Source organism: Drosophila subpulchrella, chromosome X (assembly GCF_014743375.2).
Source record: "Drosophila subpulchrella strain 33 F10 #4 breed RU33 chromosome X, RU_Dsub_v1.1 Primary Assembly, whole genome shotgun sequence".
Taxonomy (NCBI): Eukaryota; Metazoa; Arthropoda; class Insecta; order Diptera; family Drosophilidae; genus Drosophila; species Drosophila subpulchrella.
This window is the reverse complement of record NC_050613.1, coordinates 2,564,350-2,708,528: the sequence shown is the minus strand read 5'-3', so window position 1 is coordinate 2,708,528 and position 144,179 is coordinate 2,564,350.

The following is a 144,179-nucleotide window of genomic DNA, read 5'->3' as shown; positions in this document are numbered from 1 at the left end:
AAAAAAGAAAAGCTTTCCGGCCTCGCACGGAAACATACATACATACATATTTATACCTGTAAATAAAAATATGGCTCATAATAAAATATATAATATAGTTTTAATGGAAAATAATAATGGAAAATATATATATAAAAATCAGAAGTGAGTAACAGCTAAAAAGTTGAGAATAAAATTGCTGAGTGTGCCATAACCATGGTTTTTGACCAGGGGCTGCTCAGCTGAAAAGTGAAAAGTTGAATAAAAAGGTTTCCCATTTCCCGAAGAAAAATATATTAAAAGTATAAGAATTTTTTTTTTCATTGGTTTTTTTTTTTTTATTATTTTTATTTTTATATGTTTAACACTTTATATTATTTACAATGTTTTAATCTAAGTTTAGCGGCTCTTTCATGATGGCTACTACTTCTCGCCTCGCCTGGATACCAAGTTGAGGGCTTCGAATGTAAAGTCTTCTGACCGCGCGGTTCATGCGCCGGCTCATTTTCCATGTTTCCCGTTGTATCCGGGCGATGTGTGCTTGGCTCCTTGTTAGTTGCTCCTGGACTCGGAGCAACTGGTTCTGGTCCTCCTCCTGATCTCGGCTCCGGTGCCGGATCTCTTGCTCGAGTTCAGATGCCAGTTCTTCATCTTCTGACTGGTATCGGTGTATCCAGCATTGCTGGATATGGTCCTCGTTCAAGTGGATGGTATGGCAAAGCCCGTTCATCCACTCGACGAGGAGCGCCAGATATGATGCCTGGTCCCCGTACCTAACCTGTAGCCGTCGAAGCCGGCGGGCAGCTCGGATGGCTTGGTTATAAGTGTTTGAGGACTGCATCATGTCTGGTGACTGGTCGGTCCCTGGTTGTGGCTTTTATAGCAGAACTGGGGCAGTTCTGATGACTGTTCTACCCATCATGTGATCGGGAGCTTCTATCAAGTAGTGCAATCCCGCAGTTCTGAGTTTGTCGCCTTTTGGAGTCGTCGGATTACGTTCAGAGGTTTAGGCGACATACAGGTATTTAGCATGGAATGCCCCGACACTTTTCCCTACTGCATTGCCCAGCTCATATAGCGCTTTGCCCTTACGCTGGAGTACAACACAGCGAATTCGATTCGGGCCAAGTTTGGCATTATATCCGTCAGCTTTGTTACTCTGCTTGTAGTTTTTCCTATAGACAACTTGTCCTACGGAAAACTCTACGAGCTTGCTACGGGTGTTATATGCCTTTTCTGCGCGTTCATGAGTTCGGTTTAATCCTTGGGTCACTTTTTGTCGGATAAGTTCCATTTTGTCTGGGAGACTTATCTGTGGATCTCCTGCCTGTATTCCCCCTAGTTTCCGTAGGATCGGGTAGGCTGTTCCATGGGTAACCATCCGCGTGCCGAACATTGCGTAATATGGTTCCATGCCTATTGATTCGTGTAGGCCATTCCTAAGGGCACACTCTATTCGACTTAGTTGGGTATCCCAATTTCGCTGATCGGTGGCAATTGTCGCTCGCAAAATTTGGAGTACAGATCGGTTTACCCTCTCAGCCGCGTTCGCTTGCGGGGAGTAAAGTCCAGTCTTTACGTGTCGAATACCGTAACGGGTCATTAGCTCGCCAAAAATTTGAGACACAAACTGTTTGCCGTTGTCTGAGTGTACAAACTCGGGGACTCCAAATTGATGGAAAATTTTTGTCTCAAGGAATTTGATGACTTCTGCAGCTACTGCATGTCTCATCGGCTATAGCCAGACAAATTTGGAGAAATGGTCTAGGCATACAAAAATCACCGAGTTCCCAGCTTTGGTCCTCGGGTATGGTCCCATAAAGTCGATGAACAACCTTTGGCCAGCCCGCTCCGTAACTCGCTGTTCTCCCATGGGTGGTCGGTCATTTTTGTTGGCGGTCTTGGTGATCTTACAGACCTCGCATTCCTTCACTACCTTTTGGACATCTACAGCCATGCCTGGCCAATAGTAAAACTGTCTCAATTTGGCTAGCGATTTGTGCAACCCCCCATGCCCTGCGGTTATGGCATGATGTGCTCTCCAGACTAAATCAGGTCGCAGCTCGGCGGGAACCCAGAGCTTCCATGCTCGGGCTTTATCCACAGCGTCATTTAGGCAGAATCCCATCCGTTTATATACATAGCCTTCTGATGTTTGAAGGTCTGGACTTTTACCTAAATTTTCGTCCACCGCCTGCACTAGGTTGACATAATCCGATGACTGGAACGCTGTCGAATCGAGGTTGATGTGTATGTCCAGTTCTTCCGCCCCAGCCTTCCGTAGCTCGTCCATATGAACTCGTGAGAGCGCATCTGGGACTACATTTAGTGACCCTTTCCTGTGTTCTATGGTGAAGTCAAATGCTTGTAGCTTCAAACTCCATCGCGCAAGCCTGCCTGATAAGTCTTTCTGACTCATCAGCCATTTTAGACTAGCGTGGTCAGTGATCACTTTGAAGGGCATCCCATCTACGTAGGCACGGAATTTGGTAATGCTGAGGATAGCGGCATAGCACTCCAACTCGGTTATGCTGTAATTCCGCTGTGCTTTGTTCAGCTTGGCTGACATATAGGCGATTGGATGTTCTCCGTCCTCGTCATCGGTTTGGAACCAAACTCCCACCACTCCAGTGGTCGAGGCATCACATTGGATGGTAAATGGTTTCTTAAAATCCGGGGTGACGAGTACAGGCGCTGTTGCCATGCTGGTTTTTAAAAGTTCAAACGCCTTGATTGTCATTCGTTCGGATGCATCCTCCCCCAACTACATATTTTTAATATCTTGCCTGGCTGTAGCAAAACTTGCTTTTGTCTACATTTATCGTTAGCTCTGCCCGCTGTAAGCAGGCACTGACCTGGCTCAACATATCCATGTGGGCTTCAAATGTAGGTGAACAGACCAGTAAGTCATCCAGATACACATAACTTTATCCATTAGTCGGCACATTCGCCGCGCGGCATTGCACAAGCCGAACGGCATGACTGTAAACTGATACAGTGGCCTGCCAGGCACTGAAAACGCGGTTTTCTCTCTACTTTTGGTTACGAGAGGTTTTGCCAAAAGGCGTCCCTTAAGTCAATTGCGGAAATGTAATACTTTTCCTGTAGTCGGCTTAACAGACCCTCAATATGTGGTAGTGCATGCGCATCTTTGATCGTCCGGGAATCTACTTTACGCGCATCGAGGCACCAGAGTTACCGGGGAACTCCAGCTGCTATTGCTCTCCTCGATCACTCCTAGACCTAACATGCGATCTAGCTCGGCGTACACCAGCTTCTGTTTGTCTGGGTGTATCGGGTAATGTCGCTGTTTGATTGGTAGGTCCTCGTTGGTCACTTCAATTATATGTCGCTCTAAGCTGGTCTTTCCTAATCCTTTTTCCAGACAGAAGGGATATGTGTCTATCACTTGCTGCATCTTAGAATCTTGCTTTGGAGTAAGCTGATGTGGGGTGTAGGCAGTCTCGGGCTTGAGCGTATTGTTTATGTCTAGGTTCCGGTCATAAGGTCGACCTCCGGTGTTGTTACAACATATTATTTTAGTATCTTCCGTGTTGTTCGTGTCTCGCTATCTGCAGCTCCCGAGCCAGTGAAGATACGTTCACGAGCAAGTTCGTACTCCCTCTCTCGTTGTTCTAGGCTCTTATGGGGGGAGATTTGGTTGGGCTTCGGTGTTTTTACCGGAAAGGGTTGGTCCTGGTCCGCCCGGCTATCCCGGTCTTGCCTAACGGACTCCGCGCAAGGAGTTATCTATTTCTGATGTAAATTTTTCGGCTGTTTTGCCTTTCTGGCGTGTTTTTGCCATTTTGGCTTTGACTACGTCGGACGTTTCACCGACTACAGTGTCTTGCAATTTCTTTATGATTGAATTTATTGTTAATTCATTCTGTACTTTGTATGGTGTAGATCCTATAATTTTTGATTTAATGACTTCTACAGCCAAATCTTCGAATGTGTCTTTAGTCAAGTTAACCAACTTCAAGGCTGTTATAAATCTTTGAAGATGTATATTTTGCCCTTTAAATTCCGGGATGGCATTCGAGATATCTTTTATATATGCCCTTTGGGCTGCTGGATCTGCCATTATGTTTTCTTTTGTGTCTGGCACGTTTACATCTGATTCTATATCTTCTTCTTCTTCTGCTTCTGTTACTGTTATAACTGCAGGAATTGTTAGATCGTGTAGATCTTTTTCTTTTATTTCGATTCCTTCGCTCGAATCGGAATCTTCATTTTCTGTTAGGTCTATGTCTTGATCTATCGTCAAAGGTGTATTTAAAATTGTCGGTATCGATATATTTAAATTATACCTATCTTTGACAGTTATTAGATTTGTACGTAATCTGATCAATAATTTAGATAATATTGACCAATTCGTTTTATTTATCGCTGCCCTATTTTCATGTACTAAAATTCTTGCAGTATTGAAAGAATCTACAAGAATTTTTGCATGTTTATTAATAGTGTCTTTATGTATTGGCCTATTTTGGCTTATACATTTGTAAGACTTGACAAATGTGTCCTTTAATTCTCGTATTTGGGTAGATAATTGCTTCATTCCATACTAAGGACTTATTATATTTTTTTTTTGTGTATTAGTTGCGCATAATTTTTAGCACAATTATATGTCCTAGCACTGGGTGTATGTCTACTTCCGAAAATACTTTACAGTTTCTTACTGTAGACAGTACTATTGCTTTTTGCGTACCGCTGCAATGAATAAGCGGGGAAAAAGCTAGGTCGTACCTATTCATATACTCTTCTTCAAAATCTGATATTGATAAAGGCTCTGTTCTGTTTCTAAGTATGGCTAATACCCTATTCTCAAAAGTTGGTTGATTGGCTTGAATAATTCTTATGCAATTTGTGGTATTCATATTGTTTGTTAATATATTTTATTTTTATTTTATTTCAAAATTTTAATTTTCTTATTTTGGTATTTCGTTGCATACATTTACAAATTTGGATTTTAATTTTTGTTTTGAAACATATTTTTATAATAATTGTTTGTGCTCTGTTAATTTAAATCTTATCCAGATCGTTGGCCTGTCTTCTATTTATAACTCTTTTTGATACACACTTATTGTGGTATACATATGCTTTATACAAAATGTATGCACTCATTATAAAAACAATTATTGATAATAATATGTTTGTTAAATTGTATCAATAGTTTTTGATTCGATTTTATTAATTACGTTGGCAGTGGAGTCCACTGTTTTAGTATCAATTAAACCCATTTTGGGTATTATTTCTGTAACGCATTCAAAATCTGTCTTGGATATTGCGTTACTTTTCATAAAGAAAAATGTTCATTCATATTTATATATTCTATTTTTATATCTTTTAATTTTTCTTATGACACGTATACTCACAAGCTGTATTTTCGAAAGGCCCTTTACAATCTGCAGGGCACTTTGGTTTTCTAGCCTCTTTCATTTTTATTTTTGTAGGCATCTAATTCCCTATACGTGTTCTCTAATTCTTTCTTAATTTCTACATTTTCATCCCAGGATACTGGGGTAGATTTTTCAGCATATAGCTGCACATTTAACTCTTTAATTTTTAAATTCAGGAAGTTCTTCTGACCTCCTCTCCTTTTTCTCTTATTATTTTTTTTGTCTTAGGCATTTGCATATGTGTTGTTTAATTAATTAAAAATTTTTTTTTTTGATATATATGTATGAAATTTTACATGTATCCCTACCTAGGTAAAAAAAAATTAAGACCCGCAGCTAGAAACTGCCTGGTCTGTACAATTGTTGTTAAATATAATGTTTTGCATCGCAGATGCATATAAAAATAATAAAAAAATTTAAGATGTGCGCTCTCGGAAGCGCTGTCGGTTCACTTCTCCAGGGTCCGGCTTGGAGCGCCGAACGGGGCCGGTGCTGGCTGCACAGGCTTCTCCTTCTCCAGTGTAAGTTCGGTGGTGTAGGTCTTCGTTTATACTTGTGTGTTTTCCATCGTAGGCGTAGGAGGATTTGCCATTCCTCCCACACTTCTTATCCTTCTTGTAGTCCTTGGTGTAGGTCTTCGTTTATACTTGTGTGTTTTCCATCGCAGGCGTAGGAGGATTTGCCATTCCTCCCACACTTCTTATCCTTCTTGTAGTCCTTGACCTATGGTTTTAGGTGGCGCCGGTGCTGGTCCTCGCACAAGCGGTAATTTAGTTTTTATTTTGCGTTGATTGGCCTATGGTTTTAGGCGGTGCCGGTGCTGGTCCTCGCACAGGTGGTGATTGCTTTCATTTAAATAGTGGGCGCTTGCTCTTCCTCTTTCATCATCATTATCATCATTATCATCTATCATTAGATAGAATATCTCATTTCTGTCATACTAGGGACACACGTTGTTTCACGTAAACATTTTCGCTTGCACCCTTTTACACGAATGGATGTGGCGGCAATCGTTCATAACTTTCCTTTTGTTTATTTCACTTCCAACTTTGATTTGTGTTATTATTATTTTTTTTTGGGTCCATTATCGCTGTCACGGTCGCCATGTTGTATTAGCCATTATATTTTCATTAAAAGAATTGTCATTTGTTACGATTGCCATGAACAGATCTTTATTTAGCAATGGTCAAAATATGAATGAATTACAGCTAGCTATTTGCGGCTGCGCTGCCTGCAAACATTGGCAGCGGCCGTCATATATATTGAAGTATATGCTCTCAATTGTATTTGTGCTGGTAGCACTGGGAGCGCGAGAGGAGTTGTACATGCATGCTTTGTATGTGTCTGCACTCAGGCCATGGGAATATGCTGACACTAGCACTTCCCATAAGTTGGGCTCTGAGGCGCATTCATATTTCGGCTGGCCGCAAAAGTTTAGCGACCGGCACTTTTGTATTTGTTTAAGTACACTGTAACACAATGTTGGTGTCGGTACAGTGGGTACTCGCTACAATGATACATGCATACTACAGACTCTTTGCAGGAGAAGCTGATCGCATGCCGTCTCTTGTTTCCAAAGAGGACAAAGCTGCGTTCTTGCGGAAAGCGAGCTTCCTCCAGAGTTATCTGGTTTTGGAAGCAATTCAAGGGCTTATCCGTTGCCTCAATTGTGTGGGTCAGTGACAGCTCACTGTGAATCGTGGCCGCACTTGAAAAAGCTTCTTCCTCTCCCAGAACGTTAAGTTGCTGTCTTGAGAGGGCATCCGCAACGAGGTTTTCCTTGCTGGGCTTGTAAAAAATTTTGGCGCCGGACTCGTCGATGCGAGCTTTCCACCGTTTGATCCTTGCATTCGGATTGGATTCCGATACCGCGAAGGTCAGTGGTTGATGGTCAGTAAAGATGTTGATATCTTTCACTGCATATAGATAGTGACGTAATTTGGCCAATGCCCAAACTATTGCTAGCAGCTCCTTTTCATTGTTGGCATAATTGATCTCTCTGTCCTTTAGGGTTCTCGAGATCATGGTAATGGGCCGTCCCTCTTGGGATAGGACTGCGCCAATGCCGTAAGCTGAGGCATCTGTCGTTAGATCAAATGCTTTTTTATAGTTGGGATACCTGAGGATGACCTCCTCGGAAGCTAGAATGTTACGCAGCTTGTGAAAAGCTAGCCGTTGCGGCTCGCTGAACTGCACCTGGATATTTTTCGACCTGTGTCTGCTGACACTACCGAATTCCCCTTTCAGGATGTCTGAAATGGGCCGAGCTATGGACGCACAATCTTTAATAAAGCATCTATAGTAGCTGGCCAGGCCAAGGAATGATCTAACTTCGAACACGTTTTTGGGTTCAGGGAATTCCTGAATGGCCTTGGTTTTTTCTGGGTCAGTGGTAGCCCCGTTGCTGGTGACTATAAAACCAAAGAAGCTAACGCTTTTTTTGAAGAATTTAGATTTTTCAGTTGATACCCTCATACTAGCATCGTAAAGGCTTTTGAGAACCCAATCTACGTGCTGGATTTGAGAGTTTTCGTCTTCTGAGAAGACGATAACGTTATCGACATAAACATAGCAAAATTTGCCTATCTGCTCTCGCAGTATGTCGTCTATAGTTCTTTGGAAAATGCTGGCAGCATTTTTTAGTCCAAATGTCATTCTGCGAAACTCGTACTTTCCTCCATTTACGGAGAAGGAAGTTTTTTCACGGTCGCGTTCTGCCAGCGTTATTTGGTGGTAGCCAGATTTTAAATCGAGCGTAGTGAAGTATTTCGCTCTGCCTAAATTCCCTAGTATCATAGAGATATTTGGCATGGGATAGCGATCAGGTATTGTCCTCTCGTTCAATTTGCGAAATTCCAATAGGAGTTGCATTTTACGGCCGCCCGTTTCGTCGGTGCCCTTTTTGTCTACAACCCATATCGGGTTGTTGTAGGGGGACCTCGACTTCTGGATTATGCCATTTTTTAGCAGCTCTTGAATCTCGCCATTAACGAAATCGGCTGCGCCCATTGGGTATGGGTAGAGTTTGGCATAAATGGGCTCCTCATCAACAGTTCTGATGGTGGCTACCACCGATGTGTTGTAAGGCAAAGCCTTAATGGGGTCTGCAAAGCCTTTTTTTCTTACGCGGGCATCAAAAGAAGATAAGTCGGGTAAGATGAAGAAGATGGCCTTCAAATCGAAAAGTGACACGAAGCATTTCTTCGTGATTGTGGTATTGCCGTGAATTGAGTGAATTTCGAAGGGGCTTTCTACCGGGACGCATTTCAATCCTTCGAACGGTCGGATGAAATTTTTCGAGGCGCCCGTGTCAATAAGCAGTTTCATATTTATCCCCGCTACTCTTCGTCTGATGACGGGCAGCAGGGATTTTCCCCTAAAAAAGGGACTACGTCTGAATCGTATTCGCAAATAGCATCATCGTTGATCTCTGCTATTGCGCTGGACGGAGTGTTGGCGTAAGATTTCCCTTCCTGATCTGAGCTTTGGGTGACGTGGTTTACCCTCTGCTGTTTTCTAGGGGCGCCTGTGCGCTCGGACGTTGCCGGTCTCCTATTCTGATAGGGTGGAGCTTGGGCAGGAATGCAAACCTTTGCAGAGGGGTCGACTTCCATCGGCTCCGGTCTACTCTGCAATCTGTTATTGCGCGGGTCAGAATGTACCTGCGCTTTAACTTGTTTGGTATAATGGGGATTTTGATTAATACCAAACTGGGGGTCTGTTTGGGAAAAATTTCTATCCTGCTGGCGCCTTTGCTCCTTTGGACTCGTCTTACGGTCCCTATCCTCTAGACTCTTTGCAAACGATGTTGCGATCGTGTACCTTTCGTGGTTTGATTCCACTTCTTGCGCTAATGCCAACGCAGTTGGCATGTCCTTCGGCTTTGCCGAGAAGAGGACATCAGATAGGCTGCGTCTAAGGCCCGAAATAAATACCCGGAGCGCACCGTCCCGGAATTTGTCACACAGAATTCTTGCCGCCGATGTCTCGTACGACATCGTGGCTTTATTTGTGAGTAAGGTGAGTTTTTTCTCAACCTCATCGTAATATTGCAGGAGTGTGAGGCTTCCCTGTCTGAGGGTGCCCATCTCCTGTTCAATGACGTGGATCTGCCGTTTGTCACTGTAAGTGAAATCCAAACGGTCTATGATCGCTTCAAAATTTAAAATTGTGCCAAAGGAGGACTACCATGAACTACCGTGAACTACCATTGTATCGTCTAAATATGTGGTAGGCAGCGGTGGCGGCTTGCCTCCACGAAACATATGACTCTTGTGCCCCCGCAAATTCGGGTAGGCACTTGACAGCGTCCAGGGGCTCGCTGCATTGAACTGTGTCCCTAATTTCTATGGCTGCATAAACCTTAATTTCTGGCGTTGGGGCCGAACTTCGGGACGTCGTGGGCGCAGCGCGCAATTCTGCCACTTGGCTGGTCAATGCATCGATTACTTGTCTTAACTCCCGTTCTTTTTGTAAATTTGCGGCGGCCTGTCCGGCCAGGGCGTTGTGAATAGCCGCCTGCACTACTACTCTAAGTTGTTCAGGATCCATGAGGTCTACCCTTTCGCCCGCTGGGGGGTTTCTACGCGTGTTTTTCGGAGTGGAAGCTCGAAGGAGTTCTTCACTATCTGACCCTGAATCGCTAGCGTACTGCTTGACGCTTCTATACTTAGAAAATGGCGAGCTCATATACGCACACAAAAGGATTAGAAAACGGGGACACAGAGCCGCCAAAATGAGAGCTCGAATTTCATCACTATATAATTCACCTAGTTAATTTTAAGGGTAGTAGATACCTGTGCTCTTGCATAAAAATTAGTGTAGTGGTAAATATATAAAAATTATAATATTGTAAATTATAAGAGATATAGGGTAAATAAGACTGACACACAGCCTCGACTCATAGTCAAAATATTTCAAATCAGAAAAATGAATGAATTTAACGTAATATATTTATATATTTAATCAAATCCCGAATTTTATCGGGCTCGGAGCCGTTTTACTCTCGTAGTATTCTTTATTAACTAGTTCTACTTTGCAGACTGGTTAGAAAATATTTAAATGAGGTGTGCACTTACATTTTATTTACTGTGGTTTCTTCCTCAAAGATAAAATTTTTCTTTCAAGAATGTAAAAATATCTAAGCGAAACCGTTGGGTTTTTATTGTTGAGCGCCAATTAATCTTGTTAAAGGGCGCGGCCTGAGGTGGTCCTCGACGGCCGCACTGTCAAGGGTGGTCTTCTTCAATGAGCCCACACGTATGTGCGGGACAAACAATATGTGATACGTGTGTGTGGCCAAGGGTGGTCCTCTTCAGCCACACTGGTGAAACGCTGGTCTTCTCGGAGATGCCCGCTTGTAGGCGCGGGGGAAGCGGTCGCTTCTGGGAGCGCCTCCGTCCGGTTAGCTACTTAGTTAACTTATATACGTGCAAGACTTGATGGCGGTTTACAAAAACAAAACACAAAAATTACGTTACACAAAAAAAATAACACTATCGCTGTATAGATATGTATGTATGTATGCATTGTATGAGAGTTCCACTGAGGCACACGTCAGTTCCAATGCTCGGGCTGGGGCTGGTCGGTGCAGCTCCAATTTCTTGTTCACTGTATGTATTTGGGGGTTCTGTTTACACTTGCATTCAGAAATGCATGTAAATTATTTAATTATCCGTGCCGGCTGGCGGCTCCTCCGCGGCAGGGGTAGAGCCGGTAGGTGATATATCCGTAGGGGGGTGGCAGTAGAGTACTGCCCGCTGATTGATTGTTGGCGGCCACCAAGATTGGCAGCAACAGCGGAGTCGGGGTAGCTTCGACTCCCTTGCTTCTTCCGAAGTATACGGTGGGAGATACTTATCTCCGATGTCACGGCCCTTAAGGCACGATAACCAAATTCGATAATCAAAATAATATAACGGCTAAGGCCGGAGTTTTATGAACGAGCTGGAGCTCTTTATTTCAAATCCAAATTAAAACTAAACTTAAGATTGAACAAAAACTCATGCATAGCCGGATGCCCGTGGCAGACCGCTGACCTTGCACATTTTGCAAAAGTCATACGATCGTTGTCAGCCAATGAAAAGGAGCCACGGCTCGGAATGGTACAATGTGCTGGCTCAGCTCTAGGGCCAATAAGTCGGACCCGATTTAGGGTGGACCATGCATGAGGGAGAAATGTAATAATAATATTGATAATAATAAAAAGTGATTAATACTAGAGAATGGTAAACATGATAAATGATTAACATTAATAAGGTAAGTAAGAACTGGCCTGCTCAGCCTAAGCTGGGGGTTGGTTGTTAACTACTCCCCCCTTAAATTGGACGCCGTCCTCGGTGACAGCCAGTTCGTCGATGGACTTTTGTAGCTGGGCTGCCTCTCGTTTGCGCCTGCAGTGTTGTTGGAGCAGGACCAAGCCGCATAGCATGAGGCTGACGGCAACTCCTGCGGCGAACCAAATCCTCGGGGGACCTCCATCCGACACGTCATCCCGTAGCTCCTGCAGTAAACGCAGGTTATGCTCGTTCATCCGCTGTAGCAATGGTAGACTCAGTATGTGATCGTGTCCTGTGATGTTAATTAAGGGGGAGGCCGCAATACCCGGGCTCATATTCACTGAGTGGTTGAGGTTCAGATATACGGAGTCGTTGATCACCGCCTTTCTCTCAAAAGTAATGAGGTGGGTCCCTATTATGGTCGTTGTGGGACCGTCATCGATGGTAATCCTCGTCAGTTTCTCATTAATGATAATTACTCCGTCGTCCACAATTGTAAGGGGTTCCAGATTGCTGGGCCGCGTCCGGCATGTAGCCGCCCCGCCTGCATGTAACTGCTTGGCACAGGTGTCTTGGGGCGCTTTTTTGCAAAATGTGGCCAAATTGGTAGAAGTGCAACCTGAGACTGCTAGGATTCCGTCATCACATTCAGCCACGATGTTGTTTTCTATTTGTAGCATAGTATGGTAATGTGCAACTATAGGGACCTCTGTTAGCTGTTCGTCGAAAATAGCCTTTAGGTCATTGTGATTAAAAATGGTAGGATTGATGATATTATTTTTAGCAAGAGTGATGGTGATCATGCAATTCTGGATTTCTGATATTAACATTCTATTCCTGGCAAGGAGTGTTTCATACAAATGGCCTGAGTCGACAAGCCCGTCCCTCTTCTCCCTGAGTATCTTGTTTACTGTGTCTGTGAGTAGGTTGATGTGCTTCTGTGTCTCTGTGTTAATTACAACCTGTCTGTTATTAGCCTCGATAAGCGACGCTTGATTGGTGTTGATTCTACTTAAATCTTCCGCGTCGGGTGTACCCGCTACGACCTTAAGGACTGAGCCCAAAAAATCAAGGCTCCTGGCCATTCTATGGTGTATCTTTAGTTCCTCCAATAGGTTTTGAGCATGCTCAATGTCCACTTCCAGCAGCTTCCTCATATGGGACTGTGGGAACAGTTCTAGCATTTTGATTGTGGAGTCGATAATGATGGCAAACTCGGACAGATTTGTCGAGTGCCTGACCAGGCCGTACTGTTCCCATATTAAGACATTGCCATCTAGCACCGGGATGTATTTAGCGTGCGAGAAATCAGTGATTCTCGCGCTCGCGGTGGACAGCAGTATGATGCATATAATGGAGAGCCTGTGGGAATTTAGCAAAGATTGGGCGAATGTGGCGAGTGGAGTGCCTACCTAATGTTGTCCTTATGGACCACCCTCCCCTTAATGAGAACAGATGTTCCCAGATCTGCTTCTACACGCTCTTCTGAATAAAGCGGTGTCAATTTATTCCCTAATCTTTTGTTGTTGCGAAGGTGTACTCTTTCGCCGACTTCGAAGACTCTGTTTTGCCTAGAAGGATTAACCCTATCTAGGTTGGATTGTTGTGCTTTGTCAATCTTGGCTTTAATTGCCAGCTTCATCTCATCGCTGCTTGCGTGGATGACCTCTATCGGCCTAGACTCTGTGACCGAATGTAGCGACCTGTTGTATTCTATAGTAGACCTCAATATTAGTTCCACAGTGTCCTCGATTTTTTTATCAATTTTGAGGCATCTGGCAATTTCTGCCAGGGTACTGTGAAATCTCTCAACTTGGCCATTGGAGCTACTGTGTAGCGGTGGCGCATTGACAACGTCGATGCTGTATTGGTTTTTCAGCAATGACGTGATTGTCTCTGAGTTAAAGGAGGCCTCATTGTCGCAGTATATAGTTTTGGTGTTAGAGTAAAAATTTACTAACTGAAGAATAGGTGCTCGTACATCTATTATTGCCCTGGAAATCAAGGGCTGTACGATAGCGAATTTGGAGAATTTATCAATGCAAGTTAAGAAAATTTTTTTGTCGGTCGAAAAAATGTCGATATGCAACATTTCCCCAACGTATGATGGGATGGGCGTAGTTCCCAATTCCTGTTTCTTGGGATGGCGGTCGTATTTGGCTTTATTGCAGACCTTGCAATTTGCGACTACTTCGCTAGCTAATTTTGACATGTTCGGGAAGTAACAATCCCGGAGAATTTGTTTTGCGTTCTCCTGGGCAGCCCTATGGGCGCGATTGTGCTCGGTGTTAGTGATTTCCAACTGTTCAATAGCGTTGGTTATGTCACTGACAAAGGTTTTACAATGCCAGAACTTTGTCGCAGGAAATTCCTGCCTCAAGGCATGTTGGATGCGAGCTAGGGTAGGTAAATCGCAGTGAATCGCGTTCACAACGTTGGCGTTGATGATCTCTTTAACGGATTCAACAAGCAAGTCCTTGTTATTAAAATTGATGATATGACGAGTTCTGTTTCCAAAGACTATGAAATCTCGCCGAAGCGGATGGTCCGCTTCTTCCAAAATAATTTGGTTTCTAAAGCAGTTAAGAGGTTTATCTGTGGTATCTATGGTGTACGAGAGTGAAAGCTCACTATGCACCGTAGCCAGGTCAGACTGGGCTTCAGCCTCTAAGTTATTCAGGGGTTGCCTTGATAATGCGTCAGCTACCAGGTTTTGTTTTCCGGGTGTGTAAAATACTTTCCCGTTGTTCTCATCAATGAATGCTTTCCATCGCTTGATTTTAGCGTTGGTATTTTTGTCGGATACCGCATACGTGAGAGGCTGGTGGTCTGTGAAGATCCGTACCTCATTGTTACCGTACAGGTAATTCTGGAGTTTGCCTATTGCCCAGACTATCGCCAATAATTCTCTTTCGTTTGTGGCGTAGTTCAGCTCGCAGTCTTTTAGCGTGCGTGAAATCATAGTAATAGGTCTTTTATTCTGGGACAGTACCGCGCCTATTCCACTCGCTGAGGCGTCAGTGGTTAAGTCAAACGGTGATTTGAAATCAGGGTATGTCAATATGACATCTTCGGATGCCAAAATGTTACGAAGGTGGTCGAATGCATTTCGCTGGGTTTCATTAAACCTGACAGCTACTTTTTTCGACATATTCTTGCTGCAAAGATGCAAAGTTTTTTACAAAGCTTCTGTAATAGCTCGCCAGGCCTAGGAAGGACCTGAGGCTAAACAGATTTTTTGCTTCTGGGAACTCTTTTATTGCCCTAACCTTTTCTGGGTCTGGTTTTGTCCCTCCTCTGGTAACAATGAACCCTAGGAATTCAACGCTCTCTTTAAAGAACTTTGATTTTTCTCGTGCCACCCTCATGTTGGCATCGAGTAGGCGCTTAAGCACCGTGTCAATATGCTTGACATGTTCCGTTTCATTTTCGGAAAAGATGATAACATCGTCAACGTAGACGTAGCATATTTTGCCGATTTCTTCCCGCAGCACATCGTCGATGGCTCTTTGGAAAATACTCCCTGCGTTTTTTAGGCCGAAGGGTAGTCGGCAGAATTCGTACTTCCCACCATTAACTGAGAACGAGGTTTTCTCTCTGTCCTTTTCAGCCAGGTATATTTGGTGGTACCCTGACTTCAGGTCTAGGATAGTAAAAAATTTGGCTTTTCCCAAGTTCGCTAGAATCATGGGTATGCTCGGCATGGGATAGCGATCGGCGACTGTTCGCTCGTTCAGCTTCCTGAAATCGATTACTAATCGCTTCTTTCTACTGCCATTATCATCAGTCCCTTTTTTATCAACTACCCAGGCAGGGCTGTTGTATGGGGATCTGGACGGCCTGATTATGCCGTTTTGCAGCAGTTCTTTGATTTCGTTGTTTACAAAGTCTGCTGCCCCCATAGGGTAGGGGTATAACTTGGAGTAGACAGGTTCGTCACTCGTAGTTCGAATAGTAGCGATGACCGATGTGTTGAAGGTGAGCGCCTCGTTAGAGGTTGAAAACACCTTAATTCTTTTCAGAATAGTTTTTTTGAATTCGGCTTTAGCCGAACTTGGCACCACTATGTCATCGATTTTGGTGAAATTGACATTTTGACAGTCAAAAAATTTGAGCTTTTCAGTGACATTTGCATATTTTATCACGCTGCTGCCTAGGTTCCATGCTACTCCTGCTCGCGTTAGCGAATCGAAGCCTATTATAGCATCGAACGTGCTCAATGTATCCAAGAGGAAAAATGGGACGTCTAGTCCAAAAATGCGCATTATGCACTTGTATTTGACATCACTGGAGCCGTGAATAGAGCTCACAGTGAAGGGGGTTTCGACCGGCATTACGTTTCTTAGCTCCTTTACGGGCTTCACGTAATTTTTTGCCGCCCCGGTGTCGATGAGAATTTTTATTGATTTGCCAGCCAACTGTCGCTCGACGAACGGCAGTCGGGAACGCTCCCTAAAAAATGGAGGAGGTCGTTGAGCTCGGCGGAGTCGCTATCTTCCTCGATGGTGGCAACCTCGGCCTCAGCTGTGGTGGCATAATCCGTCGCCTACTGTTGGGGTTGGGCTATATTGTTGACGCGTTGGCGTCTTTGGCCTGATTGACGCTGGGACGAGTTCTGCCTTTTGTAGTTGTTGTTACTTTGAGGCTTTCCCCAGCTTGTTTCTTGTCTAAATCTAGCCGTTGAGGGGTCTACCTCCATGGGTTGAACTTTATCCTGGTCTAGTGGCTCAGTATCCCTGTGCTTTGGCCAGGGATTGTTCTCATGAGATTTATTTTGGTTTTGTTTAGGGACAAAGTGCGGATTCTTATCCCCGCCTCTCCATTGCTTTCCCTGACTCTTACTATTGCGCCTGTTGCCCTCATTGCAATGGGACTTGTCTTCTATAGCTTTCGCGTAGGATGCCGCGAACGCACTTCTCTCAATGCTGTTCTCGGCCTCTCGCGCTAACGCTAGTGCAGACGGAAGGTCTTTGGGTTGTGCTGGCAGCAAGAGTGACTTGAGTGGTCTTTTAAGCCCTGCAATGAATGCATGAAGGGCATCATCCCTAACCTCCTTATTTAGGATAGTTGCTGTGTCCGAGTTATGTGACATGACTATTTTGTTAGTGACAAGCGTGAGTTTCCTCTCGACCTCGTCATAGTATGCCATAAGATCGGAGTCTCCTTGCCGAACCATTTCTAAATTTTGCCGCAGCACTCTCAAGGACGTTTTGTCCGCATATGTGCAATCTAGTCTGGCTATAATTGCGTCGAAGTTTAGCACTGTATTGTGGGACGTGAGTAGTGACCGAGCGGGTCCGCAAATTTTGTTTTTAATTATGACCACGGCCTCGTAGTGTGCCTCGCTGCCGTCGTATTTCTTAAATATCTCATAGGCATCTGATGCAGCTTGCCTCCACGAAACATACTCATCGTGGCTTCCACTGAACGTTGGCAGAGACTTTACTATGTCCAACTTGACATCGCATCTTACTGCAGGGTTTGGTACTTCTCTTTTGTAAACCTCCACCTGCGGCGCTTGGACTGACAGCGCGCTAACCTGTGTTCTAACCGCATCTAATTCTGTGGCGAAATCGATTCTTAACCGCTCCTCTTGTTCGCTAAGAGCGGCGCTGACCGCATTTGAGACAATCGCTTGGACCATTTCTGCGTTCATTTCTGGTTGATCTGTGTCCCTAACTTCGGGGCGAAATCCTACTTCTTCGCTACTTTCGCTATCGTCGCTATCAATTTCCTGTTTTACTTCTCTATACTCCCAACTCAATGGCAGTTAAAGGGCGCGAGGTAGATACGAGGATTTGACGATTGGGCTCAAGACAAAAGGTTTCAACGGGCCACTTTGGTGATGTAAAGTCGAAAAATTTAGCGAAAAATAATAGATCGTCACCTAAAACACAAAGATGTTGGATTAATTTGTCCCAAGAACAAAATTAAAATACAGAACGGTGACAACAAGTATAGGTCAATTCGACTGGGTATATTATTAGCACAGACACACTGGATAACTTTGGTACGAAACTCAATATAAGCACAGTAGGTAAATTTGTAACAAACACAAGGAGAAAAACGACTGGGCCCTCTGAATGCGTATAGGAACCAACCTTAACAAAGAAATACAATATTCCTTTGCATAATTAAATCGTGTAAATGTCGATCGCCTTGGCACCAGTGTGCGTTATTTGAGACGTATGGTTTCTTTTATTATAATGCACTTAAAAAAATCCAGATCGAACAAAATTAAATCAACACGCAGAACATGGAAGTGTATTGTAATTTAATATTTGAATAATTTATTCACATAAAAATTGCCAGTACGAGTGTACGTAACTTGAGTTATATGTATATTTTTTATTTGCCACGCACTCATAAAAATCTGAATCAGAAATCGAAAATCGAGTCACTTTTTATACGTAAAAAATTCCTATTGCTGGGCGTAGGAAATTGTATGGCATATGTGTGTTGTGTATGTGTAGACCTTGGCTATTGTCGGCGCTCAGCTACTTACATAATTTACAACTTCAGGGGTGGGATTCGAATATTAGTAATAATATTAATCCGTTGGGCGACAATTATTTAATTATCCGTGCCGGCTGGCGGCACCTCCGCGGCAGGGGTAGAGCCGGTAGGTGATATATCCGTAGGGGGGTGGCAGTAGAGTACTGCCCGCTGATTGATTGTTGGCGGCCACCAAGATTGGCAGCCACAGCGGAGTCGGGTGGTAGCTTCGACTCCCTTGCTTCTTCCGAAGTATACGGTGGGAGATACTTATCTCCGATGTCACGGCCCTTAAGGCACGATAACCAAATTCGATAATCAAAATAATATAACGGCTAAGGCCGGAGTTTTATGAACGAGCTGGAGCTCTTTATTTCAAATCCAAATTAAAACTAAACTTAAGATTGAACAAAAACTCATGCATAGCCGGATGCCCGTGGCAGACCGCTGACCTTGCACATTTTGCAAAAGTCATACGATCGTTGTCAGCCAATGAAAAGGAGCCACGGCTCGGAATGGTACAATGTGCTGGCTCAGCTCTAGGGCCAATAAGTCGGACCCGATTTAGGGTGGACCATGCATGAGGGAGAAATGTAATAATAATATTGATAATAATAAAAAGTGATTAAAACTAGAGAATGGTAAACATGATAAATGATTAACATTAATAAGGTAAGTAAGAACTGACCTGCTCAGCCTAAGCTGGGGGTTGGTTGTTAACTTGTACTCGCAAATTGTTTGTAACTGTTTTTGGCGATTCACTTTTTGTTTATAATATTGAAGTGCAATTTATTTATTATTATTTTATTGTTTCTATTGTCTTTTTGCTGCTTCACTTCACTGTATCTGCTCGGCTTATGCTCCAATGTAGGTCACCACTTTCTCCAGGGCATGATGTTGGTCGCGGCGTCTCTGAACAGAGCGCTTGTACATATTGACCACTTTAAGGATCACTATAACCAGTAGTAGCCCAACGATGAGCTCATGGTCTTGTTGACATCTTGAATATCATCTTGGTGGTCAACGATCTCTTCTGTGTTAATCACATTGGCGGTGCTGCCAGCCACTTTGGACGTTTTGCTACCCATCTTGGGGTCCTTAGGCCATTCACTTGGTTCACTAGTTCTTTTCGTCCTTCGGGATTTGGTAGGTTGACTTCCTCCAGACTGTGGTCGATCGCAGGACCGGTTATCGGGACTTTCTCCTCGGTGAGGTTGATCCTAGGGAAACGTCAAGACATCCTTCTGGACACCAGCTTTCTTCCAGTCGTGGTCTGTGTCGATGGGAGTTGTACTTCTAGACCACCGTCAGGGAGAGATCAGAACAATTTCTGTCTGCCTTCTTTATTTGGCTGGGGTCTTTTATACCGGACTAAAGCTTTCGCTAGCCCCCCATATTGGATGAATTAACTAGGTGTTCCCACCTAGGGGTACTGTTTCTCCATTTCCCCTATTTTAGGAGTCAATGGCCGGCTGGTGCACTTTGCCACCTTACGGGAGTACGGTTACGAGCAGGTCGATCGTGGTCGTTGTTCTGGCCACGCGACACCCATGAGTTGTCGAATTGTTTTTGCTGTTTTGCCTTTATCAATCGGAGTGTGGTTAGTCATTACGGCCCCTACCCTCAACTTATGGCAGTTGTTTTGCAGGGGTTAATCTTGGTATATGGGAGGGCGTACGTAACAGGTCTCTACGTGGTTAATCACATTGGCGGTGCTGTCGGCCACTTTGGAAGTTTCGCCGCCCATCTTGGGGTCCTTAGGCCATAAGCCTGGTTCACTACTTCTTTTCGTCCTTCAGGATTTTTGCAGATTGACTTCCTCTAGAATGTGGTCGATCGCAGGACCAGTAATCAGGACTTTCTCCTGGGTGAACTTTATCCTAGGGAAACGTCAAGACATCCTTCTGGACACCAGCCTTCTTTCAGTCGTTGTCTGTGTTGATGGAAGTTGTACTTCTAGACCACCGTCAGGGAGAGATCAGAACAATTTCTGTCTGACTTCTCTAATTGGCTGGGGTCTTTAATACCGGACTAGAGCTTTCGCTAGCCCCCCATATTGGATGAATTAACTAGGTGTTCCCACCTAGGGGTACTGTTTCTCTATTCCCCTATTTTAGGAGTCAACGGCCGGTTGGTGCACTTTGCCACCTTACTGGAGTACGGTTACGAGCAGGTCGATCGTGGTCGTTGTTCTGGCCATATGTGTTGAGTTGTCCAATTGTTTTTGCTGTTTTGCCCTTATCAATCGGAGTGTGGTTAGTCATTAGGGGCCCCTACCCTCAACTTATGGCAGTTGTTTTGCCGGGGTTAGTCTTGTATGGGGGAGGGCGTACGTAACAGGCTCGAAGTGATCGATGCGGCTACGCATGGAATGACTTTGTAAAAGAAATCTTCGTACGGCCATCTCTTTAGATCTCCTTCTTCTCCTTTATTCTTTTCTTAGGCTCCCATTTACGTCTGGCTTCGACCCACTACTTTAACCCAGTCTCAGATGAGCTAGTCGGGCTTATGACTTTATTATTTAATTATTGTACTTATTTATTATGTTATTATTATATATGCTGAAAAAGAAAAAGCTTTCCGGCCTCGCACGGAAACATACATACATACATATTTATACCTGTAAATAAAAATATGACTCATAATGATAACAAAAATATGGTTAAGTGAGAATAATACAAATAAAATGAAGAAGTGTGTAAAAGCTAAGAAAGGTTAAGAACAAAATTGCTGAGTATGCCGTAACCACGGTTTTTTTGTCGACCGGGGGCTACTCAGCTGTACTGTGAAAAAGTGAACAAAAAGGTTTCCCATTTCCCAAAGAAGAATAAGTATATTTTATATTATATTTATTTATTATATATTTATTTACGTATTAGGTACAATCTTAACTCAAGGTTTTCTTTAAATAAGTACTATGTCTTCCCGCGCCAGGATTCCCAGGCGCGGGCTTCTTCTTGCCAATTTTCTGGTGAGGCGGTTCATGCGCCGCCCCACCCTCTGTAGACTCTCCTGAATCCTGAATATCTGTCTTTGAATCCTTATAAGTTGCTCCTGGACTTGTAGCAACTGACTTCGGTCGTTCTTCTGATTTCGGGTCCTTTGCCCGATCTCCTGCCTAATTGCCTCTCGTTCTTGTGGCATCGAACGGAGTTGTATCCAGCTCTGCTGGATACACTCCTCATCTATGTTGACGCTGTGGCAGAGCCCGTTCATCCATTCCGTGAGGAATGTTAGATAAGAGGCCCTGCTCTCGTTTGGCTTCCGGAGCCCTCTGAGCCGGCGAGCTGCTTTGATTGCCTGTTCATAAACAGGGAAGGCGCTCATTATTTCTGGTTAATTTTCGGCCCCTGGCTGTGGCTTTTATAGCGGAATCAGGGTAGTTCTGATTACGTGTTCACCTCATTATGTGATTGGGACCTTCTATCAACTCGTGCAATCCCACAGTTCTGAGTTTGTCGCCTTCTGGAGTCGTCGGATTACGTTCAGAGGTTCAGGCGACATACAGGTCTTTAGCATGGAATACTCCGACACTTTTCCCTACTGCATTGCCCAGCTCATATAGCGCTTTGCCCTTACGCTGGAGTACAACACAGCGTATTCGATTCGGGCCAAGCTTGGCATTATATCCGTCAGCCTTGTTACTCTGCTTGTAGTTTTTCCTATAGACAACTTGTCCTACGGAAAACTCTACGAGCTTGCTACGGGTGTTATATGCCTTTTCCGCGCGTTCATGAGTTCGGTTTAATCCTCGGGTCACTTTATGCCGGATAAGTTCCATCTTGTCTGGGAGACTTATCTGTGGATCTCCTGCTTGTATTCCCCCCAGTTTCCGTAGAATCGGATAGGCTGTTCCATGGGTAACCATCCTCGTTCCGAACATTGCGTAATATGGTTCCATGCCTATCGACTTGTGTAGGACATTCTTAAGGACACACTCTATTCGACTTAGTTGGGTATCCCAATTTCGCTGATCAGTGGCAATTGTTGCTCGCAAAATTTGGAGTACAGATCGGTTTACCCTCTTAGCCGCGTTCGGAGTAAAATCCAGTCTTTACCTGTCGAATACCGTAGCGGGTCATTAGCTCGTTTAGGCAGAATCCCATCCGTTTATATACATAGCCTTCTGATGTTTGAAGGTCTGGACTTTTACCTAAATTTTCGTCCACCGCCTGCACTAAGTTGACATATTCCGATGACTGGAACGCTGTCGAATCGAGGTTGATGTGTATGTCTAGTTCCTCCGCACAAGCCTTCTGTAGCTCGTCCATATGAACTCGTGAGAGAGCATCTGGGACTACATTTAGTGACCCTTTCCTGTGATCTATGGTGAAGTCAAACGCTTGTAGCTTCAGACTCCATCGCGCAATTCTGCCTGATAAGTCTTTCTGACCCATCAGCCATTTTAGACTAGCGTGGTCAGTGATCACTTTGAAGGGCATCCCATCTACGTAAGCACGGAATTTGGTAATGCTGAGAATAGCGGCAGAGCATTCCAACTCGGTTATGCTGTAATTCCGCTGTGCTTTGTTCAACTTGGCTGACATATAGGCGATTGGATGTTCTCCGTCCTCGTCATCGGTTTGGAACCAAACTCCCCCCACTCCAGTGGTTGAGGCATCACATTGGATGGTAAATGGTTCCTTAAAATCCGGGGTGACGAGTACAGGTGCTGTTGCCATGCTGGTTTTTAAAAGTTCAAACGCCTTGATTGCCTCTTCTGACAATTCAAATTTCTTTACGCGGTCTTTCTTCAAACAGTCGTGAAGCGGTGCCGCTGTCTGGGCGTAGTTTTGGATGAACCTCCTGTACCAGCCTGTCATTCCCAGGAACCTCCGCATATGTTAGGCGGAGCTAGGCTCGGAAAATTAATGGATCGATTGTATTTTCGCGTCATCCGTTCGGATGCATCCTCCCCCAACTACATATCCTAAATATCTTGCCTGGCTGTAGCAAAACTTGCTTTTGTCTACATTTATCGTTAGCTCTGCCCGCTGTACTAAACTAATGTTTTTGTGTAAAAAATGCGCCCACTAATAGTAGTGCTATTATTTAAATAATCAATATTTGCCTGGTTTGCCTCTAGTAACTTTCGTCCTAGTAGTATGTCATAATTGGAACAAAAGTCGTGAATATAAAATATTTGTTCTTGAGTAAATAAACTATTAGGTGCAACTTTTACAAATTCATTTAGTTCATAATGACCTGTCATAGTGCGTATAATTGTCGGATCTTTATGTATGCGCCCGTTAAGAAAATTCTTTTTCATTAAGTTGACTGATGAACCGGTATCGACGAGGCAACGATAATTATGGTTATTTTTAGCTATTTTTATGTATGTAATAGGTCCGAGGCTTGCATTGGAAAATTTTCATTTTCATCATAAACATCTTCTTCTGTGTACTCTTTATTTTGTTGATAATTTGTGTCTACTTGCATTCTTGATTGTCCACTATTACTTTCTCTGACTCTCTTTTGTGATTGGTTGGGTACTGAGCCCGATCGTCCACTTGGCTGTTGGCTTTGATTCATTGTATTATTTTGCTGTCCCTGAATTAAACTTCTTCGAAACTCTTGGTAACTTCCCCTATTTTGGTCAAAAATATTATTTCTGTTATTCGATTGGAACCTATAATTTTGGGTGCAGGATACAGACGCAAAAGGTAGTTAACTCTTCTGACAAAGGTTCCTATGGAAGATGGATCTCCTTCAAACTTTGGAATATTCCGGATCTGGGACAAAAGCTGATTTAAGTTTTGCTCCGTCAATGTGTTGGGTGCCACACCAGTTTGTGGTTGCCCTTGAGCTGGTGGCTGTTCGTCCATTTTAGTGTGTTTAATTAAATTCCACTTAACTTTATCACTGACCGAATTGGATTTATTCAGTAGTCGATTGAAATTTTATTTATTATTATATTTTTTTCAGTGCCTTTAATTTTTACTTCGGTTCTTTTGAGGATCTCTTAGTTGCACTTCCGAGCTAGTCGATTAAATTGCTTACTTGTGGGCAATACCACGCGCTGATATGGATATAGTAGTTTAGAAATATCCTTTGAATTGATCAGTAAGCTCCCGACTTCGTTTTTTCTCAAGGATATTTTTTAAAGAGATCCTACAGACTGCGCCATTTACATGAGTCGTTCTTCACCCGAATAAAAAGTCAGGAGATTTTTTATATTTGTTGGTTATTCTTTATTAGAACGTTGGAAAAAGACTAACTGTATGTTACAGAATTGGTTAGCATGAAACCTTGGTTTGGGTCTTAGAATTTACTGTTAGTCAAATAGGTGACGCAATGATGTGATCGCCACTTCTTTGTTTATGTTCATATAATTCGGTCTTATTAGACTTAGCGATCTTATTGGATTTTCAATCAATTTTCTTTGTTTGTTTGCATTGCGGGATCTCAAGCTTCTGTAACGTTTTTAATCAAAACCGAAATTGGCGATTCTGTTTGTTTGTGAACGGTTTCGTTCTTTGAAATGGTGGCCGTTAAAAAATCGCAGTGCAGATACGTCACTATATATGTTTCAAAATTTTTGAATATATATTATTATTAATATTATCATAATTGTTTGTGCGTATGTGCAATTAGATCTTATCTAGATCGTTTGTTTGGCTTAGGGCCCTTTTTGTTATACACTAATTATGTAATAGGTATGCCTTATAAAGTATATATCCGCACAAAATTATGACAGTTATCAATAACGATATATTTGTTAAATGGGGATCGATATTTGTCGATTCTTTTTTATTAATGACGTTTGCAGTGGAGTCCACTGTTTTCGTATCGATCAATCCCATTGTGTTTATATAACTTATCTCATTACTTTCATCGAATTTACTTATGCTATTACTATTCATTAGTATTTCATCTTTTTTTTAGGTTTCCCTTTTTTTTAAGTTTTACTTAAATAAAATTTTGATTATGAGATAAAAAATGTTATCTCTTTTACAGTGCTCTGTTTATTTGTTCGTATAGCTCTACGGGCTATATTGCTATTGGGCGGAAAGGGCTCCGGTCAATTTTACAATTTTTCTTTTTATATATATTTTATTATTTAGTACGGGTCAGCTGGCGGGCAGGTCCCACGCAGCAGTCACTAGTATCCAAAAGTCAACAGTCCCAATTCCTATGGGCCACGGGTGCTGGATCCAGGGGGATCGCGAGTACTGGATGTTGGGGTATTATCCGGGTTAAGCCGGATTCTTGATGAGCCGGCTGGCTATTCCTATCCACTGAAGATTAGGAAGTTTACGTTTGATGTGTTCCAAATTACGTTCACTTAATCGATGAAGGTATGGAAGACTAAGGATGTTTCGTTCCATAGTGATGTTCAGAGAAGGCGAGCTGGCTACTCCCGGAGCCCTTTTCTGGGCTGTGTCCTGATTAACAAATCGGGTTTCGTTGACTGTGGTACTCTCAATGAAGGTGATGAGGTAGGTACCCTGTACGTGGACGTAAGTGCCATTGTCCACACTCACACGAGCCGGGCGATCATTTACAATGACAATTCCATCGTCAACGTAAGTGACGGGATGCAAGTCGCTTTGTTGAATTTCGCAGTGCGCAGTGCCTCCAGCGTGGAGCTCCTGGGCGCACGAACTTCTTAGTGCCAGTTGGCAAAATGTGGCCCCTGGTGTTACGGAGCAGTTTTTTACCGTGCGGATCTCCCCATTGCATTCCGCTATTATATTATCTCCCAGCCTGAGAATGGTGCCATGATGTGATACAGGAAAAACGGTAATTTTGTTGCAGGCTGACTTAATTTTAGAAAATTTAATAACAAAGTGTAAGATGTTAATGGATTGTAAAACTTTCACGGACGCTACGGACAAAACATATTTGATGGCGGTCTCCGTGGGCTCTTCCATCCACACACTTTCTAGGTCGGCATGATCTAGCATGCTAGGGCTAACGACATTAATTTTCGCAAGGGCGACTGCAAGCATCAAATTCTGCAGCTCCATTACCATCATCCTATTACGAGCTAGTAACATCTCGTATAGGTGTCCCGTATCAATTTGGGATTCCTTAGCCGACCTCAGGAGTTGATTGACGTTCGGAGTAAAATCCAGTCTTTACCTGTCGAATACCGTAGCGGGTCATTAGCTCGCCAAAAATTTGAGCTTCCATGCTCGGGCTTCATCCACAGCGTCGTTTAGGCAGAATCCCATCCGTTTATATACATAGCCTTCTGATGTTTGAAGGTCTGGACTTTTACCTAAATTTTCGTCCACCGCCTGCACTAAGTTGACATATTCCGATGACTGGAACGCTGTCGAATCGAGGTTGATGTGTATGTCTAGTTCCTCCGCACAAGCCTTCTGTAGCTCGTCCATATGAACTCGTGAGAGAGCATCTGGGACTACATTTAGTGACCCTTTCCTGTGATCTATGGTGAAGTCAAACGCTTGTAGCTTCAGACTCCATCGCGCAATTCTGCCTGATAAGTCTTTCTGACCCATCAGCCATTTTAGACTAGCGTGGTCAGTGATCACTTTGAAGGGCATCCCATCTACGTAAGCACGGAATTTGGTAATGCTGAGAATAGCGGCAGAGCATTCCAACTCGGTTATGCTGTAATTCCGCTGTGCTTTGTTCAACTTGGCTGACATATAGGCGATTGGATGTTCTCCGTCCTCGTCATCGGTTTGGAACCAAACTCCCCCCACTCCAGTGGTTGAGGCATCACATTGGATGGTAAATGGTTCCTTAAAATCCGGGGTGACGAGTACAGGTGCTGTTGCCATGCTGGTTTTTAAAAGTTCAAACGCCTTGATTGCCTCTTCTGACAATTCAAATTTCTTTACGCGGTCTTTCTTCAAACAGTCGTGAAGCGGTGCCGCTGTCTGGGCGTAGTTTTGGATGAACCTCCTGTACCAGCCTGTCATTCCCAGGAACCTCCGCATATGTTAGGCGGAGCTAGGCTCGGAAAATTAATGGATCGATTGTATTTTCGCGTCATCCGTTCGGATGCATCCTCCCCCAACTACATATCCTAAATATCTTGCCTGGCTGTAGCAAAACTTGCTTTTGTCTACATTTATCGTTAGCTCTGCCCGCTGTACTAAACTAATGTTTTTGTGTAAAAAATGCGCCCACTAATAGTAGTGCTATTATTTAAATAATCAATATTTGCCTGGTTTGCCTCTAGTAACTTTCGTCCTAGTAGTATGTCATAATTGGAACAAAAGTCGTGAATATAAAATATTTGTTCTTGAGTAAATAAACTATTAGGTGCAACTTTTACAAATTCATTTAGTTCATAATGACCTGTCATAGTGCGTATAATTGTCGGATCTTTATGTATGCGCCCGTTAAGAAAATTCTTTTTCATTAAGTTGACTGATGAACCGGTATCGACGAGGCAACGATAATTATGGTTATTTTTAGCTATTTTTATGTATGTAATAGGTCCGAGGCTTGCATTGGAAAATTTTCATTTTCATCATAAACATCTTCTTCTGTGTACTCTTTATTTTGTTGATAATTTGTGTCTACTTGCATTCTTGATTGTCCACTATTACTTTCTCTGACTCTCTTTTGTGATTGGTTGGGTACTGAGCCCGATCGTCCACTTGGCTGTTGGCTTTGATTCATTGTATTATTTTGCTGTCCCTGAATTAAACTTCTTCGAAACTCTTGGTAACTTCCCCTATTTTGGTCAAAAATATTATTTCTGTTATTCGATTGGAACCTATAATTTTGGGTGCAGGATACAGACGCAAAAGGTAGTTAACTCTTCTGACAAAGGTTCCTATGGAAGATGGATCTCCTTCAAACTTTGGAATATTCCGGATCTGGGACAAAAGCTGATTTAAGTTTTGCTCCGTCAATGTGTTGGGTGCCACACCAGTTTGTGGTTGCCCTTGAGCTGGTGGCTGTTCGTCCATTTTAGTGTGTTTAATTAAATTCCACTTAACTTTATCACTGACCGAATTGGATTTATTCAGTAGTCGATTGAAATTTTATTTATTATTATATTTTTTTCAGTGCCTTTAATTTTTACTTCGGTTCTTTTGAGGATCTCTTAGTTGCACTTCCGAGCTAGTCGATTAAATTGCTTACTTGTGGGCAATACCACGCGCTGATATGGATATAGTAGTTTAGAAATATCCTTTGAATTGATCAGTAAGCTCCCGACTTCGTTTTTTCTCAAGGATATTTTTTAAAGAGATCCTACAGACTGCGCCATTTACATGAGTCGTTCTTCACCCGAATAAAAAGTCAGGAGATTTTTTATATTTGTTGGTTATTCTTTATTAGAACGTTGGAAAAAGACTAACTGTATGTTACAGAATTGGTTAGCATGAAACCTTGGTTTGGGTCTTAGAATTTACTGTTAGTCAAATAGGTGACGCAATGAGTGATCGCCACTTCTTTGTTTATGTTCATATAATTCGGTCTTATTAGACTTAGCGATCTTATTGGATTTTCAATCAATTTTCTTTGTTTGTTTGCATTGCGGGATCTCAAGCTTCTGTAACGTTTTTAATCAAAACCGAAATTGGCGATTCTGTTTGTTTGTGAACGGTTTCGTTCTTTGAAATGGTGGCCGTTAAAAAATCGCAGTGCAGATACGTCACTATATATGTTTCAAAATTTTTGAATATATATTATTATTAATATTATCATAATTGTTTGTGCGTATGTGCAATTAGATCTTATCTAGATCGTTTGTTTGGCTTAGGGCCCTTTTTGTTATACACTAATTATGTAATAGGTATGCCTTATAAAGTATATATCCGCACAAAATTATGACAGTTATCAATAACGATATATTTGTTAAATGGGGATCGATATTTGTCGATTCTTTTTTATTAATGACGTTTGCAGTGGAGTCCACTGTTTTCGTATCGATCAATCCCATTGTGTTTATATAACTTATCTCATTACTTTCATCGAATTTACTTATGCTATTACTATTCATTAGTATTTCATCTTTTTTTTAGGTTTCCCTTTTTTTTAAGTTTTACTTAAATAAAATTTTGATTATGAGATAAAAAATGTTATCTCTTTTACAGTGCTCTGTTTATTTGTTCGTATAGCTCTACGGGCTATATTGCTATTGGGCGGAAAGGGCTCCGGTCAATTTTACAATTTTTCTTTTTATATATATTTTATTATTTAGTACGGGTCAGCTGGCGGGCAGGTCCCACGCAGCAGTCACTAGTATCCAAAAGTCAACAGTCCCAATTCCTATGGGCCACGGGTGCTGGATCCAGGGGGATCGCGAGTACTGGATGTTGGGGTATTATCCGGGTTAAGCCGGATTCTTGATGAGCCGGCTGGCTATTCCTATCCACTGAAGATTAGGAAGTTTACGTTTGATGTGTTCCAAATTACGTTCACTTAATCGATGAAGGTATGGAAGACTAAGGATGTTTCGTTCCATAGTGATGTTCAGAGAAGGCGAGCTGGCTACTCCCGGAGCCCTTTTCTGGGCTGTGTCCTGATTAACAAATCGGGTTTCGTTGACTGTGGTACTCTCAATGAAGGTGATGAGGTAGGTACCCTGTACGTGGACGTAAGTGCCATTGTCCACACTCACACGAGCCGGGCGATCATTTACAATGACAATTCCATCGTCAACGTAAGTGACGGGATGCAAGTCGCTTTGTTGAATTTCGCAGTGCGCAGTGCCTCCAGCGTGGAGCTCCTGGGCGCACGAACTTCTTAGTGCCAGTTGGCAAAATGTGGCCCCTGGTGTTACGGAGCAGTTTTTTACCGTGCGGATCTCCCCATTGCATTCCGCTATTATATTATCTCCCAGCCTGAGAATGGTGCCATGATGTGATACAGGAAAAACGGTAATTTTGTTGCAGGCTGACTTAATTTTAGAAAATTTAATAACAAAGTGTAAGATGTTAATGGATTGTAAAACTTTCACGGACGCTACGGACAAAACATATTTGATGGCGGTCTCCGTGGGCTCTTCCATCCACACACTTTCTAGGTCGGCATGATCTAGCATGCTAGGGCTAACGACATTAATTTTCGCAAGGGCGACTGCAAGCATCAAATTCTGCAGCTCCATTACCATCATCCTATTACGAGCTAGTAACATCTCGTATAGGTGTCCCGTATCAATTTGGGATTCCTTAGCCGACCTCAGGAGTTGATTGACAGTAGTGGATATTTTATTGATTTGGTCTTGGACTTTGGTATTAATATTTAATTGCCTATTGTTTGCATCAATGAGTAGAAATTCGTTGAATTTAATCTTTTCAAAATCCTCGGCGTCCGGCGTTCCCGCCACTACCTTTAAGGCTTTACCTAGGAAGTCTAAACTCCTGGCTACTCTATGGTGAATGCTTAATGACTCGAGCAGGTCACGCAAGTGAGCGGTATCAACGCTCAAAAGTTTTTGCATATGCGATTGTGGGAACCTGTCGGTCATTCCGTCTGTCTCTTCCACCACGCGCCTATACTCCGAGAGATTCGCTGAGTGTCTTACAAATGCGAACTCTTCCCATACCAAACTTCGACCATCAACGATGGGAATGTATTTGGCTTTTGAGTAGTCTGTTATGTGCGCCGAAGCTACGGTCAAGAAGAATAGCAGGGGTATGATTGTAAACCTGTAATTCGGATATACTGTATTGTTTGTTAAAGACGGGTTAACCCACCACCAAAGCACAGAAAAAGCAGTATGATTAAAAATAATGGTAATGAAAAGCATACGCCAAGTGGCTAGGGATAAAAGTAATGAAAAATGAAAAATTATCAGGCGAGCGATAACATGGTTATGCTTGGCCTACCTAATGTCTCTTAATGAGGACTGTGGTCGCCATGTCCGCTTCCACCGTTTTTTCTTCGCATAACGGCGAAAGCTTGTTTCCTAGTCTCCTGTTGGATTTCACTAGGACTTTGTCGCCGGCATTGAATATTCTGTTCTGCCGGGAGGCATTTTCCCTGCTTCTTAGCTTGTCCTGGGCATGCCTTATTCTACCCTCTATATCGCACTGTGGGTCATTCGATTGAGTGACTACCACGTCGGCGGCCCTCTTACCGATGACCGAATGGATAGATTTGTTGTATTTTGTCGTGGCCAGTAAAATCAACTCTACAGTGTCGCTGATGCCTTTGTCGATTTTACGGCATCTGGCAAGTTCCACCAGAGTGCTGTGGAAGCGTTCCACTTGTCCGTTCGAGACGCTGTGGAGGGGCGGCGCATTCGAGACGCTAACGCCGAAGTGGTTTTCCAGCATGGTCAAAATAGTGTGCGAATTCAATGACGGTTCATTGTCGCAATAGATGACCTTAGCTTTGGGGAAAACGTTCAAGAGTTGTAATAGGGCCGGTTTGAGATCCTCTATTGTTCTAGAGGGAATCGGTTGGACCATTGCAAATTTTGAAAACTTGTCAATGCATGTGAGGAAGTATTTCCTGTCTGTAGAGAAAATGTCTATGTGCAGCATTTCCCCCACCTGCGATGGGACTGGCATTTCGCCGAGTTCCTATTTTTTTGGATGTCTGTCATATTTGGCTCTCGCGCATGTCTTACAGTTTGAGACGATTTCGCTGGCCAATTTTGCCATCTTCGGGAAGTAGTACTCGGAGAGCACTTGCTTCACATTTTCCTGGGCCGATCTATGGGCCCTTTTATGCTCAGCTGTGATAATTTCCCGCCTCTCAGCAACTTCGAAAATGTCTGTTACTTGATTTTTGCAGTACTAAAATTTTGTTGCTGGAAATTGTCGCACCAGCTGGTCCTGTACCATGGCCAACGTGTGTAGGTCACAATGGATGGCGTTTACGCCATTAGAAACGATAATATCTGCGATTTCTCTGAGCAATGATTCTTTGCACGAGAAGCTAACTAAGTGACGCCTTTGTTCCCAAACAGTATGAAGCTGCGTTTCGATGGGGAGCGCGCCTCTTCGAGAACCAACTGGTTCTGGAAGCAATTCAGCGGTTTGTCCGTAGAATCAATGGTGTGGGTCAGGGAGAGTTCGCTGTGTATCGTGGCTATGCATGATTCAGCTTCCTGCTCTTCCATGGCATTGAGTTGTTGTCTGGACCGCGACCAAGTTCTCTTTGCCAGGCTTATAAAAAATACGCGCACCTGACTCATCAATGCGCGCCTTCCACCTCTTGATTTTAGCGTTCGGACTCGACTCCGAGACCGCAAAGGTTAAGGGCTGATGATCAGTAAAGATATTTATGTCTTTTACTGCGTACAGATAGTGCCAAATATGGCTAATGCCCAAATAATAGCTAACAATTCCCTTTCATTTGTGGCATAATTTATTTCCCTGTCCTTCAATGTCCTTGAGATCATTGTGATTGGACGACCCTCTTGGGACAATACCGCGCCAATGCCATAGGCTGATGCATCTGTCGTTAGATCAAATGCTTTTTTATAATCAGGGTATCTTAGCATGACGTCCTCAGATGCCAAGATATTTCGCAGCTTCTGAAACGCTTGTTGCTGCGCCTCAGAGAACTGGACCGAAATGTTCCGTGACCTATGTCTACTAACCGTTCCGTTTTCCCCTTTCAGGATGTCCGAAATGGGTCTTGCTATTGCCGCAAAATCGTTTATGAAACATCTGTAGTAGCTTGCCAGGCCAAGGAATGATCTGACTTTAAACACGGATTTTGGTTCCGGGAAGTCTTTAATGGCTTTGACCTTCTCTGGGTCAGTTGTTGCACCGTTGCTGGTGACTATGAATCCCAAAAAGCCTACGCTCTTTTTAAAGACACCCTCATGTTTGCTTCGTAGAGGTTCTTTAAAACCCAATCTACGTGTGTGACATGTGATTCTTCATTTTCAGAAAAAATAATCACATCATCCACGTATACGTAGCAAAATTTGCCGATTTGCTCTCGCAAGATGTCGTCGATTGTCCTTTGAAAAATGCTGGCAGCATTTTTCAGACCGAAAGGGAGTCTGCGAAATTCATATTTCCCTCCGTTTACCGAAAAGGAAGTTTTTTCGCGATCACGCTCTGCGAGCATGATCTGGTGGTATCCTGACTTAAGGTCCAATGTTGTAAAATATTTGGCCTTGCCTAGGTTTCCCAATATCATGGAGATATTTGGCATGGGATACTTGTCGGATACCGTTCTTTCATTTAGCTTGCGAAAGTCAATTACTAGTCGCATGTTTTTGTTGCCCATTTCATCAGTGCCCTTTTTGTCCACTACCCATATTGGGTTGTTGTACGGAGACACGGATTTCTGGATTATGCCGTTGTCCAATAGGTTTTGGATTTCCTTGTTATCAAAATCGGCCGCCCCCATGGGGTACGGATACAGTTTTGCATAAATAGGCTCTTCGTCTATTGTTCTTATTGTGGCTACTACCGAAGTGTTATACGGTAGTGCCTCATTGGGGTCCGCAAATGCCCTTTTTCTGCTTTTAAGCATTTTTATAAAGGCATCTTTGATTACAGGGGGTCAGAGAAATCTACGTTAGTAAAATTGACGTCAGCACAGGTATGAAAGGAAATTTCTTCGACTTCCGTACCCCATTTAAGACTCCCAGATTTTAAGCAAAGCGATGCCCCAGTCTGTGTTAACAGGTCGAGGCCGATTATCCGATCGAACGTTGATAGGTCCGATAGAATAAAGAACGTTGCTTTTATATTAAAAATTGAGACAAGGCATTTCTGTGTTATTTGTGTTGTGCCATGGATTGAATGAATATTGAAAGGGGTTTCTACTGGACGGACGCCTTTTAGCTCCTTGTAAGGTCTAATAAAGTTTTTAGAAGCGCCCGTGTCTATAAGGAATTTCATGGAAGTCCCCGCTACTCTTCGTCTGAGGACGGGTAGCAGGGATTTACTCCTAAAATACTGATGGCATCCGAATCATATTCTGTGATGGCGTCATCATCAATTTCTTGAGCCGCGCTAGAGGCCGCTGTGGTGTATGTATCACCAGTTTTGTCAGCGCTCTGGGCAATGTGATTTACCCTTTGCCTTTTTTGTGAGTGCGTTTTGTCAGACGCCGCCGGCTTCCTATTCAGGTATGCCGGGGCCTGTGATGGTTTCAACATTCTAGACAGTGATGGATCCACTTCCATGGGTTCGGAGTGCCTCCACGGTGCCCATCGCCGCGTGGAGCAGGGTGCACCTGTGCCTTATGCTGTTAAGTTAAGTGTGGACTTTCCCCAGCACTTACTTGCGTGTATGCCTGTTGGGATGTTTGCTGGCGTTCTTGCGTCTTTGGATTTGTTTTCCTGTCCCTATCCTCCTGACTCTTTGCAAACGACGATGCAAACGTGTACCTCTCGTGGTTTGCTTCCACCTCTTGAGCTAGAGCCAGAGCCGTTGGCATGTTCTTCGGCTTTGCCGAGAAGAGGACATCTGTGAGGTTGCGCCTAAGTCCCGAAATAAATACACGGAGTGCATCATCCCGGAATTTGTCGCATAAAACTTTTGCCGCCGACTATTCGTACGACATTGTGACCTTGTTGGTGAGCAAGGTCAGTTTTTTTTCGACCTCGTCATAGTACTGCAAGAGTGTTAGGCTTCCTTGTCTGAGGGTGCCCATCTCCTGCTCTATTACATGGATCTGGCGTTTGTCACTGTATGTAAAATCGAGCCGATCTATGATCGCATCGAAATTCAACACAGTGCCGAACGAAGACAGCACTGCATCGGCAGGGCCTCTTATTTTACTCCTAATAATAATAACTGCCTGATAATGGCGGGAGCTATCCACATAATTTCTAAAAATATAATATGCGGCTACTGCCGCTTGCCGCCAAGAGACGTATGCATCCTGTGCTCCCGTAAATTCGGGCAGGCACTTAACGGCGTCCAGGGGCTAGTCACATTTAACATTATTTTTAATATCTATGGGCTCGAGGGCTTTAATCTGAGGGGCTTCCGCTTGGGCGGGAGCGATTTGTACCGCATTAACCTGAACGGTCAGCTGCTGTATGGCTTGGCGTAGTTCGTTTTCCTTACGCTGGCTCTCCAGGGTTGCCTCTTGAACGGCATGGGCAACTGCCGCCTGTATGGTGGCTGTCATTTGTTCCAAACTAAAAGCCATGTTTACAGCTGAGGGAATATTAGCGCGTACACGTTTCGGTGTAGAAGTTCTGGCTGGGCCTTCGGTCTCAGAATCAGAGCCGCTGGAGATTTGTTTATTGTTCCTATACTGCTGAAACGGATTGTTCATGAGGGTCTGCAATTACAAAATCGCCCTGAAGAGTTAAAGCATGGTCAAGCTGTCAAGGTGAGGGGTGCGCGGGTACTGAGCCTCCGCTATGGCAAACCGAGAAAATGAAAAACAACAATTGCCACACAAATGCATGCGCGACCGTATCGGGTTCGCGGATGTGGGGTGGGGAGACAATAAAACCAACAAGACTGCGAAGCTAACGCTGAGAATACGAGATATTCGGTCGGGATATTTAAAGTTTGTAATTTTTTCTTTATGACTGCACTAAAATATTGGTTTATCTATTTGCAAAAAAAGAAAATAGTATGCAAACAATACGCAATAATATTTGGTAATATTGTCAATATGTCACCATTAATAATATATTTAGTTAAAATATATTTATTATATAAGATTTAAAAAATTTTATTTTCTTCTTTTACTTTCGTAGTTTGAACTGGGATCAAAACGTAAGGCTACCTTCCTATCAGAGTAGATAACTATTGCTTAATTTACCTACACTTGTAAATCGTAGAACAATGCTTGGTACTATTTTTATGCAAAATCTTATTAGAGGTGATTTTGATTCTGTAGATCTTGTAAACCGCCCAACTTTCAATGTCCCTGCTAGACTAACACGAAATTATTATCCCCTAAATTTGCCACGATGTACATCAAATTTTTGTCTGCACGAGCCCTTCCGCGTTCTATGTAATAATTATAACAATCTTTACCATTTAATTTGCACATCATCTTTTATCCCGGTATTAAAAACTAATATTTTAACTCATTTGCTGCATTCTTAGTTGCTTCTTTTATTTTCATTTGTGTCCCGTCTCTATTTGTTTTTTGTATCTTCCTCGCGAACTCGCATTTTTGCCCAAATTTATAGAAGGGCCCCGCGCGTAACAAGCACGTGCTTGGTGTCGTTGGGCCACTTGTTTGTACTGCTTGTAGTGCATCAACGTCCATCATATAATATAATAATTTTAAATTTGTTATAAAAGAAATGTAAATGTCAATCAATTAATGAGATTAAATTTACGAAATTAATGTGAAATGTCAATAATGGAACTGCAGAAATTTTTCTGGCAGTGTATTTGATTTTATTTTACAAAATGAATGCAGATAGAGGACATGTGTCAATGAAAATGCTCACTTACATGATTCCCTAAATTTATTGCAATCCGTATTTTACGTTGGGCGCCAATTATTAAGTTGTGTGGATCGGCTGCTGGTCCCCCGCTGCTGTCCCGTAGTAATTGCGAATTACGCACGTCGGCTGCTGGTCCCACGCTGCTGTCCTGTATTCTAGGGGCGGTGGACAACTTCTGGTCCTCCGTGTGAATAGCCGGTTGGCCGGTGTTTAGCTCCTCGCTAACTGATGAGTTACGAAGATTATGTTGGGAAGATGACTGTCTTCCTTTCACTACTGGCCTAGAGACTCAGTTAGTGTTCCAAGAGATAAGTAAGTTAACGACGGTGGCCGGACTTATATTCAAGCATGTGTGTTCTTTATTGAAATCAGAATGAAACTGAACTTAAAGCTAACAAAAATTGGAATCATAGCGGCCACGCAAATATGCTATGTTTACCGGCTGTGCATGGGCATCCGGCCAGACGCTGTGTCAGCAGTTTTGGCCGGAGCGAGCTGTCGAACGAACGGTCATTGCCGCCGCTCGGTTAACTTAATTAACTTATATGGTCACCTCAATTTAGCTGTCCCAGTCGGACCTGTCGAAAGGAATAATGTACATTTTTCCTATGGAAATCCGCTGCAGGTTTCACATCCCCATTATGCCCAAAGTCCATTCGCTTTTATTAAGACTGTCCTAAATTTTCAGCACCTCCAAAAGGCCGGAAAAAGTCAGCTTGTGCTGAATCGTTCGCGACCGCTTTACATAGGAAAAAGCTATGGAAACAGGTGAGGGAAATTCTGGGGGTCTCTTTTTTTCGGGCCTGACCCACTGAATTTCCCTCACCATTTTACATAGGAACTTCCTATAGAACTGGATATAAGAAATTCCTATGGAATTGGATATAGGAAATTCCTATGGAATTGGTCAGGGAAAATTTCTTTAATATTAGATTATATTGCTTAAATCTTTTTTTAATTACAAAACATGCTTTATTTAGCTAGTTTTTATACCCGTTACTTCTTGTTTCAGTAGAGTGCCACGCCCACTATAACGCCCACAAGCCGCCCAAAACTGTGGCTCCTACAGTTTTGATGCTAGAGTAAAAATTTAAACTGAAATGAATTGTTCTCATCAACACCTATCGATTGACCTAAACCTGACTGACCACTTTAACGCCCACAAACCGCCCACAAACTTCAAAAAATGGTTAGTATGAACGCGGATATCTCGGAAACTATCAAAGATCGAGTATTGGGATTTCAGATTTAGATTCCGTAGCCTTGTACGCAGCGCAAGTTTGTTATGCGAATATGCCACGCCCACTCTAACGCCCACAAACCGCCCAACCGCCTAACGCCCATAACGCTTAAATCTGTCTACCGCCGGTAGGTGGCGCATTTCAATCTCGCTTTGCTGCTTGCATATCTCCATTTCCCTTTGGTCCCTTTAGCTGAGTAACGGGTATCTGATAGTCGAGGTACTCGACTATAGCGTTCTTCCTTGTTTTAATGTACAAATACATGTAACAGAGAGTAGGCAAGCAGATCTTCTAAAGGCACACTGGTTAACAGCACCAGAAGTCGTACAGCAGAGTAACAGCAGAGAAGGAGCAGAACATCAGCAGGTAGTGGAAAATTTTGACAAAATAATTCATGAGGTCAGTGGAGAAAATATGTCAGTGCAGCAGTGGCTTAATAACTTCGAATTAAACGCTGAAGCATATGGGCTTAACGACAAACAGAAATACGTACAAGCTCGTGCCAAAATGACATGTACAGCCGCTCTTTTTCTGGAGTCTACAGAAGTGTACGAGTACAGCCAGTTGCGTCACCAACTTATAACGGAATTCGAGTGCGATCGTTTATGCAGTGCCCAAATTCACAATCAGCTGTCTGTGCGAGTGAAAGAAAACAATGAAAGCTTTCACGAATACATGCTACAGAAGAAACGCATCGCTGCTCGTGGGACATTGGACACGGAGTCGGTAATTCGGTACATTGTCGACGGATTGGGGCTTGAGACGGATTACAAGTACACCCTGTATGGATGCAGTTCTTACAAGCAGCTAAAAGAGAAATACGAAATCTAGGAACGAACGCGTCAGATCGATGAGAATCTGATGGTGCAGAAGAAAGAATCACAGCCGCTCGCAAGGAAGCCCGAGCACAACAGCTATGTGAGGAAACAGCACTGCTACAATTGTGGATCCCAAGAACATCTACGCAGGGATTGCCGAGCTGCATTAAGGGGGGCACTCTATGAAATGGGTTCAAAAATTCGATTTTTTTTTTATTGCTTTAATCGATAGATATATTATCTGAGAACATAATTGCAAAGTTTCAAAGTCGAATTCCTATTACTTTCGGAGATATAATTTCTAGAATTTGCTCGTGCATAGTCATGCCAGGTGTTCGTTACTACAGCGTCGCGCGTTTTCTCAAAACCACGTTTTTAGAGTCCGTCTTCACGATAAAAAAAAAACCATTGAACCGATTTTCAAAAATGAACACTCATTTTGTAGGATATTGAACAGAGAAGTGCATGAACCACATAAATGCATGAAAAAAAATTTTTTTTCAATGTTTTTTCAATAAAAACAACAGAGCAAAAATTCACTTTTTTGTTTTTATATGGTTTTGTTGCTAATTTTAAAAAATTTCAATAGTTTTTGAGGTTCATGCACTTGAGACAAGCCTGCTGATTAATTTGATATATAATTTGTATGTTTCAGACTTCAACTTGAGACGATATCGTGAGGACGGGGAGACAACTTTTTTAAAACCAGCCGTGGGCGATGTTCAATATGTCCGCCATTCTTAATTTTTTTTACAAACAAACTCTTGTTTTCTTAACTTCAGACTTATGTCTAAAGATATTGTAAACGGGAACATCCTGTGTTTTTTGGTTGATTTACAATAAAAAGAAGAAAACTGACAATCTTTTCTGCCGTTTCATAGAGTGCCCCCCTTAAAGTGCTTCCGCTGCAATCAGCGTGTTCACATGTCGAAAGATTGCCCTGGTAAGGCTGGCGTAAACGTAGCATACGAGGAAAAACGCCCTAAGACTCTCAAAATCAAGGATGTGCAAGTCAAGGGGCTCATAGACACAGGTGCAGATGTTACCCTATTAAAAATGTCCGTGTTTGAGAAAATGGGTTGCGTCTTTTTGCAGCCAAGCTGTGCACCTTTAAGAGGACTTGGACACAACATCACACGCTCCGCTGGTCAGTTTATGGAAGAAGTGGAGATCGACGAAATGTGTCTGGCACACAAGCTTCTTGTGGTGGCCAATCAAGCCATCGGATGCGATTTGCTGCTGGGATATGACTTTATATCCAAATTCACAATGAGGTCAACGCCGGAAGGTTATCAGTTTTCTTCTCTGAATGAGGAGGAAACTGTTAACACGAATCAGGTAGGTATCTACAATGTGGTTGAAGCAAATACTGATATAGATGTCCCCTCACAGTACACAGATACCGTCCAATCGATGATTGAAGAATTTTCCGAAAAAAAGCAGACTGCTGTGTGCCCGATCACGCTGAAAATTTTACCGGATGAGAACATAACGCCATTTCGACATGCTCCTAGCAGAGTGGCTATTAGCGAAGCTGATGTAGTTAAGCAGCAGTTTGATATATGGGTGAACGCTGGAATAATACGGCGCTCATCCTCAAATTTCGCCAGCCGCACAGTCATCGTCAAGAAAAAAGATGGGAGAATCAGGGTCTGCGTGGACTATCGCCAGATGAAAAAGATGGCGTTAAAAGATTGCTTCCCCGTTCCAATCGTTGAAGATGTGCTTGAAAAACTGGAAAATGCTAAAAATGTTCACCATAATGGACTTGGAGAATGGTTTCTTCCACGTTCCAGTCGAAGAAAGCAGCATGAAGTATACAGCGTTCATAACGAAGGAGGGCCTCTTTGAATTCAATCGAGCGCCTTTCGGTTTTTGCAATTCGCCAGCAGTCTTCATCCGCTTCATAGGTCATGTATTTCAAAACCTCATAAATGAAAACATTCTGGATCTTTATATGGACGACATTGTTATACACGCCGAAACTGAAGGACAATTGCATCCGGTCTTATTCTGGAGCATGAAAACGTCGGAGTCTGAAGCACGACAGCATAGCTATATACAAGAAGCGAAAGCTATTTTTCTCGCATGCAAATTCCGTCAGTACATACTCGGTACCAACTTCAAGCTCGTTAAGCAAGAAGGACGTTACGCAAGAGTTAGCCCAATGGGTACTGTACCTCCAGGACTACAGTTTTGAAGTGGAACACAGACCAGGAGAGCGGCTGAAGCACGTGGATTGCCTGAGTCGATACCCAATTGATGTCATGATAGTATCGTCGGAACTCACAGCAAGAATCAAGAATGCCCAGGATACGATGCTGAAATGTATAATCTACAACAAAAAGCTCGGCAAAAAAGAAGGATTTTTGCATCAGAGCCGCTTCATACTATACACGTAGACCATCTGGGACCAATGGATGCTACTTCAAAGCACTAAAAGTACATCTACGCGATGGTTGACAGCTTTAGCAAGTTCTTATGGATGTATCACACAAAAACAGCAGGTGCGGACGAAGCCCTCAAGAAGTTAGGAGGATGGTCGGACATCATTGGTAATCCGGCTCGTATAGTAAGCGATCGCGGAGCAGCATTTACGTCGTCTAGCTTTAAGGAATTTGTGAAGAAACAAAACATCGAACACGTTTGGGGCACCACAGGAGTTCCAAGAGGCAATGGACAAATAGAACTTGTAAACCGATCCATCCTGAGCATTATTTCAAAGTTGTCGTCGGAGGAACCTGGAAGATGGTATAAGTTTGTACCTCGAGCTATCAATGGCACAGTTCATGAATCTACAAAGCGTTCTTCATTTGAGCTGCTGATCGGGATAAAAATGCGTTGTAGACCAGATAGCGATATACTTCAACTAATAGAAAAGGAGATGGTGATAACTTTGATGACGAAAGGAAGAATATGCGACAAGAAGCAAAAGATAATATTCAGCAGGCCCAGAAAAAATGTAAGGAACAATTTGACAAAAAGCGAAAATGCGAGTACGGATACAAAGTTGGAGATCTCGTCGCCATCCGTAGAACGCAATTCATAGCTGGGAGAAAGATGTCTAGCGAACTCTTAGGTCCATATGAAATAGCAGAAGTGAATCGAGGTGATCGCTATAAGGTACGAAAAGCAGCAGACTTCGAGGGACCCAAAAATACGAGCACGAGCAATGATAACATGAAACTATGGATTTTGCTGTAAAGAACGAGGAGGCATAGTCATCAGAGACTGATGATTATTTTGTTTCTTTTTTGATTATTTTCTTAGTCCTGGCGGCTTCCTTGTAGGTTCTATTCTTTGAAGCGCTCTGTTGAAGCGCCTCACGGACATTTTTGGTATAGTCTCCGAAACTAGTGCCGTCAGACCTGGTGGCTTCTGTAAATATAATAAATACAAAATGTAGTAAAAATAATATTTTTAAAACACAACATTTAAGACTGTTTCAAACCAAAATGTTTATAAACAAAACAAATTCACATATACAAAATCAACGACCACACACGCTACTGTGGCAGGCTCCGCCGGAAACATTATAATACGTTTAAGTCTAGTTTTATTTACATAGGTTAAAAGATTGATTATTAATTTGATATAAAAAAATCAAACTTCACTTTATTGAGTTGGATTAAGAACTGATTTACTTAAGCTAAGCAATTATTCATTATGACTACGCGTCGATCCATCGCTGCCACCGTCTCTGCCGCTGCTGCTGTTTCTGTTAGCGTTCTTCATTGTCATTGGCTGCTGCACTTCATCGCTGTCGCTGTTGACCAAATTTACAGTGGTCGGCATAAGTATTTTGACAAAACAAAAGTAAAATATACTCATAATTAGAACTTACTTCTTGTAAACTTTGGCATCAATGGAAAGGTAATTTCAATGCCGTTTGAATGATACAATACATTTCTTAACCCATTCAGTACTTATTGAAAAGGACGAATTTGTGTAAACATCTACTTTTAAACTTTTTTCCTGGACTTGAAAACTTAAATTTTTTGATGCAAAAAGTTTCTTCAAACAAAAATAATAGTAACTGCAAAAAGAATTTTTCAAAAATCATTTTGCTTATATTTTTTATGATTTTTTGAAGGTGACAATGTCGGAAAAAATTTGTATGAAAAAGAGAAAAATATGGCTCAAATGCCTGTTTTTCAGCATTTTCAAAAAATCATAAAAAATATAAGAAAAATGATTTTTGAAAAATTCTTTTTGCAGTTACTATTATTTTTGTTTGAAGAAACTTTTTGCATCAAAAAATTTAAGTTTTCAAGTCGAGGAAAAAATTAAAAAAAAAAATTTTTAAGTTGATTTACACAAATTCGTCCTTTTCAATAAATACTGAATGGGTTAAGAAATGTATTGTATTATTCAAACGGCATTTAAATTACCTTTCCATTGATGCCTATAGTTTACAAGAAGTAAATTCAAGTTATAAGAATAGTTAACTTTTGTTTTGTCAAAATACATATGCCGACCAGTGTAGTTGTCATGGGCAAGTGCATTTATACTATTGTTATTGTTGTATGCACTTGGCTGAATTCGGTCATCTTTGGAAATTGGCTATTCTGCATTCCCACGATCGCTAATCGAAGTGTGCAAGCTCAGCGCACGTTTTTTTATATTCATTTATTACCTACACGTATTTACAGACTAAAGATAAGTACAGGCAACATGAGTAGGAGGCCGTGGTTGCGCGGTATCACCGCAAGCCATTGCTTCGCGCAATGGTAGCCACCTAGGCTGTAGCTTCTCTCCTCTTCTTATCGATGCGACGCAGCGTTCGCAGTACACTCACTGGCTGCCGTCGCTTCCCAATTCACCTCATTCAGCAGCATGAGGGGCACAAAAGTTTCTAGCCGAACTATTGTCCTTGGTCTCCATCATCATTTGGCGATCATGGCCAAAACGGCGACATTCAAATGAACATACTGAGCGTCCTCAACAATCCCACTGCCGCACTCTGGGCAACCGTCCTCCGTGTCGTGTCCGAAGCGCTTAAGGAAGCTTCGGAAGCAACCATGTCCACTCAGCGCCTGCGTGAGGTAAAATCTACCTGTCCGTGCTTTCTGTTTACCCATGGCTCTATGCTGGGGATGAGCTGGTGCGTCCAGCGCCCCTTGCTGAAGTTGTCCCACGCTGCCTGCCAGTTGTCGACGCTCTGCATCCTGGCACTCCTCTTCACCTCGGTCTTGGCTCTGTGGTTCGCCTGATTGCCTGCTAGAGCCGCGCGAATCTCCTTGGCCTCCCGCACCAGTTCACATAGGGAAACTTGGCCTGCAATGACAAGCGCTGCGTCGTCCGAGATCGGTACGCTGAGATACTATCGTTGTCCCTCCGATCTGGGATCTGGATATGCGCTGCCTCCACTGTTTTCCTGCTTGATATCAGCACCGCTTCTGTTTTATGTGATGCCAGCTCTAGGCCCGCCACTGAGAGCCACTCCTCCACTTCTCGAATTGCGCAGTTTGCAGCTGCTTCCACGGCAGCAACTTCAGCAACTTCATCTGCAAAGCCAACTATATTGGTGCTGCTCGGCAGTGGGAGCTTCAGAACTCCGACATACATCGTGTTCCAAAGCCCAGTACCGAGCCCTGAGGAACACCGGCTGTCACCTCGTAAGTCCTGGGGCCCACAGAGGTTTCTAGGACCAGCTCCCTTTTACTGAGGTAGCTGTGCACTACATTCAGCAGGTATTCCGGGATGTTGAAGGACCGTAGTGCCTACAGTGTCCTACCCCAATCGGCTGAGTTGAACGCATTCCGTATGTCCTGCGTGACCACTAGACAATACTTCTTGGTCCCACCCTTACATCTGGTACCAGCGATGACTTTAGCAGCAATGTTGGTGACCCTCTCTATCGCGTCCTGTGTCGATTTCCCTTTCCAAAAACCGTATTGGTTGGAAGAGAGTCCACAGGCATCCTCCATAGCAGCGTTAAGCCTTGTTGCAATGACCCTTTCAAAGACCTTGCCTATAGTGTCCAGCAGGCAGATGGGTCTATAAGAAGAGGCTTCACCCGTTGGTTTCCCTGGCTTCGATAGGAGCAGGAGTTTTTGGCGCTTCGACCTGTCGGGGAAGGCACGTGTTGTAGAGCGATGCTACCGCACCCGGATGGAGGGATAGCAGGGTCTTCACTGCAGTGTTCGGGATCAGATCCGGCCCAGGTGCCTTCCTGTTCTTCAAGATTCTAGCCACAGATAATATTTCCGTCTCCGTGACCGGACATATCGGGCTCCCAATTTGTCGCGTCCATCGGGGGATGCAATGGGGGCAGCCTTCTGGGAACAGCACTTGGACAATACCTTCCAGGACCGCTGGGACAGTAGGCGACCTAGTACCAGCAATCACACGCTTGACCACCGTCTTGTAGGCTCTTCCCCATGGGTCGTTTTCCAGCTCGTCGCAGAGCTTGAGGTAGCTTTCCCTATTGCTGTCCCGAATCGCCAGTTTGAGTGCCTTCTTTGCACTCCTAAAGCTCGAGTTGCAGGCTGGGAGGCTTGCGGTACCTCTCGCCCTTTGGACTAACCTCCTGGCTCGAAGGCAGGTCCTGCGCAAGCTACCGATTTCCTCACTCCACCAGTACACTGGCGAGTGGTGCTTCCGATAGGGTTGCGCTGCTGCATGCTTTGGTCACAGGCTTCCTCCAGTCTTGCTGCCAACTTGTTCGCTGCATCGTCTGCCGAGTCCAACTCAGAGACAGCCAATCCTTCCAGTGCACTGGCAAAGGTCTGTGGCTTAAAGGTGTCTTGGCGGTAGGCTTTTCTTGGCCCGGTCGTCAGCTGACTTTGGCACGGTGGACCGCCAACTGTCAGCAGGGTGGCCTCATGGTCGCTGGCCGTGAACACCTGGCCTATCCTCCAGCGTGTGCTACGGGATAAGGTGCTGCTCGCGAACGATAGGTCGATGAACCGGCCCCAGCTCTGTTGAAGGTGTGCTGGGAGCCCTCGCTCAACAGGTCCAGCGACGCAATAGCTTCGAGGATGGTGCGCCCCCTGGCGTTGGTATAGAGGGAGCCCCATTCCTCGGCCCAGGCGTTAAAGTCGCCTCCGATCACCACGTTGCTCCGTCCTCTCAGGTCGCTGCTCAGCTCGTCCAGGATCCTGCTAAAAAACGTCAGTGATAGACTAGGGGGCAAGGTAGCAGCTGTAGAGCCATGTGCTGCCTACGTTCGCTCGGACGAACCCCTCTGCTGCCCTCATGTCCCGCATGAGAGGTGCACCCACTCCGCAGAGCGACAGTGCCGCTTTGCCTGTGCGATCCGTGACCCAATCGCTACTGCTTTCCACTCTGTAGGGCTCACTGAGTATCGCCACCTCAGAACCCAGCTCGCGCACCATCTGCTTCAGGAGGCCCATCTGGTTCAGGTTTAGCTGAATCAATTGCATGTCGGTCGAGGTCTCCCTGTCCCGCTGGTTGTGGCTGAGCAGAATCTGCATCAAGCCTGGTGCCTGGTCTCCTTCTTTCCTGCCGCAGAGCAGATGAAGCATGAAGGCTTCTTGCCGCACTTGGCTGCCTTGTGCCCTTGTTCACCACTATTAATGCAGTTATCGCTCCAATCCACTAGGCTCTTGCAATTAACTGCAATATGCCCGGGTTCCAAGCATTTGCTATATCCTTAATCGTCCGTCATTGTTGTTATTTGGTGTTATTCGATTTCGCAATCGGAATCAGTTGTTTCCTGATCTGATAATTCAGATTGAAAAAGTACAGCTGGAATTGTGAGATTATTTAAGTCTTTCTCTTCTACTTCTGGGCTGTCAAATTCAGATTCTTCTACCTGTACTGAGTCGACTTCTGGTGGATCTGATGACTCCAATTTGTCCCCAGTTTCTACTTTCAAAGGGGTGTTCAGAATGGTCGGTATTGAAATATTTAAGTTATACCTTTCTTTTATAGTTATTAGGTTTGATCGAAGTCTGGTCAGAAATTTTGATACTTCAGATCTATTCGATCTCTTTGCTCATGTATTAGTATACGCGCATTGTTGAAGAGAGTTACTAATATTTCTGCATGTTTATTTATAGTGGCTTGTTGTATTGATCTATTTTGCGTTAACAATTTATATGATTTATCGAAATCGCTTTATAATTTATTTAGATCCTTATATAGTTCACTCCATTCCATTATAATATGGATATGAATTATTCTTGCACACCACTGAAATTCTAGTTCTACCTAATATGTCATGTTCGCTTAAAATTGTTCTCACATGGACACCTGGGATGGTGCTCAATTCCATCGCTTTTTGTTTATTAGAGCAATGTATTAATGGTGAGCTTTCTAGATTATATGTTGACATATATAAATTTTCTAACTCATAGATAGTAATTGGGGTCGTTGAGACCAGTGTGATTATTCTTTCACTAAAATGTTGAGCCCTCATATAGGTATTGAAAACTGCCTCTGCGTTCATTCTGTTTGTTTTGTTTATCTACCTATACTTGTGGCCATAATAGAAGAAATAGTAGTATTTTGTTTTTGATTTTTATTTTTATATTCTTTTTTAAAAGAAATTTTTTGTTTTTTTTACTTTCAATAATTCTTGAAATTATAAAAGGCAAGTTTTTTTGTATCCTTTTTTATAAATTTTATCCTGGTCGTTTGCTCGACTCTGCAATCGCTTCTTCAAACACCTATTTTGTAATTTATAGACTTTTAGAAAAATAGAAATGGTTAAATCGAAAACTTTTGTGTCTACAAAACCCATTTTGGGAATGTTTTCCAAAATTCTAAATTTTTTGCCAAGTATATATGGCGAATCTTTTGATTTAGATATACTATTGTTCATAAAGAAAAATTTGTAAAGTAAAGAAAATATTTTGGATAGTAATTTTTTCACATGACAGATTTATAAAGCCTAACAAGGGGTTAGTAGTTTTCAAGCAGCGTTTTCACGCATTGGCTTGAGTGTAAGATTTTAATATTAAAGGTTACTTAGGCATTGGCAATTAATGCAGCCTTTGTTACGTTACTTCGCACCAGTACGAAGTTTGGTTTCAATCTTAGTTAGCTCGGACTTGTGTATTTGCGCTGCTCCAGGTGTCGCTTCCGTCTTTATTAAATCCTTAGCCAACCTCCGTTGGCGCAAGAGTTATTTCTGTTGCCGCTCCTCTTCGTTTTGGGTTTGTTCTTCTTTGCTGGCGTGCCCTGTACTCAGCTATTGTGAGGGGGCGTGGTCCATCGTTTGGATACACCTCTAGAGCTTCTTTTAGGCTCGGTGCATCCCTTTGCTCGACAGGAGCAGCTTTGTCCAGTCCAACGTCGTCGTTTATGCTCATTAGATTTCCATCGTAGGTGAAGGAGGATTTGCAATCCCCTCCACACTTTTTTATCCTGTTATAGTTGTCCTTGGCCTATGGGTTTAGGCGGCGCCGGTGCTGGACCTCGCACAGGCAGTAACGTAGATTCTCTCATCAATAGCTTTTTCTTAGCATTTTCATTTCTCTAGCAGTTGTTGGTTGTACACAATCTGTATCATAATCATTTTCTTCAGTTTTTCTTGCACTTATTTTCAACTTCGTTTGTCTCCGGATGCGACATAACTGTCATGGTCGCCACGTATTAATTATCTTCCTCAGAAAAAAAGTAAAATGAATTTGGACATAGTGGCCAACGGCCAAGCTTGATCTTTATTCTTTTCTGGTCAATATTGGAGTGACTTACAGCTAGCTATTCGCGGCTGTGCTGCCTGCCAACATTGGCAGCGGCCGTCATGTATATATATATCAAAGTATATGGTCACAAATGTATTTGGCTGATAGCAGCGAGAGCGCGAGAGAAGTTGTATATGCATTCATTATATGTGTCTGCACTCAGGCCATGGGAATATGCTGACACTAGCACTTCCCATAAGTTGCCGGGACTTTTGTATTTGTTTAAGTACACTGTAACACAATGTTGGTGTCGGTACAGTGGGTACTCGCTACAATGATACATGCATACTACACGCAGCCGTCTTTGCGTTTTGGTAAGCCAGGGCACGGGACGGCTGTAACATTTTGGACAGCGACGGATCCACGTCCATGGGCTCCGGTGTTTCCGGTGTTTCCCGGAAGCCTGTCGCTGCGTGGAGCAGAGTGTACTTGCGCCTTGTAGTTTTTAGTAAAATGCGGGTTCTTCCCGGCACCTACTTGAGAATTTGTTTGTGGAGAGGCTTGTTGCCGTTCCTGCGCTTTTGGGAATTGCTTGCGCTCACTATCCTCTTGGTTCCTTGCAAACGTTGTTGCGAAGATATATCTCTCATGGTTGGATTCGACCTCCTGCGCCAAGGCGAGAGCTGTCGGCATGTCTTTGGGCTTTGCCGAGAAAAGCACATCCGCGAGGCTGCGCTTTAGCCCGGAGATAAACATCCGCAAAGCGTCTTCACGAAATTTATCGCACAATACCTTAGCCATGGCCGCCTCATACGTCATATTGACCTTGTTTGTTAATAAGGTGAGTTGAGAGCACCCTGTCTTAGAGTGCCTAATTCTTGCTCGATGACATGCTTCAATCGCTTGTCACTATATGTGAAGTCCAAGCGACTTATAATCGCGTCGAAATTCAACATAGTCCCAAACGAAGATAGCACAGCATCAGCGGGACCCCTGACTTTACTCCTAATAATTATGACCGCTTGATAGTGGCGGGAGCTGCCATCATATCGTCTGAAAATGTGGTAAGCGGCTACAGCTGCTCGTTGCATTTTATGTCTTCTCTTATTTCTATGGCCACATATGTTTTTATCTGAGGGGTCTGGGCTGGAGCTGACGCAGTGCTTAATGCCGCTACTCGCCCGGCCAATTCCTCAATTTGCAGCCTAAGCGCTTGCTTTCTGAGCTGGCTTTGGGCGGTCTGTTCTGCAAGGGCATTACTAATGGCGGCCTGTATGACTTCGGAGCTGATCGGGATTCATATTAGTAGGAGGTACTGGGGGCCTGCGTATTGGTGTTGACCTTCCCTTCACTCTCGGACTCTGAGACGCTCGAGTATTGTTTCTTGTTCCTATATGTGAGAAACGGAGTACTCATGGGCAGCTGAACTCAAGTGCACAGAAATCCGTGCGCGTAAACAAAAGCACTACACAAACAAAAACAAAGTCGAAAGGCTTTGGGGGTCGTATTTCCTCGCAATGAGCGGAGCTATAAAAAGCAAAACAATGTCTGCAGGGTAACAATGTATGCACTGTGCATAAAATTTATATTGAGTACACAGTGAGAGAGCAAAAAAATCACTGAAATGAAAGGCGAAATAGGCGCCGTTACACAGAAAGAAAATTATAGGGCGAAATAAATTTTAATACGCACTATTACTAATATATTTATTAGTTATTTTTTTGTTTATTACATTTTTTCTCAGGGAAAATTATGTGCAATAACAATACAATATTTACTTTTTTGATACTGGGGTTATTGGGTAAATTTTCTCCACCGGACACAATAAAAAATAAACCAACTATGGCCGTCAAATTAAATACTGAGATTCTTTGAAAACTCGCTTCACCCTCGTTTATTTATATTTTTGTTTTTGTTCACTTTATTGTTGCAGGGACATAATCCAATGCTTGTTTTTTTTTTAAGTTTTTACTCTAATCCGAATTATAACATTTTTGAAGACTTAAAAGATATGGCCGAAGAGCCCGCTTACATTTTCTGTGAATTGTGTTTTAATTTTTTTTAAAGCTGCGTTTTTCCCGCGCCGCCGTCACTTTTAACATTTGAAGTTGATTTTGTCCTGTCCGGTAGGGTAATAAGTTACCACTAGTTGAGCGTCAATTAACTGATGTGTGTTCGCCACTGGCTTCCTTCCTTCTAGGTGTTAGGTAAGCGGCGGTTGCCACTGGCTTCCTTCCTTCTAAGTGTTAGATAAGGGGTGGATGCCGCTGGCTATTCCCTTAGCTGAAAAGCTTAGGTTGGGAGATACTATCTCCGTTGCTATCTGCCAAGGCAGAATAACCAATCATATCAAATAATACTAACGGCGATGGCCGGAGTAGTACTTATGAGCTTTAGCTCTTTATTGGAGCAAGTTGAAAACAGGACTGAATTTAAAGAATGGTCTTATGGCTAACAGAAGCTCACAGCCCACGCAATATTGCCGTCTGTGCACAAGCGTCCGGCCCATTGATAGGTCAGCAGTTTGGCCGGCGCGATGTTGTTGACGTAACTATGGTCAATGACTCTGGTCTTGCTGACCACAATTAACTACTCCCCCTTCTAAGTCAAGGCCGCCCTCGGCCGTTCGTAATTCGGCGATCACTTCTCTTATTTGGACTGCGGATCTTCTTGCCCTAGTAAGCCGCTAATTAGTGAGACCGATGCAGATGAGTGCGCAGCGCTGTCGATTTTTTCTCTGAACTCCTTGATGAACTCCAAGCTCCGTTCACTCAAGCGGTGAAGGTACGGGAGGCTGACGACATCCTGGTTGGCGATGATGTTCAACAGAGGGGAGCTGACTGCCCCTGGAGCTCTCTTCTGGGTGTTGGCATGGGTGTCGTTTATCTTAGCCTGTTTTTCAAAGGTGACGAGGTGTGTGCCATGTATCCAGACTTCTGTCCCATTGTCCACTCGAACTTTGGCTGATCTGTCGTTAATAATTACGATCCCTTCATCCACATAGGTTATTGGTTGCAGATCGCTTTCTTATATTCTGCAAGGCGCCACCCCACCTGCATGCAGTTCTTTGGCGCATGAACACTCTGATGCCAAAAGGCAGAACGTAGCTCCCGGTGATACGGAGCAGTTCTTAATGGCGTTAATTTCTCCATAGCATTCCGCTACGACGTTGTCTTTTATCTGCAAAATGGTCTTACTATGGGCGACTGCGAAAACTGTTATTTTGTACATACTTGTTTAATTTTAGAACATTTTATGATGAAATGTTAAATGTTAGTGGACCGCAGAATTTCCACAGACGAGACAGACAAAAGATCCCCTATGGGTGTGTTGGTGGGTTGCTCTAACCAAACTAATTTTAAGTCTTCATGATCTAAAATATTAGGACTAACAATATTAATTTTAGCAAGGGTTATCGCAAGCATTAAATTTTAAAATTCTGTCATCAGCATTCTGTTTCTAGAAAGTAGTGTCTCATATAAATGTCCAGTATCTACTTGTGAGTTTTTGGCCGATCTCAAAATTAAATTGACAGTAGAGGTTAGTTCATTAATTCGGTTTTGAATTTAAGTGTTGATTTGAATTTGCCTATTGCTCGACTCAACTTACTTCATTTCAGTAAATCTAATTTTTCTAAGTCACCGGCATCTGGTGTCCCTGCTACGACCTTTAGCATCGATCCTAAGAAATCTAAACTCCTAGCTACTCTGTGATGAACGCCCAACGACAAGTCCTGCAGGTGAGCGGTATCCTTAAAAGCTTCTTCATGTGGGATAGCGGAAACATGTCGATCATGTTGCTTGTTTCCTTTCTACGCGCGTATATTCTGAGAGGTTCGCTGTGTGTGTGACGAATGCGAACTCCTCCCATACTAGGATTTCACCATCAACGATAGGGATGTACTTGGCCTGTGATTAATCATGATAGGAATAGACAAAGTATGGGTCCGAACCTGTGGAATTAAACCGTAGCTATTTCTTGCTTATAGAGAGGTTCCCACCACCAATGAAATAAACTAAAAACAAACAATGCCAGTGGCTATGAACCTTATAGTTAGTAAGAAATTGCGCCAAGTGGCTTAAAGGTGTAATAAAAAATGAATAAAGAAACGTAAAGGACATTGTTTGTTGTCCTTGTGGACCATTCTCCCCTTAATAAGGACCGTGGTCCCCAGGTTCGCTTCTATGGCTCTCTCCTCGCACAAGGGAGTGAGTTTATTTCCTAGCCTTCTGTTGGATTTTACCAATACCTTTTCACCAACCTCGAAGACCCTATTCTGCCGAGACGCATTTTCCCTGTTTCTTAGCGCGTTCTGGGCGCTTTTTGTTTTCTCTCGGATTTCTATTTGTAAGTCACCCGTGTTCGACTGCACAACATCAGCTGGTCTTTTGTCAATGACCGAGTGAATTGAATTGTTGTACTTGGTAGTGGCTAGTATTAAATTAACTCTACGGTTTCGGTTATGCCTTTGTCGATTTTAATGCACCTAGCGAGTTCCAGCAGGGTGCTGTGAAGTCGTTCCACCTGACCGATCGATACACTGTGTAAGGGTGGTGCATTTGCGATATTAACTCTAAGGTGGTTAGTCAGCATGGCCGAGATCGTATGCGAATTCAATGACAGTTCATTGTCACAATAGATCGTTTTGGCTCTTGGAAAATAGTTAATTAACTGCAACAGTGCCGGTTTGAGGTCCTCAATCGTTCTAGAGGGAATAGGTAGCACGACTGCGAACTTTGAGAACTTATCGATGAATGTCAGGAAATATTTCCTGTCCGTTGTGAAGATATCAATGTGTTACATCTCCCCTGCATAGGAGGGGATCGGCCGATTTCCTGTTTCTTTGGATGCCTATCATATTTGGCCCTCGCGCAGGTCTTGCAGTTTTGAACGATTTCGTTAGCTAGTTTCGTCATTTTGGGAAAATACTATTCGAAGATTACTTGCTTGACATTTTCCTGTGCCGATCTGTGTGCCCTATTGTGCTCGGCAGACAAGATTTCGCGTCTCTCCGCGACTGCAAAAATATTTGTTATGCGATTTTTGCAATGCCAAAATTTTGAACCTGGAAATTGGTGAACCAGTTTGTCCTGTATCATTGCGAGCGTGTGAAAGTCACAATGGATGGCGTGTACGCCTTTAGGAACTATTATGTCTGCGAGTTCATCAAGTAATGACTCTTTGCAGGAAAAGTTTACCGCGTGTCGTCTCTTGTTTCCAAAGAGTACGAAGCTGCGTTTTAACGGAAAGCGTGCCTCCTCTAGAGTTATTTGAATCTGAAAGCAGTTCAAGGGCTGTCCGCTGTTTTCCGTTGGGTCAGGGAGAGTTCGCTGTGTATAGTGGCAGCGCACGATTTAGCCTATTGCTCCCCTATGACATTTAGTTGCTGCCGAGAAAGTGCATCGGCAACAAGATTTTCTTTACCGGGCTTGTAATAAATACGCGCCCCAGACTCGTCAATGCGAGCTTTCCACCTTTTGATTTTTGCATTCGGACTGGATTCCGATACCGCAAAAGTTAATGGCTGGTGGTCGGTGAAGATATTTATATCTTTTAAGGCATATAAGTAGTGCCGTAATTTGGCCAAAGCCCTTACAATGGCAAATAACTCGTTCACATTTGTGTGTTCTTGAAATCATTGTAATGGGGCGTTCTTCTTGGGACAGGATTGCACCAACACCATAGGCAGAAGCGTCCGTCGTTAGATCGAACGCCTTTTTGTAATCGGGGTATCTTAGCATCACATCTTCAGATATGCTTGTTGCTGCGTTTCAGAGAACTGTACCTGAATGTTTCGTGACCTATGCCTACTAACACTTCCATTTTCGCCTTTTAAGATGTTGAAATGGGTCTTGCTATTGCTGCAAAATCCTTTATAAAACATCTATACTAACTTGCCAGGCCGAGGAATGATCTGACTTCAAATACGGATTTTGGTTCCGGGGAGTCTTGAATGGCTTTGACTTTCTCTGGGTCGGTTGTTGCACCGCTACTGGTGACTATGAAACTTACACTTTATTTGAAGAAGCGCGATTTTTCTACTGACACCCTCATGTTGTCCTCGTAAAGATTCTTAAGCACCCAATCTACGTGCGTGACATGGGATTCTTCGCTTTCCGAAAAAATAATCACATCATCCACAAATAATTAAAACTTCAATTTTACAATTAGGATGTCTTTTTTATTCGAGATTCAATTCGGTACTGATTCTACTTTACTTATCTATACCCTGATCTAAGCTGTGGGTTGGGGCAGCGACGTTGAATTCAGCGGCGGCGGCGCTGACGTTGTTGGCAGTGGCGTTGGTGGCGTTGACAAATTCTTGCAGAGTTGCAGAAACCGCGAGGTCTGTAGAGTTCGTATTTTCGATTTAACTTTGTTGCGGCTGATCGGATGCTCGTGTTTTTGTTATTGAACTTTATGTTATTGCAACTTTTGTGCTTAACAGTGCTACAATATTTTCTGAAAAAAAGATGAGGAAATACTAATGTTGTTAACTCTCCCTCTTCAAAATCCTTCTTGTCCTCGAGAGGAGTTAGAAATAGGGAATGTTATTAAATTCCGGGATCATTGTTTTAGGGGTTGATATCATGTTGTTCTTGTTATTTAGAACTTTTGGAAGTGTTTCCTGAACTTGTAAGGTTACTTTTACTTTTCTTTGGAAGCATGTTCTGAATGTGATTAAAACAAGAACAATGACACATGTTAAAGTGATAGTGGTGATGTGATGTTTGTAAGTGTCTCCTATTTTTGATGTGTAGGGAATTTAATGCTTCCAATGATAGAATTTGTAGACGCTCGGCTTCTACTGGTCTTATTGTTTTTTCCTTGTTTGTGTAGTTTTTTCCGTTTATACTTATGGTATCATTGAAAAAATGTATTATGAAGGTGCCTTTTAAGGTGCGAGAAATGTTGTATGCTATTATATTGCCGTCAAAGTCGTTGAGAAGTATTACGCCATCGTCTAGTTCCTCTATTTGCTTTATGTGGTCCGAGTTACTATAGTCACACAGCGATTCCTTTCCCTGAACTAACTTAGAAATACATTTCGATTCTCTCAGGTCAATTGTTTTTTCTTTTTTACAAATTTTTATGAGGTATCTTACCTTACAATTAAAACTTTTGGGTAAGGCTAATATTTTATTGATTGATACAAAAATTACATTAATATTTAAATGTATTACTTATTGATTCTTAATAACAGGTTTAATAATAAGGTTTTCGTAGTTGCATGGTTCAAGTTCGGGAATTTTGATCATGTAAATAATAGTTGTTTTATTTTTTAAGACAGACACATCAACAAATTCTAACAGTTATTCAACGAAAAATGAGGAGATTTTATTTCTTTGGAATATCTTGTTTATTTCAGTTAACTCGAATTCATTTAGTAGTAAGGTATTTATTACGTTAATTTTGGCCCATTGTATCGCGAATTTAATATTTCCTATTTCTTATTTTATAAGTCTAACTTGATTTTGTAAATTTGAGGCAATTTCATTACTAAAACGATTGTCATTTTGGATGTCTGCTAACATGTTTGAAATTGTTGTTAAATTATTAATTCTGTCCTGAAGTTGGTTATTAATTATTATTTGCTCATTGTTATTTAATGATAGGTTGCTTAAACTTTCTTCATAATCTGGGCTACCTGCAATGTATTTCCAGGCTGAGCCGATCATGTTTATAGATCTGATTTGGCGTTTCTTTGGTTCTATTGAAAGTGTACTGAGTGCTGTGGGTGATTGTATTATCTCGTGTGTTATAGTATGGTAATGATAGCTATTTCTTAATCTGGCTTGTGTGTGTTCCCTTATTTGAAGTAATTCATTTTAGAGGTGGCTTAGATTAATTAAATGGATAAGTTTTACTGATGATATCTGTAGTTTCCCTATACCTTTGTAGATTGTTATGGTATGAGCGTCGGTATAGTTTGTTATGTCGGTGGTCGCGGTTACCAATGGTAACAATATTGTTAGGAACAGCATCCTGTAATAGAAAATTTGCCATTAAACATCAGTATTTTAGGGTTATGGGCCGATCCCTCTATAAAGTTATAGGTTACGATTTTTTTTTTTAAATCAGACAAAGGTGGACAAAAGTTTCCCTATGGAGTATTGGACCCAATCTCCTTTAATATTACTTTTGTGGACAACCCTTCCTGCTTCAGTAATTACGGTTGTATTTATATTTACTTTAACAATTTCTTTTTTAAAGGGTGGAGATAATTTTGACCCTAATCTTGTATTTTGTTTAAAAAAGATATCCTGTTCTGGTAAATAATGCTTTTTTTGTTGTGATTTTCAATTTAAATTTTTTGTTTTTGTTTGAGGTGTTCTATATTATCGCGTCTGCTTTTTTCATATTGTTCTGGATCGTGGAAACATTTCTGCCAAAAAATATTTCTAACGGTCGTTTCTTTGTAACGGAATGGATTGTGTAATTATATTAATAAATGGCTCTATTTAATAATTCTTCAAAAGTATTGTAAACTTGTTTTGTCTTAATGCATCGCATTATTTCAGAAAGAGTGGAATGAAACCTTTCGATCTGACCGTTAACTGTACTTTTATAAGGTGGGGCTCTAAAAATAGTAATATTTAATATTATATGATATATATGATATTTCATCATAAATTTGATGGTTGCTAGAGCGGAAGGAAGATCGGATGGTCTAGCCGAAAAAAGAACATCGCTTAGCGATTTTCTTGTTCCCGAAATAAATACGTGAAGCGCATATGCTCTATATTTTTCGTTCATTGACGCTGCTACGGTATTGTCGTAGGTCATAATTGTCTTGTTCATTAACAGAGTCAGTTTTTTCTAGACTTCGTCATAGTATTGCAAGAGAGTTATGTTTCCTAGGCGAAGCATTGACATCTCCTGTTCTACAAAGTATACAGGTCGTTTGTTTGCGTATGTAAAATCTAGTCGGCTTATTATGGCTTTGAAGTTCACAGGTGTGTAGAAAGACGAAAGAACCATATCGGCTGAACCTTTTATTTTATTTCTTAGTATTCCTAGTGCTTGATAGTTTTTGGAACTACCGTCGTATTTTTCGTACACTTTATATGCTGTGTGCGCCGCTTTTCTCCATGAGACGTACGACTCATTTTTTCCCTCAAAGTCCGGCAGGGACTTCATAAAATCTAAGGTCTTACTACACGAAACACATATTGTGATTTCGGCATCCTTATAAGTTTATACTTCTGGTGTGCTGATATTCACACCACCTAAGCGCTTCTGAACGTCTAGTAATTTTTGTTTGAAACTTCTTTCCTGCAAGGCGAGGGAGTTTAGTTTGTGGTGAGCGTTAATGTTAAGAATTTGGTTGGTTCCAGTAGAAATAAAGAATGCTGCTGCTTCGTTTGAGTTTAAAATCAAGAGTAAAGTTAACTACTCAGCTTGGGCTTATGTATACCCTCGCTGCACGAAAATGTCTTATTCAGCTAAATACAATGTTCGTAATTCTAAGTTTAAGTATATGTGTAAGTATCTGTGTAGGTCTTTGGTGTCGGCAACCGATGTTGCGACAGAGCTACATCCTGCTTGTTGTTGACGCTGCACTTTCTGGTTGGAATGGCCGCCGTCCAGGGTAGCACGAGGTGGTTTGGTTGGGGGTCCGTAGGGTAGGTAACTAGGGCGCTTGCAACTGCGCCTTCTACAATGGCTTTTAACTGCTCGTTGTTCATTGCCATATTTGAATTGCTTGGATTTTCCTGCAAAACTTCCGCGCTTCTGAGTTTTCGGAATTCGTTTAACAAGTCTTATATTTCACTATAACTCATATGTTTTCTTTAACACAAAGAACAAAGAAATTTTGTTCCTTTTGTATTTAATTTCTTTCTCGAAAATTTTACGAAATTTTGTCCGAACTTGCGCTTTTTTTTCCTGAGACTCTTAAAATAAGTAATAAAAATTATTGTTTTATTTATAAATTTCTGAATCACTTTTTTTAATATTTTGGGTCAGATAAGTCGGAGAAAAATATCAATGAACACTTCACTTACTTGGTCCACATTTTTTTTTTTAAATTAAAATGTTGTTGCCGCTGTTGGGGCTCGTTGTAGTTTCCTTCTTCCTTCTTTATATATTTTTTTTAGCTGTTCGAGGGTCTTACGAACGCGTTTTAAATTTTTTAACTGAACGACGGATCGAGGGTCTTACGAACGCGTTGGGTGCCATATGATTAATTGAGACGACTTTGTTTTCGCGAGGCGATGACCTTCACGATTTATTTCCAAAATTCGACTAACTACTAAGTACATAAATTCTTAAAATGAAAGCTTGCCCTATTCTCTGAAACTGCTGACCCGGCGCCTCGTGGATTGAGTTGGGCAGCCGCTGCTTCCGTCGCCATGCATTGCCAGCTGATTATGCTGACCATAGCACCGTCGTTGTGCAATATCCGCATGTGACGCTGGCCTTGCATTATTCCCGTCTGGTTATGCGGGATTAGCCTGGGAACTTTCCTGTTGCTGGGTGACCGTGTTAATTTATATATACATAAAGAAAACAAAATTTTGTTAATTATACCCGTTACTCGTAGAGTAAAAGGGTATACTAGATTCGTCGGAAAGTATGTAACAGGCAGAAGGAAGCGTTTCCGACCCCATAAAGTATATATATTCTTGATCAGGATCACTAGCCGAGTCGATCTAGCCATGTCCGTCTGTCCGTCTGTCCGTCTGTCCGTCTGTTTGTCCGGATGAACGCTGAGATCTCGGAAACTATGAGAGCTAGGCTATTGAGATTTGGCGTGCAGATTCCTGAGCTTCTTACGCAGCGCAAGTTTGTTTCAGTAGAGTGCCACGCCCACTCTAACGCCCACAAACGGCCCAAAACTGTGGCTCCTACAGTTTTGATGATAGAATAAAAATTTTAACTGAAATGTATTGTTCTCATCATTACCTATCGATTGATAAAAAAAAAGTTTGCCACGCCCACTTTTACGCCCACAAACCGCCCACAAACTTCAAAAAATCGTAAATATGAACGTGGATATCTCGGAAACTATCAAGGATAGAGAACTGGGATCTCATATTTAGAATCCGTAGCCTTGTGCGCAGCGCAAGTTTGTAACGCAGATATGCCACGCCCACTCTAACGCCCACAAACCGCCCAAGCCTGTGGCGCCCACAATTTTCATGCTAGATACAAAATTTGAACTGAACTGTATTGGTCTCGTCAATACCTATCGATTGACCCAAAAAAAAATTTGCCACGCCCACTCCAACGCCCATATCGATTAAATCTGTCTACCGCCGATAGGTGGCACATTTCAATCTCGCTTTGCTGCTTGCATGTCTCCATTTCCCTTAGGTCCATTTAGCTGAGTAACGGGTATCTGATAGTCGAGGTACTCGACTATAGCGTTCTTCCTTGTTTTTCTTTTTATTCTTCGTTACAGATTGTACTTGTTTTATAAATTTGATCTTATCGGTATCATTCGCCTTGCGCATACATTTTTTCTTTAAAAACCTATTGTGTATTTAATAGATTTTGAAAAGTAAAATGGCGGCCATAATAATAACAACTATTATCATTAGCGTTGTTATAATTGTCATATCCTGACTTTCTACTCCTACTTCATTTACTACATTTGCAGTGGAATCCACTGTTTTTGTGTCTGTTAAACCCATCTTTGGGGTTGGTATTCTTAATATGTATCTTGGTCTGTCAAAAATTTTAAAGTTTTCAATTGATCCGTAAGTTTTGTTCATGTTGTTTATTAACAACTAGTTCGATTTAAATAATTTGGATTTTACTGTTTGGACCAAGAATCATTATATTGCACATATAATTTCCTGCCTATGTTTGTGTATGGTTTTCAGGTCACACTCTAATCAGGCAACTGTTATGTCTCTCAATTTTAAATTTGTTTTTATGTAATATATGAAAAAATATGCAACGTAGTGCAACGAAAAAAAAAAAAATTTGCGTCGCAGTGCAATAGAAAAAGAAAAAAAAAAATGCGCTCTTGGCAGCGGTGTCGGTTCACGATTCCTTGGTCTGGCTTGGTGCGTCCGACGGTGCCGGTGCTGGCTGCACAGGCTGTTACTTCTTTGGTGGGGTACCGGTGCTGGCTGCACAAGTGTACTCGCATTGGGGTGAACACAATGGTCCCTCGCAGTCATTCGGGCATGTCCTCTTCAGCTTGGGAATTTTAGTTTTTTCTGGTGGAGACACTTTGTGTTTAATTTTGGCAAGATTTTCAATTACAGGGTAGGTGGATGTGTTTGTGGCTGTGAGTTGATTTTAACGTACTGTTAGCAAATTTTTGATGCGTTCTACTTCGGCATGTAGTTTTGCCGAGTTGTTCCAACCTATTGCGTTGTCGCTGTTCAGCAGCTTCAGTAATTCTGCCTTTCTGGCTTCTAATCTTTTCACTACGCCACAACGTTTGGCACACATCACACTCTACTCACTGCATTTTTTATTGTTGCTCGTGTTGCTACCGTTGTTGCCTTTGTGTATTGCGCTAAGTCCAGGCCCAGGTCTAATTGGACCAATGTCACGGTCGCCATGTAGTTTTATAATATTCAAAGAGCCGTGTTTAGGGTTTTAAGTCAGGAGCTACTGTTGTTATTGCTCCAGAATGTTCTTTTACACTTGGTCTCTGTCCTCGGTGGTAGCGCTGCCTTTTGTTTATAAGTCGTTTTATACACAACATATAAAACGAATGTATATTGCTTGTATGCAAGATGCAAAAACGTCGCTGGTGAGAACGGAGCGTGTTGTGCACATATGTATCTTATGCAAGCGGTCACTGCATAAGACACATGCTGACGCGGCTTGTTGTAGCTGTTGCATTTTTGGCCGATCATATTTCGGTGCACTTGAATATTATCTTATGTTTAGGGTACCAAGACTAAGTGTCTTTGGCTTCAAGTATTTATGTTTATTGGTATATAAGAAGTATATACTGGACACAGTGCTGAGCACAGTGAGCTCTCGATATGTGCACACCACAGTAGGGTCGAACAAACGTTTTTAAAGGCAGTCGAACACAATTTTTTCCGTTGGATTTATTTTGTGGGTGCGTTAAAAGTGATCCTCACACCACTTTTCCTCTTGTGTCAGTTGTTCCGAGACGTTCAACTGTTGACACAGTCAAATAATTTTGGCACTGTGGTCTTTAAGCGTGTTTGATGCGATTTGATTACGAGCGTGAAATCAGGAAAGGGTGTAACTTTACCAAAGACGATCCAGCCCTTTCCATATTCCCGGAAGGACAAGTTGTGAAAAAACATCTACTCACAACAGTAAATCGATTCGGTGTGGTTGTATAAAGCTAGGATCTTCGAGTTCTAGACCCTGTAAGTGCTGGCAGCTATCAAATGTTACACTCTACTTTGGCAAATGTGTTGTTATAGTGTTAAGAATAAATGCCGCCTCAATGTCTGCAGAGAAACTGCAACGACTCACTAGAAATATCGAGTGTCCTTTCAAATTTATTCAAGCTCTTCTACTCGCGAGCGGAGAGTGCGAAAGCTTTATCTTAATACAAGAGCGCAGGTTAAACTTCATGAGAGCTAAGGAACTAATTATTGATTAACAAAGTAATAAGCCACCGATTTGATTGGTTCATATGGTTCAACTTATAGAAATATGATGTGGTAAATTCATCCAAATGCTCTTCGTGGATTAATATAATTTATTTTTCAATAAAAAGTCACACATGTTTGTTGCTGACCTGCAGGTCAACTTCTGCACTTTATTGGATCAAGTTCTAATCGAGAGTGACTTTAGGGCTTCGCAGCGTCCATCCACTTAGGAATATCTATGCTCATCCGCAAGGCTGGTAACATCGAAAGCGCGATACATACATGATTTTTACCTTTAGAGCTTTTCATGAGGGGACTTAGATTGAATTGAGTTAGCTTTCTAATTGCCCTTTGGCTCATTCTAAATGTTTAGTCTAGATCTTTGGGTCCTCTTTCACATGGCAATTTTCTTTTGAGGGTCCAAACTTGATTCGTGGTGTAACTTGATTCGTTCTAGATGTTTAGTCTAGACTTTGGGTGCATTTGCAATTAGATACTGGCTGGTTGGAGTACTAAGGTTGTCTGAAGGGTAGATTCTGGGGTGGTGTATATGTGTGTGGGAGTGTGGGTGTATGGACTTGTGCATAGAGCAGTGGTCGGCACACGGATATCATCACAAGTTTGCCTTGCATTTGAGTGAGTGTAAAAAACGATGTTTATCTGCTTTGCACTGGGAACCTCTGCCGCAGCATAAAAAAAAAGACCCGAAGACCCATGCCGAAGTCACACGAACATCTACGTTATATATGAGCGAGCAACGGATGGGCAGAACAATTCCCTGTGCTCACTTAATAGGCCTCTCCCGACCGCTGGCATAAAGTTATGTGGGGCTATGAATATGTCATTCCCCTATCCTTTGAATTTTGCCTGTCCTAGATCGTTTACAATTTCTGTACTTTTTGGTTTTTCTTTCTTTGATTTTAAATATCTTACAATAAGTATTCTTGGTATGCTCTTAAATTTATACAATAAGTACAAATAAAATGCTATAAATAATGTTTACTAAGGTTGATAAAGTAATTATTTGGAATACATTATAATATTTTGTGGGATTTTGTGGGACAATGGAATCATTGTTTCTTTCGTTTGAGTATTAGAATATGGTTCTAACTTTGTTACATTATTATTTACGTAAACGCTCTGTGTGTAATCTAAAATTGTGTTTGAAAGACTGAACTCATATAATTGTACTAAACAATTAAGGATTTTAACGAGGTTAATTCCAACTATAGAAATTTCTTTATTTATGCAATTTTGACTTGACAGTGTTTAAGAGATATTCCTCGTAAATAAAATATTTGGTTTATTTATTCATTTATTTATTTTAGTTTTGACTCTTCCTAACGCTACAAGTACAAGAATACTTATAAATTAGTGCGCTAGGCATAATACAAAATTTCTTAACTATATTGTTCTAATACAAGACATTAAAGCTATGACATTTGACATATGAAACATTAAATTCTTAAGGACAAAGTTTTGTTTTAAATTATATAATACTTTGAAAATGTGTGTGTTATTCTGTTTTGAATTGCGTGGCAGACTTGATTGTTTTTAATGGATGTGGTAGTTTATTCCAAGAACGTACAGCACAGATAAAAAAGTGTTTCTCAGCATAGGCATGTTTTACTTTTTGACAAATTAGATTGTTTGTTCTGTTGGGAGCGCTGAATTTTAGTTTACTAAAGAGATATTTTGGCTCATAAGTTGTTATTACTTTGTGCGACAGTAGTAGTGTTTTGTACTCGATCCAGACTTTTAGCGGCATATCAAAAATTTTAAAAGTTGCATCAGAGATTCGATCTGTGCCCCTGCGTTTAAATATATACCTCGCTACTTTATTGAAGGCTACAAGGAGTTTGTGCTGGCTAGTAGCATCACAATTTCCAAAGACTTTGACTCCATAGAATAGTAGTGGTGTCAGCTTAGTTTTCGCAATAAGCATTTTTAAATTTGTTGATAAAAAAGTTTTCCTGTCGTAAAGTTGTCTAAGTATCCCATACATTTTTCCAATCGTACAATTTACGTGAGTACTCCAGGATAGAGTGGAATTTATTGTAAAACCCAAGTTGCTCGCTCTGTCTACATAGGTTAATTGTTGACCATTTAAGGAAAGTTTTTCCAGATGATCTGTGTTAAAACATCGGTTATGTATTACTATGCATTTTGATTTGAGGGGGTTTAAGGATAATCTATTTCGCTCTGCCCATTTGCAAACCATGTCTTATTCACTGTTACAGACACCAACACATTCATTAATTTGGCTAACAAGCTGTAAGCTGTCTTACATATAGTTGGACGTCATCGGCATACATGTGCATGTCACATTTTGTAAGAATATTTGGCAAGTCATTAACATAAAGACTGAACAAAACAGGTCCAAAAATGGACCGCTGCGGTACACCACGTTTTACGGACAGAATAGATTTGGTTTTAACATAAGTAATTTGGAAATTTTTATATGTTTTAGGATACTTGCATTCAGTGTTTATACCCGTTACTCGTAGAGTAAAAGGGTATACTAGATTCGTCGGAAAGTATGTAACAAGCAGAAGGAAGCGTTTCCGACACCATAAAGTGTATATATTCTTGATCAGGATCACTAGCCGAGTCGATCTAGCCATGTCCGTCTGTCCGTCTGTCTGTCCGTCCGGATGAACGCTGAGATCTCGGAAACTAAGTGAGCTAGGCTATTGAGATTTGGCGTGCAGATTCCTGAGCTTCCTACGCAGAGCAAGTTTGTTTCAGTAGAGTGCCACGCCCACTCTAACGCCCACAAACCGCCCAAAACTGTGGCTCCTGTACTGAAATGTATTGTTCTCATCAATACCTATCGATTCATAAAAAAAAAGTTTGCCACGCCCACTTTTACGCCCAAAAACCGCCCACAAACTTCAAAAAATCGTACATATTAACGTGGATATCTCGGAAACTATCTAGGATAGAGAATTGGGATCTCAGATTTAGATTCCATAGCCTTGTGCGCAGCGCAAGTTTGTTACGCAAATATGCCACGCCCACTCTAACGCCCACAAACCGCCCAAGCCTGTGGCGCCCACGATTTTCATGCTAGATACAAAATTTTAACTGAACTGTATTGGTCTCGTCAATACCTATCGATTGACCCAACCCAAAAATATTTTCCACGCCCACTCTAACGCCCATAACGCTTAAGTCTGTCTACCGCCGATAGGTGGCACATTTCAATCCCGCTTTGCTTCTTGCATATCTCCATTTCCCTTTGGTCCCTTTATCTGAGTAACGGGTATCTGATAGTCGAGGTACTCGACTATAGCGTTCTTCCTTGTTTCTTGTCTAATTATTCTATTTATACATTCATCAAATACAATTTTTTCTGTTTTTTTTAAATACTTTATCTTCATATGGTAAATATTTGGCGAAGATATATTCTGTTAAAATATTGTTATTTTCATAGGGATAAGAACAAATTTCAAAATTAAATTTGTGTCTGTTTTAAGCCAAGTGGAAATTTTGAATTTAAACAATTTCTCATGGTTCATGTTTTTCAAATAATCGTGTTTTAATAATTGTGGATTGAATAAACCTAATATTATCAGCTGCATCCCTAATTCGATATCTTCAGCATATTCTGTAAAGTGATTTTATAATATATTAAAACGCTTGCTTGTTGTTCCCTTTCTCCGTCCTCTTTTAATTTATTAATTACTTCAATTCTGTTATTTATGACATCGATAATCATGTTTAAATCAGTGTTCTGAACACTAGTATCTACCAAATTATTAATTTTTTGTTCCATCTCATCTCTATCATCTTGATCTAATGTTCCGAATAAATATTTGTAAGCTGATCCTTTAATATTAAAAAGACCTCTCTTATTACGTTTTGCTATTGTAATTCCATTAATTTCTCTTTTAATTTTCTCTACTAGATATCGGATTTGGATATTGTTCTTGACTAATCTGATTAGACAATGTTCGGGTCACTCCGCGTGACGAAGGGGTAGGGACGCTTGTTGCGGGCATGGGGACGCTAGGTATGACAGTATGATCGCGTCGTGACACGGATAATTACGGGTAGCACGGTGCCGAACCACAGGCGGTATATGAACTGTGCTAGGATGGGTTGACGAGAGTTAACCGATGTTAAGTAATGAGTCAAGTGGGGTCTAGGTTTGTAACTAACTTTATTAAACTGTTGATCAGGGCCTAAATACTATTCTGACCCGGAAATTGGGTGTATACAAGTATGATCTGCTGTGTAGTGAATCTGTGTTGGGGCTGCACCTCTATTTGGGTTGACCTAGTTTTAGCTGTTCTGCTGGAAAAATATACCTCTTAATCTCTGCCATCTAATCCCTCTCGGGCTTCCTTAGGTGCTTTAGAGGTCCCTGGTTCGCCCACCCTTCCAATGGCCGCTCACCTTTCTCACGGACATAGTCCGATCGAACCGTTCGATTAAGTGCTGCCCTACATAGCAACTAGCTAGCCACGGCCAACACAAAATGTTCTTAGCACATTATAATATTTTATTACGCACTACGAATATAACTTATCCTAGGGTAACAGATATAAGTTTTCATTTAGGTGGTCAAATATAATATCAAAAATTTGAATAATAAAGATATTTAGATCAATAAAAATACTAGTAAGAAGAAGTATTATATAGAATTTTATTTGGCGGAATTGGCCTGAATTAATAATAATATGAATTTGTCATGCTTACAGATATCGGGGGTTTAAATATGTAGGACATTTTTAAACTTTAGTTCCAGTAGAAATTTTCAGCCAATTCGTCGGCTGGTAAGTAAACACAAAAACAAAATTCAAAACAAAGGAAGAGATTGGAATGCAATGCGATCGATCTTTTTTAGATCATGCTCTCCCGGTTCGCTCAGACCTTATATCGTAACTTTTTATACCCTTTCAGAGGGTATATTGATTTCAGTCAGAAGTTTGCAACGAAGTGAAGGAGACGTTTCCGACCGCATAAAAAATATATATTCTTGATCAGCATCACTAGACGAGTCGATTTAGCCCTGTCCGTCTGTCCGTCTGTCCATCCGTTTCAACGCAAACTAGTCTCTCACTTTTCCAAAAGTCTTCTTTCTTTTGCAGGTAGTATATAAGTCGGAACCAGCCGGATCGGATAACAAGATCTTATACCTCCCATAGGAATAGTCGGAAAAATAATTCAAAAAATTATTTTTTTCGTGTTTTTTAACATAAAAATTTATACGATTGGAAATAACATTTTTTAATTAGTTCTGAATTTCGAATTTAATTTTATCAAAATAAAACGACTATATCATATAGCTGCCATAGGAACGATTGGAAAATTGGTGGGAAAATAACTGTTCCTATTGATGTGAGAATTTCAATAGAACTGAAGACACTAAGTCATGAAAAACCCAAGCTTTTTGTCTCCTCATACATGACCGTTTAGTTATATAACCCTTTAAACGGACTAGTACAAGGAGATGCTTAACATTAGAAAATTGTTGAAAGACACTGTTTCGATTGATGTTCAAGGTTTCCTTGATAGAAATAATAATTTACTTTTAAAGGATATTGGAATTGTATTCAAAAAAGATCCAAACTTAAATAATAGTTTTTTAATAGAACCACCATATGATTTTACTTTGCTGAATACAAAATCTCGAAAGACTGCAATTTGGTTAGCAAATACATATCACAAAATTTACTTAGGAGCTAAAGAGGTCTAAGTCTCGTAGTGGCGCTGCCAACAGCGGCAGCGGAGAGACGGCCTATATATTCTTAAGTATATAGCTATGCTCACTTAGTCTGGAGCGCGGAGGTATATGCAAATTAAGATAAGTATGGTTGTAACTGCAGAAGAGTGTAGTGACTACGCATCTTTTGGTAGTTTTAATATTCTTTATTTGTATTTTAGTGAGAACGCATCTTTTGGTAGTTTTAATATATTTTATTTGTTTTCTTTATTTGCATTCAGGAGCAGCCTTAGTGCCGCTTCCAACGTCAAGTTGTTTCTAAATTTAAAATTCTTCTTAGGTTCTAAGTAAGCTTAAGTCTCGTAGCTGCGCTGCCTACAGTTGGACGGCAGAGAGACGGCTATGTATATCTTATATATATTAGTGTATTTAATTATGCTCCCTTTAGTTGGAGCGCGAGGGTATATGTATGTACTTGAGTTTGGCTGAGCGGCCGGCGTGTGCAACAGAATGCTGACACTTGCACTTTCTGTGAGCGCGTCGATCGACTCATGTTTCGGCCACTTAGGTTTTTGACCGGGCCTTTGTTGTGAATGCTTACTGAAGTTGGTGCAACTAATTGCAGAATTCTTTCTTTAAAATGAATGTCCCTATCATATGTGTCGCTAATTGCTTTTAGAGTAGCCATTTTTGATTAATTAATTTTTATTTATTTATTTTTGTTTTATTCCATTTTCTTTAATTTTAAAAATTTGATTACAGCAATATTTTTATATTAATGTTGTTTGTGCCAAAAATTTTTAAATTTTGTCCAGATCATTTGCCTGGCTCAAATATTTCTTCTTAAGACATTTATTATGCAATTTATAAAACTTATAGAAACAATTTGCGCACATTATAACAACAATTATTATTAACAATGTATGAATTAATTCTAAGTCAATGGTGTTTGACTCTACCTTATTAATAACATTTGCAGTGAAATCCACTGTTTTTGTATCTATTAAACCCAGCTTTGGGGTTGTTATTCTTAATATATATCTTGGTCTGTCAAATACTTTAGATTTTTGAATTAATTCGTAAATGTTGTTAATGTTATTCATTAACAACTAGTTTGATATGATTAATTTTGATTTGACTTTTTTTTTTTTTTTTACCAATTATTATTATATTTGACATATAATTTCCTGCCTATTTTGTGTATGGTTTTCAGGCCATACTCTAATCGGGCAACTTTTGTGTCGCTCAATTTTAACAATTTTTTTTATAAAATAAATGAAAAAATATGCATCGCAGTGCAATTCAAAAAAATTTTGCAACGCAGTGCAAAGAAAAAAAAAATTATGCGCTCTTGGTAGCGCTGTCGGTTCACTCTTCCTTGGTACCGGTGCTGGCTGCACAGGCTGTACCTCTATGGTGGGGCACCGGTGCTGGCTACACAGGTATACTCGCAGAAGGGGGAGTACAGTGGTCCCTCGCAGTCATCCGGGCACGTCTTCTTCAGCTTTGGGATGGCAACTTTTTCTGGAGGAGGCAATGTGTTTTTATTTTTGGCAATATTTGGGATTACAGGGTAGGTGGATGTGTCTGTGGCTGTGGTCTGATTCTAACGTACTGATAGCAAATTTTTTAAGTATTTAACTTCGGCATGTATTTTTACCGAGTCGTTCCACTTTATTGCTTTGCCGCTGTTGAGCAGCTTCAGTAGTTGAGCCTTTCTGGCTTTCAATCTTTTTACCACGCCACTTCTTTTGGCACACATCACACTCTACTCACTGCGTTTCTTCTCTTGGTTCTTGTTTCTGTAGCGTATGCTGTCGTTGCTGCCGTTGTTGCCGTTGTCGCCGTTGTTGCCGTTTGTTGTTGTTGTTGCCTTTTGCTGTCTTCTTATCCTATGAGGTCCATATCCAGGTCCATATTCCGGACCAATGTCACGGTCGCCATGTAGTGACTACGCATCTTTTGGTAGTTTTAATATTCTTTATTTGTATTTTAGTGAGAACGCATCTTTTGGTAGTTTTAATATATTTTATTTGTATTCTTTATTTGCATTCAGGAGCAGCCTTAATGCCGCTTCCAACGTCAAGTTGTTTCTGATTTTAAAATTCTTCTTAGGTTCTAAGTAAGCCTAAGTCTCGTAGCTGCGCTGCCTACAGTTGGACGGCAGAGAGACGGCTATGTATATCTTATATATATTAGTGTATTTAATTATGCTCCCTTTAGCTGGAGCGCGAGGGTATATGTATGTACTTGAGTTTGGCTGAGCGGCCGGCGTGTGCAACAGAATGCTGACACTTGCACTTTCTGTGAGCGCGCCGATCGACTCATGTTTCGGCCACTTAGGTTTTTGACCGGGCCTTTGTTTATGTAAGCACTGCAACAAAGTGTTACAGTGTGTTTGCTTCAAGTACTCTTGGTACAGTAGTTATTCAATATATGTGCATACTACAAGAGTCCCTCGCTGCAGTCCTTAATCAGTAGCCGGTTGGCCGATGGTCAAAATTGATGTGATCTCTGGAAATGATAATTGTCCAGCTTCCCTCGCAGCAGCTCTCGATTAGCTGCCGGTAGTCGGTTGATTAGCTTCTCATCTACTTAAGAGTTATGATGATTACGCTAGAAGGGTGACTGCCCTCCGTTCGCTGCTGGTCTAGAGACTCAGTCAGTGTTTAAGTAATAAGAAGTTATATGGCGGTTGCCGGAGTTATTTCAGAATGAACTTGTGTTCTTTATTCTTTGAATGTTGAAAATGAACTGAATCTTAAAGCTAACATAATTGAACTTCATAACGGCCACTCCAATGGGCAGTGCTTGCCGGCTATGCATGAGCTTCCGGCCAGGCGCTGTGTCAGCAGTTTGGCCGGAGCGGACTTTTGGACGATCGGTTAATGCCGTCGCCCGGCTGAGTTAGTTAACTACTCCCCCCTCAGGATTAAGGCCGCCCTCTGCCGACCCTATTTGGGCGATCATTTTCACTATCTGGGCCGCAGATCTCCTGGCCTGGATGACTCGCCGATAAGTTAAGCCGATGCAGATCAACGCGCAGCATATCGCTCCTGCGACCAGTACTATCTGATGTGAATGATAGTCGTTGATATCCTCCCCGAATCTTTTAATGTGTTCCAGATTACGCTCACTCAAGCGGTGAAGGTATGGAAGACTGAGTATGTTATGCTCCATAGTAATATTCAGGGAGGGCGAGCTAGCTACTCCTAGGGCCCTTTTTTGGGCCAAAGTCATGGTTGACATAACGGGTTTCATTAACCGTGGCACTCTCAGAAAAGGTGATGAGGTGCGTGCCTCGTATATGGATGGAAGTGGCATTATCCACACTCACACGTGCCGGACGATCGTTTACAATAATGATGCCCTCATCTACGTGGGTAATGGGATGTAGATCGCTGTGCTGGATGTCACAATGCGCTATGCCCCCAGCGTAGAGCTACTGGGCGCACGAAATGTATGCGCCAGCTGGCAAAATGTAGCTCCAGATGTAACGGAGCAATTATTGACCGTGTGGATTTCTCCATCACAATCCGCTATGATCTTGTCGTGATGTGACACGAGGAAAATAGTGATTTTAATACGCGCCGATTTGATTTTAGGGAATTTACATAATAATAAAATGCAATATGTTAATGGACTGTAATATTTTCACGGACCCAAAGGACAATATGTCTTTGATGGGAGTATCTGTAGGCTCTTCTATCCACATACCTTCCAGGTCTGCATGGTCTAGTATGCTAGGGCTAACGATATTGACTTTGGCGAGCGCTATTGCCAGTAATAAATTTTGCAGCTCCATTGTAAGCATCCTAATTCGAGATAATAACATCTCATATAGGTGCCCCGAGTCAATTTGGGCTCCTTTAGCCGACCTCAGAAGTTGATTGACAGTGGCGGAAATATTATTGATTTGGTCTTGAACCTTATTATTGACGTTTATCTGCCTATTGTTTGCATTACTTAACCGGAATTTTGGATGTAATGTAGTGTTTATTTGAAACAGAGTAGCCCACCACCAAACATAAAAACTAAAGCATGATTAAGCGTAATGATAACAAAAACTTATGCCAAGTGGCTAGGGGTGAAAAATAGTGAAAATAATAAAGAATTTACCAGACGAATGACAACATGGTTGTGTTTCGCCTACCTAAGGTTGTCCTTATGGACTACCCTCCCCTTAATGAGGACTTTGGTCCCCATGTCCGCTTCCGCTTTTCTCCTCACATAACGGTGAAAGCTTGTTGCCTAGCCTCCTGTTGGATTTCACTAGGACTTTGTCGCCAACCTTAATGATCCTATTTTGAATTTTCCCTGGCTCTAAGCTTGTCTTGGGCCTGCCTAATCCTATCCTGAATTTCGTACTGTGGGTCACTCGATTGTGTCATAACCACATCGGCCGGCCTCTTGTCGATGACCGAATGGATAGATTTGTTGTACTTGGCAGTGGCCAGCAAAATTAACTCCACGGTGTCGCTAATGCCTTTGTCAATTTTAAAGCATCTGGCGAGCTCCACTAGGGTGCTGTGGAAATGTTCCACTTGTCCGTTTGAGACGCTGTGGAGGGGCGGAGCATTCTAGATGCTAACGCCGAAGTAGTTTTCCAGCATGGTTAAAATAGTGTGTGAGTTCAATGACGGCTCATTGTCGCAATAGATGACTTTAGCTTTGGGGAAAACGTTTAAGAGTTGTAATAGGGCCGGTTTAAGATCCTCAATGGTTCTAGATGGAATCGGCTGGACCATGGGAAATTTTGAAAATTTGTCAATGCACGTAAGAAAGTATTTCCTATCTGTGGAAAAATGTCTATATGTAGCATTTCTCCTACCCGCGACGGGACTGGCGTTTCGCCGAGTTCTTGCTTCCTTGGGTGCCTGTCATACTTTGCCTTGGCACATGTCCTGCAGTTAGTGACGATTTCATTCGCCAACTTTGCCATTTTTGGAAAGTAATACTCTGAGAGTACTTGTTTAACATTTTCCTGTGCCGATCTGTGGGCCCTATTATGCTCAGCAGTGAGGACTTCTCGCCTCTCAGCGACTGCAAAAATATCCGTAACACGGTTGTTGCAGTGCCAAATTTTGGTGGCTGGGAATTGCCGAACCAATTCATCCTGTATCATCGCTAGCGTGTGCAAATCGCAATGAATGGCGTTTACGCCCTTAGGGACAATAATGTCTGCGAGCTCCTCAAGCAACGACTCCTTGCATACGAAGTTAATGTCATGACTATTCTTGTTTCCGAAGAGCACGAAGGTGCGTTTCGGCGGAAAGCGCGCTTCCTCCAGATTTATCTGGTTCTGAAAGCAATTTAAAGGTTTATCCGTGGTTTCAATTGTGTGCGTTAGCGACATTTCACTGTGAATAGTGGCCGCACACGAATAAGCTTCTTCCTCCTCCACAACGTTAAGTTGCTGTCTGGAGAGGGCATCTGCGACGAGGATATCCTTGCCGGGCCTGTAAAAAATTTTAGCGCCGGACTCCTCAATGCGAGTTTTCCACCTTTTGATTTTCGCATTCGGATTGGATTCCGACACTGCGAAAGTCAATGGTTGGTAGTCAGTAAAGATATTTATATCCTTGACTGCATATAAATAATGGCGCAATTTGGCCAGTGCCCAAACTATGGGTAATAGCTCCCTTTCGTTCGTAGCATAATTAACCTCCCTGTTCTTTAAAGTCCTCGAGATCATAGTAATAGGTCGTCTCTCTTGGGATAACACCGCGCCAATGCCATGTGCTGAGGCATCCGTCGTTAGATTCTACGCCTTTTTATAATCGGGGTACCTGAGGATGACATCCTCGGAAGTCAGAATGTTACGCAATTTTTGAAAAGCCAGCCGTTGCTGCTCATTAAACTGCACCTGGATATTTTTGGATCTGTGCTTACTGACAGTTCCGTTTTCCCCTTTTAGAATGTCAGAAACGGGTCTAGCTATCGATGCAAAATAATAGCTAGCCAGGCCTAAGAATGACCTGACCTCGAATACGTTTTTAGGTTCGGGGAATTCCTGAATGGCCCTAATTTTATCTGGGTCAGTAGTGGCACCGTTGTTGGTGACAATGAATCCCAAAAAGCTAACGCTTTTTTTGAAAAAAAAATGTTATCTGTGCTGACACCCTCATGTTAGCATCGTGTAGGCTCTTAAGAATCCAGTCTACGTGCCGGATGTGGGCGTTTTCGTCTTCTGAAAAAACGATAACATCATCAACGTAAACATAGCAGAATTTTCCGATCTGTTCTCGTAGAATATCATCAATGGTTATCTGAAAGTTGCTGGCAGCATTCTTTAACCCAAATGGCAGTCGACGAAACTCATATTTTCCCCCATTCACGGAAAAGGAAGTTTTTTAGCGGCCGCGCTCTGCCAGTGTAATCTGATGGTAGCCAGACTTCAAGTCTAGCGTTGTGAAGTACCTGGCCTTGCCTAAGTTTCCAAGTATCATAGAGATGTTTGGCATAGGGTAGCGATCGGGTACTGTTTTCTCGTTCAGCTTGCGAAAGTCCAACACCAAACGCATTTCCCGCTTGCCAGTTTCGTCTGTACCTCTTTTATCTACTACCCATATTGGGTTATTGTAGGGGGATTTCGAATTTTGGATTATGCCATTTTTTAACAGATCTTGAATTTCGCCATTGACGAAATCGGCTGCTCCCATTGGATATGGGTAAAGTTTGGCATAGATGGGCTCCTCATCAACAGTTCTTATGGTGGCTACCACCGACGTGTTGTAAGGTTGGGCCTCATTAGGGTCTGCGAACGCTTTTTTCCTGACGCTGAGCATTTTCAGAAAAGATTTCCTGACCAAAGGTGGTGCATCCGGGCAGTCCACTTCAGTAAAATTGACATTGGGGCATGAGTGAAAATCAATCTTCTCTTCTTCGGTGCCCAATTGAGGCGACCAGAGGCTAGACAAAATGATGCCCCCGACTGTTTTAACAGGTCGAGACCTATGATTGCATCAAAGGAGGACAAGTCAGGTAGAATGAAGAATGTGGCTTTTAAATTAAAAATTGACACGAAGCATTTCTTCGTGATAGTCGTGACGCTATGAATGGAATGAAGTTTAAAAGGAGTTTCTACCGGGCGGACGCCTTTCAGTCCTTCGTATGGTCGGATGAAATTCTTGGCCGCGCCCGTATCGAAGAAGTCTCATGTCGATCCCCGCTACTCTTCGTCTGATGAATGGTAGCAGGGATTTTTCCCTAAAAAATTAATGGCATCCGAGTCATATTCGCAGATGGCGTCATCGTCTACCTTTTCCGCTGCACTGGAGGCTGCGTCGGCGTATGCCTTGTCAGAAGTATTTGCGCCCTGAGTAGTGAGGTTAACTCTTTGCCTCTTGTGAGGGCCCGAGCGTCCAGACGCAGCCGTCTTCGCATTCTGATAAGCCGGGGCACGGGACGGCTGTAAGAATTTGGAAAGCGACGCCTGTCTCTGCGTGGAGCAGAGTGTACTTGCGCCTTATAGTTTTTAGTAAAGTGCGGGTTCTTTCCGGCACCTATTTCAGAATTTGTTTGTGGAGGGGCCTGTTGCCGTTCCTGCACTTTTGAGAATAGTTTTTTGTCCCTATCTTCCTGGCTTCTTGCAAAAGATGATGCAAAGGTGTACCTTTCGTGGTTGGATTCCATTTCTTCAGCCAATGCAAGTGCTGATGGCCTGTCCTTTGGCTTTGCCGAGAAGAGGACGTCGGTGAGATTGCGTTTTAGTCCAGAGATAAATACGCGGAGGGCATCATCCCGGAATTTTTCGCATAAAACTTGTGCCGCCGAGGTTTCATATGACATAGTTGCCTTATTAGTGAGGAGGGTAAGCTTCCTTTCCACCTCGTCGTAATACTGTAGAAGCGAGAGATTCCCCTGTCTGAGGGTACCCATCTCCTGCTCTATGACGTGCATTGTTCGCTGTATGTCACTGTATGTGAAATCGAGTCAATTTATAATCGCATCGAAGTTCAACACGGTGCCAAATGAAGATAGTACGGCATCGGCAGGGCCTCTAATTTTACTCCTAATTATAATAACCGCCTGATAATGGCGTGAACTACCCTCGAAGTTCTTAAATATGTAATACGCGCCTACTGCAGCTTGCCGCCAGGAGACGAATGTCTCCTGGGTTCCCGCTAATTCGGGCAGGCACTTGACAGCGTCTAGCGGCTCATTACAAACTATGTCCCCGTTTATATCTATAGGTGCATAAACTTTAATCTGAGGGGCTACTGTTTGGGCGGGCGCGATTTGTATCGCCGCCACTTGGCTGGCCAGTTCCTGAATAGTCCGACGTAATTGATCTTCCCTACGCTGGCCGTCTGCGGCCGCTTCCTGTAGGGCATGGTTAACGGTAGCCTGTACGACCGCCTTTATTTGGTCTGGCCATATTTAAGGCTGCGGATGTGCTAGCGCTTACACTTTTCGGTGTAGAGGCTCTGGTCGGCCCTTCGGTCTCGGACTCAGAGTCGCTGTCGAACTGTTTGTTACTCCTATATTGCTGGAACGGGTTGCTCATATGGAGCTGTGTAAGCTAAATCACAATAGTGAATTAATGTATGTTCAAGCAGTCTTGCCCATGGATATGGCGAGGGGGCTGCGGGGGCTGAGTCGCCGCTTGGTAACGAAGGAACAAAAAACTGCCACAGTCGGAGGGACCGTGGTGGCTAAGCTGCCGCTCTGATGGACAAAAAAGCGAAGCTAACAAAATTGGAATACAAACGTCGGGGTGTCGAGTTCGAGTGTTGTAGTGGAGTGGGGAGCGATAAAAAGACAAACCCAATATTGTTGCGAAGCTAACACAAAGAAATTCGGTTTAAGCAAACAAAAACAACTACATATAAGGGGTGAATTAAACGCACATAATTTAAATGAGACCGTGACAGTCGCCAAAAAAATAATTCAATAAATGAAAAATTAATGTATTTTCCAGCAGCACCTTTGCGCCTAGTCTGGGATATTTAATAAATCTGGTTGATATATGGGCAATAATGTTTGGCACTAAGATATTTATTTAAAAAATTTAAATAATGCAAACAACATACAACGATAAACATTTACAATATCACAATTAACGAGTATGTTAATTAATAAAAATGTTCACACGCAACTTTAATACGGAGCACATGGTTTCCCAATATTACATCAATGGGTAATTTACGGTAGGCGCCAATTAGGTTAAGTATGGCCGATGGTAAAAATTGATGTGATCTCTGGAAATGATAATTATCCAGATTCCTCCGCAGCAGCTCTCGATTAGCTGCCGGTAGTCGGTTGATTAGCTTCCCATCTACTATGATAATTGTCCAGCTTCCTTCGCAGCAACTCTCGATTAGCTGCCGGTAGTCGGTTGATTAGCTTCTCATTTACTGAAGAGTTATGATGATTATGCTGGAAGGGTAACTGCCCTCCGTTCGCTGCTGGCCTAGAGACTCAGTCAGTGTTTAAGTAATAAGAAGTTATACGGCGGTTGCCGGAGTCATTTCAGAATGTGTACTTTATTTTTTTAATGTTGAAAATTAACTGAATCTTAAAGCAAACATAATTGAACTTCATAGCGGCCACTCCAATGGGCAGTGCTTGCCGGCTATGCATGAGCTTCCGGCCAGACGCTGTGTCAGCAGTTTGGCCGAAGCGGACTTTTGGGCGATCGGTTAATGCCGTCGCCCGGCTGAGTTAGTTAACTTATTGTATGTAAGCGGCAAAAACGTCGCTGGTGAGAACGGAGCGTGTTGTGCACATATGTATCTTATGCAAGCGGTCACTGCATAAGACACATGCTGACGCGGCTTGTTGTAGCTGTTGCATTTTTGGATGATCATATTTCGGTGCACTTGAATATTATCTTATGTTTAGGGTACACAGACTAAGTGTCTTTGGCTTCAAGTATTTATGTTTATTGGTATATAAGAAGTATATACTGGACACAGTGCTGAGCACAGTGAGCTCTTGATATGTGCACACCACAGTAGGGTCGAACAAACGTTTTTAAAGGCAGTCGAACACAATTTTTCCCGTTGGATTTATTTTGTGGGTGCGTTAAAAGTGATCCTCACACCACTTTTCCTCTTGTGTCAGTTGTTTCGAGACGTTCAACAGTTGACGCAGTCAAATAATTTTGGCACTGTGTTTCGAGACGTTCAACAGTTGACGCAGTCAAATAATTTTGGCACTGTGGTCTTTAAGCGTGTTTGATGCGATTTGATTACGAGCGTGAAATCAGGAAAGGTGTAACTTTACCAAAGACGATCCAGCCCTTTCCATATTCCCGGAAGGACAAGTTGTGAAATAACATCTACTCACAACAGTAAATCGATTCGGTGTGGTTGTATAAAGCTAGGATCTTCGAGTTCTAGACCCTGTAAGTGCTGGCAGTTATCTAATGTTACACTCTACTTTGGCAAATGTGTTGTTAGAGTGTTAAGAATAAATGCCGCCTCAACGTCTGCAGAGAAACTGCAACGACTCACTAGAAATATCGAGTGTCCTTTCAAATTTATTCAAGCTCTTCTACTCGCGAGCGGAGAGTGCGAAAGCTTTATCTTAATACAAGAGCGCAGGTTAAACTTCATGAGAGCTAAGGAACTTATTATTGATTAACAAAGTAATAAGCCACCGATTTGATTGGTTCATATGGTTCAACTTATAGAAATATGATGTGGTAAATTCAACCAAATGCTCTTCGTGGATTAATATAATTGATTTTTCAATAAAAAGTCACACATGTTTGTTGCTGACCTGCAGGTCAACTTCTGCACTTTATTGGATCAAGTTCTAATCGAGAGTGACTTTAGGGCTTCGCAGCGTCCATCCACTTAGGAATATCTATGCTCATACGCAAGGCTGGTAACATCGAAAGCGCGATACATACATGATTTTTACCTTTAGAGCTTTTTATGAGGGGACTTAGATTGAATTGAGTGAGCTTTCTAATTGCCCTTTGGCTCATTCTAAATGTTTAGTCTAGATCTTTGGGTCCGCTTTCACATGGCAATTTTCTTTTGAGGGTCCAAACTTGATTCGTGGTGTAACTTGATTCGTTCTAGATGTTTAGTCTAGACTTTGGGTGCATTTGCAATTAGATACTGGCTGGTTGGAGTACTAAGATTGTCTGAAGGGTAGATTCTGGGGTGGTGTATGTGTGTGCGAGTGTGTGGGTGTATGGACTTGTGCATAGAGCAGCGGTCGGCACACGGATATCATCAAAAGTTTGCCTTGCATTTGAGTGAGTGTAAAAAACGATGTTTATCTGCTTTGCACTGGGAACCTCTGCCGCAGCTGTTACGTGGGCATATTAGTGCCCGAGTCCTGACAGGGACCGGATCCTGGGCTTTGGGAGATTTTAGAATTGGTTTATACATATATATACGTGCAAGACTTGATGACGGTTTACAAAAACAAAACACAAAAATTACGTTACACAAAAAAAATAACACTATCGCTGTATAGATATGTATGTATGTATGCATCGTATGAGAGTTCCACTGCGGCACACGTCAGTTCCAATGCTCGGGCTGGGGCTGGTCGGTGCAGCTCCAATTTCTTGTTCAGCGTATGTAATTGGGGATTCTGTTTACACTTGCATTCAGAAATGCGTGTACTCGCAAATGATTGTTTTTGGCGATTCACTTTTTGTTTATAATATTGAAGTGCAATTTATTTATTATTATTTTATTGTTTCTATTGTCTTTTTGCTGCTTCACTTCACTGTATCTGATCTGCTTATGCTCCGATGTGGGTCGCCACTTTCTCCAGAGTGTGATGTTGGTCGCGGCGTCTCTGAACAGAGCGCTTGTACATCTTGACCACTTTAAGGATCACTATAACCAGTAGTAGTCCAACGATGAGCTTCATGGTCTTGTTGACATCTTGAATATCATCTTGGTGGTCAACGATCTCTACTGTGTTAATCACATTGGAGGTGCTGCCAGCAACTTTGGACGTTTTGCTACCCATCTTGGGGTCCTTAGGCCATTCGTTGGTTCACTAGTTCTTTTCGTCCTTCGGGATTTGGCAGGTTGATTTCCTCCAGACTGTGGTCGATCGCAGGACCGGTTATCGGGACTTTCTCCTGGGTGAGGTTGATCCTAGGGAAACGTCAAGACATCCTTCTGGACACCAGCTTTCTTCCAGTCGTGGTCTGTGTCGATGGGAGTTGTACTTCTAGACCACCGTCAGGGAGAGATCAGAACAATTTCTGTCTGACTTCTTTATTTGGCTGGGGTCTTTTATACCGGACTAGAGCTTTCGCTAGCGCCCCATATTGGATGAATTAACTAGGTGTTCCCACCTAGGGGTACTGTTTCTCCATTTCCCCTATTTTAGGAGTCAATGGCCGGCTGGTGCACTTTGCCACCTTACTGGAGTACGGTTACGAGCAGGTCGATCGTGGTCGTTGTTCTGGCCACGCGACACCCATGAGTTGTCGAATTGTTTTTGCTGTTTTGCTTTTATCAATCGCAGTGTGGTTAGTCATTACGGCCCCTACCCTCAACTAAGTGCAGTTGTTTTGCCGGGGTTAATCTTGGTATGGGGGAGGGCGTACGTAACAGGCTCGAAGTGATCGATGCGGCTTCGCATGGAATGACTTCGCAAAAGAAATCTTCGTACGGCCATCTCTTTAGATCTCCTTCTTCTCCTTTATTCTTTTCTTAGGCGCCCATTTACGTGTGGCTTCGACCCACTACATCAACCCAGTCTCAGATGAGCTAGTGGGGCTTATTACTTTATTGTTTTAATATTGTACTTGTTTATTTTATTATTATATAAGTTAAGTCCTTCCCGAGGGGCCTCGTATGTCCCCGGGAAGGACCGACTTAATACCTAGACATTCCGGTGTACTCGTGCAGTCCCAAGCGTAGCTCGTTCTTCACAATCGGTAGAGTTGCCCTTTATGTGTGTTAGTGCTCCTCCCAATGAATAGCGTCGGCCTTTAGAGTTCGTTATAATAATTCTTTATTTAATAAATCTAAGTTGATAAGTCGTCTTGGTTTGCCGGTCCAATTGGCTCTGCCCCCAGTCTTCTGCGTCGACACCTGCTAGAGCCCCGTGAGTCCGGTCCCGGCGTCGACGTCGGCGTCAGCGTCAGCGGCCGGCTGAAGTTTTGCCGACCTTGCAGTTCTCACCGTGCACCACTTGCACGGCGAACGGTCAGCGTTCCCGAGCCAGGCCAGCGGATGTCGTTGTGCTGACTTGGCACGGGGTGCGGGGGGCAGTTAGGTCAGCGCCCGGCCAGCGCATGTTTCCGCGCTGCGTCGGCATCGCGGCGGGGGGAAGGTGAAGCCGGCCGGCCAGCCCGCTGCTGCTCCATCGCTGCTGGTACCATAACTTAGCGGCTGCAGCCACTCGAATGTTTTGGTGTTGCTGGGTGGCCGAGAGGGGGTGAAGGGAAGGGGGCGTTTGGCCGGTGTTAACTCCTCCCCCCCACAAGATCTGTGTCCCACAGATTATTAGGCCTTTGTTGTGGGCTCCAGGGTGCCCTGCGTTTCCAGGTTCGCAAGCGGATCCCGCAGCTCAGGGATTCCTTTGGTCGACGTTATCTTCTTCCACACGAGGTACACCGCTGTCATGATGGAGAGAGCTATAACTAGTTCCACTGAGGAGGATATCAAAATCTCATTGGACATGACTGATAATTTTTTCAGGTTCTCCATGCTGAATTCGTGGACATACTTCAGTGATAGCTCATAACCCGTAGTTTTTATCTGGGTTAGCACGGCTGGCATTGCCATCAGGTGTGTTGACGAATAGCTGCTGTAGTTCCGGTCGCCGATTGTGATCGTTTCGTTGTCAAACTGCACGACGTATGAGCCTTCTAAGTGGTGTTTCTTGACCGGAGCGGATACTGTTCCATTGAAGTTTGTCAAAAAAATTGTGCCGTCATCGACAAGCTCCACTGTTTCCTGGTTGGTCCTCAAGAAGTCGCATTCGGCTTGGCCTCCTTTCAACAGTCTGGGTATGCAACTGTCCTCCTCCAATTTAAGCAGGTCCTTTTCTCGGCAGACTGTTGTGTTACCAATGGATACACAATTTCCGAGAAGGGCGTATGTTTCCAGGCTGTCCATTGCCAGTGTGGTATATTTCAGCACAATTTGTTTACCGTCGGATGTCGTTGGGTACCTTGGGCATCGCTAGGATGTACAAAAGGGTAGTCCCGTTTGTAAGGATTGTGGGTCTGGAAAATTCGACTGCCTCCACGACGTTTTGATAAGGAAGGCTGTCCACCTCTGCCAATATCATGTTGATTTCGTCGTGATCCAAGAGATTCGTGTTGACCACTCCAGTCTTTCCTAGTTGGCAGGCTCTCAGTATCTCGTTGACCTGGTCCGCTATTATAATCGCCTTGTGGAGAACGGCCGTCGTCACGTGGAAGTCCCCGTCTATTGCGTTGACTCTCCCGATAACATCGTTCAGCTTCTGGAGCGATTCGTGCGTTGAGTCAAACAGCTTAGTATTGATTCGAAACTGCTGGTTGTTGTTCCTTGCCAAGCTGTCCTCCTCTTTCAAGATGGCATTCCAATCCGATTGGTCCGGTGATCCCGCGACCCACTTCCAGGCTGATCCTAGCCAATCGATTGAGCGTTGTCTCCGTGTTGGTGCGCTATCCATGCGCGAGATTCCTTCCGAAGCGTGTTGCAGATAGTGGCCAACCAAGGCGCCAATATGTTGATCGGTGATTATCATAGCCTCGTTTGCTACCTGGTCGATGAGTTGCTGCATGCGGCCTAGATTGATGACGTGAGCCAGTTTGAAGACGCCATTGGTCCTCCAGACGGTACCTTGTTGCAAGGGGACAACCGGTGCATCATATTTGAAAATATGGAGAGCAGTCGCGACTTGAATAATCGCCATACTTGGGGGAGAGACGTTACTCAATTTTGTTTTTTTAGTATTTAATCTTAACGTAGTGTTTATATTTTTGTTAATTGTTATTACTTAATTAATTATTTTTAGTTGTATGTTTTTTTGTTTTCAATCTAAGTATAGGGTTTTTTGCCTTTAATATATTTCAGTTTGGCTGGCGTTTTAATATTTTACTAATTTTGTTATTTATTCTTGATTATTGTATTTTTTTTATTATTTTTTTTTCTATATTTGTTCTTATAAAGGGTCTGTGAAACATTTTCAGCGAAGCGGTCTTAAACTTTTTATATGGGATTTATGGAAGACTTTCCCTGATTTTGTCTTGACCGTGACCCTACCGTCAACTTCCACCTCCTCTGGTTTGAATCGATTTTTATTCTTGCTCTTGATTTGCCTGTTGGAGACATAAACAATGTCTCCCTGGTTGTACTGTGCCGGCCTATTTCTGTGTCTGTTAAGCCTATCGGTTGACAATTTTTGCTTATGTAGGAGTAACCCCCTTATGTCTTCCTGCGTCTGCTCTTTGAAATTGTTGAGTCCCTGATAATTTATCCTGGAAGTTCTATTGAGGAAGATATCAACTGGTTTGCGGTTCATCACCGAATGGATAGAGTTGTTATATCTGTCCACGGCAATGAAAACCAACTCGGTTACCTTCAGGTTACGGTTGTCGTTTTTCAGACACCGGTATATCTCGAGAAAGGTTGAGTGGAGGAAATTAGGGATTCGAGGCATTTCTTCGCTTCTACTGGGTGTTCACTGTCGATTAGGGAGTGGACACCTAAGGAAGGCATGGCAAGTAGCGGAATTTTTATTCCTGGCGTTATCGTTAAAGAATCATTTTTCCTATCAATGACTGCTTTAAGGGACTTTAGGGTGTCGTCCCCAATAATGCCATGGAAGGCAGTTAAACCCGGAAGAACAAAGAAGGTGACTGGAGAGTCATTACCTATGGGTCTGAAGAATGGTCCGGTTAGTTAATGCGTTATATTTATTTCCCCCCCAGCGGATTGCACCGGGAAGGGTTTCGTCAAGGGCTTGCATCCCTCGGCTATCTGGGGGCTAATGAAGTTCTTATTTGCGCCAGTGTCTATCAGAAACTGCAGCTTAGCCCCATCTTTCACGCCATACTCTATGTATGGAAAGCTAGAGAGGCGTCGGCCATAAAATTTGCCGACCCGCTACTACCAGCCTCCGTGTGAGGTTGGTGGCCAGCCTGATTGTCTGGTAAGGCTTCACCGTAGTAAGCCTCACTAACGGGTTTTTCTTCATGCTGGCTAAAAGCGGCCTCATCCGAGGATGGGGCAGCATTTAGTTGATATAATCTTTGGGATTTCCGGAAAGGGTTAAGGTTAGATGAGGTGCTGGGGCTGCGCTTAATGCTCGGGTTATCGTTACCCTGGTTTGAGCGATAGGAGTGGCCGGACTGGTGGGGCTCCATTTTGATCGCTCGGGGATTTGAATATCTGTGCGGAGCTGAGAATTCCTGCCTGCGTCCTGGTACTGGTATTGTTTGTTATAGGAAGAGTAGTTAGGTTGGGGCCAAGAGTACTTTTGGCGGTAAGGCTGAGGGGATGAAAACTTGGTAGGGTATGTGACATGATTCATTGAGGTCAGATTCTGTAATTCTAAGCAGATTGCGTAGGCCTCTGGCAAATTCTTTGGGCCGCGAATAACTAATAGCTTCGAGAGGTCACCGCTCAGACCTCTGATAAAAACGTCCAAGGCTCTGTCCCTATAGGTTTCGACGAGCGCGCTAAGAATCTCCGGGTTTTGGTTACCATTTTTAAGACAGCGTATTATCAGGGCAAAATGAGCATTTATTCCTGAGTAAAACGCGTCTATCGTCTTCGCCCCCTGAGTCATTTGCCCCATCTGGTATTCCAGCGTGCGCAGATCCCGCTTATCGGCGTAGTGGAGCATCAGGACGCGTTTCGTCTCGGGCCAGTCGTCTTCTGCCACGTTGTACGACAAAAGGGTCGTCTCGGCACTACCCTTAATCTTTTGCCTAATGCTAACGACTATAGAACGATAGAGAGGCCTTTCCTTGATTATCTCGTAGTCCTTCAGAATGGCGTCCGCTCTACCCATCCAAGGGTCGTAGCCACCAGCTTCGCCCTCAAACACCTGCAATTCCTTTACACAATCTGGCAATCTAGCTATCTCTTTTAACTCGTACTCCGTACGAGCGGGGGTCAAGGGCTTTGATTGAGGAGCAACTTCGTTAACTTTTTCTCGAGCCTCCTCTAGGCTCGCTACCTTGTCACTAACCTTTTTCACATCCTCTTTAACATCGACCATCTGGCCAAGCAACAAGGCCAAGGTTGCCTCAAATTTGGTAAGAGCTGCCTTCATTTCCTCCATATTAAGAAAATCGATTAAAAGTTTTAGGGTTTTTAAGTGACAACGGGGTGACGGTCAAGATTTTGATTGGATATATTTTTATTTAATAAATTCGCTGAAAAAGCCTCACTTACCCGTGATTCGTGTAATTATATTTTGTGTTCCAGTTATGTTCTTCGTGTGTTGAGTTGGTCACTTACAAAGTGCAGATTCTATAAAAAAAATTATTTTCGTATAGGTACAATTTTTCTTTTTTTTTAAAGCGGGAAGTGAATTTTTGCGTGTGTTCGAGCTTTTTATACTTGTTTCGTGGTTGTATATATTGTATAAATTTCTTATTTTTGTGGTATATATTTTTTCATATTTGTTGTATATATTTTTTTATATATGTTGTATATTCGTTTTTTTTTCATCGTTCCGATTCCCTTCTTTATTCGATGTTAGGCACGGTGGGCCGTATTGTTCCTTTTTGGTTTTACCACCTACTAAGGTACGGTTGCCAGACAATCCACTAGGCGGCTCTTCCTGTGCTGGTAACACTGAGCGTATCTAGTGAATTACCCACACCACTTTCCACGTTATATATTTTTTATTATAGAGGGTGGCCGCTCGTAAACAAGTTACCGCAGCGGTTATCAAAATTTCTATTTCTTTATATTTGCAACACACAAACCACCGCGGCGGTTTGGCCGCTTCTTTTGTTTCACTATAACCTTTTGCGCTCGTGAATTATATCACCGCAGCGGGTCGGTCACTTTAATTAATTATTTTTTCTCGTTCATTTGTCTCGGAATCGACTGGGAACGCATTTTCTTGTCATATACTTTTTTCCACATTTATTTCATTTTTAAAATTTTTTTTTAAAAAGAATTTTTCCACACGACACACACAGTTTTCACCTCCCACTTTTTGTCCTAGGGATCCTCATCGCTTAATGGAGAGGTCCCTGTTCGGGCGCCAGTTAAGTCCTTCCCGAGGGGCCTCGTATGTCCCCGGGAAGGACCGACTTAATACCTAGACATTCCGGTGTAGTCGTGCAGTCCCAAGCGTAGCTCGTTCTTCACAATCGGTAGAGTTGCCCTTTATGTGTGTTAGTGCTCCTCCCAATGAATAGCGTCGGCCTTTAGAGTTCGTTATAATAATTCTTTATTTAATAAATCTAAGTTGATAAGTCGTCTTGGTTTGCCGGTCCAATTGGTTCTGCCCCCAGTCTTCTGCGTCGACACCTGCTAGAGCCCCGTGAGTCCGGTCCCGGCGTCGACGTCGGCGTCAGCGTCAGCGGCCGGCTGAAGTTTTGCCGACCTTGCAGTTCTCACCGTGCTCCACTTGCACGGCGAACGGTCAGCGTTCCCGAGCCAGGCCAGCGGATGTCGTTGTGCTGACTTGCCACGGGGTGCGGGGGGCAGTTAGGTCAGCGCCCGGCCGGCGCATGTTTCCGCGCTGCGTCGGCATCGCGGCGGGGGGAAGGTGAAGCCGGCCGGCCAGCCCGCTGCTGCTCCATCGCTGCTGGTACCATAACTTAGCGGCTGCAGCCACTCGAATGTTTTGGTGTTGCTGGGTGGCCGAGAGGGGGTGAAGGGAAGGGGGCGTTTGGCCGGTCTTAACTTATATGCTGAAAAAGAAAAGCTTTCCGGCCTCGCACGGAAACATACATACATACATATTTATACCTGTAAATAAAAATATGGCTCATAATAAAATATATAATATAGTTTTAATGAAAAATAATATATAAAAAATCAGAAATGAGTAAAAGCTAAAAAGTTGAGAATAAAATTGCTGAGTGTGCCGTAACCACGGTTCTTGACCGGGGGCTACTCAGCTGAAAAGTGAAAAGTTTTCCCATTTCCCGAAGAAAAATATATTAAAAAGTATAAGAATTGTTTTTTTTTCTGTCTTGGTTTTTTTTTTTTTTTTTTTTTTTATTATTATTATTATTTTTTTTTTGTTTTGCTTATTTACTATATAATTATCTTAGTACTAGACATCGTTCTTAAGTTAAGGTTTTCTTATTATAAGCAGGATATCTTCCCGCGCTAGGACTCCCAGGCGCGGGCTCCTTCTTGCCAATCTTCTGGCGAGGCGGTTCATGCGCCGCGCCACCCTCTGTTGGCTCTCCTGTATCTTGACTATTTGTTTTTGTGTCCGTACAAGTTGCTCCTGCACTTGGAGCAACTGTCTACGCTCGTTTTCCTGGTTTCGGGTCCTTTGCCCGATCCGAAAGGAGTTGTATCCAGCGCTGCTGGATGCACTCCTCATCGATGTTGATACTGTGGCAGAGCCCGTTCATCCATTCCGTAAGGACTGTTAGATACGAGGCCCTGCTCTCGTACTCCTTTTTAAGCTTGTTAAGCTGGTGAGCATCTTGGATGGCGTGTTCGTATACGCTGAAAGTGTTCATCAGTCTGGGTAATTTTCTGTCCCCGGCTGTGGGTTTTATAGCGGAATCAGGGTAGTTCTGATTACGTGTTCACCTCATCAGGTGATCGGGACCTTCTAGCAACCCGTGCTATTCCACAGTTCTAAGTTTGTCGCCTTCTGGAGTCGTCAGATTACGTTCAGAGGTTCAGGCGACATACAGGTCTTTAGCATGGAATACCCCGACACTTTTCCCTACTGCATTGCCCAGCTCATATAGCGCTTTGCCCTTACGCTGGAGTACAACACAGCGAATTCGATTCGGGCCCAGCTTGGCATTATATCCGTCAGCTTTGTTACTCTGCTTGTAGTTTTTCCTATAGACAACTTGTCCTACGGAAAACTCTACGAGCTTGCTACGGGTGTTATATGCCTTTTCTGCGCGTTCATGAGTTCGGTTTAATCCTTGGGTCACTTTTTGTCGGATAAGTTCCATTTTGTCTGGGAGACTTATCTGTGGATCTCCTGCCTGTATTCCCCCTAGTTTCCGTAGGATCGGGTAGGCTGTTCCATGGGTAACCATCCGCGTGCCGAACATTGCGTAATATGATTCCATGCCTATTGATTCGTGTAGGCCATTCCTAAGGGCACACTCTATTCGACTTAGTTGGGTATCCCAATTTTGCTGATCGGTGGCAATGGTCGCTCGCAAAATTTGGAGTACAGATCGGTTTACCCTCTCAGCCGCGTTCGCTTGCGGGGAGTAAAGTCCAGTCTTTACGTGTCGAATACCGTAGCGGGTCATTAGCTCGCCAAAAATTTGAGACACAAACTGTTTGCCGTTGTCTGAGTGTACAAACTCGGGGACTCCAAATTGATGGAAAATTTTGGTCTCAAGGAATTTGATGACTTCTGCAGCTACTGCATGTCTCATCGGCTATAGCCAGACAAATTTGGAGAAATGGTCTAGGCATACAAAAATCACCGAGTTCCCAGCTTTGGTCCTCGGGTATGGTCCCATAAAGTCGATGAACAACCTTTGGCCAGCCCGCTCCGTAACCCGCTGTTCTCCCATGGGTGGTCGGTCATTTTTGTTGGCGGTCTTGGTGATCTTACAGACCTCGCATTCCTTCACTACCTTTTGGACATCTACAGCCATGCCTGGCCAATAGTAAAACTGTCTCAATTTGGATAGCGATTTGTGCAACCCCCCATGCCCTGCGGTTATGGCATGATGTGCTCTCCAGACTAAATCAGGACGCAGCTCGGCGGGAACCCAGAGCTTCCATGCTCGGGCTTCATCCACAGCGTCATTTAGGCAGAATCCCATCCGTTTATATACATAGCTTTCTGATGTTTGAAGGTCTGGACTTTTACCTAAATTTTCGTCCACCGCCTGCACTTAGTTGACATAATCCGATGACTGGAACGTTGTCGAATCGAGGTTGATGTGTATGTCCAGTTCTTCCGCCCCAGCCTTCCGTAGCTCGTCCATATGAACTCGTGAGAGCGCATCTGGGACTACATTTAGTGACCCTTTCCTGTGTTCTATGGTGAAGTCAAATGCTTGTAGCTTCAAACTCCATGGCGCAAGCCTGCCTGATAAGTCTTTCTGGCTCATCAGCCATTTCAGAATAGCGTGGTCAGTGATCACTTTGAAGGGCATCCCATCTACGTAGGCACGGAATTTGGTAATGCTGAGGATAGCGGCATAGCACTCCAACTCGGTTATGCTGTAATTCCGCTGTGCTTTGTTCAATTTGGCTGACATATAGGCGATTGGATGTTCTCCGCCCTCGTCATCTGTTTGGAACAAAACTCCCCCCACTCCAGTGGTCGAGGCATCACATTGGATGTTAAATGGTTTCTTAAAATCCGGGGTGACGAGTACAGGTGCTGTTGCCATGCTGTTTTTTAAAAGTTCAAACGCCTTGATTGCCTCTTCTGACAACTCAAATTTCTTTATGCGGTCTTTCTTCAAACAGTCGTGAAGCGGTGCCGCTGTCTGGGCGTAGTTTTGGATGAACCTCCTGTACCAGCCTGTCATTCCCAGGAACCTCCGCATCTGTTTGGCGGAGCTAGGCTGGGGAAATTCCTGTATCGATTGTATTTTCGTGTCATCCGTTCGGATGCATCCTCCCCCAACTACATATCCTAAATATCTTGCCTGGCTGTAGCAAAACATGCTCTTGTCTACATTTATCGTTAGCTCTGCCCGCTGTAAGCAGGCACTGACCTGGCTCAACATATCCATGTGGGCTTCAAATGTAGGTGAACAGACCAGTAAGTCATCCAGATACACAAATACATTCTCGCGTAGCGCCGCTGGTATAACTTTATCCATTAGTCGGCACATTCGCTGCGCGGCATTGCACAAGCCGAACGGCATGACTGTAAACTGATACAGTGGCCTGCCGGGCACTGTAAACGCGGTTATCTCTTTTTTCTCTTTTTTTTCTACTTTTGGTTTCGAGAGGTATTTGCCAAAAGGCGTCTTTTAAGTCAATTGCGGAAATGTAATACGTTTCCTGTAGTCGGCTCAACAGACCCTCAATATGTGGTAGTGGATACGCATCTTTGATTGTCCGGGAATTTACTTTACGCGCATCGAGGCATAAGCGATTTTTCGGCCCTTTTTGCACCAGAGTTACTGGTGAACTCCAACTGCTATTGCTCTCCTCGATCACGCCTAGACCTAACATGCGATCGAGTTCGGCGTACACCAGCTTCTGTTTAGCTGGGGATATCGGGTAATGTCGCTGCTTGATTGGTAGGTCCTCGTTGGTCACTTCAATTACATGTTGCTCTAAGCTCGTCTTTCCTAATCCTTTTTCTAGACAAGAGGGATATGTGTCTATCACTTGCTGCAGCTTACAATGTTGTTCTGGTGTAAGCTGATGTGGGGTATAGGCGGTCTCGGGCTTGAGCTTGTTCATGTCTAGGTCGCCGGTCATAAGGTCGAAATCCGGTGTTGTTTCAACGGTGGAAACCTCGCGTCTACCTTTACCGAGGAAGGTGAGGCCGAATGTATCCCAGAAATTAATTCCGAAATAAAATCGTTGTGTCAGACCTGGCACTATCAAAAACTCTAGGTCCTTGGTTTCTCCTTCCCATTCCACAGGTAACGTTATGGCTCCGGTTACTTGGGTCTCGCCACCGCTTGCTGTGCGTACGCATTCTTCGCTTAGCTTTCTTATCGGCCGCGTCCGGTTTTCCAAGAAAGCGTGTGCTCCTCTGCCAATACAGTTCGCACTGGCGCCTGTGTCCAGTAATGCGAGTATCTCTTCTCCATCGACCTTCGTTTTAGCAAAGAAACGGTTGTCATTTTGCACGCTCACCAGCGTGTCCACCACTTTTTGCTTGAGCCGGCGATAGTCTGCTCGGGCATCATATAATTTAAGTATTTTCCGTGTTGTTCGTGTCTCGCTGTCTGCATCTTCCGAGCCATTGAAGATACGTTCACGAGTAAGTTCGTACTCCCTCTCTCGTTGTTCTAGGCTCTTATGGGGGGAGATTTGGTTGGGCTTCGGTGTTGTAGAGTAATGTCATCTTTTATTTTCTATTATTGTAATTCTTTATTTAAAATCCTGTCGCCATAAAAAGTAGACATCTTTTATTGGTTATTGTAATTCTTTATTTAAAATCTTTATTCAAAATCTGGAGCAGCATTAGTGCCGCTTCCAACGTCAAGTTGTTTCTGATTTTTACAATTTGCCTTAGGATCTAAGTAAGCCTAATTCTCGTTGCTGCGCTGCTTACAGTTGGGCGGCAGAGAGATGGCTATGTATATCTTATGTATATAAAGTGTATTTTAATTATGCTCTCTTTGGCTGGAGCGCGAGGGCATGTGTATGTACTTGAGTTTGGCTGAGCGGCCGGCGTGTGCAACAGAATGCTGACACTTGCACTTTCTTCATGCGCGCCGATCGACTCATGTTTCGGCCACTTAGGGTTTTTGACCGAGCCTTTTGTTTATAAAAACAATGCAACAAAGTGTTACAGTGTGTTTGTTTCAAGTACTCTTGGTACAGTAGATATTCGATATAAGTGCATACTACATCTCCCTCCTTTTGAAAAATAACGTAATATTATGAAGTTATTTTGTTAATATATTTTACTTAAAGGAATATTTATTTTTTTTTTTGTTTTTAATCTCTTTTTTTTTTTTTAATTTCTTATTTATTTTTTTTTTTAAAGAGAATGGAATTGGGAATAATATACGTATTAAAAGAAGAAGTATTTTTAAACATGGAGTGTAAAAGTATTTCTAAACATGGTTACACTCATAAGTATTTCTAAACATGGCCATGTTAAATGCAATTATGAAATAAACATTTTTAATCTATCTTTATGTACTATTTGTTTTTTATTTTTGTTATTTATTATACCCGTTACTCGTAGAGTAAAAGGGTATACTAGATTCGTCGGAAAGTATGTAACAGGCAGAAGGAAGCGTTTCCGACCCCATAAAGTATATATATTCTTGATCAGGATCACTAGCCGAGTCGATCTAGCCATGTCCGTCTGTCCGTCTGTCCGTCTGTCCGTCTGTCCGTCTGTCCGTCTGTCCGTCTGTCCGGATGAACGCTGAGATCTTGGAAACTATGAGAGCTAGGCTATTGAGATTTGGCGAGCAGATTCCTGAGCTTCTTACGCAGCGCAAGTTTGTTTCAGTAGAGTGCCACGCCCACTCTAACGCCCACAAACCGCCCAAAACTGTGGCTTCTACAGTTTTGATGCTAGAGTAAAAATTTAAACTGAAATGAATTGTTCTCATCAATACCTATCGATTGACCCAAAAAAAAGTTTGCCACGCCCACTTTAACGCCCACAAACCGCCTACAAACTTCAAAAAATCGTAAATATGAACGCGGATATCTCGGAAACTATCAAAGATAGAGTATTGGGATATCAGATTTAGATTCCGTAGCCTTGTACGCAGCGCAAGTTTGTTATGCGAATATGCCACGCCCACTCTAACGCCCACAAGCCGCCCAAGCCTGTGGCGCCCACAATTTTTATGCTAGATTAAAAATTTTAACTGAAATGTATTGGTCTCGTCAATGCCTATCGATTGATCCAAAAAAAAATTTGCCACGCCTACCCTAACGCCCACAATGCTTAAATCTGTCTTCCGCCGGTAGGTGGCGCATTTAAATCTCGCTTTGCTGCTTGCATATCTCCATTTCCCTTTGGTCCCTTTAGCTGAGTAACGGGTATCTGATAGTCGAGGTACTCGACTATAGCGTTCTTCCTTGTTATAGTTATGTTATCTCTATCTCCTATTTATTCTACCCTATAAGGACCTGTATATTTCGAATCTAACTTATGTCCTGTTTCATTTTTCAATAAAACCTGATCTCCTATTTTTAAATCGAAATCTAAACTAGTTTTGTCGTAACTAATTTTCTGTTTCAGCTTATGAGATTCTAGCATTAGTCTAGCTCTCTTAATTGCCTGTTCTAATCTAAATTTGGATTCCTTAGCATAATCTTCTATATTATAAAGGGGTTTTATTTTATCTATGCTATTAAAGTGTTTTGGTAGATTTGAAGTTTTACCGAAAACTAGCTCATATGGACAATAGTCATGTGCCATAGATGGGGTTGTATTAAAACAATATACGAAGTATCGTAGCCATACATCCCAATCTGTTTTGTCAACTGAGATGTATGAACGAATGAACTCATTTAGTGTTCTGTGGCTTCGCTCCACGGTACCTACTGTCTGGTGGTGGTGTGCAGTTGAAGTTATGTTTTTAATATGTAAGTGTTTACATAGATCTTCAATAATTGAATTTTTATATTCTGTTCCCATGTCCGTAATGAACGTCTTCATTGGACCGTACTTTAGAATAAAATCTTCAAATATAGCTTTTGCTACTGTATTTGCACTTTTATTTGGTATAGGTATAGCTACTAGGTATTTGGTTAAATCGCAGATGAGTGTTACTGCGTATTCGTTTCCATTATTCGATTTTGGAAGTGGACCAATAGTATCTACAATTACTCTATCAAAAGCTCGTTGTGGAGTTTCGGTTATAGTTAGTGGGGTCTTAGTATGTTTAGTCGTTTTCGACTTTTGGCATTTAGGACATTTCTTTATGTACTCTTTTATGTCTTTGGACATATTTTTCCAGTAATAGTGTCTCTGGACCTTGGCCAAGGTTTTTGTTATGCCTGTATGACCACCTTGTGTTGGATCATCATGGAATGTAGACAATATAGCTTCTTTTTCTTTATTATGTTTTATTACGGTCACCGGGTTGAGTAGCGCTACTCTCAATGATTTCAATATTTTATTGCCCATAATTTTAAAATTATCAATTGAAACAAGTTCAAAGATATTTTCCCACGGTGCCACTTTGAGTTGGCTGACTTTGTGAATACCGGCCTGCTTTTCAAGCCTTTGAAAGAATTGACCTAAGTCAATGGTTCCATTGGTATACAAATCGCTTACATCATAACTTGCTGTAATTTTCTTTCCGTGCTTAAATAAACACATTTTACTATTTACATGCAAGGTCACTACTTTACGTACTTCATCATTGTTTATGACTTCATATACGTTGGGCTTTGAAGCTTTTTCTATAGGTTGCTTATGCAATTCTATTTGATCTTTTCCTGCGCAGGATTTCTGTCTACTTTGGTTTCTGGTAGTGACTTTCAGAATTTTATTACTTGTTTGTATATTTGTTAGGTCTGTGATTGTTATTCTGGAGAGCGCATCGGCTACATAGTTGTCTTTACCCTTTAGATACTCTACCGTAAAATTATATTCCTCTAATTCAAGTCTCATTTGTGTTAGTTTGGAACTTGGATTTACCATTGAAAATAAGTATGTCAGTGCTCTATGGTCTGTTTTGACAGTGAAGTGTCTACCATAAATATATGGTCTGAAGTGTGCTATTGCCCAATGAATGGCTGCTAATTCTTGTTCTGTGTTGCTCTTGTTGCTTTCACCTTTCGTAAAGGATCTTGATGCGTATGCCACTGGAAGCTGTAGTCCATTTTTGTTTTGAGTTAGGACTGCTCCACAAGCGTATTTGCTAGCATCTGTGATTATGCAAAATTCTTTGCTAAAATCTGGATATTGCAACAGAGTAGGATTTATTAATGCTGATTTAAGATGTTCGAAGGCGTTTTGACATTGTGTTGTCCATTCGAATTTTACATCTTTCTTACATAATCTTGTTATGTGACGGGAGTATTCAGCAAAATTCTTTATAAAACGTCTGTAATAATTGCAAAATGCAATGAATCTTCTAGCGCTGTCTGCATCATGTGGGACTGGATAATTTTGAAATACGTCGTATTTTTTGTCGTCGGGCAAGATTCCTTTGTCTGTGCATTTATGTCCTAAGAAAGTGACTTCATGCATGAAAAATTAACATTTTTCAGGATGTAACTTCAGGTTGTGTTTCCTACATTTCTCGAAAACATCAGTAAAGTTCTTGAGCATATGTTTTTCGGATTAACCTATGACTATTAAGTCATCCATATAAAGAAATGCTTGCGAAGGTTCTAGTTCAGAGAAAGCTATAGTCATCATTATCTAAAAAGAGTTTGTCGCTATTTTTAAACCGAATGGTAATCGCGTGAGGCGATACGAACCATTGTTTGTTGAATAAGATGTTATATCCCGTGAACTTTTTTCCAGTTCAATTTGATGAAAACCTGACATTAGGTCAAGGCATGAGAAATATTTTGCTCTACCTAGTTGATCTAAAATATCATCGATTCTAGGGAGTGGAAATTTATCAGACAAGAGTTTTTTTTATTAATTTGACGATAGTCAATTACTAATCGCCATTTTTTATTTTCCGAATTTGGATGTGACTTTTTTGGTACTAACAAAAGTGGGCTATTATAAGGTGATACAGAGGGTTCCACTATTTCATCATTGATGAGTTTTTGGACTTGTTTTTGAATTTCGTCTTGTTGACTATGAGGATTTCTATAATTTTTTATATAAATTAATGAGTGGGTGTTGCGGGGAACCGTCGATGCGGGGTCCCTCGCCGCTGTCTTCAATAATTAGCGGCCGGTTGGCCGTGCTGCTCTTCAGTTGCGAAGGGGAGATTGCCGTCTCCAAATAGTGCGTAGCCGGTTGGCCGCACTGCTCCTATGCTGAGATAGGAAGATTAGGGTGGAAGGGAAACTGTCCTTCGATACCGCTGGCCTAGAGACTCAGTCAGTATATTGGTTAATTAAAGATTTAACGTCCAAGTGCCGGAGTTTCATGAATAGGAGCTGGTGCTCTTGATTTATTGAATATCAAATATGAACTAAACTTAAGAATTAACAAAGGCTCATGCATGACCGGATGCCCGTGGCAGACCGCTGACCATGCACATTTTGCAGAAGTCATACGATCGCTGTCAGCCAATGGGACAAAGCCACGGCCCATAACGGCACAATATGTTGGCTCAGCACTTGGGCCCATTAGGGTGGAACTAAATTGAGGTGGACCATACATGAGTGGTATAAGAAGTGTAATAATAATATAATAATAGTGATTAACATTAATAAAGGGAATATGAATTGGCCTGCTCAGCCCAAGTTGGGAGTTGGTTGTTAACTTATATACGGGTTCATCATCAATTAATCTCAGCTTTTGTTTATAAAAATTATTGGTAGTGATCGATTCGGTTTCTAGTCCGAATACATCACTATACTGGGTGCATAATGCTGTAAGATGTTCATTGAATTGAGGCGGGAAGTTTTTTGCAAGTTGGGATAATACAATTTTTTTGTCCGGTTTCTAAGTCCGTTTTTACTACTTCGCAGTTTGAAAGTGGTTCATGATGAATGTTTTTGATATAAACTTCTTGATCTGTGTTTGTAGTATTTAGTAATCTTATATATGCATTTTGGACTGTTGCTATGGTATTTGCGATATAGTTACCATGCTGAATTTCTTGATTTGGAATTAATACACTGTCTTCTTCTGAATTTATTTCGATTATTACCTCGATTATTACCTCGTCCGCGATTTCCACAGCGCTGCGGGTAATTTTTGTAATATAGGACAGTGTTTGGCTGTCCGGTTGCTTCTGTGCAACTGCTTACAAATTTGGATATGGCTTCATTCATTGTATTGAAGGTACCGGCTTGCATTATAGTTTTTACCTTATCTATTTGGCAATTTTTAGTCATTGCTTTCACTGCATGCCGAGTGGAATAACGTCTGGCTAACTCTAGGGATAAGCCATCTGTTATAAATGCACCTTCTAAGGATTTCGTCATCTGCTCAACCTCTTGTGTGTACTGGTTGGCAGTTTTATTGCGTTGTTGTAGGCTCATCAGTTTTGCTGACAACACTTCTACAGATTCGCCTTTGACGTTGTTTTTTAATCTGGAAATGACTTCAGCTATTGTTGTTTCATCTCCGATTAGATTTCTGGCGACACCTTTTAGCTTTGTTTTTATAATTGAAACTGCTAATTGTTCGTGTTCGCCTTTTATTGATTCTATTATTTCTAATGCATCCATAAAACTTGTTAAGTTTTCAGATTTACCATCGAAAACTGGTATAAGTTTGGATGCTGTGTTAATGAAATCAATATTAGATTGTGCCATTGTGATATTGTTTCTTATTTTATTTTCTATTAAGGAATTATCATCAGAATCTGTAGAATCATCCAGATCTGACATTAAAACAGCTGGAATAGTAAGATTATTTAAATCTTGCTCTTCTATTTTAGGATTTGTTTCTGTAAGGTCTTCTGATTCTATTTGGTCACTGTCAGTTTGTTTTGTTTATTCCGATTCATCACCAGTTTCAACTGCTAGGGAGGTGTTAAGTATAGTTGGTACCGATATGTCCAACTTAAACTTTTGTTTAATTGATATTAAATTATATCGTAGTCTGATCAAAAATTTTGATACTTGGGACCAATGATCTTGATTTCATTTTTCCTTCTGGCCATATATTAGTATTCGTGCCTCATTAAAGCATTTTACTAGAATTTCCACATGTTTTTTAATGGTATTCTTTTGAATTGGCCTGTTTTGAGTAAGTGACTTATATGATTTGTCAAAGTCAACTTTTATATTATTTAGCTGCTTATATAATTCATTCCATTCCATTATATTGTGGAGATGAATTATTTCTTGAAGACCATCATTACTATTGTTTTACCTAGTATTGGGTGTTCGTCTACTACTGATCTAACCTGTACCCCTGGGATGGTTGATAGGACAATTGCCTTTTGGGTGCTTGTGCAATGAATTAGTGGAGAGGCATCTAAATTAAATGTTTCAATATATAAGTTTTCTAACTCGTAAATGCTTACTGAAGTTGGTGCAACTAATTGCAGAATTCTTTCTCTAAAATAGATGTCCCTATCATATGTGTTTGCAATTGCTTTTAGCGTAGCCATTTTTAATTAATTTGTTTTTATTTATTTATTTGTTTTTTATTCCATTTTCTTTAACTTTTTAAAATTTCAATACAGCAATATTTTTATAATAATGTTGTTTGTGCCAAAATGTTTAAATTTTGTCCAGATCATTTGCCTGGCTCATATATTTTTTTTTAGACATTTATTGTGCAATTTATAAAGTTTATAGAAACAGTTTGCGCACATTATTACAACAATTATTATAAGCAATGTATGAATTAATTCTAAGTCTATGGGGTTTGATTCTACCTTATTAATAACATTTGCAGTGGAATCCACTGTTTTTGTATCTATTAAACCCATCTTTGGGGTTGGTATTCTTAATATATATCTTGGTCTGTCAAATTCTTTTGATTTTTGAATCAATTCGTAAATGTTGTTAATGTTATTCATAAACAACTAGTTTAATATTATTAATTTTGATTTTACTTTTTTTTGTTTTTGACCAATTATTATCATATTTTACATATAATTTCCTGCCTATTTTATGTATGGTTTTCAGGCCATACTCTAATCGGGCAACTTTTATGTCGCTCAATTTTACAATTGTTTTTATAAAATAAATGAAAAAATATGCATCGCAGTGCAATTAAAAAAATTTTTGCAACGCAGTGCAAAGATAAAAAAAATTATGCGCTCTTGGTAGCGCTGTCGGTTCACACTTCCTTGGTACCGGTGCTGGCTGCACAGGTGTACTTCATGGTGGGGCACCGGTGCTGGCTACACAGGTGTACTCGCAGAACGGGGAGCACAGTGGTCCCTCGCAGTCATCTGGGCACGTCTTCTTTAGTTTTGGGATGGCAACTTTTCCTGGAGGAGGCAATGTGTTTTTATTTTTTGAAATATTTTGGATTACAGGGTAGGTGGATGTGGCTGTAGCTGTGGTCTGATTTTTTCGTTCTGATAGCAAATTTTTTAGGTATTCGACTTCGGCATGTATTTTTACCGAGTCGTTCCACTGTATTGCTTTGCCGCTGTTGAGCAGCTTCAGTAGATGAGCCTTTCTGGCTTTTAATCTTTTGACCACGCCACTTCTTTTGGCACACATCACACTCTACTCACTGCGTTTCTTCTCTTGTTCTTGTTGTTGCTGCCGTTTTTGCTGTTGTTGCCTTTGTTGTTGCTGTTGTCTTTGTTGTTGTTGATTGCTGCTGTCGCCTTGGTTGCTGTTTTATTTTTCGAAGTCCCGATCCATGTCCAGATCCAGGTCCAGATCCTTTAGGACCAAAGTCACGGTCGCCATGTAGAGTAATGTCATCTTTTATTTTCTATTATTGTAATTCTTTATTTAAAATCCTGTCGCCATAAAAAGTAGACATCTTTTATTGGTTATTGTAATTCTTTATTTAAAATCTTTATTTAAAATCTGGAGCAGCATTAGTGCCGCTTCCAACGTCAAGTTGTTTCTGATTTTTACAATTTGCCTTAGGATCTAAGTAAGCCTAATTCTCGTTGCTGCGCTGCTTACAGTTGGGCGGCAGAGAGATGGCTATGTATATCTTATGTATAAATTATAACAAAAGTTATTTCATTATATTTGATTTGATTTATTGGTAACCCGTTTGGGCAGCTTGAGCTCTGTTTAGAAACTAAAAGTACAATTTGAAAAGAGACTGCAGCTCGCCACTCCATCGTCCGGCTAAGATGCTGATGCCGCACTTTTGGGCAGCCGCTGCTGGCGGCCCGCAACTCCGTTGCTGGCCGAACTTTGTTGACGCTGCGCCTCGTGACCGTGATCACTCAGCGCTTGCATGGGCCGGATCGGATTTCGCCGGCTGGATTCCCGCTTACGCGTGCATCCGGTGCTGGCCCAAGATCGATGACCGTAGTCGGGTTAACTCCTCCCAGTTTTAAGTTAAGGCCGCCCTCGGTCTTTCCAAGTATGTCAGCCAGCAGCTTGCTTCGGTTCTTCTTGTCATTTCGGCGACGGATAAGGAGGAACAGGGCAAAGCATCCTAATAGTAGGGCAGTGGTAGCCCCACAGCTGAAGACGGAGCCATATGTAATTTGGCCTCCAAGATCGCCGATTCGCTGCAGATTGCGCTGACTTAACTCGTGCAGAAACGGTAGACTGAGGAGTTGGTGGTGCTCAGTAATGTTGATTCTAGCCATGGCTGGCACTGCTGGTGCTTTCCTTAGAACCCCATGATGATTGATGTATGGGGTACCATTCAAGCTTATTTGGTCGTCGAAGGTTACAAGGAACGTGCCGGCAATGTTTTGATGAGTACTGCCGCTTGTTATGTTTGCAGCAGCGTCGTTGATGATTAGCATGCCTTCGTCCACCATAACCACGGTCTGGAGATGGCTGGATTTTGTGTCGCAGTGAGCGAGAGCGCCGGTCATCAGCTGTTGAGCGCATGTTGAACTCTCCAAAGTTTTGCAGAAGGTTGTTCCCACGGCTATGTCGCAGTTAGAGACGGCCAAAATTCGCTCCCCGCAGTCGGCTATAGTGTTGTGTTGATCTAAATCTAATATTACGTTATTGTGCTGAACGGGATAAATCATTAATTTTTTGCAAACTACTTTCGGTTTTGGGAACTTAACTAGAAAATACAAAAGGTTATTATTTTGAAATATTTTTACTTTAGACACCGCCAGCACATCAGCCACACTGACATTTGTAAGGTGTTCATTCGTTATCTCTTTCACATCAATGTTATCTAAAATAACCGGACTTAACAGATTTACTTTAGCTAGAGTTATGGATGTTATTAAGTTTTCCAATTCAGTTATTACTGCTCTATTTTTTGCAAGAACTGTCTCGTACAGGTGGTCGGAGTCTATCTTATCTGACTTGCTAATGGAATTTACTTGCTGGGACAGAAGATTAAATTGGGTTTGAATCTTGCTATTGATGTCTATCTGATTATTTTCAGCCTGTATTAACTGCAATTGTCTGAATTTTATTTGTTCCCAGTCTTCAAAGTCTGGAGTCCCTGCTATTACCTTTAATGCGGATCCTAACATGTTAATACTACGACCCTGTCTATGGTGTATTTTAATTGTGTCTACTAGTGTACGAATTTTTTCGACGTCGGAGAGTACTACTAGTTCCATATGTTTTCTTGGGAACTTCGTCGTTAATGATGATGTTTCGTCCGCATAAGTCTCGTAAAATGTTATATTAGCTGTGTGTCCAAGGTATCCGTACTCGTCCCAGATAGTTACCTCCCCGTCGGTCACCGGTATGTAATCAGCGTGTGAATAGTCACTAAGTCGGAATGTCGCGTTCGTGGTCAGTATTGTCAGGAGGAATATGGCGACGTGGTTTTGCCTAAAAGGAACAAAAGGAAAATGGTTAATACTAGTTTATCTTAGGTTGTCCTTATGGACCACTCTCCCTTTTATTAAAACCGTTGTCCCCAGGTCCGCCTCAACGGTTTCCTCGGAACAAAGTGGTGATAATTTGTTTCCTAGCCGTTTATTTGTTTTTAACCAAACTCTATCCCCTGCTTGAAATTTTTTGTAAACCCTGTCTTTGTTTACGTGGTCTAGGGTCTTATCCTGAGCTTTCTGTATTTTTTCTCTGATTTCTATTTCAAGTTCGTTGGGGGTTGAATGAATAATTTCGACAGGTTTTTTACCTGTTACGGAATGAATTGTTTTGTTATATTCTATGGTTGCTAATAGCACAATGTCGATGGTATCGTCAAGTTTTCTGTCTATTTTAAGGCAACGAGCTATCTCGGCTAACGTACTATGAAAACGTTCTACCGTTCCGTTTGACGTGCTATGCAAGGGGGGGGAATTTGCAATACTAATTCCAAAGTTTCCTGTTAAGATTGATTTTATAGTCTCTGAATTAAGAGAGCGTTCGTTGTCGCAGTATAAGGTCTTTATTTTTGGAAACAGATTGACAAGTTGGAGTAAAGGTGTTTTAATGTCTATAATTGCTCGCGAGCCTATGGGTTGAACGGAGGCAAACTTAGAGAACTTATCCACAGCGGTTAAAAAATATTTTCCGTCTGTAGAAAAAATGTCGACATGTAAAATTTCTCCTACGTAGGTTGGTACGGGTGTTTTAGCAATAGTCTGTTTTTCGGGATGGCGATTGTATTTCCCTTTCGAGCATACTCTGCAATTCGTTACTACTTCGGTAACAATTCTTGTCATTTTGGGAAAGAAGTAGTCCAAAAGTATTTGTTTAACGTTTTCTTGAGCAGCGCGATGCGCTCTGTTGTGTTCAGTTACAGCTATTTCGAGTTGCTCTGATTTATCGGTTACATCAATTACAAGAGATTTTGAAAATCTAAAGACTGTCGAGGGGAATTCCTGAATCAAAGCGTGTTGAATAAATGCAAGAACGGGGAGTTCGCAATGTATTGCGTTGACGACTTCTGGCTTCACAACATCTCTTAGAAGATGTAGTAGAGAGTCCTTGTCCCTGAACTGGATAATATGTCTCATTTTATTTTGGAACAGAACATAGTTTTTGGTTGCTGGATGCAGCGATTCTTCAATCACAATTTGGTTTGCGAAGCAATTTATCGGTCTGTCCGTTGTTTCAATTGTATAAGTCAGGGACTCTTCACTGTGAATAGTGGCGGCGTCAGAGTCACCACTATCTTCAAGCGCGTTTACATTTTGACGGGAAAGAGCATCCGCCACTTGATTCTGTTTGCCAGGGGTATAAACGACGGTGGCATTGTGCTCGTCGACAAACGCCTTCCAACGTATTATTTTGTCGTTTGTGTTTTTTGGTGATACAGCTGATGTCAGGGGCTTGTGATCTGTGTAGATCGTCAAATTTTTTACCCCATATAAATAGTTTCTCAAACTCTTTAGTGCCCATACTATGGCTAAGAGTTCCTTTACATTTGCCGCCAGGTGCTCTTCGTCATTGCGAATTGCGCGCGAAATCATTGTAATAGGCCGTTTACCTTGGGATAATACGGCTCCTATGCCGTGCTGTGAGGCATCTGTAGTTAGGTCAAAGGGTTTACTAAAATCGGGATACATGAGGGTTACTTCCTCCGATGCTAAAATATTTTTCAGTCGTTCAAAGGCCTCTTTTTGGGCTTGATTTAAATTTATCTCAATTTTTCTGGACTGATTTGCACCTACTTTACCATTGTCGCCCTTTAGAATATTTGTGAGCGGACGAGCGATGGTAGCAAACCCTTTTATAAAACATCTGTAATAACTAGCTAGCCCTAAAAAGGATCTAAGATTAAATAATGTTTTTGGGGGCAAAAAGTTCTTTATGGCTTGTACTTTTTCCGGGGAAGTTTTGATCCCCCCTCGCGATACTACAAATCCAAGATATTCCACGCTTTCTTTAAAAAATTTGGATTTTTCCTGGGACAAGCGCATACCTGCGGTGCATAAACGACATAGGATATCATCAACATGTTTTATGTGGTCCTCCTTTGTTTCGGAAAAAATGATCACGTCATCTATGTAAACGTAACAAATTTTCCCTATGACGTCCCTTAGAACGTCATCAATAGCTCTCTGAAAGATACTAGGGGCGTTTTTTAGCCCAAAAGGCAGTCTGCAGAACTCATACTTTCCATTGTTTACTGAAAAAGCTGTTTTCTTTCTATCTTTTTCCGCCAGCTCTATCTGGTGGAATCCCGATTTTAAGTCCAACGTTGTGAAGTATTGGGCCTTTCCTAAATTTGACAGTATTATCGATATGTTAGGAATCGGGTACTTATCATCCTCGGTTTTTTTATTTAGTTTCCTAAAGTCAATAACCAGCCTCTTTTTTTTGTGGCCATCCTTGTCAACACCCTTTTTATCTACAACCCAGATGGGATTATTGTAGGGTGATTTTGACGGTCGAATAATGCCATCAGCAAGAAGTTGTTTAACTTCCTTGTTGACGAAATCCGATACACCTTGAGGGTAGGGGTACATTTTTGAATAAATGGGTTCTTCATCCGTTGGGATTGTAGCAACCGTGTTTATATTATAAGGCAGGGACTCGTTCGGGTCCGCAAATGCGTTTGATCTAAATTTGATCATTTTCTGAAAAGAATTTTTAATGACCATTGGTACGTCTTTATCATCAATTTTTACAAAATTTACATCTTTAAATTCAGCGAATTGAAGGGCCTCTATACCGCTTTCGTATTCTATAATATTTTTTACTAAATTTATTTTAGCATTTACCTCCTTTAGGAAGTCCAGACCCACAATACCATCAAATTCCTTTAGGCAATTTAAGATAAAGAAGGTGGTTTTTTTATTAAAAAGATGAATAAAGCATTTTTGTCTTACGAATGTTCCACCATGAATGGAGTTTACTGTAAAGGTCTTCTCAACCGGCATTATATATTTTAACTCCGTTAGGGGCTGAATATAATTTTTTGAGGCGCCGGTATCTATTAAGAACCTTAAAGTACGCCCTGCTATCGTACGAGTTATGTACGGAAGCAGGGACTTACCCCTAAAAAATTACAGTATTCCAGGTCTGAAGTCTCATCGTCAATAGCTGAGGCTTCCGTTCTTGCATAATTCTCATATTCAATATCTTCGCTTTGCTCGGTAAGGTTTAGTTTCTGAGTTCTCATTGAGACATCCTCATAAACCTTTTTGTTGTTCGCTTGCAACTTTGACCGGGAAGTAGGGTCTACTTCCATGGCCTCGGGCATTTGGTATTGATTCTTTTGACCAAACGGTCTTTGTTTAGAACTACCGGGATCCCTGTACTTATAAGCCTGGTCTTGCCCAGACTTAACGTAGTGCGGATTTTTCTGTCCGTTGCCCGTTTTCTGGCTGTGTTGACTGCCAGTTTTTTGGGGCTTTTCTTTGTCGCTAGCGAATTTAGCCAAGCTTGCGGCGTAGGCGCACCTGTCATTAGCCGCTTCCGCTTCTTGTGCGAGTGCTAATGCGGAAGGCATATCTTTAGGTTGGGCTGGGAATACTGCAAGTCTCAAGGGCTTTCTTAACCCGGAGACAAAGGTGTGGAGAGCGTCGCTCCTAAACTTGTGGTTCAACACGGCAGCCGCGGAAGGCTCGTGTGACATCAGTGTTTTGTTTGTAAGAAGCGTTAGCTTCTTTTCTATTTCGTCATAATACCTATTAAGAGAAAGTTCGCCTTGTCTCATGGTATCTAATTCCTGCTGAATTACGCGTACCGGCGTTTTGTCGGCATATGTGAAGTCAAGACGCGCTACAATGGCGTCGAAATTCAAAACTGTGTTAAATGAGGCTAGCACGGCATCTGCATTGCCCCTTACCTTGTTCCTTATAATTGCAACCGCTTGGTAGTGCCTGGAACTGCCATTAAAAGGCTTAAAAACAGTGTATGCAGCGTTTGCCGCTTGTCTCCAAGAGACATAATTCTCCTGTTTCCCGTCGAATTCGGGAATGGATTTGACAATATCTAAAGGCTCTTCGCACTTTATATTATTGTCGATGCTTATGGCCTCATAGGCCTTGACTTCCGTATTTGTTAAAGAAATAGAACCTATTTTACCCTCTAACTCTTGGAATTTTTGTTCAAGAGCCTGGGCCTGTGTAGTCAACGCTGCCTGAACTGCGGCGCGTACGATTTCGGAAATATCGCTATTCGACATACTGATACTGTTCCCAATATACCCTGCGGTTTCGTTAGTTTGTAATTTCTCAATTCTGAGGTTCCTATAACTTTCTAAAAGTTCTTCGTCACTACTGTCTGTATTTTTTTCGCCTCTATAGTTCATTTAATTTTACTTAGAATAATCCCTGAACTGGAAAAATCTTTCTTGTTTTTTTTTTTTTTTTTTTTTTTTTTGTTTGATTCACTAAAGAGATAATAAACAATCGCCTTACTTACATTTTGTCCAGTGGAAACACAATATATTTTTTTAAATAATAAAAAAAACTGTATTGTTCTCCTGCGGGGGCGAAACGTTGAATTCAGTTGTTGAATATTCGCTGCTTCTTTATCCTCCAGTAGTTTGTTTTGAAATTTCGATGTATTTGCAGTTTATATTTTATTTCACTCGAAAAAAAAAATTTCTGCTTTAAAGGATTTGGTTCCGCATCAATTGCTTTGGAGCTCTCCAAGAATATTATTTTGTAAACTAGTCTTATTGTTTTCACTTTTCTCCTTCTTATTTGTTGATTTTTCTTTAAAACTTTTTATTTCGTTGCGTTTAAACAATTCCAATGTTTTGCACTTGAAAAAACACTTCCGGAAGAATTGTTTTGCACTTTAATTTTTCCACTTTAGCTGGAAATTTATTTGTTGTTGTTTTTACTTCTTTGCAATATTTTCTATATTTTGCACATATAAAAAAATCATTTCTGCATATAAAAAAATTATTCAGCTAATTTTCTTCAAGACGATTGCGTTTATTTCTTTTAAACGACTTTAAACGGATTTTTCTCCACGAATTCGTTTTTTTTAATTCGGAGTCGCGGAACTTTCCACGGTTGAGCGCCAATTATAACAAAAGTTATTTCATTATATTTGATTTGATTTATTGGTAACCCGTTTGGGCAGCTTGAGCTCTGTTTAGAAACTAAAAGTACAATTTGAAAAGAGACTGCAGCTCGCCACTCCATCGTCCGGCTAAGATGCTGATGCCGCACTTTTGGGCAGCCGCTGCTGGCGGCCCGCAACTCCGTTGCTGGCCGAACTTTGTTGACGCTGCGCCTCGTGACCGTGATCACTCAGCGCTTGCATGGGCCGGATCGGATTTCGCCGGCTGGATTCCCGCTTACGCGTGCATCCGGTGCTGGCCCAAGATCGATGACCGTAGTCGGGTTAACTTATATAAAGTGTATTTAATTATGCTCTCTTTGGCTGGAGCGCGAGGGCATGTGTATGTACTTGAGTTTGGCTGAGCGGCCGGCGTGTACAACAGAATGCTGACACTTGCACTTTCTTTAAGCGCGCCGATCGACTCATGTTTCGGCCACTTAGGGTTTTTGACCGAGCCATTTATTTTATAAAAACAATGCAACAAAGTGTTACAGTGTGTTTGTTTCAAGTACTCTTGGTACAGTAGATATTCGATATAAGTGCATACTACAGTGTTCTTACCGGAAAGGGTTGGTCCTGGTCCGCCCGGCTATCCCGGTCTTGCCTGACGGACTCCGCGCAAAAGCCGCTTGGTTAGCATCTGCATCCGTCCCGACTTTCTCGCAGAACCTACAAATGGCATCGTGGAATTTGATCGGGCAGGATTCTTCCTTCGAAGGATGCTTCCTGTAGAAGTCTGCTCCTTTGCCACACTTATAACACACCAGCGCGTGTAATGGGCCTCGGCATCCTTGTCCATCCTCGTAACGCCCTCGCGTATCTTTCCGCTGCCGGTTGAATTCCTCTACCGTGACCGCGTCCGGCAAGTCCTCCAGTGTCTGGAATTCCTCTATTTCGTTGACTGCAGCTCGGCTGCGCAGGTTTCTTCCAGTATTTCTCAACCAGCGATCCACTCTGAGACCTTCTCTTTTGAGCTCCGCTTATGAGGTTATTGGGGATGTTAGTAGCAATCCCCCCATCTGGGAGTTCATGTTGTCCTTTAAGAGCTCAACGAATTCATCTTCAGCGATTTTGTGCTTGAGCTTGAAATGCAAGTTATGCATATCCGAGACATAATCGCTAAAGGTTTCGTGTGGCCCTTGCTTCCTTTCCATCAGTTCCTTGACTTTCATAAGGTCACTCCCGGTAGTGGAAAATACCCGTCTCATTTCTTGGGTCAATGAGTAGTAGTCAAAATCGTAGTCTTCGGCCTTGTCCTCCATTAACTGCCAATACCATTTCGTGGCTGCACCTGCCAACAGAAGACGGAACTCACGAAAGACTTGTTGGCGACTGAGGTCGTACAATTCTTGCAATCGGTCTACGCGGAACAGGAAACTTTCAACTGTCATGCCGCGACCGCTTCCATCGAACTTTAGGTTCCATCTGTCTAATCTGACGTCTTTTGGTCTTGGTCCCTGAAATGATGAGCTCCGATCGATCTCTGGATGCAGTTGGTGACTCGTCTCCCTCTCGTTTGTTCTGGACTGCCTGTGGGACGGGGTGTCCATCAGCCTGGGTGTTCTTAACCGGTGCATCTGGCTACTAAGCATGTCCTGCGTTACTGGTTCCAGAGGCGGGGTCTCTTGGTATATCAAGAAGCTGTCCGTTGGATTCGGAACAGTTCGGGGCGGCGAAGGCAGTCCCTTCTGTTCGGGTCTCCTGGGTGTCGGAGACTGCAATTCTGTTATCTGTGCTTTCAGCGCTTCTATCTGGGCACTCATTCCACGCTGCATTTCGTTGCTCTGCCTCAAGAGCTCCATCAATCTTTGTTCACGTCGCTCGGCAGCCTCTCAGTTGTCCTCCTCGTGCCTCTGAAATTGGGGAAGCTTACTTGATCTTCCTTTCGGCGGTCCTAGGGGTAGATTCTCCCCTCCGGCGACTCCTTCCATTTCAGTATATTGGTCCAAATTGTTTTCTTCGGACAAGGTATCTACCTGTCCTGGCTGATTCTGTGCGAGCTCCCACGGCTCTCTTTCAGATGAGTCTCCTAGCCCTGGCGCGCTCGCACTCCGGGGTTGGTGATTGTCTCCGCGCGTTGTTGCTCGGGTCACTCTTCCGGTGCTGGGTTGAAATAAGACCTTCTTCTTGGCCCCCTTCATTTATATGATTGGACCTTCTTTAAAGGCCTCCGCTTTCTTTTTATAGATTGTCACTTTGTGCGGATTAATACACGCACTAAAATTTGTCTTCACTTTATTTCGATTGGTATAAAAGCTTTACGTGATTATTTTCAAAACACCCGATCAGCGACGCATACGCTGAATAAGTCGACAATAAAAATGTTTATAAACTGGGGGTGCTTCTCTCTGCTTCTCAAGTTTCCCTTCGGTCAAGAACCGTCCGATATTTAAGCCCCAAACAAAAACAAAATAAATTTCCCTAACTAGGGGTGTTAGCCGCTTCTACACAACGCGGTTACGCTAAGCTAACATGCCCATACTTTCCCTTTTTCTAGACATCTCAAATGTTCCAAACGGAATGGCTGTGTCCAGATAAGGAATCTGTCCAAAAGCCCCCTCCCGCCAGTCGTCGGAAAACAAGTTGTTTGACCGATCATTCTCGGGCTCCTCAACCGTCTCCTATTTCTCTGGACTCGAACCACGCAAACTACCTGACCAACTAGCCTAATACGTTGTGGGGCGTCGGCCAGAGAAACTAAAAACCGTCCACCGCCCAAATATGTCAAGGGAAACAGCAAAGACTCGAACCAAGCAAACGACCGGACCAATGCCTAGTACGTTGTAGGGCGTCGGCTTTGCGTTTCCTGTCAGTTCCCTCACCCCCATTCTGTCCTGGATCGACAAACGAACAGTAGACCCGCATCGCAACTGCTAAATGCGTTACCGTAATGCTTGCGCTCCTGCTCTTTCTGGACTCGAACCAATTCAAACGACCGGGCAAATGCGTAGTACGTCGTGTGGCGTCGGCCAGAAAGCACCTATAAATTGTATTTACGTTAATTTTAACAAGTAGTCGTCGACACTTAGTTGTAGGTATAGTATTATAAAAAAGGATAACTCATAGTTCTTGGTTTGAGGAAGTTCTGGTAAATTTGTCCATGAACAAAACAGAGAAATTCTAAGGTTAAAAATCATTTCAAAGTCAGGCCTCTATTCTGCGACAAAGTTCTGATTGAGTGGCCACTCAACACTGACAGTCACATAAGTTGGGGACTTTACAGTTATTAATTTAAAGACAAATACAAATAAGTAGGTGCATATTTAAAATTATTTAAGTTCCCTGCTCTATACAATAGTCAAATTACTCATGGCAAATAAAGATGAAAGCTTTGCCATACTTAGGTGCATCCACTCCGATACCGCAGGCATCGAGATGGTTGACCCTAATAATATTCCTTAAGGAATATGAAAAATCCTAACGTTGGGCGCCAATTCTGTTACGTGGGCATATTAGTGCCCGAGTCCTGACAAGGACTTGGGCCGAGGGAGAGGCGTCCGATATTCTGGCACCATTTGCCGGCATAAGCTACGTCTTATTCGGGTCGTTGGATCTTGGTATGGGGGAGGGCGTACGTAACAAAACATTTCAAAGTCAGGCCTCTATTCTGCGACAAAGTTCTGATTGAGTGGCCACTCAACACTGACAGTCACAGAAGTTGGGGACTTTACAGTTATTAATTTAAAGACAAAAACAAATAAGTAGGTGCATATTTAAAATTATTTAAGTTCCCTGCTCTATAAAACAGTCAAATTACTCATGGCAAATGAAGATGAAAGCTTTGCCATACTTAAGTACATCCACTCCGATACCGCAGGCATCGAGATGGTTGACCCTAATAATATTCCTTAAGGAATATGAAAAATCCTAACGTTGGGCGCCAATTCTGTTACGTGGGCATATTAGTGCCCGAGTCCTGACAAGGACTTGGGCCGAGGGAGAGGCGTCCGATATTCTGGCACCATTTGCCGGCATAAGCTACGTCGTATTCGGGTCGTGGGATCTTGGTATAGGGGAGGGCGTACGTAACAAAACATTTCAAATTCAGGCCTCTATTCTGCGACAAAGTTCTGATTGAGTGGCCTCTCAACACCGACAGTCACAGAAGTTGGGGACTTTAAAGTTACTAGTTGAAAAACAAAATAAATAAGTATGCGCATATTTAAAATTATTTAAGTTCCCTGCTCTATACAATAGTCAAATTACTCATGGCAAATAAAGATGAAAGCTTTGCCATACTTAGGTGCATCCACTCCGATACCGCAGGCATCGAGATGGTTGACCCTAATAATATTCCTTAATGAATATGAAAAATCCTAGCGTTGGGCGCCAATTCTGTTACGTGGGCATATTAGTGCCCGAGTCCTGACAGGGACTTGGGCCGAGGGAGAGGCGTCCGATATTCTGGCACCATTTGCCGGCATAAGCTACGTCGTATTCGGGTCGTGGGATCTTGGTAAGCCTCTCTCCTCTCCAACATAACGAGAATAAATATTTAAAGTGCCTGGAAAATAATATTAGTTCATAAAGTTCGTCAGTCGTCAGTCCACACTGCCCCACAAGCTTAGCTGTAGCTTGATCGCAATACGATCGGGCTGTGTTTTGGCCATATTCCCTCCGCTTCACACATTCGTGTGCCAATGGATCGTCGCAGGCCGCGCAATACGATCCCCTATTTTCAAGGTTGTCCGTCAGAAGTTATGTCATTGTTCTGGACCTACTCCACTTTTCGCGTCAGCACACCCCCCTTAATAAAGCTTTAGCACACCATGATTTCGAATACTTTTTAACATTACAAATTTATTAAATAATATTTAGGGCGGCGTGTGCCGGTGTCGAGTAACATAATATTGGCTAATTCATATGGGGGTTAAATTAATTGACAATTATTGTTTTAGCGGAGAGTATCGATTTGACCACCTGTGAAGGTGCACACATCAGCAAAATGCTGACTATTCACGACTACAAACGTCGCTCAGAAGGCTCTTGCAATTGTCATACAATTACAAGGCTGATACTCGCCGCTGAAAAATTAACGTTTAATTATTATGTATAAAAAAAGGTATAAAAAGAAAAGTATATCTAAATGATTATGTATATGAAACAATTATTATATGTGGATATTATATAAGTAAAGACAAGACTATTTTCCGTTTGATTATAATCTTTATTTAGGAATCCGTTTGGATAACTTTAGTTTATTTCTGTTTATTTAATATTTAATATTATTATTTAGAAATTATTGTTGGAATTTATACCGGAATCCGTTTGGATTCTTTGCGAGTCTGTTAAGAACTAATTAAAGCTAACTTAAGTAATCTATAAGAAAGCCAGGCAGAAGGCCCGACGTCGGCAGCGACGGTCAGAATCGACGGCTTGGCTATGGGCAGAATGCTGACCTTGTAGTTCCCATCCGCTGCATAGCCCGCTGCATTACTTTGCCGCTTTGGCTAACGGCCCTAGCGTGGGACCGCTGACTTAGCGCCTCGTGCCCGGTGCATTGCCCGACCACTCGGATATCGGATTTTATTCTTTCAGACTGCCGATTTGAAGAATTGCATCCGGTCTTGCAACACCTTTAAGTTCCATGCTAACTTATATTATTACATGTATTCCTAACAGATTAATTCTTTGTCTTAACTAGGAAAGTATTAACATTGCCCAAAAACAAATTCTTATCCAGACGGGAGAGAACAATGACCGTTGGAACGGTAGAGATAATGATAGCTTTTTGTGTCTTATTGCAGTGGACCAGCGGTGAAAAATCTAGACGGAAGGTCTCAATATATAAGTATTCCAATTCATTCACTGTCATTGGTAGGGTCGCTTTTGATAACAAGTATAAAATTCTTACGTTAAATTGTGGATCGGTGTCTATTGTTTTTGTCTAGTCTTTTTGCTGCTTCACTTCACTGTATCTGCTCGGCTTATGCTCCGATGTGGGTCGCCACTTTCTCCAGAGTGTGATGTTGGTCGCGGCGTCTCTGAACAGAGCGCTTGTACATCTTGACCACTTTAAGGATCACTATAACCAGTAGTAGTCCAACGATGAGCTTCATGGTCTTGTTGACATCTTGAATATCATCTTGGTGGTCAACGATCTCTACTGTGTTAATCACATTGGCGGTGCTGCCAGCCACTTTGGACGTTTTGCTACCCATCTTGGGGTCCTTAGGCCATTCGTTGGTTCACTAGTTCTTTTCGTCCTTCGGGATTTGGCAGGTTGATTTCCTCCAGACTGTGGTCGATCGCAGGACCGGTTATCGGGACTTTCTCCTGGGTGAGGTTGATCCTAGGGAAACGTCAAGACATCCTTCTGGACACCAGCTTTCTTCCAGTCGTGGTCTGTGTCGATGGGAGTTGTACTTCTAGACCACCGTAAGGGAGAGATCAGAACAATTTCTGTCTGACTTCTTTATTTGGCTGGGGTCTTTTATACCGGACTAGAGCTTTCGCTAGCCCCCCATATTGGATGAATTAACTAGGTGTTCCCACCTAGGGGTACTGTTTCTCCATTTCCCCTATTTTAGGAGTCAATGGCCGGCTGGTGCACTTTGCCACCTTACTGGAGTACGGTTACGAGCAGGTCGATCGTGGTCGTTGTTCTGGCCACGCGACACCTATGAGTTGTCGTATTGTTTTTGCTGTTTTGCCTTTATCAATCGGAGTGTGGTTAGTCATTACGGCCCCTACCCTCAACTTATGGCAGTTGTTTTGCAGAGGTTAATCTTGGTATGGGGGAGGGCGTACGTAACACAGCATAAAAAAAAAGACCCGAAGACCCATGCCAAAGTCACACGAACATCTACGTTATATATGAGCGAGCAACGGATGGGCAGAACAATTCCCTGTGCTCACTTAATAGGCCTCTCCCGACCGCTGGCATATAGTTATGTGGGGCTATGGATATGTCATTCCCCTATCCTTTGAATTTGGCCTGTCCTAGATCGTTTACAATTTCTGTACTTTTTGGTTTTTCTTTCTTTGATTTTACATATCTTACAATAAGTATTCTTGGTATGCTCTAAAATTTATACAATAAGTACAAATAAAATGCTATAAATAATGATTACTAAGGTTGATAAAGTAATTATTTGGAATACATTATAATATTTTGTGGGTGATTCCATTGTTTCTTTCGTTTGAATATAAGAATATGGTTCTAACTTTGTTACATTATTATTTACGTAAACGCTCTGTGTGTAATCTAACATTGTGTTTGAAAGACTATACTCATATAATTGTACTAAACAATTAAGGATTTTAACGATGTTAATTCCAACTATAGAAATTTCTTTATTTATGCAATTTTGACTTGACAGTGTTTAAGAGATATTCCACGTAAATAAAATATTTGGTTTATTTATTTATTTATTTACTTTGGTTTTGACTCTTCCTAACGCTACAAGTACAAGAATACTTATAAATTAGTGCGCTAGTCACAAATTGATTTACTTCATTGACATAATAAAAAATTTCTTAACTATTTAGTTCTAATACAAGACATTAAAGCTATGACATTTGACATATGAAACATTAAATTCTTAAGGACTAAGTTTTGTTTTAAATTATATAATACTTTGAAAATGTGTGTGTTATTCTGTTTTGAATTGCGTGGCAGACTTGATTGTTTTTAATGGATGTGGTAGTTTATTCCAAGAACGTACAGCACAGATAAAAAAGTGTTTCTCAGCATAGGCATGTTTTACTTTTTGACAAATTAGATTGTTTGTTCTGTTGGGAGCGCTGAATTTTAGTTTACTAAAGAGATATTTTGGCTCATAAGTTGTTATTACTTTGTGCGACAGTAGTAGTGTTTTGTACTCGATCCAGACTTTTAGCGGCATATCAAAAATTTTAAAAGTTGCATCAGAGATTCGATCTGTGCCCCTGCGTTTAAATATATACCTCGCTACTTTATTGAAGGCTACAAGGAGTTTGTGCTGGCTAGTAGCATCACAATTTCCAAAGACTTCGACTCCATAGAATAGTAGTGGTGTCAGCTTAGTTTTCGCAATAAGCATTTTGAAATTTGTTGATAAAAAGGTTTTCCTGTCGTGAAGTTGTCTAAGTATCCCATACATTTTTCCAATCGTACAATTTACGTGATTACTCCAGGATAGAGTGGAATTTATTGTAAAACCCAAGTTGCTCGCTCTGTCTACATAGGTTAATTGTTGACCATTTAAGGAAAGTTTTTCCAGATGATCTGTGTTAAAACATCGGTTATGTATTACTATGCATTTTGATTTGAGGGGGTTTAAGGATAATCTATTTCGCTCTGCCCATTTGCAAACCATGTCTTATTCACTGTTACAGACACCAACACATTCATTAATTTGGCTAACAAGCTGTAAGCTGTCTTACATATAATTGGACGTCATCGGCATACATGTGCATGTCACATTTTGTAAGAATATTTGGCAAGTCATTAACATAAAGACTGAACAAAAGAGGTCCAAGAATGGACCCCTGCGGTACACTACGTTTTACGGACAGAATAGATTTGGTTTTAACATAAATAATTTGGAAATTTTTATATGTTTTAGTATACTTGCATTCAGTGTTTTCTTGTCTAATTATTCTATTTATACATTCATCTAATACAATTTTTCCTGTTTCTTTGTTAAATACTTTATCTTCATATAGTAAATATTTGGCGAAGATATATTCTGTTAAAATATTGTTATTTCCATCGGGATAAGAACAAATTTCAAAATTTAATTTGTGTCTGTTTTAAGCCAAGTGGAAGTTTTGATTTTCAACAATTTCTCATGGTTCATGTTTTTCAAATAATCGTGTTTTAATAATTGTGGATTGAATAAACCTAATCTTGTCAGCTGCATCCCTAGTTCGATATCTTCAGCATATTTTGTAAAGTGATGTTAATAATATATTAAAACGCTTGCTTGTTGTTCCCTTTCTCCTTCCTCTTTTAGTTTATTAATTACTTCAATTCCGTTATTTATGACATCGATAATCATGTTTAAATCAGTGTTCTGAACACTAGTATCTACCAAATTATTAATTTTTTGTTCCATCTCATCTCTATCATCTTGATCTAATGTTCCGAATAAATATTTGTAAGCTGATCCTTTAATATTAAAAAGACCTCTCTTATTACGTTTTGCTATTGTAATTCCATTAATTTCTCTTTTAAGTTTCTCTACTAGATATCGGATTTGGATAATGTTCTAGACTAATCTGATTAGACAATGTTTGGGTCACTCCGCGGGACGAAGGGGTAGGGACGCTTGTCGCGGGCATGGGGCCGCTAGGTATGACAGTATGATCGCGTCGCGACACGGATAACTACGGATAGCACAGCGCCGGACCACTGGCGATATAGGACTGTGCGGGGGTGGGTTAACGAATGTTCGTGTAACCAGGTGTAGACAGAGTGTTGGGGGTCACGCCGCGGGACAAGGGGGGTACTAAATAGGACAGGAGGATCGCGTCGCGATATTTATATTTAAGTTATGGCCAGACATGGCCAGAGGGGGGAGGATTCTCCCCGATATTACCTAGTTAAGATCTGTCTCATCGCGGTTCCTTCCCTTTGGTTGAATTCTTCGTCTTGACTTCCTTCTAAGCCTTTGTATTTTATTTTACGATTTTACTTTAGAATAAAACAGTAAACGTTTTTAAACGTTACAATTGGTTTTATTATTCAAGTTGGTATGTCTTGGCTGGTCAGGGGTACAAATGCAAGTAAATCTAAAGCCATTCCTCGAGTCGATGGTTGGCTTGGACGGTACCGCCCGTCAGCATAACGTTGGCAGAGCGGCTCCGGAAACCCAATGCCGATGGCAGCGGTTTTGGGTACTTTGCCCAATGTGTTGCTAAGTCCCATATGCTAACGCTGCATTTCCGTTAGGGCGCAGCGATGGGTAGGGGTAGCGGCGGCTATAGCTGAGGCAGCTAGCGGGCGGTCAGCGCTCTTGCATTGTCGCGCTGCTGCCGTTGCACTTCTCCCGCTGACGTTCTGTCGCTGTGCTGTCGCTCTGACGCCGCCGCCGCTGCGTCGCTGTCGTTCTGACGTCGCTGTCGCTGCGTCGCTGACGCTGTCTCTGCTGCTGCATCGCTGCTGCTCCATCGCTGCTGGTACCATAACTTAGCGGCTGCATTATTGTAGCCACTTGAAATTGTAGCCACTCGAATGTTTTGGTGTTGCTGGGTGGCCGAGAGGGGTGAGGGCAATGGGCCCTAGTTTGCGCGTGGCCGAGAGGGGTGATGAGAGAGATGCGGTGTCCGGTATCGTGGTCGAGAGGGGGTGAAGGGAAGGGGGCGTTTGGCCGGTGTTAACTCCTCCCCACCACAAGATCTGTGTCCCACAGATTATTAGGCCTTGGTTGCGGGCTCCAGGGTGCCCTGCGTTTCCAGGTTCGCAAGCGGATCCCGCAGCTTAGGGATTCCTTTGGTCGACGTTATCTTTTTCCACACGAGGTACACCGCTGTCATGATGGAGAGAGCTATGACTAGCTCCACTGAGAAGGATATCAAAATCTCATTGGACATGACTGACAATTTTTTCAGGTTCTCCATGCTGAACTCGTGGACATATTTCAGTGATAGCTCATAACCCGTAGTTTTTATCTGCCATCATTGTGTGTTGACGAATAGCTGCTGTAGTTCCGGTCGCCGATTGTGATCGTTTCGTTGTCAAACTGCACGACGTATAAGCCTTCTAAGTGGTGTTTCTTGACCGGAGTGGATACTGTTCCATTGAAGTTTGTCAAAAAAATTGTGCCGTCATCGATAAGCTCCACTGTTTCCTGGTTGGTCCTCAAGTAGTCACATTCGGCTTGGCCTCCTTTCAACAGTCTGGGTATGCAACTGTCCTCCTCCAATTTAAGCAGGTCCTTTTCTCGGCAGACTGTTGTGTTACCAATGGATACACAATTTCCGAGAAGGGCGTATGTTTCCAGGCTGTCCATCGCCAGTGTGGTATATTTTAGCACAACTTGTTTAGCGTCGGATGTCGTTGGGTAGATCCTCATCAATCGGTACTTCCTGTCCACTACCTTGGGCATAGCTAGGATGTACAAAAGAGTAGTCCCGTTTGTAAGGATTGTAGGTCTGGAAAATTCGACTACCTCAACGACGTTTTGATAACCACCTCCGCCAATATAATGTTGATCTCGTCGTGATCCAAGAGATTCGTGTTTACCACTCCAGTCTTTCCTAGTTTGCAGGCTCTCAGTATCTCGTTGACCTGGTCCGCTATTATAATTGCCTTGTGGAGAACGGCCGTCGTCACGTGGAAGTCCCCGTCTATTGCGTTGACCCTCCCGATGACATCGTTCAGCTTCTGGAGCGATTCATGCGTTGAGTCAAACAACTTAGTGTTGATTCGAATCTGCTGGTTGTTGTTCCTTGCCAAGCTGTCCTCCTCTTTCAAGATGGCATTCCAATCCGATTTGTCCGGTGATCCCGCGACCCACTTCCAGGCTGATCCTAGCCAATATATTGAGCGTTGTCTCCGTGTTGGTGCGCTATCCATGCGCGAGATTCCTTCCGGTGATTATCATAGCCTCGTTTGCTACCTGGTCGATGAGTTGCTGCATGCGGCCTAGATTGATGACGTGAGCCAGTTTGAAGACGCCATTGGTCCTCCAGACGGTACCTTGTTGTAAGGGGACAACCGGTGCATCATATTTGAAAATATGGAGGGTTGCCGCCACGTAGATGGTAGACGCGCTTGTAGCGTCAGAAGAGGATTAAATGTACATGAAATTGTAGATTCTTATAATTAAATTGTCTATTTGTCTTAATCTTAATGTTCGTGTTGGTGTTTTTCTGTGTGTGTATTATTATTATTTTCGTATTGTTATTATTTGCGTATTTATTCTTATTTGTGTATAGCTATTACTAAAGGAATTTATTGTTCCCCTTTTCTGAGGGGTTTATATTTTTCATATCAATAAGTGTGTATCTTAGACTAGGTTTTTCTCAATTATATTTGTGAAGATATTAAATGGTTTTATTTGTTTGTGTTTGGGGAAGGTTAAGAGTTAGTGAAACGTTCAGTACGCATTTCCCTTTATGGTTTTTAGATGAATTTTTGTAAAGAGTTAAGATATTCTGTTGCTAGTCTCCCCTACCACATATGTCGAATAGTTAGATTTTCTTTAGTTGTAGGTTCGTTTCAAAAATTTTTTTAATTCCTTAAGTGTGATTTGTGAAAGATTTTTTCCGACCTTGTTTTAGTTTCATATTCTATGTATGTAGGATCGCCGGTGATGGTTCAAAGATAATCTCAACAATTAAGTTTAATGACTTTATTTAATTGATAGACAATAAGATATTCCGTTTTACATCTTCTTCCTCGGAAAAACAGAAAGCAAAAGCGAGTACTCTATGCGACGATTCTTTTCGTGCGGTATCGAATATAATATTTTAACAGAGTTGCAAGCGATAATTTTACGTTAACAGATTTGAATATACCTTAATGTAAATTAAGTAAAATAAGTTTAGGCAGAGCTGTTGTAGACATGACCACTCCTTGTCTTCTTTTCCTTTCCCACAATCGGCCATCCTGAATCATCATTCGGCTCGAATGATGGTTCTTCTGCTGAGTCTGACTGAGGATTCCATTTCTTCATATTGGGTGGGCAAGAAAGTCATGTCGTTTTTTTTAGTAATCGTTTTTAATCTAATTTATTTACGACTAATCGAGCACCAGGGTCACACTTTTTAGTATCGTTTTAAAGCTTATTGTCTTAGGTACTATCGACGAAAATTTGGTAATTATTCGATAACATTTGTGGAAGCTATAGCAAATTAAACATGGAGGACCAAAGTGAGCATTTTCGGCATATTTTGCTTTTTTTCTTCCGAAAAGGAAAAAAAGCGGTCGAAGCTCGCGAAAAATTGTGCGAAGTGTATGGTGAAGATGCCATGAGTGATCGCCAATGTCAGCGCTGGTTTGCCAAATTCAGGCTTGGAGATTTTGGAGTTAAAGACGCCCCACGTTCTGGTCGACCATCGGCCGTTTTTGACGAACAAATTCAGGCTTTGCTGGATGAAAACCAGCGCTATTCAACGCGGGAGATGTCAGAGAAGCTCAGTGTGTCGCATACAACGGTTGAAAACCATTTGAAGAAACTTGGCTACGTAAGCAAGCTCGATGTTTGGGTTCCGCATAACTTAAAGGAAATTCACCTAACTAAGCGTATCAACATCTGCTATTCTCTGCTGCAACGGATTAAAAACGATCCTTTTTTGAAGCGGATCATTACTGGCGACGAAAAGTGGGTTGTTTACAATAATGTCCAACGAAAAAGATCATGGAGCAAGAAAGATGAGCCAGCCCAAGCCACATCAAAGGCCGATATCCATCAGAGGAAAGTTATGCTGTCTGTTTGGTGGAATTGGAAGGGTGTAGTGCACTTTGAGCTGCTGGGACGGAATAAAACCATCAATTCAGATGTGTACTGTCGCCAGCTATCCAATTTGGCGGAAAAAATTAAAGAAAAGGAGCCGGCACTAGCTAATCGCAAGGGTATAGTCTTTCACCATGACAACGCTAGGCCCCACACATCTTTGGTCACTCGGCAAAAATTAACGGAGCTGAATTGGGAAGTGCTACCACATCCACCTTATAGTCCGGACTTAGCACCTTCAGATTACCATTTGTTTCGCTCTCTTCAAAACTCTTTGAATGGTAAAAACTTTGATTCAGATGAGGCTGTCGAAAACCACTTGTCTCGATTCTTTGCTGGAAAAGACCAAAAGTTCTTCGAGCGCGGAATTATGCAGCTGCCCGAGAGATGGTCATTAGTGGTCGAACAAAACGGCCAATACATAATTGATTAATTATAAGTCCTGATATAAATAAATCATCTTTGAAAATATTGAAAAAAAACGACATGACTTTCTTGCCAACCCAATATATTCAGCGACGGTTGATGTTTTTCCTGGACCTTCATGGTCACCAACTTTCTCCACGTCATATCGGCCATGGGGAAGAGTCCTGACTATTTTGTAAGGTCCAAAGAATTTTGGTTTTAACTTTAAGCCGGTGCCGTACTGTGTGCGCTTTATGGCGACGAGTTCGTTGATTTTGTAATTCAGCTCCTTCTTACGACCCTTGTTAAAGGACCTACGATTCTCTTGCTGAATTTTGGAGATGTTATTCTTCGCTTCCATACGAACGGTCTCTCTCTCTTGGTCCAATTCTTCGATAGCGGCGTCTTCAAGGAACGAGTTGAGCTCGGATAGTTTGTTGGTCCTCATTTCAACCCCTGTTAATATCCTGAAAGGTGATAGTTTCGTGCTTCTTGGGGGTGTGCTGTTCATTACTTGCTGCACAACCTCTAGATGTTTATACCAGCTGGACGGTTTCTCTTGACAAAGCTTGGCCAACATTGGGATTACGATTTTATGGATTCGCTCCACTTGACCATTTCCTCGGGGAACTCCAGTGGCTATCATAAGATGCTGTATCCCGTTCTCGTCGCAGTATTGCCTAAATGTGTTTGCAACAAACGCTGCCCCTCTATCTGATATTATGCGCTTAGGGTTTCCAAACACTGCCGCTTGACGGGTAAGTCGATCGATAACTCCTTCAGCGGTTGTATTTTTTGTCGGGTGGAGCCAGACAAACTTAGAGAACGCATCGATCACGACGAGAATGTAGTTGTAGTTCTTGCTGGTCTGCTCTATTGGTCCTACATGATCAACATGATATGTTTCCAACGGCTTATCATCTTTGTTAATGGGTGTTAAGAAACCTTCCTTTTTGCCTGCCTTGCCTTCAGAAATAATACATTCGACGCAACTCTTAACCACTCTTATTACTTTTTTCGATAAGTTCGGTATGTAAAATGTATTCTCGACAGCCTCTTGAGTTCTTTTTACTGAGAAATGTCCTTGCTTATGGGCCATACGAATGATTTCTTCCTCCATTAATGTCGGCACCACAATCAGTTCTTTGACAGGATCCTTGTACAATATGCCATGCTTAATAAAGAAGTCACCATATGTGCTGTTTTCGAGGGCGGCCATTACTGCCCGAACCCATTCATCCTGCGACTGTGCTTCCTGCAACTTGTGATGCAGAGTGTCTTCCAGCATTAGACATGAAACACGACTTAGAGCGTCTACGTGACGCATTTTGCTGCCGCTTCGATGTTCGATGACATAGTCATAATCCTGGAGAAACAAGGCCCACCGTGCCACTCTTAGAGGAACTTCTCCACGCTTTTTCATCGTTAAAGCAAATGCGTTGCAGTCGGTTATAATTTTGAACTTTATCCCAAGTAAATAGACACGCCATTTTTTTAAAGCTTCAACTATAGCCAACACTTCGAGCTCGTAAGAGTGGTATTTCTCTTCAGCTGGCTTCGTCTTTCGACTTAGGTATTGGATAGGGTGCAACTGTTGATCGTCCGGATCTTTTTGCAGAAGAACACCCCCGTAACCGTGCATAGAAGCGTCAGTGTGTATCTCCGTTTGAGCTTTAGGATTATATAAACGTAACACCGGTGCAGATATCAATGCTACTTTTAGTTGCTCAAATGCTACAAGCTGTTCTTCGGCGAATCGGAAAGGAATTTCCTTACGAAGCAAGTCGGAAAGTGGTTTTGCTTTCAGCGCGTAATCTGCAATGAATCGCCTAAAGTAGGATGTTAGTCCAAGGAAACGCTGAAGACTCTTTCGGTCATGTGGAATCGAAAAGTTCTTGACTGCTTGAGTTTTGGCCTCTGACGGTCTTATGGTCTCTCCTTCGACAATGTACCCCAAAAAGTCTACCTTTCCCTTGAGAAACTGGCATTTGCTCCACTTAATTTTCAAGTTAAACTCCGAAGCTCTATTTAGGACACGCTCTAACTTTTGTATTCCTTCATTTACATTCTTAGAGGGAATAATGAGATCATCCATGTATGTTACGACTGTACCATCTTGAACCATATCTAGTAGAATCGCGTATATGTATCTTGAAAATACGGCTGGTGAGTTCGAAATTCCAAAAGGGACATATAAAAACTCGAATTGCCCTGCATGTGTCACGAAAGATGTATATTTTCTCGAATTTTGCTCAACTGGTACATGGAAAAATCCATTCGCTAAGTCAAGTGTTGTGAAGAGGCTGTTTCCTTGCAGTTTTTCAATGACATCGTCTATAAGTGGCATCGGAAAATGATCCTTGGCAATCTTAGCGTTTAGTCGTCTATAGTCGCAGCAAAGGCGCTTGCTGCCATCCTTTTTCGGTACTAAGACAACCGGCGAGGCATACTCAGACGAACTTGGTTGGACAATCTTCTCTTCTAACCATTTCTCAATCTGGTTGTCGATAATTGTCTTGTCTGCAGGTGAAATGCGCCGAGGGCGTTCATAGACTGGGTATTCGTCATTTAGCAATATCTTCATCTGAATGGGACTGTCCTTTTTCTTCTCTGGCTTGTAGTTGTTGATCAAATCTCTTACAGTTTTAGCAATTGGTCTCTCCAGGTGAGCGACGTCGATCTCGGGATCCTCACCTTCAGCAAAAAGACACATCTGGGGGTATTCCTGGAATATGTGTAACTCAGGCTGGACTGCTTTCTCTCCGGCAAAAGATTCCAGGATGTTGTGGTTCCCTTTTTGTTGAAATGTTACCGAATTCTCTGAGAATATCAAGTCCACCAGCTTCAGGACGCTATTCCCGATGACTGCTGAGTACTTGATATCATTTCTGCTGGTAACGTGAAAGTTTAAGTCCAAACAAGCGTTGTCTACCACAACTGTGGTTGCGAAACTGCCAAGCGTATTTAGCTCGCTGTTACAAATACCCAATAAACAGTGTTTTTCGTTTGTAAGCTCGATATTTCTTAGCTTCTCAACTACGTCATCACGGATAAGGCAAAGATCACATCTTGTATCGATCAAAGCGGAAAATCGAACGCCATTACAGGAAATTTCCTTAAATATACATTTGCCACTGCTACTGATATGGTTCGTCATGGAGTTGGCACTTTTTCCCTCCTTCTTTTCAGCTATCCTATTGCCTGGACAATTCGATGCCTTGTGGCCAACCTGTTCGCATCTGTAGCATTTAATGGGCTGGTTACACTCCCTGGCAAAATGCGAAGGATTACCACACTTAAAACATTTTTTGGAATGCTGTTTGATCACATCAGGTTTCTTGTCTTCATTGGTATAATGAGATTTAGCCGTATTAAGCAATTGAGGGCGACTGCAGCGAATTTTCTCATATACCTTTATTTGCTCCTTCAGTTCCTGCACAGTCCTGGCCTGGTATAAGTTGCTTTTGTTGGCTCTCGAGTCGGGTATCCCTTCGATGAAGTACTCTATAAGGCTGGGGTCGTCCAGATTGACAGGCCTTCCTATTTCCATGAGTGAATAGAGATACTCCTTGTAATCCTCATTTGGGCCTTTTCGGCGGTTTTTTAACATTCGGTGAACTTCAATTGCCGATACCTCTGAACCGAACTCAGCTTCTAAAGCTCGCTTGAGAGTTGACCAGTTAGAAATACCTGGCTGACTTCGAACAAATATTTTAGCTGCTCCCTTTAACAATTGCTTCGAATAGATAAACATTTGAAGACTATTCCATTGGACTGCTGCGGCATTATCTTCAAACTCCTGGATCCAGCTGTGAACAGACGGCTGGCTCGAACCATTAAACTGAGAAAGTGAGTCCTCAATGTCGCGCAGTGTTAATGAACTGCGGCCTTCGTCTGATTTGGGTCTTGGGTTGTGCATTGAACTTGCATCACCGTAGTCAGATTCCTCATCCGCGATGTCGTCAGCCGGTAAGTTGTAGTGGTCGAGAAGTCTGTCCTGCAATGTTTGCTTTCTACCTCTTGTAGCTAAATTAAGCTGTGATAATTGCTCTTTTAGCTCGTTTACGTTAAGCGACAAAATTTCATCCCTCTGCATTCTGTACTCGTTGTTACTCTCTGCTTACATATAGTAGAAATTTTTCAATTATAACAAATTATTGTACTTAACTTAGTGGTTAAATTTTGTGAAATATTATAGGTTATAGGTATGAAAATACAAAAAAAATGATCCAGATCGCTCACTGTCCTCTTCTGCGAACAGCGCAGCTCTGGTGCTTGCTGGTTGTCTCAAGTCTTCCTTCTTTGGCACGACACACCCTGTGGCCAAGGTGACGCTGCTTTTCAGGCTTTTTCACCCAATTTGCGCTTTCCCAAAGCAAGATTTTGACGCCTCCTCGCTCACTTGCAGAACCTTTGCGCAGGTTGCGCACCTTGCTATACCTCTCAGGTGTATACGATCTGCCAGTGAACTGCTTTCCCTCCTTCTAGAACAATGTTGTCCGCACTCTGATTTTAATGAATCTGTGTGGCACGTCCGCTTTTCTGCCGTTTTTCCAAGTAAATCCCACTTCTGACACCAAATTTGTAGGATCGCCGGTGATGGTTCAAAGATAATCTCAACAATTAAGTTTAATGACTTTATTTAATTGATGGACAATAAGATATTCCGTTTTACATCTTCTTCCTCGGAAAAACAGAAAGCAAAAGCGAGTACTCTATGCGACGATTCTTTTCGTGCGGTATCGAATATAATATTTTAACAGAGTTGCAAGCGATAATTTTACGTTAACAGATTTGAATATACCTTAATGTAAATTAAGTAAAATAAGTTTAGGCAGAGCTGTTGTAGACATGACCACTCCTTGTCTTCTTTTCCTTTCCCACATGTATGGTATGCTAGAGAGGCGTCGGTCAAAAATTTGGTTCGCCATCGCTAATACACCCTACCTCCTCTAAGGGAGAACAATGCTCTATCCCTTGGGATGAGACCTCCAGTTCTTTTACCTCGTTATTGGGATGTCGTTCATAGTATTCATTGGGAGTGGGGCTTGATGATGGTGTGGATTGAATATGGTAAAGCCTTTGGGCTTTACGGAAGGGATTTAAATTAGAGTTAGCGCTCGGGCTTCTCTTGATGCCGCCGGCCTCTCCTTGACGTGAGTTAAAATTTGTCCTATAGCTTTGACCTGACTGGTTTGATTCTTGTTTAATCGCTGGTCTGACCCCCTGGAATCTTGGAGGGCCCTGCACGCTTCTACTTGGAGCAAAGTTGTGCCCTGAACTAGTTTGGGCCCTATTGTTAAACTGATAGGTCTGGGGGAACCTCGGTGGATTAGATGGTCTATAGTTCTGATATGTTTGGTTGAACGTCTGTTTCAATAGAGGCGCCCTTGACGTAGGGTTCCTCGGCTCCATTTTCGGTAGCTCTAGGCAAATAGAATAAGCTTCGTAGACGTCCGCAGGTTTACGGATTATTAGAAGCCTGGAAGCGTCGCCGTTTAACCCCCTAATAAAGGCATTAAGAGCCTTGTTCCTTTGTCCGGCAAGGAAAGCGTTCGTTATATCCGAAGAGTAATTCATGCTTTTAATTTTATTCATTATTAGCGAGACGTGATTATTAATTCTAAGGTAAAAATCTTCCACCTTTTGGTTTCCCTGGTTCATTTGTGTTAGCTCGTACTCTAGCGTACCGACATCTCTTTTATCGGCGAAGTGTAGTGCCAATACTCGTTTGATTTCAGTCCAGTCGTCATCCCGTACATTGTAGGCATTGAGAGCCATGTCGGCGTTGCCCCTAATTTTTTGCCTTATTTGGATAAGGACTGATCTATAAAGGGGTTTCTCCCGAATGACCTTATAGTCGTTAATTATGGACTGTGCCCTATTGATCCAAGAAATGTACTTCTCGGAATCACCCTCGAAAGTCAGTAACTCCCTTACGCAATCCGGTACGGTCGAAGATTCCTTCAATTCATACTCCGTACGCGGACGCGTTAATGGTAGCGGTATGTCCGCTATCGGGTTGCGCTGTTCGAAGTCGGTTTCTAAAGTTCTCACCCTATTCCCTATTTTCTTAACCTCGTCTTTCATGCCCACCATCTGAGTGGTTAGGGCCGCAATAGTGGAGTCAAGTCGGTTTAGTACCTCCTTCATTATCTACATTTTTAATATCAATAGTTTCAAGTGCTTAATTTATTGGGATTTCAAGAGTTTATTTTTATTTTGGGTCGACGTGGGGAAATAAGGAACAGTTTTATGAAAATTTATTTTTTGTTCTCTTTTGGGAATAATAATATAATAAGGGAAATTTATGCGAAAACGTTTCACTCACCCTTATTATTTTCCTCCTTGTCTTGTTTGTGTTTTGATTGTATTCCGTATTCGCTGCTTACAGGGGTATTAGTCTGAAATTCAATTTTAATTAGAATTTGTTTCTTTTTTTCGGTTTATTAAAAAAATTGTATGGGACTCATCGTTTTGTGGGTTGTGCGTTTTTTTCCTTTTTTTAAATAGTTTCTTTGTTTTTCCTTTTTGTGTATTTTTGGCGTTTCGCCTACTAAGGTACGGTTGCCACACAATCCACTGGGCAGCTTTCTTGAATGCATTCCACATCCATTAGCGTTTCCAGCAGATTGCCACACACACACGCGAGAACTTTTGGTATATTTTATTTTTTTTTACTTTATTGGTCTCCAAGACATTTTTAATAGTTTTCCGCTTGCAAATTAATTGCCGCAGCGGTTATCTGTATTTATTTTTTTAGATTTGCAATTTTTTTTTTACGCTCGCGAATAAGTTACCCATTGATATGGACTTATCGCCGCTGCGGATTATTGCTTGTTTTTGTTATATAGGTATTTTGTGCCCGCGAATATGCCGCTCCACAAGGTGCGTGGACAAATCGCCGCGGCAGGTTTACCATCACATTAAATTAATCACAGTTTTTTTTGCGCCCGTGGGGAGTGCCAGCTCTGGACGGCAGCACCCCCACCGCGGCGGGTAGCTGTGTTTCGCACAAATTCTCATACTTTCGTTTTTTGTATAAATTTTTTATTTTTCAAACACACGCACAACACCACATTTTTTGTAATATTAAAAAAGACATTTTCTTTTAAATTTTTGTTTAGCTTTTAAAGCTAACATTTTTAATATTTTTTTCTTTTTCGTTTTTTGAATTTCGGGGGGTTCTTTTTGTCCCACTTTCGCGAAAAAGTGAACACTGTTCGGGCGCACGTTATGGCCAGACATGGCCAGAGGGGAGAGGATTCTCCCCGATATTACCTAGTTAAGATCTGTCTCATCGAAGGAACCGTCCTTCCCTTTGGTTGAATTCTTCGTCTTGACTTCCTTCTAAGCCTTTGTATTTTATTTTACGATTTTACTTTAGAATAAAACAGTAAACGTTTTTAAACGTTACAATTGGTTTTATTATTCAAGTTGGTATGTCTTGGCTGGTCAGGGGTACAAATGCAAGTAAATCTAAAGTCATTCCTCGAGTCGCTGGTTGGCTTGGACGGTACCGCCCGTCAGCATAACGTTGGCAGAGCGGCTCCGGAAACCCGATGCCGATGGCAGCGGTTTTGGGTATTTTGCCCAATGTGTTGCTAAGTCCCATATGCTAACGCTGCATTTCCGTTAGGGCGCAGCGATGGGTAGGGGTAGCGGCGGCTATAGCTGAGGCAGCTAGCGGGCGGTCAGCGCTCTTGCATTGTCGCGCTGCTGCCGTTGCACTTCTCCCGCTGACGTTCTGTCGCTGTGCCGTCGCTCTGACGCCGCCGCCGCTGTGTCGCTGTCGTTCTGACGTCGCTGTCGCTGACGCTGTCTCTGCTGCTGCATCGCTGCTGCTCCATCGCTGCTGGTACCATAACTTAGCGGCTGCATTATTGTAGCCACTTGAAATTGTAACCACTTGAAATTGTAGCCACTCGAATGTTTTGGTGTTGCTGGGTGGCCGAGAGGGGTGAGAGCAATGGGCCCTAGTTTGCGGGTGTCCGAGAGGGGTGATGAGAGAGATGCGGTGTCCGGTATCGGTGTCGAGAGGGGGTGAAGGGAAGGGGGCGTTTGGCCGGTGTTAACTTTTATATTGGAATTATTTTAGCTGCTGCATCAGATGTCTTCCGCGTCAGCTGGTTTGGCAACGCCGGTTTGGCTACGCTGACGCTCCTTCGTACGCGAAAGGGACGGCAGTCCCTTGGCTGCTACTGATGTCCGTGGCGGGGTCGGTGCCGGTCTTCGCACTGGTATTCTTCATGCATGTGTATTTGCATGCTGCAGCTTCTAGTGGTCCAGGGCAGTCGTTCGGGCAGACATCAGGTTTCTTCGGCAAAGGCTTTGGAAATGGTGGTTTATTAGTTACTGTTTCGTTTATAACTTTAATATTAGCTGAGTGAGTTGCGATATTTGGCTTTGTTGCTGGTGGCATTCTTTTGGAAAATCAAGCTCAGCAGTTAATTTTTCTGCTGTTGCCCATGTGGGCGGCGTATTTGTATATAATAGCCACTTAATGTGAGCTATTCTTTTCGTGGTCGTGTTTTTCTGGCCTCCGCGTTTGCCCATTACTCGCACTCTACTCACCCAGACTTTCGATTTTTCCTTCTATTGCCAGTTTCCCGCGTTGGCGTAAGGGGTGGATTGCCTCTCACACTTTTTGAATATTGAGAGAAAGACGTCCTCTATATTTGTTTGAATATTTTCTGCTTTATTCCAGCGTTGGTACAATTGGCAGACTGCCCCTCGTACATGTAGGCTGCTGACCGCAAAGACTTATGAAATTTTTCCTCATTTTATGTGGTTGCAGTTTATAATCCTTGAATTGATTTTTGTTGTTGTTGTTTTTGAGTTACATGTGAACACCTGTCACGGTCGCCATGTAGAGTAAAACCTCTTTGGTTCGTTTTAATAATCTTTATTTAAATTTGGAGCAGCAAAGGTGCCGCTACCAACGTCCAGTTGTTTCTGATCTTACATTTTTCCTTAGGTTCTAAGTAAGCCTAAGTCTCGTGGCTGCGGTGCCCACAGTTGGACAGCAGAGAGACGGCTATGTATATCTTATATATTAAATGTATTTAATTATGCTCTCTTGAGCTGGAGCGCGAGGGTAGATGCATGTACTTGAGTTCGGTTAAGCAGTCTGCGTGTGCAACAAAATGCTGACACTTGCACTTTCTGTGAGCGCGCCGATCGACTCATGTTTCGGTCACTTAGGTTTTTGACCGGGCCTTTGTTTATGTAAGCACTGCAACAAAGTGTTTCAGTGTGTTTGCTCTAAATACTCTTGGTACAGTAGATATTCAATATATGCATACTACAAAACATTCTTGTATTCTTCTTCTCAAGAGACGACACCGAATACGCAGGGGAACTACATTGAAACAATCTATTTTGAAACAGGTCTCATAATATTAGTAGTAGGAACTGTTTCAATATAGATTGTTTTCACGTAGTTCCCCTGCGTATTCGATGTCGTCTCTTGATCCCCTCTTTCTAGCTGCTCTTGTAGTTAATGGACTTCTCCCTGTAGGTGATTTAGGTGCTGCTATGCATGGTCGTGTCTGGACGACTCTCCTGTATTGGTGTCTTGAACGAATGTGTAACAATTGTGGCCGGTTTTTTCTCTATCGTCGACCTTTAAGCTGGGTGTCCCTGTAACGTAATTATTGGACTCCTTGCAATGCAGTCTGCGTTCATTGTCATGATTCCACTATTATGGACTTGTATTTTTCCCCACTGTTTCAGCTCCTCCACGGTTAGTGCAAAATGTCGATCTCGATGATCACTAATCGCTAGGTACTTGGTCTCCGTCTCCTTTGCTATTATATGATCTTCGGTTGCGACTGGAATTGGTGTCAATTGATATACGTCGAACTCCTCTTCATCTTCACCTAATAGATATCATGCATAGTCCCATGTGTAACAGGTAGCCGCCTCCCCTTTTGTGTAGATTTCTCGTTAAGCCCAAAAATATAAGTCCGATTTGGTTTTAATTAGATATCCTTTATTAATGATTTTATTTAGTTGCATTAGGAGCTGAGCAGCCGTTGTTGCCGCTCTGAGCTCAAAAGAGTTTCTTGTCAAACTTAATTTACTTGGGAGCTAAGGAGGTCTAAGTCTCGTTGCGGCGCTGCCAACAGCGGTAGCGGAGAGACGGCCTATATGTTCTTAAGTATATAGCTATGCTCACTTATTCTAGAGCACGAAGGTATATGCATGTACTTGAGTTTGGCTGAGCGGCCGGCGTGCAACAGAGTGCTGACACTTGCACTTTCTGTGTACGCCGCCGATCGACTCATGTTTCGGCCACTTAGGTTTTTGACCGGGCCTTTGATTATGTAAACAATGCAACAAAGTGTTACACTGTGTTTGCTTCAAGTACTCTTGGTACAGTAGATATTCAATATAAGTGCATACTACACCTGTATGTTTATAAGCTCCTTTCGTAGCTGACCTACGGAGATTAATGCTGGGCTGACTATACCCCTTTTAGTCCGGTTATAATGTTGATGACGGCTGTCTGTGTCCTCTTAATGTGCCGTCCTATTAGTGTTAGCTCTGATGACACTTGTGCCATGTTCCCAGTTCTTATGGTATTTTCGAGGTCTGTGACGTGTGTTTCCATGTGCCTCACCCTGCGTTCCGTTCCATCATTACTGGTTCTCATCACGTTTATTTTGCTATCTAAAATCGAAGTCTGATTTTTGAGCAGATGCGTGTTGTACAATTCCTTTGCTTGGATCATACGGATGACGTCCTCCATATTCTGTGAAAGTTATCCAACCCGTGAATCGGTTCCACTTATGGAATTTATAAGCAAATTTTTGAATTCAATCTTAGCTATGTTGCCCTTGCCTTCAGCGACATTGCCTTTGCCTTTGTTTAAGATTCTGCCTTTGCCTTTTCCATTTACTTCAAGGGCCGCGCTTGACCGTCCTGCTAAGATAAATAAACCAATCGTAAAGTAAACACAAGCTTCCGTTCGAAGCCCAAACTCTGTCGTTCAAAGCCCTCAGTATTGCATTCTAAGTTCAGATCATATTGCGTTCCGATTTTCAATCAAATTTCATCGGTAAGCATAGTTTCATTTCACAACGAGATGCAACAGTTTCAGCATAAGCTTTTATTTTAAGCAAAAATTAAAGTTCTGGAAGCTTAAGAAAAGGAAAGCTTCTGGCCGAGGTTCGTTGGATAATTTTTTAGAATTAAGAAGGCAGTCCTATTTTGTCCGAGACCGCAATCGGTTCGAAAGTTAGAAATAAGTGTCTTGTAATTGTGTACTAAAAATAAAAGTCTTAACACCAAGTTTGATTAAATAATAAAATAAATTTGTTTAAATATATTACCAGTGACAATTATAATTGGCGCCCAACGTGGGGCGGTGTCATAAAAAAGTTTTTAAAAATATTAATTGTAACAAGTTAATTTAAAAAACGGAACTCGCGCCGCAAAAAACCCAACAATTTTTAGTGGAAAAATCAAAACATCCACCCTAAATCGACGACTCCTAACATTGTGACAAGTGATCGTGATTTAAAAATTTAAATGGAAATCAATTAATGTAATAATCCGAATAAATTAATTCACAGTGCAAGAACACACAACAAAAACAAAATAATAAATTCAGTGAAAAACAAAAATAATAATTAAAGCATAATAACAAAAAAAAACAATTTAAAAAAGAAAATTAATCAAAAACAATAATTTAAAATAAAAAGGAAAAAAATTAAAGTTCTGGAAGCTTAAGAAAAGGAAAGCTTCTGGCCGAGGTTCGTTGGATAATTTTCCAGAATTAAGAAGGCAGTCCTATTTTGTCCGAGACCGCGATCGGTTCGAAAGTAAGAAATAAGTGTCTTGTAATTGAGTATTAAAAATAAAAGGTTTAACACCAAATTTGATTAAATAATAAAATATATTTTTTTAAATATATTACCAGTGACAATTATAATTTGCACATTGAGGGTCTAGTATTCCAAATAGCCTGTTGGCGAGTTTTTCTACCAGATTCAGGGCTCCTCTCCGTTATCGACGATGATCGAACAGTTGTTGACCATCATATATGTAGCTCGGTGGCCTCTTGTTCCAGCACATGTATTATTCTCGGACAAGATCCGCTTCGGAGGCACCAGGTTGATAATTCTTCGATATTCTTCTTAAATTCAGCGATTTCCTGCGCTTATAACCGTTGATCAAAATATGATATGATTGTCCATTCTGCTGACGTCAGAGCTATTCTATTACTTAATTCTACATATGTTCCCGTGTTATTTGGTAATGAGTTGGTACATAATCTTGGAGACCTTCTGACATTTTTCTTCACATCTTCGGGTACCCCTTGAGTGCCTCGTAGTAAGATCGCCAGACGATGAATTGCTCTTGTGCATTCTCTTGCCTTGTACCCGATCTGTTGGCAGCGGACTCATGATCTGATTTACCAACCTTGGCCGAGCTCGGTGGCAGGTGATGCAGCGTCGTACTGTTGCTAATGCGAGTTGTTTTCCTTTGATCGTCCAGAATTGTTGTCGAGTGTTTGCCAATAGTACCTGAGGCCCACAATGCTTAAACTGCCGATGCTTGTTCTCAAATATGAGCCGTGTTACTTCATGAGCTGCTGGTAGCAACATCGGATGTTTTTCATGGAATGCTAGACTTGAATTTTGTAAGCGTCCTCCCACTCGCAGCACCTGTCCAGAATCGAGTCTATCGATCGGTAAGGATTTGACACTGCCGCACAACCGTTCTTCTGCAATTGAGTTATAGTAGGCTGGGATGCTATTCCATTTATCTGTCGTTATATTCGTTGTACCGCCTTTGCTCGTTGTTCCGGCGTTATTGGTCCTGATTCTCTAAAAGCGTCTGGTCGACAAATGTTTCCAAGCCGTAAAATCCAGGCTGTTATTCCTACCAACGTGTCAAATGACCCATGGTGATTGATTTCAGTGGTCCAGTCAGCGATCTTGATTTGACTTAGGACTTGATTGTTTATAGTTTTATTATATTCTTTATTTATTTGGTTTGCATGATTGGAGCAGCGTTAATGCCGTTTCCAACTTCAAGTTGTTTCTGATTTTACAATTTGCCTTAGGATCTAAGTAAGCCTAATTCTCGTAGCTGCGCTGCTTACAGTTGGGCGGCAGAGAGATGGCTATGTATATCTTATGTATATAAAGTGTATTTAATTATGCTCTCTTTGGCTGGAGCGCGAGGGCATGTGTATGTACTTGAGTTTGGCTGAGCGGCCGGCGTGTGCAACAGAATGCTGACACTTGCACTTTCTTTGAGCGCGCCGATCGACTCATGTTTCGGCCACTTAGGGATTTTGACCGAGCCTTTTGTTTATAAAAACAATGCAACAAAGTGTTACAGTGTGTTTGTTTCAAGTACTCTTGGTACAGTAGATATTCGATATAAGTGCATACTACAATAGTCCGTTGTTCTGGATCCTTTTTGCTCAGCACGTGCTTAGTTTGATGTTTCCAGGCTTCTTAGTTTGTTGTCAAAAATGGCGGACCATTAAACTACAACTCCTTCCGTTTAAGCTGTGTTGCTAAACACCCTCTTTAAGCAAGGTCTGCTGGGTTGTATTCCGATGATACATGCGCCCATTGCTCCGTATTTGTTAGTTCGTGAATTCGAGCAATTCGGTTTGCCACGAACGTGCAAAACGATGACTCTGTTGCGTTTATCCATGCTAAAACTATTGTCGAGTTCGTCCAATATTGCTTGTTATCGATCCTTATCCTTAGATCCCCTTGGATCTTTTCTGCTAGCTCAGATCCTAGCACAGCTGCACACAATTCTAGTCTGGGCAATGTTTGTTTTGCTAAGGATGCCACTTGCGATTTTGTGCACAGCAGTCTACTTACTATTGTACTGGTGGATGTGACTGCACGAAGATACGCAGCCGTTTCATAAGAGACATCTGACGCGTCAAAAAATATGTGCAGTTGAATGGCTGTTGGTTCTGCCGGTGGAAGCGAAGCCAATATCTGACTATCATTTCGAAAGGCCTGCCACTGAGTTGTGTCTTCCTTGTCCGATTCAGTATCCCAGCCTAGACAATGTTCGGGTCAATCCGCGGGACGAAGGGGTATGAACGCTTGTCGCGGGCACGGGTACGCTAGGTATGACAGTATGATTGCGTCGCGACACGGATAACTACGGATAGCACAGCGCCGGACCACTGGCGATATAGGACTGTGCGGGGGTGGGTTAACGAATGATCGTGTAACCGGTGGTAGACAGTGTGTTGGGGTCACGCCGCGGGACAAGGGGATATTGAACACTTGTCGCTGGCATGGGGACACTAGATAGGACAGGACGATCGCGTCGCGACACAGTTAACTATGGTTAGTACGGTGCCGGACCACAGGCGAAATATGAACTGTGCTAGGATGGGTTGACGAGAGTTAACCGATGTTGAAAATAATGAGTCAAGTTGGGTCTAGGTTTGTAACTAACTTTATTGAACTGTTGATCAGGGCCTAAATACTATTCTGACCCGGAAATTGGGTGTGTAAATGATCTGCTGTGTAGTGAATCTGCGTTGGGTCTACACCTCTATTTGGGTTGACCTAGTTGTAGCTTCTGGGCCGCTGACCGGTCATTAAATTCACTAGCTTCTTTCAAAAGACTTTCAAAAGTTTGTTCATTTTTTGTTATGTTAACACTTTGTGTAATGGATAGCTACACTGAACCACAAATTTCAGGCGAGATGTTGCCAAGTGAGATGCGAGCGCACGAGTCATAGTATCTGCCAAGTTAGCGGTGGTCCAAGGGGGCTCCAATTATCCGTAGAATAGTCCTTAGAATTGGTATTTTCCAACAAGGAAGGTTGTCAAGCCAGTTTGGGACACCACTCTCTTCCTAACTTTAATTGCAAGGGGTTCGGTTCCTCTGTTTCGATTATTCTGAATAAGGCTAACTTGATCTTAGTAATCTGGTCGTAAGATCTTTGTAGAGACAGTTGTTTTTGTTTCAAATTATACAGTTCCGTCATCAGAGTCTCTTCGTCTCTCCTATCCCTACAATGTCTAATTAGTGCGTCCTTAATGTCGACCCAAATTAGGTTCGCTCCTGACGCGATGACTGCCTCATTCGCCTTTCCTTCTATTTTCTGTCTAATAGCTCCATGCAACATTTGGCCATACGGAGTCTGATCCCTGATCATCAGAATTATTTCCTCCACGTTGTTGATGTACTCGTTCGGCGTAAATGGGTCCCCTGAGTATGAAGGCAAAAAGCGAATTACGTCTGGGATCCTCATTGAGGCAAACAATTCGGCAGGGTTGACAACCGCCGTGCTGAGGTGGGACGGTGAGGAATTGTTACTAGTGTCTTAGGGATAGAGAATTTTCCTGAGGTGTTGGTTCGCTAGGGGTCTGTCTCTTACTACCGCCTCTAGTATTAATCTTGTTAGTTGGCAGTACACTTTTGACTTTTGAAATATTCGGCATCAAATTAGTTTATTATTACTTCTGGAGAAACAAATCTGCTCTTAGTGTCTTGTGTTCTATGTGTTATTATTTGTAAAATACTTAAGTAGTTAGTGTGTTGATGCGTCTTGTGGTATAGGGTCCCTCAGGTGTTGTACTCTTGTGGCAATTTACCTGCGAAGGTGTAAAATTTGTATTATTTCCTCATTATTATACCCGTTACTCGTAGAGTAAAAGGGTATACTAGATTCGTCGGAAAGTATGTAACAGGCAGAAGGAAGCGTTTCCGACCCCATAAAGTATATATATTCTTGATCAGGATCACTAGCCGAGTCGATCTAGCCATGTCCGTCTGTCCGTCTGTCCGTCTGTCCGTCTGTCCGTCTGTCCGTCTGTCCGTCTGTCTGTCCGGATGAACGCTGAGATCTTGGAAACTATGAGAGCTAGGCTATTGAGATTTGGCGAGCAGATTCCTGAGCTTCTTACGCAGCGCAAGTTTGTTTCAGTAGAGTGCCACGCCCACTCTAACGCCCACAAACCGCCCAAAACTGTGGCTTCTACAGTTTTGATGCTAGAGTAAAAATTTAAACTGAAATTATATGTTCTCATCAATACCTATCGATTGACCCAAAAAAAAGTTTGCCACGCCCACTTTAACGCCCACAAACCGCCCACAAACTTCAAAAAACCGTAAATATGAACGCGGATATCTCGGAAACTATCAAAGATAGAGTATTGGGATTTCAGATTTAGATTCCGTAGCCTTGTACGCAGCGCAGGTTTGTTATGCGAATATGCCACGCCCACTCTAACGCCCACAAACCGCCCAAGCCTGTGGCGCCCACAATTTTTATGCTAGATAACAAATTTTAACTGAAATGTATTGGTCTCGTCAATACCTATCGATTGATCCAAAAAAAAATTTGCCACGCCTACCCTAACGCCCACAATGTTTAAATCTGTCTTCCGCCGGTAGGTGGCGCACTTAAATCTCGCTTTGCTGCTTGCATATCTCCATTTCCCTTTGGTCCCTTTAGCTGAGTAACGGGTATCTGATAGTCGAGGTACTCGACTATAGCGTTCTTCCTTGTTTTTGATATCTTTTTAATACATATTCAAGCAACATTACTATATTTTTTTGTATATTCAAGACTTTAAGTGACAATTGAAACCAACTTCAATGAAATTCACATGAATTCCCTTGAAGCTGAACACTCTTTACAAAACGCGCAATGGGATCGCAAGGATTGTTTCGTAATTATTGGACCCAAATTATTTCATTTAATAAGTACTTTCTTTTCTTCTTCTTTTTTTTATTATTTAGATTTATTCCGACATGAAACCAGCTTACAACATTTGCCATACATTTTGTTACTGACGTTCTTACAAAACTCGCGATGGGATTGTAGAACTATTTTACTGAATACTCATTTTCTCAATATAGTTGTGCAATTTTTATTTTCAAAATCTTCTTTTTCCTTCATCTTTTTTTTAAAATTCATTTTGGATTTCTATTTTATTTATTTTCTTTTTGCCTTTCTTTTTAATTTAAAAGCAAAATGACCACATGAGATATATATATTTTTCTTTTGTTTAAATTAAATGAAAAAATAAGAGATATATATATATATTTTTTTAAACACACAAAAAATTCTTTTATTTGTATCTGCCGAACGGTACGGCATTTAAACGTTTTTTTTTTAACCTTAAACTTTCTTTTAAATTTTTTTTGCACATATGTATATATATTTCTTGTTTTATTTCTTTCACTGTACGGGTCTGATTTGACTTTCTTTTTAATTTTCATTTGCTTGCTTTCCCATATTGCGTTTGTCACGGATGTATATTTTTCATGATTTAAAACTTGGCATTTTTGTTTTGTACTAGTTCACAAGAATACTACGCCTTAGTTTGTGTGTGTGACTTTCTTACAGTGTAATTATAAAGATACGATCTATCCTAGTTCGTTGGGCGGATGCGCCAGTTATAGTATCTGCCAAGTTAGCGGTGGTCCAAGGGGGTTCCAATTATCCGTGGAATAGTCCTCAAAATTGGTATTTGGGACTTCAATATTTATAATTGTTGGAAATAATACGAGTTGAAATAAAAGAAGTATAACTTCGATGATAGAAGTGAATTTCTAGACTGACTTCATATATTGTTCAGTAATGGTTAGTGGTCAAGTTTTGCAGAGTTGTCGGATTTATTTGCTCCCATTCCTTGATCAAAGCCTTTTTGAGGTCATTAACTGTGTCGAACTGGCGGCCGTTCTTGTAAACTTTATTAGAAAGTAATCCCCAAAGATCTTCTTTTGAGTTTAGGTCCGGGCTGATCGCTGGCCATTGCAATAGCGGTATTTTTCTAGATGCGAGAATGTCTTTAGTTTTACGAGCTGTGTGGATTGGCGCGTTGTCTTGCTGGAATATCCACTCATCCCCATAAATGTCTCCAGCAAATTCGATAAGCACTGTTTCTAGTAACTCTATATAAATTTCTGCATTTGTTCTAGTCGGTATAAAAGAAAGTGGAGACTTCCCAGCATACCCAAATCCGGCCCAAACCATTAATGATCCTCCACCGTGGTTTCGTTTATGACAGATCTGTCGTGGTTGCCTTTTGTCGCGCCAGTTCTTTTGACAGGAGTCAGGACCGTGTAAATTAAATTTTTTTTCGTCCGAAAATATAACTTTTTTAAACTCCTCCGACCAGAATTTGTATTGCTCAGCAAATTGTAGACGAGCGGTTATGTGACGCTTTAAAAGCTTGGTACAGCGTCGCGGGAACCATATGAAACCATTTTGTTTTGGTTCAAAATTTGGTTTATACGTCTTTTGGATACGTCAAGATTCAGTTGACCTTTTATCTCCATGCAAGACTTGTTGTCTTGAACAGCTAGACGCCGAATTTGTCTCTTGCAACGCTCGTCGATTTCAGTGGGCCTGCCGCTTCGCTTTATTTTTCCATAACTTTCCGGATTTTTAAGGAAGTTACTAATTGTATTTCTGTGCCTATATAATCTGGCAGCAATATAAGAAATGGTCTGGCCAGATTCAGCCAGTCCTTTGATCATGCCGCGACCTTCCTCTGACAAATGAAAGCCACGTGGCATTTTACCGTAAAATGAATCTTAATATTAATTATTTTATTCTACAAGGATAAACAATCTATTTTATCTGATCTATCTATTGTTCCGCTGATTAAAAAATATTTTTAGATCACACTTCTTAGCTTACTCGCTATCAATAACACAATAATCTCAATTTGCACATATACTTATTTCCTATTAATAACACAAGTTTCAACACATGTTATTAAAAACGGTACAACGAATGAAGCCCAAAAAGGACCATTGAATTAGGAGATGTTCATATAAGATAAGAATACAAAACTGCGTACTTAGAAAAACTGTACCGTTAACTTTAGAGAAAATAAAAGCAAATTAAAAAGTGCACATATACTTCTTTCCCTGAGGTACACGTTCTGCTGGAAAAATGTACCTCTTAATCTCTATGATCTACTCCCTTTCGGGCCTCCTTAGGTGTTTTAGAGGTCCCTGGTTCGACCACCCTTCCAATGGTCGCTCACCTTTCTCACGGACATAGTCCGATCGACCCGTTCGATTAAGTGCTGCCTTACTTAGCAACTAGCTAGCCGCGGCCAACACTTAATGTTCTTAGCACATAATTTATTATATAATAATATCCAAAAAAAAATAATAACCAAAATTTGAATAATAAAGATATTTAGACCAATAAAAATACTAGTAAGATATTATATAGAATCTTATTTGTCATGCTTGCAGATATCGGGGGTTTACATATGTAGGACATTCTTAAATTTTAGTTCCAATAGAAATTTTCAGCCAATTCGTCGGCTGGTAAGTAAACACAATTAAAACAAAATTCAAAACAAGAAAGGAAGTTAGCTTCGGCAGGCCGAAGCTTATATACCCTTGCAGCTATAATTATTAAATTTAAAAACACAAAAAATGATGTTCCCAATAGTATAAGATAATATGTCAAAAAACACCGAATCTATAATTTGTTTCATATTATTTTCCTACCAATTTTCCGATCGTTCCTATGGCAGCTATATGATATAGTCGTCCGATTTTGATAAAATTAAATTCGAAATGCAGAACTAATTATAAAATCTTATTTCCAAGCGTAGGAGGGTATATGTTAAAAAACACTGAAGCTATAATTTGTTTCATATTATTTTTCCAAAAATTTTCCGATTGTTCCTATGGCAGCTATATTTATATAGTCGTCCGATTTCGATAAAATTTAATTCAAAATTCAAAACTAATTAAAAAATGTTATTTCCAAGCTTAGGAGGTTATATGCTAAAAAACACCAAAGATATAATTTTTTTAAATTTTTTTGTCCGATTATTCCTATGGGAGCTATAAGATATAGTTGTCCGATCCGGCTGGTTCCGACTTATATACTACCCGCAAAAGATATAAGACTTTAGGGAAAGTTTTAGCCCGATAGCTTTAAAACTGAGAGACTAGTTTGCGTAGAAACGGACGGACAGACGGACAGACGGACAGACGGACATGGCTAGATTGACTCGTCTAGTCATGCTGATCAAGAACATATATACTTTATGGGGTCGAAAACGTCTCCTTCACTGCGTTGCAAACTTCTGACTGAAATCAATATACCCTCTGCAAGGGTATAACAAAGGAAGAGCTTAGAATACAATGCGATCGAGCTTTTTAAGATCATCCTCTCCCGGTTCGCTCAGACGTTATATCGTAACTTTTTATACCCTTACAGAGGGTATTATGATTTCAGTCAGAAGATTGCAACGCAGTGAAGGAGACGTTTCCGACCCCATAAAATATATATATTCTTGATCAGCATCGCTAGACGAGTCGATCTAGCCATGTCCGTCTGTCCGTCCGTTTCTACGCAAACTAATCTATCAGTTTTAAAGCTATAGGGTTGAAACTTTCCCAAAAGTCTTTTTTCTTTTGCAGGAAGTATATAAGTCGGAGCCAGCCGGATCGGACAACTATATCTTATAGCTCCCATTGGAATAATCGGAAAAAAAAAATTAAGCAAATTATTTCTCTCATGTTTTTTAATATAAAAACTTACACGATTGGGAATAACATTTTTTAATTAGTTCTGAATTTCCAATTTAATTTTATCAAAAAATAACTGGTTCTATTGATGTGAGAATTTCAATAGAACTGAAGACACCAAGTCATGAAAAGCCCAAGCTTATTGTCTCCTCACACATGACCGTTTAGTTGAATATAACCCATTAAACGGACTAGTACAAGGGGTTGTTTATCATTAGAAAATTGTTGAAAGATACTGTTTCGATTGATGTTCAAAGCTTCTTTGATAATAATACCAATTTTATTTTAAAGGAAATTGGAATTGTATTCGAAAAAGATCCAAACTTAAATAATAGTTATACCCGTTACTCGTAGAGTACCCGTACCCGTTACTCGTAGAGTAAAAGGGTATACTAGATTCGTCGGAAAATATGTAACAGGCAGAAGGAAGCGTTTCCGACCCCATAAAGTATATATATTCTTGATCAGGATCACTAGCCGAGTCGATCTAGCCATGTCCGTCTGTCCGTCTGTCCGGATGAACGCTGAGATCTTGGAAACTATGAGAGCTAGGCTATGGAGATTTGGCGTGCAGATTCCTGAGCTTCTTACGCAGCGCAAGTTTGTTTCAGTAGAGTGCCACGCCCACTCCAACGCCCACAAACCGCCCAATACTGTGGCTCCTACAGTTTTGATGCTAGAATAAAAATTTTAACTGAAATGTATTCTTCTCATCAATACCTATCGATTGACCCATAAAAAAGTTTGCCACGCCCACGCTCTAACGCCCACAAACTTCACAAAATCGTAAATATGAACGCGGATATCTCGGAAAATATCAAAGAGAGAAATGGGATTTCTGATTTAGATTCCGTAGGCTTGAGCGCAGCGCAAGCTTGTTACGCGCCCACAAGCCGCCCAAGACTGTGGCGCCCACAATTTTCATGCTAGATAAAAAACTGTAACTGAAATGTATTGGTCTCGTCAATACCTATCGATTGATCCAAAAAAACTTTTCTACGCCCACTCTAACGCCCACAACGCTTAAATCTGTCTACCGCCGGTAGGTGGCGCATTTAAGTCTCGCTTAGATGCTTGCATATCTCCATTTTCCTTTGGTCCCTTTAGCTGAGTAACGGGTATCTGATAGTCAAGGTACTCGACTATAGCGTTCTTCCTTGTTCTTTAATAGAACCACCATATGATTTTACTTTGCTGAATACAAAATCTCGAAAGACTGCAATTTGGTTAGCCAATACACATCAAAATTTTTTGGAACGATGGAGTAAACAGTTTTCCGCAAACTCGAAAGTATCTAGGAACAATAACAAACGGGAAACAAATTATTTGCAAAGGTGTGGAAAAGACACGATTTCTACCGACGTTCTTTGGGAGTCGTCAGCTCGTTAATATCGAGGAAATGGGCTGCCCGTCATTAAACAGGTTTGAGGGAAACCGGTTTCCATATTGTGAAACACATCTAAAGGGCCGGGTTTGTGCCCTTAACAATGCGTACATTATTTTGACATTTTTTTAAAGTAGCTCCAAAACAATAAAATAATTTTGCAATTATACATATTTTTAAAGTTGAGACTAGATTTTTAAAGACCTACCAGAAAACAAAATTAATAAAATGAAATTTCATGGGGAAAACGACCAATGAAATGGCCGGAACGAAGCCAGAAAATTTCAATATATAATAAAACATGTTCGCAATACCAAAATAAATGAATAAATGTATTATCATGCAAACAAATTAGCTTCTGACTTCTTATTTCGAGCTAAAATTACAGGTACGGAGAATGAAACATATTCCCGTGGTCGTGTTTTCAACCCCTTATATGGGACGTGTTAGAACTGGCGTGAGACCCATGATTTTGTCAATGAGCGTGCGCCTTTAGGCTTGTGCTTGTGTTCCTTTTTATTACGGTCAGGTAATGCGCATATTAAACAAAAATGTGAGTTTGAAAATATTCCACATCTGATTAACTTGTGAGACTTATTTTATTGGGGTTCTTTTGATTTCTAAATTTGTTTTACAATCATAGGAAACATTATTCCCCAACATGATCGGACATGTTCCTCTAAGATATCAACCTTTGGATACTATGGGTGTGCGGCCTTCTCAGGTCCACCTTTCTCACGTGACTATTAATTGCTCATAATAAGGGGAAAAGAATAAATATTGTCACATGGGAATGTGGGGAAAGTGTGCGACCTTTCTCACGTGCACAGCAACACCTGCTGAATATTAATTGCTCATAATGAGGAAAAAGGTCACGTGATCAGTATTATCACATGGGGGGGTAAGGGCAATCAAGTATACTCTTCATGGATATGATCGTGACATTTTTATGGCATCTAAACCTATTAAAATCAGTTAATTTATGGTTTACATTAATTTTCCCAGAACCCGCATACATTAATGAGGAGGCTGGGGCCATTAATATGCTAATTGTCCCAGAATCCGCGTTTCCATACTACTCGGGAAAAATAACTAAATGGTCGTTCGGTTATAAAAATATAATTTTGGTTGCTTTCTTGATCATTGTTTATCCTGGTATGTTTTCATCAAAAGTATCTGAAATCATATTCTTATATTTTAGCCCTGGATTATGCGTCAGCTACATAATTTTCTTTTCCAGGCTAATATGTAATCTGATAATCATATTCGTTAAATTTATTTTCCATCTTTGTTGTTTCATATTTGGTTTTCTTATGTTGTTCAACCAAACTAAAGGTATATGATCGCTTAATATTTAAAAAAAACCTGCCGAGTAAATATGATCGAAAATATATGGTAGCCCATACGATTGCTAAAAGTTCTTTTTCTATGGTAGCGTAATTTATTTCATGTTCGTTAGGAGTTCTGCTGGCATAACAGATTGGTTCATGATTTTATGATCGCCATGTTGCTTGCGTCTGTTGTTAAAGAGAATGCTTCACTAAAGTCGGGATAAATTAAAATGGGGTCTGAAGTAATTAAGACTTTCATTTTTTCAAATGCTTCTTTAAATTCATTGTCAATGGTTTTACGATTTTTCCACGCAACCCTAGAAATTTTTTAATTTCTTTTGGAGTTTTTGGTACTGGGAAATTAATAATGGCACTTTTCTTTTTGGGTTTGGTTTAATACCTGTAGTAGTTACTATGTGGCCTAAGAAGTCTGTTTCCTTTTTCATGAATTCACATTTGTGTAGTTGTAATTTTAGATTTGCATCTCGTAACTCTTGAAATATATTTTTCAATGATAGAATGTGTTCTTTCAATGAAATGGAAAAAATTATAATATCATCTAGATATACCGAACAATCTTTGTAGATTAAATTTTTTAATAACTTGTTCATGCCTCTTTAAAAAGTAGCGGGGGCATTTTTAAGCGGGGGTTTATATTCGTAATGACCGTGTTTTTTTGAGAATGCCGTTTTAGCTATTGACACTTGTTCCATTTAAAAATAATGGAACCCTTTAGCTAAATCAATAGTAGTGAAATATTGGCACCTTCCCAATTTGTCTAATATTTCATCCATCATTTAAATTTCTGTAATCTACTTCTAATATTAATTCCATTTTCAATATTGATGGCTTAATTAAATGATTGATCTTTTGATAAGGGCGGATTAAGTCTTTCTAATGCGGTAAAATGTTAGATTTTCATTGGAAATGAAATGCTACAATGTATTTAAAATATTAAGGGTACATACAATATCTCCCTCCTTTTGAAAAATAACTTCATGTTATGAAGCTATTTTGTTAGTCTTTATATATTATATACTTATTTATATTAAATGAAAGTAAAAAGAAAACAATTTGTTTAACTTCTGCGATTATTATGACCACGGTGCCTAACCGAAGTAGACACTTGCAATACGATCGCGTCGCGGCAATGGTAACGATGGTTACTGCGATGCCGGACCACAGGCGATGCGGGAACTGGGCATAGGTTGAGCTAACGTGGTTAGCTGCTAGTTGAGCTAGTGTATTACGAGCCCTATCCCCGGAGGTGGAAAGTATAACCGCGGAGTTATGAGTTGCTTTGTTAACTGATTTATTCTTAAATTGATGCATGTTTATATTCTACTTAAAACACGGAAGTTTAGTGTAAGGATTAGTGAAATAAGCTACATTCTAAAGTAGGTAGGTAGGAAGGTAGGTCAGGGAGTTTTGAATTTGGTACCAGCTTGCGTAGTTGGCTCGGCTGACACTGCAAA